Source organism: Amblyomma mixtum, chromosome 2 (genome assembly GCF_055824585.1).
Source record: "Amblyomma mixtum isolate Tamu chromosome 2, ASM5582458v1, whole genome shotgun sequence".
Taxonomy (NCBI): Eukaryota; Metazoa; Arthropoda; class Arachnida; order Ixodida; family Ixodidae; genus Amblyomma; species Amblyomma mixtum.
The window spans coordinates 109,483,402-109,627,580 of NC_143013.1; the positions used below are offsets into that span (position 1 = coordinate 109,483,402).

The 144,179-nt window shown below is 47.2% G+C and overlaps 4 protein-coding genes across 6 annotated transcripts; all 4 read right to left on the reverse strand.

Moving 5' to 3' along the window:
* Positions 1-3,624: 3,624 nt before the first annotated feature.
* Positions 3,625-84,389, reverse strand: LOC149360536 (uncharacterized). Of its 3 annotated transcripts, XM_089569306.1 has the most exons (7): positions 84,111-84,389; positions 63,433-63,492; positions 56,489-56,583; positions 41,112-41,183; positions 28,200-28,316; positions 7,352-7,459; positions 3,625-3,717 (listed from the first exon to the last, which is right to left on the reverse strand). In XM_089569306.1, the coding sequence occupies exons 2-7, from the start codon at positions 63,479-63,481 to the stop codon at positions 3,631-3,633; spliced, it is 528 nt and encodes a 175-aa protein (XP_089425432.1). In that variant the 5' UTR covers positions 63,482-63,492; positions 84,111-84,389; the 3' UTR covers positions 3,625-3,630. The 3 variants fall into 3 exon arrangements, with proteins under 3 accessions (XP_089425432.1, XP_089425434.1, XP_089425433.1); XM_089569308.1 differs by lacking the exon at positions 41,112-41,183; XM_089569307.1 differs by lacking the exons at positions 41,112-41,183; positions 56,489-56,583; positions 63,433-63,492; positions 84,111-84,389 and adding an exon at positions 32,779-32,946.
* LOC149360537 (uncharacterized) lies at positions 81,056-81,760 on the reverse strand. The gene has a single exon (XM_089567865.1). It carries the CDS (start codon positions 81,758-81,760, stop codon positions 81,056-81,058), a length of 705 nt encoding a protein of 234 aa, XP_089423991.1.
* A 23,989-nt stretch (positions 84,390-108,378) lies between the features above and the next one.
* LOC149360538 (uncharacterized) lies at positions 108,379-111,482 on the reverse strand. The gene is made up of 3 exons (XM_089567866.1): positions 111,317-111,482; positions 110,459-110,712; positions 108,379-108,513 (listed from the first exon to the last, which is right to left on the reverse strand). The coding sequence occupies exons 1-3, from the start codon at positions 111,480-111,482 to the stop codon at positions 108,379-108,381; spliced, it is 555 nt and encodes a 184-aa protein (XP_089423992.1).
* A 29,048-nt stretch (positions 111,483-140,530) lies between these two features.
* On the reverse strand, positions 140,531-143,685 carry LOC149360539 (uncharacterized). Its single transcript, XM_089567867.1, has 3 exons — positions 143,504-143,685; positions 142,647-142,900; positions 140,531-140,665 (listed from the first exon to the last, which is right to left on the reverse strand). Exons 1-3 carry the CDS (start codon positions 143,667-143,669, stop codon positions 140,531-140,533), a joined length of 555 nt encoding a protein of 184 aa, XP_089423993.1. The 5' UTR covers positions 143,670-143,685.
* Positions 143,686-144,179: the final 494 nt, after the last annotated feature.

Sequence of the window (144,179 nt, forward strand, 5' to 3'; positions counted from 1 at the left end):
GGCAAGAACGTTGGCCATTTGTGGATAGACTGGCTGAATGTTGGGTCAATGCTGGCAGCCAGACTGGCTGAGTATAGGCACAATCTTGGCATGAATGAAGGGCCATTGTTGGAAAAAGTCTCGGATTGCTCAAATGCCAGTGTAGGACCAATATTCATGCCAATTTCCGCCACTCTTTTGCCACTGTTGGACCAATCAATTTGTGCTGCTTGGGACGAGACTGGAAGTATAATAAAAAACTTAAAAAGTATAATGAATTTTAAAAAAAGCGAGGCGGCGCGGTGAGTCTTATCGGTATCTCAGTGCTGAGCGAAGGGACAAAAGCATTTTCAGACAGCTTAGGTGCTGATCCGGAGGCGTTGTTGCTAGCATCCCAACGCTTCCGCACGCTAAATGCTAGCGTTTTACTGTTACATCCGCCCATTCAGTTCAGCGCATGCAACGTTGAACCCCAGCCATTTTTTTTCTCATGGTGATGTTTCAGGTTTGATACAAGAACCTTTTCGCTAGCGTTTCACCCCCGAAAAGCCGAGCACCATGCAGGCCGGGGAAAATTGTTCGGTACCCGGCGACACCGGGGATAGTACCCAACACCTTCCGAATGCGAGGCAAAGGAGCTACCACAAGGTCACCGCGTCGCACGGGAGCGTATTTGTCTCTCGTTCCCTGCATCGAGCGATGCTGGAACTTCGCGTTTCAGCATTCTGCATGTTCACAGCCAATGACAACAATATGCATCCTCCACCCACGAGATTGCAAATGGTTGATCTCTGCTCTGTGCGCGCAGGATCATCATGTCTCGTCTCGTTCACAAGTCGAGGTTTTTGTTATCTTGAGTAAAATTTGGGCTAACGACGTTTGTTACGCTCGGGCAAAACACCAATTACAAGCAACGCTCGCGGCACTACGACGAGTGCAGAGTAGTTCAAAGAGCTAAGCAAGGGCTGCTGCTTTTCATCCGGCAGTGACAACTGGTTCCAGTCTCACCCAGAGTAAAAAGTTTTCTCTTTGGCTGTGTTGTTTTGGTTTATCGGAAGAGAAATGGACTGACGGTGTGGTATGGTATGGTATGGCATGGTATGGTATGGTATGGTATGGTATGGTATGGTATGGTATGGTATGGTATGGTACAGTATGATATGGTCATCATCATTGTCACCCTGACTACGCCCATCTCAGAAGAAAGGCCTCTCCCAAAGGAAGTGTCAGCCGTGATAATCGAGGAGTTCGCTGAGAATCTTTCGAGATTCAAGTTTTCTGTAAATTATAACTTTAAATATCAAATATTACCTATTGGCGGCCAGCAGATGACGTTTCTTTCTGATGTCCACGAAAGCTGGGCACGCACGGAAGACATGCGGCAGTACAGATGGGTGCTTTCGTATGTGTTAGAATATGCAGAAAGAATTGGAACGATGGCACCGGTTATGACCGCGTTAACTGTCATTAGTATTATCTGATAGAAAATGCGAATACTGACCAGGAGCTGAGTAAACGGAATCCTATGCAACGTGAAAACAAATGCAGTGCACTCAATGCACAGCTATGCCGGGCGTCCCAGCTACAAAGCAAAGCAGCTTTCTTAGTCATCGTTCAGGTGTTTTTTTTATAAGGGGGGAGAAAATGAGAAGAAAATTTGAGCAAAAATGAGCAAGATAGAACCTTTTCTTATCCAGCATAAGACCCTCCAACCCTCAGTGCACGAAGCCGCCGCAAGAATCCGTGAAGCGTAAAGGAAATTTCGAAATAGCCAGGAAAAGCTCAATTTTCAAAAAGTAGAAACAAGAGACGACTAGAGGATTGGAGGAGTAGGTCAAGAGAGTAGTCTAGAAATTGGAAGAAAATCGGCAGTTAATCTCAATATAACATCACGCAAGGAACTAATGGCTAGGTGACACTTGTCACCATCCCGATACAAAGGAGAGGCTAATAACCCGCCTCCCGGCCTACTTACCTGCCCTATCTACCCACCCACCAAATGAGTTTGCTTGAACGCATTTTGCCACGGTTATCAATACCGCATCCGAGGAGCTCCTTGCATGGAAGTCCGCATCACAGACAACATGGTTGGTTCTTGAACAACAACCACGGAAATCCGCAGCAAGCAGAAAAATTTAAAAATGCTTTCTCCGCATGGTGTGCTCCGCATGCTTGCTCCATTCACCCGAACGTCCGTTGGATGCAATGCTAGGTCTACATGGGTGGCTGAAGCCGGTGGCCGACAGAAAAGGAGCCCCTCATAAAGGGCAAGCGCTGGTCCATTTTATCCATGATGACTAGTTAGTTGGCGTTGGCGAGAATACGTGTTCCTGTTGCACCAAAAAGAATAATGCGCATTAAAGTTAATGCAGACAATTCAAGCAACTTGGCAGAGCTCACAACGGGGCTCTAGAAGCAGCTTCTTCCGCAGAGACACGCACACGAATGCAGCACTGAGCTTCCTTGTCCCTGACTGTAGCATCGTGGCAGCGACTACAGTGCCATTGGGCATAGGTTGTTATTGGTGCTGGTGGTGGTGTAAATCTACAGGAGGAATTCGCCTTACGGCGGCCTGTCGGCAATTGCTCTGCCTGAGTCACTTATTAGAGGGACTGCGTTTCTACCATTTTTCCATAAGGCTGGTATCCCCTAAAAACTGCAACAGTCATCGTGCCACTAATCATCGCTCAGTTCGGGAACCATGAGGGCACATCATTCGTGTGACGTCATCCACAGGAACGTTCAGTCTCCTCAGGTGCTTCAGGAGTGTCTCACGCTCGCCACAATAACGCCGGCACGCTAAAACAAAATGGTTCACATCATCCACAACGTCATAGCGTACACACATAGGTGAGGTGGCGCGGTGGATCTTGTCCAACCATTCCAGCGTATAGGTTATCGACTAAGGCGACGCTTCTTAAAAACACGCAGGAGGGCTATGGTGATGCATTATTTCCACAAAAATAATTGAGCGCTAATTATTTCAGACCAGCACACAGACTGACATGACATCGCCCGTCATGCCATGTCGTTCTTTGTGCTCGTCTGAAATAAGTAGCGCTCAGTTGCTTTTTACAAGCGACGTTTCTGTCTCGGAAAGATTTTATACTGCAGTTTTATGGCCGCCGCACCCTGGTAAGGCTTTGTTGTTGAACGCGTCAGTGAGCCCATGTGAGTGTACGTGGGAGTGAGCGGCTGCATGTGGAAAAGTTACTGGATGTAAAGTGTGCTCCGTCTTTTATAGACGTGGAATTCCGAGAAGGAAAAGATGCTGGTATGACCCGAGAGATGAAGCAGTTATTCACAACTGATTTATTGCACAGAATTTGTGCTGAAAAACTACGTGCAGTAACTTTTTGTTAGCAGCTGAAAATAGCGCGTTAGGTCAGATCTAAAATCATCACAGGTAGGTTTTCAGTAATAAAAACTTCTTTCCCCGTGCCTACTTAATAATGTGCATGCCGCATTATGGGACTAGTACTGAATATTGCATCGAATAAATATTTCGTGTGCATGACATGTGCTCCTTTCTTTCCTCGTAACTGCCCCACCAAAAAGCTAAATATTCAGAGAGAAGAAGTGTCAAACGAAAGAGCTTTTTATTTCGAACAGGCATTTTCACATACACGAGGCAGAATGAAGATTGCCAAATCAAGCTTCTACTTTATCTCGGCAAAGAATGGCAGTTCCATTCTTCTGGCAAGTCTTCTGCACGTAAGTACCATTGGGCAAAGCGTGCTGTAAAGGGTACACGGAAGAACACATCATTAGCGCTTGGCCGTCTCAGATACACAAACCTAGCATACTGGTTGTTTATTCAAAACTTGGAGAATATATTTTAAAATTGCCATTTCTTTCATGATCTCCCGTTATCAACTGTTCACCTACAGCTCGTCCCCTACGCCGCTGTTATCTCACGGCCTTATGGAAAATTAGAAAAGAACGACCATACTAAATTCCTTATAGCCAGTTTCCAAGCTGCACTTTTCATTTCCGCAGGCATCGTCGCCTTCGGACTACTTGCGCAGATGTATGGCCATCCAGAGCACCACAGGTTGTAGAAGGATGGACCTGTGGACGGCCCTTTTAGAGCGCGTTTAGAGGACGGGCGGGGATACGGATATATTTTTGTGACATTTCTCGTAAGAAAATCGGGGGCAAATTCTATTTACCTCCGAAAAATTTCTCGACTAAAGGCTTCATAAGAGAGCCTTTCAGGTCAGTGGTGTCACCTAGCGCCCCTAAACCTGCTGTTCAGGTGCACCTGAGCCGTAAAAGATATGTGCACTGGGTGATGGGCGCTCTAAAACGTGTGAAGGTTTCTAAACTCGTTTCTTTTTTCTGAGTATCAAACTCATCAACTCTGGGTGCAGCTTCCATTCAAAAATGAGGCTTTGACACAACCTCTTCACGAATCACCCCACAATGCACGAAATCCTCTCAGCCATCCAATGAAGACTGAATAGCCAACGTTCCAACCCCGAGTCTAACTAATCTTGATATTGGCAAGCCGGAACTATCCCAAGCAGTAAACCGAAACAGAGAACAAGGTGACCCTTATCGGCCATATCGAGCGATAATGACAGAGTCAGGTAGTTAAACGAACAGCGATACACGGGGCGATATCCTCGCTGAAATTGTCACACTACCATTTCGAATATGCAGCACTATTTAACGTGGTAAACGCAGCTGAGGAGGATATCTGGTGAGAAGGGGAGACTGACAATGAACCTAGAGCTAGCCGATGCAGAAGATGATTACGACGTAAATTGTCACAACACTGCTCTTCAAACAGTTTATGGAACAATTTTAGATAGCCACGCCTACAATGTTTCACCACGTGCCATGCACTACTTTCTACTAGCAAGGTTCTCTACTTCATTTCCATAATTTTCTTAATTTTTATTTCTAACCTTTAGCTCTGAATGTTTATTTAATGGAGGCAGCATTCTTGCCCTATATTTTAGATCTATCTTTCGACCTTTTGTCGTGTTCTTTTTCGTGCCCTTCTTTGTACGTAACCATGCAACGTCCGGCATAAGCGTTGCGGTGCTAGCATCGGGGCAGGCGATAGTATATGCATGCTTGTTTTTTCTAGCAGAGACGCCTTTCTTAAAGTTAGTTTCTATTCGAGGGAATGTTTTCTTGTACTTCAACACTCGAATTTCGCCTGTATTTGAATGAATACCATAATGTAGGACCTCTAGCCGTCAAAGCCCAGTGATTTTGCAACGCTTCTTTTCCAATTCGATTTATCCTGCTTCTGCATAGGAGCAGCTAAGCACGAAGTTCCAGCAGGTTTCCATGTCATGAATTTGGGAATGTCCCCAACCCATGGTAGTTCCCCTCATACCAACCCTATCCCCCTCCTCATGGGAGGCTCCTCTGCAAGTTTCTCAACAAGCTGCCCAAACAGAGCTAGTTGACAAAGCTCTCCGTGAATCCCTCACACGTGAACTTTTGGACAAATAGAAGCTCACCCTTGGGGACCTTCTTTTATGTTTTGCTTTGAAATGAAGTTGTTACGACCACCGCCTCCACATCATGCGCCCTGCACCAGGCAAGCTGTTGCCGTGGTCGGCGTCGGATCCCTTGGGAAATGTCCGGAGAGAGAGCGCGCGGGCGGCGGCTTCGGCTGCCTCATTTCCGTGGAGGCCTTGGTGACCTGGAGTCCAAACGAGAGATCGATGCGTGGGATCCGAGTCTCGGCTACAATTCTGGTAGATGCGATAAACCAGGGGAGTAGCCCACCCTTTCTCGACGTTCCGACAAGCCCCTCGCGAGTCGTTGATTATGTATTTGGAGGAGGAGTCGGAGGCTGCCAGGGCGATGGTAATCTGTTCTGCGTGAATTGCTGAATGGGCCTTGAAAGTAAGGGCGTGTACTGTTTTTCTCCACGTGGACAACCGCGAACGCGTACCATCCCCTGAGTCCGGGCCCGAGGCGTCCATGTAGAAGACTCTTGGTTTGCTCCCAAAATGGCCGTCCAAGGCTTCCGCCCGCGCCAGGCGCCTGCCATTATGATCCTCTTTGGACATATTGGTGGGGGAGGCCGCACGTGGAGGGCCCGTCTCCAGTGTACGGGAAGGCGGCATCTCTCCTCTGTGAATTGGGTGTGCTGGACGTGAAGTCGGGTTGGAAGGCGTCAACACGACCCTGTTTTTGTAAAACGAGCGCACTGGTTGTTGAAGTGGAGCTCAGGTGACCAGACTCAGTGGAAGCCCGTCACCTGTCAATCAGGATAATCGGCAACCAGGGGAACTATTCGTGCTTTATGCGTCACGTGGGTGCACCTTTGCCGTCACTGGCGTCGACGGCAAAGATGGTCATGTCTCGAAAAAGAGCTACGTCATGTCATCATGCCGAGAAGCGGTCGTGTCACTCCAATCTACGCACTCAGCTTGCTTGTTTAAGTGTTGAAACCTAACCAGGTAGCCTCTATCAACGAGAATGAAGGAGAAATTTGGCAGTAACTGTATATCACGGTAATCTTCAGGTAGATAACTTTCGACTCACCGCTTGTATCGTCAGTAAAGCCGTTTTTCATCTGATCTTTATTACAACAAAAGCCAAGTAGTGCATTCTGATGGTTATGATTTTTTATGGCGCAACAGCATCTGGGGCTAAAGCTACGGCACAAGGTATTTTTCTTCTACTCAAGGTGTAGTCAAAGACCCATTTCACAGCCATTTCACCCTAAATAAGCCGAGCATCAGACTAGGGGAAGGCTTGTACTCATAGTATCACCGGTGGGTACCCGGCGGCTCGAACCCCGCACCTCCCGCACACGAGGCATGTGCTCAAACCACTATAGCCTCGTATACTTGGAGCCCGACGTTTCGGGTCGGGTCGGGGAGCGCCAGATGTCGGGCTGACCAACCCGACCCTACCGCGTTTACATGAACCGGTTTTCTGTCGGGCAGAGATCGTCGCTACCCCTATCGTCTAGCAAGCAAACCACACGCATGCTAGAGGAGGAGGAATACTGCTGTGTCATGAGTTCTGGCAGTGTGACTTTTTATAATCTGTGCAGTCTGTGCACAGCAGAGCACAGAACCGAGCGTGCAGTGCACTTGCTGTCGCCACTGGTCCTTTGGAGGATACCCTAAGGTACTAGGAATCTGTTTCGCCTTTGCCACGCTATAAGTCCTTGTTGAAGAAAACTATGTTTGCTTTTTAGCAAAGAGCAGTAGCGAAAAGTACGAGTCACCAAGTTCTCTACACATTGCTTTCTTGGGCTCATTAACCCTTTTTTAACAATTTTCTCGAGTATTGGAATCTTACTCTTCACGGTCATTTTTCCTGCTTAGGATATAAACAGCAGGCAGTGTTTTCACCAGCACTTTTAAAGGAAACATAAAAGCACCGTTACCATACAAGGAGTGCCCACTCGGAGGTAGTTGTACTCTTGACGATTCTCTTTGTTGAAGCACGTATACGCGCATCCGATTTGAATTTCCGCGTCCACATCAGCCAGACTCTGAAATAAAAACGGAGTAAAAATAATTTTGATTAACAACATAGTTTCATTCCCAATTGCAAATATTTTTGTCACTTTATTCTTACTATAGCAAGTTGTATTACTTTGGAGAGGAATAGAGATATTTCAACAACCTTTCATAGGGTAGTGGAGGCTCAACACCAGATAAATGAAACTACTTTACATATCCTCTTACGTCACGGCAAGCCGATGAAGAGAGAACGCCATGACGCTAAGAGAGAACGACATGACAGATGGTGAAGGCATGATTTAAAGGCGGCGGGCGTAGCGCGAGGCCTCCGTGCCGCGCCACTGCCCACTTCGTCACCTTCTCTATCGCGACAATATTTGCACAGATAATTAAGTTCGCCATGGCCTTGTTACCACACACATTTTCTTTACTTGGTTAAACGTAATAGTGTCCGACTATATGCGACCCCAGTGGAACTCATAATGCAGCATTTGCGGATATCTCTTACTGACTCCGTAAGGCCTCCTTTCCCAACAAAGGGCATTGTTCCCAGACAACATACTTAATTTTTTTCTCAAGTCGATAAAAGGCAGATGCCTCCTTAATATGCGAATACTTCGCAAGGTCGCCCTTCGAGATAGCTCGAGGGGAATAGCTATCGAAAGAACGCTCTCGAGCCTCTTCGGCTTCGCAACCCTGCCACTGGTATCCTCGATGCTCAAAGTCGCAATAAAGCTCTTTTTCTCTCTCTATCCGTGACGGCGAAGTCACCATCAATATCATCACTGCGTAGCCGCGTGCGGTTGCGCTTCTCATGCAGCACTTCTTTTTCGCGTGTCATTTCAAGATTTCGTTTCCTGCCACGGCTGTTCGTCTCCACTTTCTCAGAGTTCCACACAGCAGTAGGCGGACCCTATGGTTCATCATCCCGGCAGAAGACCTGTGATGCTTGCAGCTTCCGCCCCTTGCTGTAGGGATGGAACAACTCATACGTCGGCGCCACAGCCTCTGCACTCATTTTGACGTCAAGCTGGCCAAAGCGTCAGATCAGAGAGCTGCGACGGGAGCATAGACTCGCTGCTGCAGAGATAACCGTTCTGTCTGAGAGAACTGAAGCTTTGCACCTACAAGTAACGAAGCCAGTCTAGAAGATCTTTGGAGAAACACCAGACAACATGGCCGAGTGTCCGACGGCCGAGGCTGGAGGCTGGAGGCTACATCGACAAGGTCGTGAGATCTACAGCAAGGTATCGTTTCAACCTCCGCACCGTCTGATCTGCTAAGACTATTCTCGACACCACCGAGGACAACGGGACTCCGGCCCAGCACACCCTGCCCTGGCTGGACATCCTAAAACTGGGAAATTGCAAGTCAAGTCTCGGTAAAGATTCTGGCCTTAAGTCAGTCATACATGCCAACTGTGAGTGCAGTACTGCACACGAGTTCAATTACTTGTGTACTCTTCTGGCCTGAGTATCAGTGTGAGCTATTCCAGGATATAACCGACTGCCGAATGCAACAGTGTTCCCCTCTAAATACTGCCGAACTGTTTCTGAGGTTAGAGGGATATCGTCCAAGAGCACCTGCCGGAAGCTCTTGACGTGAAGCCGGTATCGTGATGATAATGCCACGTAGCCGTTTGGAACACAAGACTACACAGCGGAACACAAGGCTTCTACGGGGACGCAAGCCGAAACGCCAGCCAAGAGCATCGAGCTGAAACGGAACTTCACCTTCTTCCTTTCGGCGCCAAAGACAGAGCGGCATCAGCTACAAAGACGGGTCACGCCTCCGGCGAACATGACGGCACTCTTATTGGGTTGTTGGATGCGAGCGTCCAGGAGGCGGTGGGCACGACCACGGCTGTCTCTGGCAGCTGTATTACGCACCTGCTGGCAGAAGTTATCCTGGCGTTGAAGCCTAGCCTCCAGGTTCTCGTATAAAGTCCTCGCGCTGTCTTCAAGCGAGAAGCACGCGTTACGAAGCGTCTGTATAGGGCTCCATTGGTTGAACTGAGCCACCCGTTCGAACTGGTCAAGCCAGTCGTCGGTATCCTCCAAAGCATCACCATGGTAACTAGGTGGCACACGGGGCTGTTGGTGTCAGGTGACTTGAAACTGGTTGAGCATTGGAAAGGACGTCAACGGGACGTTCGGTGCATGGTGCCAGGCGAAGGAGACAAAACTCCGTGGCGAGGCCCTGGAGGTGGCGGCTGCGATATACGGGTTGTTGGGTTTGAGCATGCCCCCGCTGCCACCACTATTAGGATTTTGGGGCATCCCACCGCAGCCACCACTATTAGGACTGGGCCTCCGAGCCTGGTCACCACGGTTGTGACTGAAGCATCTCACCCTGCTGCCTCTGTTGCGCAGAGCTGAGCCAAGAAACGGTCGAGGCGACGGTGAGAGAAAGGACGTTTATGTACAATATGTACTACAAGGGCTTTTACATAATACAAGGTCCGAGAGCACCACGGGCTAGCGCAAAGAAGTAGGGCGGCCCCGGTCAAGCGTACCTCCAGCGTGATGGCTCTTCTGCTGCCCGTCTGCTGCTCGGACTCAGCGCGGCTCCGTTTTTATAGCCGCCGGTGACCGTTGCGGCAGCCAGCCGTTCAAACCCTCCAATCAGGTCGCGGCACTGGCCATCGTTCAAATTAGACGAAGTGTCGATAGGGATCGGCCGTTGAAGGCTTGCACACTGGAAAAGGCGGCCGGCGAAGCGTTGTACGAGTCTCGAGCCGACAGTGAGGAGGAGAAGGAAGGGCCTGCGCCGGCAAGCCGGGATGATGATGCAGCGCCTGTGTTTTGTCCTTCTCTTGTGTCTCGTCTTTGATTGCGCTGTTTTTCCAATTCGTAAACCATGATTCATGCTTCAAGCCACGACATGTCCGGTGAGAGTCTGGGCTTGCTGTGCGTGACGGCGGGCCCACGGCGGTGGTTTCCAGAGAGGCCAGTGGAATGTGGGCAAGAGCACAACAGGGTGTAGACACGAGCGGGAGCCGATCGGGCCTCGATGAGCCGCTGCGAGAGGAGGTCCGGGGCATGGGATGTCGAATCCGCACCTCCACCAGTGTCTCGTGGCCGATTGAAACACAACACAAGACTTCACAACAGAACACAAGGGCTCTACGGGGACGCAAACCGAGCGCCAGCCAAGAGCACCGATGATGATGATGATGATGATGATGATGATGGTGGTGGTGTACTCAAGCTTCATGCACCGAGCTGGAGCGGAACTTCAGCTTCTTCCTTTCGGCGCATGAGGCCCGCGGAGAGCAGCCGGCCAGCGGCTGCTGCCGCAGACGCTGCAATATGAGTTTCGTTGACTGCGGAACCTGTGTCACAAAATCCAGGTTTATGTAACAGGTATGAAAGTCCTTAGAATAAGGTTGTCCACGTAATGTTCCTCGCCACGCGTGGCCCTACAGAGAGCTCTTCCATCAGACATGGCCGATTCCATCAGACATGGCACAGGACGAATTTATCTATACACCTCAACATTCAACTCAGACACAGGGTGATTATACCATTACCTAGACGTAGTGTGAGCTACGTTTTAGCCGCCTTTTAGAATCCTTCGATCTCTAATTTGACTCCAAGGAGACGGTGGCTGAAAAAAAAGCGCAGAGAAACCTCTACTCGCAACACAGGCGTTTTTTATGCCTTCTCTGGTTTCTCTGAAACTTTCACGGAACGTTTTTCACAGTTTTCTGGCCCCTTTTTCAATAACAATATAAGCAATAAAATTCTTTCTTTCTTGCCTGCCCCTTGAAGTGTCTCAGAAATGAAAGAACGCCAGTGTTAGAATCTCTAAACAGTTCTAAGTTCACGGAAAATGGGAGAGCATTTAGATACATTAGTTAACAAGCAGCATAAGTAATCGGCACAATACTGGACACGTATTGGCAAAGGCTGGGCCTATAAGAGACCAGAGAGAGACCATCCATTTGCAATATTGGGCCGATTACTTGTGTTGCTTGGGTTGTAACCGAGTTTAGTTAACATTACTCACAATGCAACGTGTAACGAAATTGAGACGCCCACGTCTGGCCATGATCCACAGTAAAAGAGAACAATTTAAATGGAAGTTTTCAGTGATTGAAGAGCAGTAACAAAAGTCCGCGCTCGTACGCTTTCAAGCGCAATAAACAGCCGTAGGCACCACTACTCCGGCTTTCTTAGTGAACATTGTTACCCCTGCCACTGAGCTCATTTGCATCAGCCTGTTCTCCTAGTACAGCGCTGGGCCCTGGCTTGGGCTGTTCAGGCTGCGAGCTGGCATACCTGGGGGCGCTCCGCGATGGCTCAGTTTTGACTTACAGCTCGCGAATGAACAATTGAAGCCTCATAGAAACGCGCTGTTGAAGTGGTCGTTCCTTCAAAGATCGTCACAGATCAATTGTGACTTCACCTCCCAAAAAGAGAAGTGCCATTGGGGAAGACAATATTGGTTTACCCTGCTTTCGACTTTTGAACACATAATACGCAACAAACAGGCACCTTTGCTTTTCGTTTCCACTGAAACGCGACGACTGCGGACATGAATTTAGACGGCCAAATCGTATTCATCACAATAATCGTAAATTATTACAACATACGTGATGGCATCTTAATATTTCAACATCACGGGTCACAGAAAATGTCTTTAATTAATCTAGCGGCAACGCAAAGTAATTTATTACGCGTGTATTTGCCTCTTGTAACTCAGCAGCCACTCAGGGACGCTACTCAGCTATTCAAAAACTTGTGCTAGCAAGCTTGTGTCATCCCTTTTGTGTTTACGAATCCAGTTTCTTCAAGCATTACTGTGGTTTTAGCGCATTTCGCTGCGATTTCTCAGCTCGTGTAGTGTGATTCTACTTGCGCACAGCGAGCAATTAACTCCTTGCGCATTGGCGGGGACGAGCCCAGGCTTGGAGCTGTTTTAAGATGTAAGTAATGCTCAATTCGTCTGAAACTAAAACAAACACAACAATAATCTGATAACATCTGAAAGAGCTAAAGACGGAAGGAATTCCAGCAACCTGGACAGCCTACCACTTGATAGTTGGCCGCAACACCTAAATGTTTTTGGAGAGGAGGAATAACCGCGAACTTGACAGGACTGAAAAGCGAGAAGAGGACAGGACGAGCGGTATCGCTCGTCCTGTCCTCTTTTCGCTCTTCAGTCCTGTCAAGTTCGCGGTTATTCCTCCTCTCCAACATGTCAGACCAACTGGCCCAAAGCTTCCCCTTGTTGAACCTAAATGTTTCTTCTATAATTAAACTCCATATCTGTCTGATTTTTACGCGTTAACTACCCTGCACCGCTTACACCTACAAGACTACTCGAGAAATTGATTAGATGTATATATCTGAAGCCTGTGGTTTGGCAACTAATTTGGACGTATGATCGAAGGAACACTACTGAAAATGCGTGCCTTCACGCCGCGCTGGCTCAGTGGCTATGGTGCTCGACTGCTAACCCGAAAGACGCGAATTCGATCCCAGTGGCGGTGGTAGTATTTCGATCAAGGCGTAATGCTAGAGGCCCGTGTACTGTGCGATGTCAGTGCACGTTAAAGAACCCCAGGTGGCTGAAATTCCCGGAGCCCTCCACTACGGCGTTCGTCATAGCCCAGGCTCTTTTCGAACGTGACACCAAATAAATTCTAAAAAAAAGAAAATTTTGTCTCATCTTTACTCGTGAGACTTGGTAGAAATGTTTTCAATGAGCGCGCGCTTGTGCAGTGTCCGCACTGAGGTGATTTAACGATCGCATATGCATTCACACAGCGAGCGGCAATACCAGAACTCAGTGCGTAACTTTCTTTTTTCATAAAATAAGACCCCGATAATTGCAAGGGTTGCTTATTAAATTCCTCGAACGAAAAAGTGGTTGGAGTTTAACGTAGTTAAGCCGACCAGACGGCGGAAAGCAGGTGCTCGTTCTTCAATTGGACGCGGAACTTAAGCTCGGCCGTAAGTATATGGCGTGATATCTTTAGTCGGTTCATGCCCATATATGCAGATTTGTTCATTCTATACTAACATTCATGATGGCGGCGAGTCCCCAAAACAGTACAGTGACTAAAAAATGCGCCACAGCACCAAAAAAATGGTTTTTGAGAAACTGAAATGACGCAATAATTGTCTCACATTTCAGTGGACACGCAAACCTCACCGTAAGGGAAGCGAGGAACGTGGGAATGGAAGAAGGAAAGAGAGTGGTCCCGCATTGGAGCGCTCCGAGCACTTTCGACCAACTGGGGATCTTTCACGTGCACTGGCATTGCACAGCACACAAGTGCCTTTGCATTTCAGCTCCATCAAAACGCGGCCGCAGCGACCGCGCTCCAACCCGGGCATTCCGGCTCTGTACCCTGGCTCTATAACCACTGCGCTGGCTGTTTAATATTGAGAGAATCGAGCATGCTCTAAAGAACGGAGACACCCGAAAAGCAGGCAAGAGGAAACTAGGCATAGGCAAAATGGGTAAGGTTGTTACGGTAGCCAAAGACTTCCACACAAATCTCTACAGTAAAATGTAATACGGACGTTAATGAGAGGAGCAGTAGTGCACAGCCCTGGGACATCCCGGCAGTCGAGAAAGAGGAAGTAGAAAGATTAGGACCTATGAAAGGGGGAAAGCAGCTGGTAAGGATCAGGTAACCGCAGATCTCTTGAACAGCGAAGGGAAGATTGTCGTAGAAAGTCTGGCCACCCTGTGCACGCAATGCCTTATGACCTCGAGCGTAGCAGAAGCTCGGCAAACAGCTAGCATATTAATCCATAAGAACGGAGACGTCAAAATTACACACCAATTGACTTAAATCTCTGTTGCCTAGAAGGTATTTAGTAGGGAAATCGCTATTGGAGTCAGGACAGCCTTCGACTTTAAACAACCAAAGATCAGGTAGGTTTCGTAAAGTGCACACGAAAATAGGCCATATTCCCACTATCAGTCAGGTGATAGAGAAATGTACAGAGTATAATCAACGCCTATATATAGCCTTTACACATGACGAGAAGGCATTTAACTCGGTAGAGACTTCAGCTGTCATTCAGGCATTGCGGAGCCACGATGTAGAATTGCCTTAGGTAAACATACTGGAAGGTATCTTTAGCGAGTGCACAAATACCGTAGTCCTCCATATAGTCGGCAACAAAATTCCAATAAGAAAGGGGGTCAGGCAGGGAGACACGATCTTGCCAATGCTGTTCACGGCCTGTTTACAGGAAGTATTAAGGGCCTGGATTAGAAACAGCTAGGCATAAGAGTAAATGGAGAATACCTTGATAATCAATGATTCGCTGTATTGCCTTTCTAAGTCACCCAGGAGATGAAATGCAAAACATGATCCACGACTTAGACAGACAGAGCAGTACTGTGGGTCTAAAAATTAATATGGAGAAAACCAAAGTAATGCCATAACACAGTCTCAGAAGGAAACAGCAGTTTAAAATTGGTATCGAAGTACTGGAAGTAGTAAAGGAATACGTCTACTTAGGGCAAGTAGTGACCGCAGATCTGGATCAAGAAAGTGAAATAACTATAAGAATAAGAATGAGGAGGAGCGCACATGGCAGGTTCTCTCAGATCATGATTGGCACTTTACCAATATCACTCCAGAGAAAAGTGTATAAGAGCTGTATTTTACCCGTGCTCACTTATAGGGTAGAAACATAGAGGCTAACGAAAAGGGTTCAACCTAACGAGCTATGGAAAGGAAAATGATAGGTGTAGCATTAAGATATAGGAAGAGGCCAGAGTGCGTCAGGCATCAAACAAGAGTTAATGACATCGTAGTCGAAATCAATAGGAAGAAATGGGCTTGGGCAGGGTATGTAATGCGAAGGCAAGATAACCGTTAGTCCTTAAGGGAAACGGAGTATTCCAGGGGAAGTGAAGCGTAGCAGGTGGCGGCAGAAGATTAGGTTGTAAAATGAGTTTAACCCTTTAACCGAAAACCCCGAGCTGTACTCGCCATGGGAGAACGTACCAAAACCGCTAATGACGAGTCACACTCGTCCGGCCCGATATTCTGGTGCTGCCACCCCAAAAGACGAGTTACGGCCGTCAGTCGGATTGGTTGCGATTTCAAAATCTAGAGGGCGGCAGTCGACCATGAAAAACGCATTTTGCGCCTTGGGCGCCTAATTGAAGACTCATAAGAGCCGTTTCACCATGGCGTCATCTATGAGGAATGCCGGTGGTGGCAGTGTCCCGAGAAAAAGAGCTGCTTCTTCAAGCAGTTGTGACGGCAGCATTTCTTAGAACATGGAATTTGTTTATGAAAGTGACTCGGACTTTGTACGTGCTGGAGTCGGCTTCAGATGACGAAAGTCGCGACGACGACGAGGTTGAGTCGCTGCACGTGTGTGGCAGTGTGTGAGCACGAAAAACCCACCGCTCGCGCCTCCACGGTTTCATTTTTATTCAGTGCCTGGGATCTTGCGGCAGCCCACTGACGAGCACAACATTCTCCGCTGATTTTGGGTATTTTTATTGCGAAGCAATACTACTTTAGCTACCACCTCAGCCCGTCAAAACGCGAGGCGGTGGTAGGCACGGTTGACCTTTAGCATGAGAGAGAGAGAGAGACTCTTTAATGAAATGCAGAGAATTTAGCCGGCGTTTAAAAATCGCTGGCATGCTACTCTGCGTAGGAAGGGGGATTTGGGAGAAAAAGACAGAAGGAGAGCAGCGCGGAAGAGGTAAAAGAAGAAAAAAAACGAAGATAAAATGCGGCCATGAAATGGGTACTAAGGATGCAATGGCGAGTATTGATGTAACCTATGGAATGATGGAGCGCATAGTCCGACAAATGGGCTGACGAAGTTCACTGCATGAAGAATGCGTGAAGGTAACGTGCAAGTGAATTTAGAGCTTATCAAGATGTCCAATGTCTATTAAATATGTAAAAAGAAAGTGCATTGCAAGTCTCTGTTGCCTGAAGCAGGCTAAGGGACCTAAAACTTTGTCCATTGTTAGGGGCACTGGGCAGAGCTTCTGCATGCAATGTTCATAGTACGCACGCTCGTTAGCATACGCAGGGCACACAAGTAGGATATGTTCCACAGTTTCTATCGAGGCACAATTGTCACAATGCGGACTGTTCGTTTGTCCAAAACGGTATCGCAAGCGGTTTGTATATGCAGAATTCAGACGAAGTCGGTGATAAAGTGTTTCCAGATGTCGAGGAATTCTGGATGAGAGTCTTGATCTAAGATGTGGGTGGCTTGAGTGAAGAAATTGGTACTGATGTGTCGGCAAACTCCAAAGCCGATACGTTTCTTCGCAAGCAAAACTTTTAGCCATTTGGGACGCATCCGATTTCGTGAAAAAAGTTCGAATGTATCTCCGATGTTGATGGCCCTTACGGGCCGCTTCATCTGCGTTTTCATTAGCCAGAATGCCACAGTGAGCAGGTACCCACTGAAATGTTATGCAGTGGCCTGCGGCAATAGCTAAATGATGTATATACCCGATGTCGAGGGAAACTGGCTGGTGATTCGTTTTCTTCAGCAGGTTGGCCAAAATCTGCAGAGATGCTTTTGAATCGGTGAAGATAACCCAACGGCCGGCGGTTCGGCGCAGGATGTAAGAAACAGCTTCCTTAATGCCGTGAAGCTCAGCTGTCGTAGAGGATGTCCTCCGCTGCAGCCGGTAAGGGCATGGTCTGTTGAGGGCACATAAAGGCCACAAGAAGAGGTTTCTTTAGTAGTTGAACCATCGGTGAAGATATGGATGTGCTGCGTATATTCCTCCGTTAAGTAGGCGAGAGTAGTTTGCAGAAGCGCTGCCTGTGGCATGCGGCTCTTTTCATTCACACCTGGAACAGACTTCTTCACCTTTAGAGGAGAGAGTGTCCATGGAGGAAAGGCCAGAGGTAGTAGCTTCTGTGGCTGATTAATAGTAGGAAGGGGCAGGAGCTGTACTGCCTGGCCAAAGCTAGAGTTGCTGTGAGTTAGATGGACGCGGTGTAGGAAGTGCTTCTTCCCTTGCAGGACATGGCGGAGATGGGTACGCATAGTTTCCTGGGCGGCAATCACCTCTAGTGGGAGACATCCTGCCTCCGCTGCTGTTCCTGACGCAGAGGAACCTTTTGGGAGGCCAAGACATATTCGCAGGCAGTTGTTCCGTGCGGCATTGAGAGTCTTATTGCTTGATGTAGATAATCTTTGAAGCACTGGTAGACAGTAGCGCAAGGTTCCTTCAACGTAGGCTTTTTCAAGCAGAAGCATTGATCGGCAGTTGCTACCCCACCTTGTTCCCGCCATGAACCTGAACACTTGTGATGCTGCAGTAATCCTCTGGCGGAGTTTTTTTATCTGAGGTGACCATGACAGATTGTAGTCGATTACAACACCCAGGAATCGCTGAGATCGTACATATGGCAGCGATCGTCCGCCTAGGAGCAGCGGATATCGGGTCATCGTTTTTCTTGTAAACGCCATTGCAACACTCTTTTCTGGCGATAGACGAAGACCTCTGGAAGCCAGGTACATCGAAACGTGCAATAGCGCTCTCTGAAGACGTTGCTGGGTAATATAGCGCGAACGTGATGCGGTCCAGATGCAGATATCATCAGCATAAATTGTTTTACGGACCATTCGCGGAAGGTTTCTTGTTATGTGAATAAGGACAATATAGAACAAGAGAGGGCTGAGCACCGCTCCCTGTGGTACGCCCCTCTCCACTGCGTGAAAGCGTGTTGGGCCGTCTGGAGTGGTCATAAAAATTTGCCGTTCTTTTAAATAATGCCCAATCCACTTGTATAGCCTTCCTCCAAGGCCAAGACTGCCAAAGGCTGCGAGAATTGCATGGTGAAAGACAGAGTCAAAGGCGGCCTTGATGTCTAGGAAAACGGCTGTCGGGATGTACCCAGCATGAAGGTACTCCTCAAGTGATGAGACGAGGGCGATGATATTCTCAGTCGCCGACCTGTTTTCACGGAACCCGTTCATTTCTTGGGGGAACTCATTTCGGCTTTCTAGGAACCAAATTATGCGCTTGGAGATCATGCGCTCCATGAGCTTACCTACGCAGCTCAGTAGGGCAATGGGCCGGAATGATGCGTAGCTTGTTGGCTGCTTACAGGGCTTCAAAACGGGCACAATTTTTGCCAGCTTCCATTCCGTGGGGACCTCACCAGCCATCCAGGAAGAATTGTAATACTCCAGGAGTCGAAGACGGGAGGTGTGGGGTAGCTTAGCAATGGCGTCATAGGTCACCTCATCATGACCCGGAGACGTGTGTCTGTTTGTCTCCGCGATAGCTGTGGATAGTTCTTCCATTGTGAAAGGCAGGTCTAACGCTGGCACTGCCGCCTTTGGGATGCCTGTTTGACCATCTGCGGAGAGTGTCGAATGCCCTGACCCTGTCGACAGTAGCCTGCAGTATTCTTCTGAGACTTCTTTTATAGATTTTTGTTCGTGAAGGGAGAGAGCAGCGAAGGGGTGGAGTTGTTGAAGTGGCGTGCGCATACCTCTAACTATCCGCCAAATGTTGGTTACTGGTTGGCGCACATCCAGCGTAGAACAAAAGTCACGCCACTTTTGCCGACTCAGTTTATCCATGTAGCGTCGAATGTGACGTTGTGCCCGTCGGCATGCACGTAGGTCATCGAGGCTTTTTGTGCGCAGAGCTTTCCTTTCAGCTCGCCTGCGTATAGCGCAAAGCCTTTGGAATGTGTCATCATTTGAAGGTAGGTTATCATTTTTAGCTGTAATTTGTGTACTCGCTCTCAGGCAATACGCCATTGTCGATGCTAATTCTTCATTTCGAGTTGCCGCAGTAACTCCTTTGCTTACAGCGTCCTTGTATGCGTCCCAGTCTGTAGATTTTATAAAGAATTTCTTTGGGTTCCTCAGCGCATGGAAAGCCGATATGAGGATTGGGTAATGGTCGCTTCCGCGTGTCTCCAAATCAGTGCACCAGCCAAAGTTGTGGGCGAATGAACTTGTGACAAATGTCACGTCGATGCTGCTGGTAGTCGTCGGGCCTCGGAGGTAGGTGATGCTGCCGTCATTTAATGGCTGAACTGAATGCTTGGAGAGAAGTTTTGCAAGCTTGGCACCTCGGGCACATGTATGTGAGCTGCCCCAAATTTCATTATGAGCATTGAAGTCTCCGCAAATAATATGCGGAGAGGGCGTCTTTGATATCAAATTTTCAAGTCTCAAAGCATCAAATGGCGTGCCTGGCTCAAGATATACTCTAATCAGAGTGTACTGTTGTCCGGCAATAACTGTGACAGCGCACACGTATTCATTGTCGCTGTGAGGCGGGACATCAACCGGCGAGGCCGGGATATCCTTGCGAAAGCCTATCAGCAATCTGCTGACGTTATCTGGTCGTTGTGAATGATGGAAATAGTATCCTTGGAGTCGGAAAGTTTCCTCGACGCGTGATTCACAGATGACTATGAAGGGGAAGCGGTACGCTCGCACGAGCTGTCGGAAATCTGAGAGTTTAGAGCGTAGCCCGCGAGCGTTCCACTGGAAAATGGTGCATGTACGAAAGATGTTGTTGATTGTCAGCTGCGGTGAAGTTCTCGCTGTGGAATTTAGCATGACGTCTGGTGGGACGTCACACCATCTGTGTAAAAACGGGGCCCCATCTCACGCCGTCGCGATGCGAGGCGGTAGGCACGGAGCGGCGGCCTAACTCCCGCTCCTCTCACCAGGGGCGCCGCGTTCGGAGTGACACCGTAAACCAAAAAATACTAAAGAAAAGCTGAGCACGGTGGCAATTGCCACCACCCCGTTTCAAAGGGGACGCTCCTATCCATCCATCCATCCATCCATCCATCCATCCATCCATCCATCCATCCATCCGTCATACCATCTGTGTAAAAACGGGGCCCCATCTCACGCCGTCGCGATGCGAGGCGGTAGGCACGGAGCGGCTGCCTAACTCCCTCTCCTCTCACCAGGGGCGCCGCGGTCAGAGTGACGTCACGCCCTCTGTGTAAAAACGGGGCCCCATATGACGCCGTCGCGATTCGAGGCGGTAGGCACGCAGCGGCGGCCTAACTCCCGCTCCTCTCACCAGGGGCGCCGCGCTAGGAGTGACGTCACACCATCTGTGTAAAAACGGGGGCCCGGCTCGAGCCGTCGCAGTGCGAGGCGGTAGGCACCGACTCTGGTTCGGCCTCTCGTGAGGGTTGAGAGATGCCGCCTCAAGCAAGCAAGACACTTAGGCAGAATGCAAAGAGGAAGCAACAGCGAGCCGCAGAGACAGAAGAAGAACGAGAAGAACGGCTTTCCAAGCGACGTGCTCAAAATGCAACCAGGCGAAAAAGATGCTCAACGTCTTCGGCAGCAGAAACAACGGCAGAAGCAAGGGAGGAAGTTGCGAGTTTGGCCGGCAGTATGGAATGTGCATCTACTACCAGTACTACAAGTTCAGAGCGTTGGAACGCAAGCAAACGGTAGCACAGCCAAGAGTATCACCATAGCTATACTAGCATAAGCTTAACCAAAGTATCACCACAAGCGGTACAATAGCAGAACCCACGTATTGCTTCGCAATTACCAGGCTTAACCAAGCTAAGCCACCACCAATTTTTTGACTGGGACATCATTTACGTAATCGTCACACGGACAAACCGCTACGCGGTAGAGAACTTTGCTGCTCGGAGCTCTGCGTGGAAACCGGCAGACCGCGATGAGATCATGGTCTTCCTTGCTGTGACAATATTGCAGGGTATTGTTGGTAAACTTCGAGTGGAAATGTACTGATCTACAAAAGAAGTTTTGCAGACACCAGTGTTCAGAAAAGCCATGAGGAGGAACTGCTTCAACGCGTTGATTCGCTGCCTCCATTTAACCGATACGAAAACCGTGGATGAACGACCCACCCGCACCCCAGGCTTTGGAAGTTGTGGCCCGTGATCTCAAGACTGAGCGAGGCCTTCCATTTAGGACGACCCAATGCCTATGCACTTTCTTTTGTGTCACTGCGTATAATATGAAATAAATACGCGGTATTTCAATTCGTTCTACCCATAACTACGGCACGCACTATGGGAAAGCTACCCTCGTAAACTGTTTTTCTTTTTAAACTTTTTGTGTTCATTTTAACCAGAAACCGTCGAAGCAATATAATTTGAGAAACAGAATTGCATGGAGAAAATTATGGTCACTTAAAAAAATTGGCGATTTTGGTACGTTTTTCGGAAAATAAATTGGCGGTTAAAGAGTTAAAGGGACACTGAGGAGAGCTCTATTAATATTTTTTTATAGCAAAATCCGATAGTTCGGCATTTCATGGCTTTGTTGCCACTTGGCCGGCAGCGAAAGATGCATTTATTTCTAAGAAATTTGCATTCGAAGTTGAAATAGTTTTTCCCGCCGCTCTTTTTCAAACTTGGGATTCTGCTATGACGACACAGAACTAAGTGACGTGAAACATGGCACTCACATGACGTCACGCAGACTCCGTGATTTCTGGCGGCCAGCAGTGCGGCCCAGCAGCAGCCGAAAAGAAAGCTACCGCCGGCCGCACGTTGAAGTTATCTATCGGCTATTGCGGCCGTCACTTCGTTTACATTTGCACCGGCGTTTTGCCAGCGTTACAATGGATCCCGTTCTCGAAGTCGTCAACGAAGTTCTCGCAAATAGACGCCTTTAGCATACCGTGTACCTTGTTACCGTTAGCGGAATACCGGGAGCCCCCATACCGCTGAGAGCAAGCGCTGATTGGTCCCGGCGCTGCAGGAGCGCGCGTAGCTATCGGGTACGTGGCGCCATCTGGCGACGTCAAGGAGATTTGCGCATGCATTTGCTGCGCCTCAGTGATTTGTAGCTTCTCCTGTCCTAGTGTTGCTAGAACTATTGGTTCTAGCAACACTGTTTTGTTTATGACGCCATGAAGCTTGTACTTGCGAGTTTGGCCTGTGGCGGCGATACCTGTATTTTGGTTCTTGCTCTTTTCTATGTTACAGGAGCTTTGTTGTCAGTATGAATGGCGTTTTTGTAATCAGGAGCTGGTATTCTGTCGATGCAAGTCAACTTCAATTTCTCCTCAGTGTCCCTTTAAGAAGTTTACGGGGAGGTCTTTGTCTTACAGTGGGCATAGTCAGGCTGATGATTATGTTTCTATCACAGCCACTGGTAGGGATTGTGCGACCCATGTTGTTCTCAAGCAACTTCTCGCTGAGCTGGCGCGGCGCTACTTCGAACTTTCCCGAGCTTCGGAGAGTTAGCACCTGAGCTTACCGGAGTAACTCGGACAAGCTCGGGTTGTAACTTAGGTTGCTAGGCAACTTAAGACACAAGATCTTACGTATGATGAACGTACGTACGGTGACAACTTTCTTGGTTGGTGCTGGCTAGCGAGTGACTGCAAGCCAGAAGATGAAAGTCACTAAAAATAAAGATTGATTTTGAGGAACAGAACGGGCGTAGTAACTGTCTCACTTCACGGTGGACACCTTAACCTCGACGTCAAGGAAGAAATGAAGAGAGGGAGAGAGAAAAGTGCCCTCGTGGAAGGCTCCGGAATAATTTAGACCATCTGGGGACCTTTAGGGTGCACTGACATCGCACAGCATATGGGTCCTTTTTGCTTTGTGCCTCCATCGAAACGCGGCCACCTCGGCCGGGTTCGAACCCGGGTACTAAAATGTGCTGATGAAGTCACTCAGTATTTCGCCATGTGTTGCGCATGTGGAACCGCAGCTTTCGCATTTTTATACGAGGTCTTCTCCGTGGCTAGCATTAGCTAGGTTTTCCTCTCTTCTTGTTAGAGTGTAAGGCTATATTGGTCATAAAACAGCCTGTCTGGGGATTTTTCATAGCATTATTCCCCTGCTCTAGGAATAAGTTTCTGGAAACGAGTTGTTGTTATCATTGAATTAATTATTCAACATCCCCCAAAGGCCCTCCTTCGAGGATATTACATAGGGAGGATGGGGGGGGTGGGGGCAGTGTAAAAAAAACATGTATAAGGAACTTCAATAACAAGTAAAGGAACAACAAATATGCTAGGTATAACATGGAAATATAATTAAGCACGGCAGAGTAAAGAAAAGAACAGACAATACAAAAATATAATACAAATTATAGGATTAAAGGAAACAGTAAGGCATAACGAAAATGAAAAATACTGCAGTGTACGTATAAGGCACGAAAAGAAGATGAGTAAATGCAAAAGTACAGCGAGTGGAAAAAACATTTCAGATTCCAACGTAGCTGCGGATGAAATAAAAACTGCCAACTACAGCTTCTCCACTTTATGGCCAGTGACCTAGGCACTAAACCAGGCCAGGTGGCCTTATATTAGCTGAGGGCACGGCAGCATTCTTCAGAGCAGCATGGCTAAATTCGCCTGGCTGGTTGTGCAGGTTCTTTGCCTCGCCGGGCCACCGCCTGGACCCACCAAGCCTGGTCTGGCTGGGCATGCGCCGTGCGACAACGGATGCTTGGGCCTTAAGTCAGCGATTTTTCAAGATGACCGACACGCAATTCAAGCTGCTATCATCAGATGGCATCACCGGGCTTCTGAGACAGCGACGTCACCAGACAACGCTTTAAAACCACCGGACCGTCCTGTGAACTTCAGAGGGCACGGCAGCATTCTTCAGAGCAGCATGGCTAAATTCGCCTGGCTGGTTGTGCAGGTTAGTTTCTACAATCCATATTGTAGCTTTCATACCAGCCATTACGCACTTGTGGTCCTGCCGTGCCCTCAGAAGTGTCTTTGCATGATTGTTGATTGCTGGTCAGCTCTCTTGATTCTTGTGTGTGGGGACGTTGAGCCTAATCCAGGTCCCGGACAGAAGGAAACATTAACTTAATCTTGGAAGAATTGCAGGAAATGAAGGCAAGCAACGAGAGTCGCGATGCAACCCTTTCTGAGATAAACTCAAAGCTAACAAAACTAGACGAGGTTCTGGAATTATGCGAAGCTAGCGAAGGAAGGATACGGCAACTTGAGGAATCGGTAAAGCATCTGCAAAAAGCCTTGGAAACGCAAGGCAAGAAGGTGGTGGATTACGAGGACCGCGCTCGCCGGAACAACGTTGTGGTGTTTGGTGTAAAAGAAAGCCCAAAAGAAACGAGAGCTGATTTAGAAGAAAAAGTCCTCCAGAAAGTATGTCAAGATAAACTAGGCGTCTCGGTGAGCACAGTTGAACGGATCCACCGAATTGGCAAACCCCATATGGATAGGCCTCGTCCAGTAATTTTTCGCGTGTTTAACTACAACGAAAAGCATGCAACATTTCAAAACTGCTCCAAGCTCAAAGATTCTGGGATGTCGGTGTCGCACGATTACTCATACGTCACACAGCAGAAAAGAAAGAAATTGTGGCAGTCCTTTGAAGACGATCGTCGCCCTAACGATAAAGCAAAGCTTGTTCATGACAAACTGCTGATAAACGATGATCTTTACGCGTGGGACAATGAAAAGAACTGCAGGGTGCTGTTGCGTAGCACGAAGCAGCCGGAAGAGCCATGACGCCTTGATAACGGGTTGACTGAGCAGAAAGATTTTCGCCTTATTTGTTTAAATGCAGGGAGTGTGTGCAATAAGCAGGAACTTCTTGAGCATGCTTTACTTTCTTACGATCCCCATGTAGTGGTTATCTTTGAAACTTGGCTGCAGCCTCATGTGCTTGACAGTTGCATTTTCCCACCTTCTTACACTGCTTACCGTAGGGATCGCTTATCGAGGGGAGGCGGAGTTGCGATTCTGGTTAAATATGGATTATCATCTCATGCTCTGCCTCCCATTGACAGTGACCATGAAAGTGTGCTGTGCCACATTGACTTTTGTGGTTATCCTATTGTTATCGTTAGTGTCTACCGGGCGCCCGGAGTTCACCATGACTTTATGTTAAAACTTTACGATCAGCCAGGTAGATACCGAAGAGATAACATGATAATAGCAGGTGATTTTAATCTTCCACATGTTGACTGGGAATCGCTGACTGCTGGCACACATGAAGTACCAAGTGCAGACAGTCTCCTGGACATGCTGTTAGCTTATAATCTTAAGCAGGTGGTTCTAGCCCCCACTCGTGTAACTGAATCATCAGCTTCAGTGTTAGATCTAATCCTCTGTCCAAATAGCATAACAAATTGTACTACCAAAGTGCATGATGGAATCTCGGACCATAAATTGGTATTTTTTTATTGCTCACTACCACGCCAATCCCTGAAGATTGCTTCTAAGATCGTAACGGTAAAAAATTTTGCTTTAGCGGATCATTCTAGCATTGTTTCCTATTTAGAAGATTCATTGCAATCATTCGATAGTGGTGATGCTAATGCACTTTGGGTAAGGTTTAGGACTCTCTGCCACTTCTGTCTGCATAAATTTTTGACAGATAGAAAAAAGAAGGTAGATAGGAGAAGCCCCTGGATAACCAGAGATATAATTCACGTTAAACGTAAGCTGAAACGATATCGGAGACAGAAAAGCACTGCCATTTCTATCATTAGCAGTCTAAAAGCTACCCTTGCTTCACAGTTACAAGAATCAAGACAGCGCTACTTTGGTGAGACGCTTGGTCGTTTCGTGACTGAAAATCCCAGTAAATTTTGGCAGTTTCTCTCAAACAAAGGAAGTAGAAAACTTGACAAGATTACCGTCAATGATTCTACCATTACAGATAAAAAGGAGATAGCTGATGCTTTTAATACTTATTTCCAAAGCGTTTTCACTAAATCTAACACTCCGTTAAACGATCGTTGTCTGAACAGTCTCGAAAGAAGTGTTACTATAAGCAGAGAAGGAATAGTAGAACTACTCCTGCGGCTAGACCCCAAGAAATCCCCCGGCCCCGGTAATATTCCCACTACCTTTCTTAAAATGTACGCTGAAATACTAGCCAAGTTTTTGATAATAATATTTAATAAGTCTCTTGAGTCGGATACAGTACCAGATGAATGGAAAATTTCTCGCGTGGTTCCGGTTTTTAAAAGCGGCAGCCGACTGCAAGTTGGTAATTACCGTCCTATTTCATTGATTTCCACCTCCTGCAAAGTGCTAGAACACGTACTCTCCAAATACCTCAACAATTATTTAGACCACACGGGAAGAATGACCAAAGCGCAACATGGCTTCCGTCGAGGATTCTCAACTACAACACAGCTAGTGGTCACTGTAGATGAACTTGCTAAAGTACTTGATTGCGGTGGCCAGGTCGACATGATTTTTTTAGATTATTCTAAAGCTTTCGATAGAGTACCTCACCATAAACTAATAACAAAAATGAAATTAATAGGCATTCCGGATCAAATAATAAATTGGGTCACATCATACTTATCAAAGCGAAAGCAGTTTGTCGACATCGATGGAGCCACCTCTCGATTCTTAGAGGTTTACTCAGGTGTGACTCAGGGATCGGTTCTGGGTCCAGTACTATTCAATATCTATATAAACGATCTCCCAGAAGCTCTCGATCCCTCTGTGTCCGTAAAGTTGTTTGCGGACGATTGTATTATATTTAAGTCTATCAAATCTGTGTCTGACCAGCTTACTTTGAACGCAAATCTACAATATTTAGCTAAATGGTGTAATGAATGGGAAATGTTTATTAACTTTGACAAAACAGTTTCTCTCTGCATCTGTAAAAAGACCACCAACATAATTTTTCATACAACATCAATAACATTGCAATCAGAGCTGTAAAAGAATATAAGTATCTAGGTGTCACAATAACGTCACGGCTCAAATGGACGAAACACAACGAAAATATATGCTCCTCCACCCGCAAAAGGCTAGGATTTCTGAAGCTTCGGATGAGCGGTTGCCCTAGTGCCCTAAGACTGAAGGCATATAAATCTATTGTAAGGCCCAGTCTCGAATATGCCTGCATTATATGGGACCCCTACACGGTAGATGACATCCAAAAACTAGAAAGAATGCAACGTCTTGCGGCATGATTCATTTGCAACCGTTACAGGCGCCTAGACTCTCCTTCCGCCATGTTGAAACTCGCAGACTTAGAACCACTGGCAGATAGAAGGAAGAAAGTCCGTCTGAACTTCCTTCATTCATTATACTTTTCTCGACTTGGTATCCGACCTGAAAATTACATCGTTAATGATTCCACACGAGCCTCGCGCCATAAGCATGCCCTTAGCCTGAAACCTATTTTTGCACGCACAAATGCCTCCAAGTTTTCTTTTTTTCCGAGAACAGTTTCTCAATGGAATGCATTACCAGAGAACTCTCCGTTGTTTTGCAATCATTCTTGATTTTCACTGCTGGTTTAGTAGCTGTGCTGTAACCGCGTTTTTCAATTGTACTTTTGCGTTGCTTGTTTTGTTGTATTTATATCGTTCGGTACTATCGCACCTGTTTTGCTTTTCCCTGCTGTATGTATTTCCCTCTCCTGCTTGGACATACAGCATGTCCGCAGTATTCAATAAATAAATAAATAAGTCCACAAAGCACTTCTCAATTTGATGACTAGAAGGCGGTCATAAATTTGAGGTTAAGCAAATTACTTGTTTAGTGCTTAAATGGGAGCTAGAGATTATATCTTTACAAGAACCTTAATAACGGGAAAAGAAAAGCGTACTGACAGTATATTGAATTCCCACATGACTTAATGTGTAAGTGAAAAGGCTTGCCGAGTATTTCTCGTTATTTTAGGCTACTAAAATAGTATTTCATAGATCTCATCAGTTGTACAAATTACTGGAAGCATGAGACACTTTTGGATTCTGCACTTTTAGGAATGCCGTCTGAAACGGATTCAAAATCAGCGCACACAGTAAAATCACGTTGGCCAATAAATGATACGTATTCTTTCTGACGTCAACTTACTCTTGAGCTCGGAGTCCCACCATTGCAGCCCAGAGGAATATCAGGTAGCACGCATCTTGTTCCATTGCACTTTCCATACTTCACGGTCGGTTCTCCGTCATAGCCAAGTTGCGCTGTCTGTTGTGAATGATACCAGAACATCCGTGAAATGCAACAATTTTCTAATTGTCGCCTGATACATGAATACATCTGAGTCATGACTTTTTTTCTCTTTTTGCTAAGTGGTTTCTGTAGAAATACGATTGAAACTACTTCAAAAGGCTTAGCAGAAGAGAAACAGTGACACACCAGCATACCCGCCATGTTAACGATGGCTTACATGAAGAAAACAACTTTCACTAAGAGGTCATTACCAAATAATCAAATCGCGTACTATTGTCGCCTGCTGTTTAACTGAGTGCTAGTTAGCATTACTTCCCAGAAGAAAAGTTGCATCTAAGTGGACTGCAATCCGTACTCAACGGAGTCATCGCATATCCGTCTGCTTTACCTAAACTTTGTACGGTGCGCACTCGCAATATCACAGTACGTTTGTGGTTACTGCAGCATCAATTTCTAGCACCTATACTGGCAAAATGTGCAGCAATGCACGGCTATTCATATAAATGGCAGCCTTCAAAAACCCGCGAAACCGATCGTCAAACGTCTTGACACTTGCACTCTTTCAGTTTCTTGGTTGTTCTTATGAATTAATCACCGTCGTTATCATCGACAGCGCACCTACGTCCACTGAAGGACAAAGACCACACCCCTATCTGTAAAATTATCCATCCTGTACAACCTGCGGTGACCTTAACGCCGCTGATTTCCTGGACTACTCTGCCCCCTTGACACAGGGCCGTCCTTGTTTGCCTGCAGTCTACTCTAGCAAACAACGGGCCACCATTACACGCCTTGCCCATGTCCACTCCTTCTTGATTGCGCTAGGCTCTCAGTACCACATGATTAGTTTCCAACCCGCTCATCTCTGTCTGCCCTCAGTGGTTACGGCGCTCTACTTCTGGCCCGAAAGACTCGGGTTCGATCCCGGCCGCGGCGGCCGAATTTCAATGGAAGCGAAAAGCTAGAGGCCAGTGTACTGTGCGATGTCGGTGCACGTTAAAAAACCCCAGGTGGTCGAAATATCCGGAACCCTGCACTATGGCGTCCCTCATAGCCTGAGTTGCTTTGGGACGTTAAACCCCAATAAACGAAACCAACCCACCTCTCCCTCCCATAGTTATCTTTACTCGTTTCATGGCTTGCTGGGCTGTCCGAAAACACCAAAAATCAAATAAAAAATACAGTTTTTACTATGTAATGATCTCTGCGTCAGCAGAAATACTCATACTTACTTATCAGACACATTAAGCGCTTACAAACTGGGATCGGGCTATAAACCAATGCCGTCAAGTCTTCATCGAGCACTCAGCACTCAACCCCAATTATGCCTTTTATCTTAGCAAGATACGTGCACTTCTAAGTTGTTCACTATAGAGTGTGGGGAATAAACACGCACTGTATCGTTCATTTTTTAAATATGTGGTGCTGATGTAGTATTCTAGAAAAGAATTTGTTTTAAAGTGAGATTGGGAACGCATAATTGAACACTGCCAATCGAACCTGCTATCCTTAGCACAATTTCTGGCCCATGTTTTACGATTTACATTTGAAGTCAGAGTCATCATTGCCGCATGCACTGCGAATTAACAATGCATGCGGTACACCAAATCAGCAGCATCAGTACAATTAGTGCTACTCCAGTAATGGTTACACAGAAATTTAGGATCCCCGTGCGCTTTTTATTGAGAACTACATATTTACACTTTTTAAGGGGGCTGTTGAACAAAACAGAAGCAAAATGCAAAACCAATCGCTATCATTTTGTCTCACTGCGTACTCGTGAATAAATAAGCTATATGTTGTCGCCTTAAGCAAATTACCAAACCTTGATGTCGACGCGCCCATAGCTCAGTTTTACGAACGTATCATTTAGCTGTGAAGTAGATCAAGTACGTTTTCTTCTTTAACACGCTGCCTTCATATCCATCAAAATATTAGAGAGTTACCAGGCAGAAATAGCAAGATGTCATTCAGCATCTCGATTCCATGGGGAATTTGATTACAAATGAAGAATGTCTGATATTGAAAAATGCGTTCACAAAATATTTTCCTCATCGTTCTTTTGTCGTAGCGCCAGCTGTGCATAACTGCAATATATGTCGGATAGATCCCATTGTCAGTGATTTTGAAGCCAATTTAATTCAAGTTTGAAGTTATGTTCTAGTTGTGGTGTTCTCATTATTTCGAACGTTTTGGAGAACACCCAAGTGTACTGAAATATACTGTCACGAGGTGGTGACGACCCCGGAGACAACAAAAGAATAGGCTTGAGAACATGGCAGTGAAATTAACTCCGCTGAACTGACTCACGCCTACAAAGAAATTAATGACTCGGCGACGACGATAACAATTGTAGTCAAAGGGCAGAATCGCCGCTCTGGGCTACACTCCATTTAAAATTCACGAAATTTAGAGAATACAAGCAGAAATCATCTACGAAGATCTCAAAGAAAGTCAAAGCCGTTCCGCCCTGCTAGAAATATTCCAGATAGATCTGGTCTCATCGCTTCTCACCAACAAGGGGATAAAGCTGCGTGCCGTTGGCTTTGAGCATGAACGAAGGTTGTTCTCAACTCACACATAGCGCTCCTAATTTTCGAGCTTCCTTCAAGCACCACCTCTGAGTAAGCCGCGGAGACCGCTGCAGCCATTTCTCTGGCATACACAGGCGCCCGTTACATTATTAGTGACTCAAAAACCATCATTCTAAATTTTACGAAGGGCACGGTTCATCCCACTGCACATTGCCTGCTGCACATGCCCACCGCCCACCTCCCCCCGACGCGCTGAGCTCAACTGGGTGCCTGCACACGCGGGAAATCCCCCACAACGAGGCTACCGACTCCTTAGCCCGAGGGTCCAGAAAACGGGCACAGGTGGACCTCATGGGTGGTGGTGGTTGCGAAAAACATTTGTCTTCTAATAAATTTTTACACAGAAGTGACTGGGGTAGGGCCCTACTGGCCCTTTCTCCTAAGAATACTTGGGGGAGCCCCTATTCCGGGGTCCCATTGGCAAGCAACCCCGCCCGAGTCCGTTGAACCAAGGCCTTTTGGGTCCTAAGGTCTTGACAGCCGAGCAAGCCCGCCTCGCATTCCTCTCTGATGTGGTACGGGGGAGGGGGTTAGATGGGTTTGATTGGCTCGCCAAAACAATGTGGAAGGTGTCAGCCACCTCCCCACAGAACTGGCACGCGCCTTCAAAGGATGTGTTGAAATGCTTAAGCACCGCCGGGCACAGTACAGTCTCAGTGAGAATTTTGATGAGGAGGCGCTCGTCAGAGCGATCCAGCCCCTTTCAAGGGCCCGGGTAGTGCCGGTGATCCTCCTTGTAGTAATCGGTGATGTGTTTGAGTGTAAGGACTAGATTGCCTGATTGAGAGTAGGCTTCCAAGGACCGGGAGATAGCCCGGGGAGAGAGTGCGTGGGTGGCCTGATCGACCTGTTTGTTTCTCTTGAGTCCCTGGTGACCGGGGACCCATATCAGGTTACGTGGAGTTGTATCTTCGCATCGGCAGCTTGATTGCAGTATGCGCCAGGCAAGCGGGGGAGCCCATCCCAGCTCGCGGTTGCGACAGGCCCCTCGCGAGTCGGTGATGATGTGTTGAGAGCCAAAGCAATGGCAATGTCCTCCTCGTGTGTTGCGCTGTAGGCTTTGAAAGCGAGCCCCTTAACTGTGTTATTGTTGTGTACGACTGCGGCCGTGTACCACCCCCCGTGGTGTGGGCCGGCAACGTCCACGTAATACACGTGTTCTTGGTTACCACAGTATCGCGCGAACGCTTCCGCGCGCGCCTGGCGATGACCGCTATGGTCTTCTCAGGACATGTTGCGGGGAAGGGGTCGGACCCGGAGGGCGCGTCTCCAGGGTTTCTGGCACTCTCTCTCTTTCCTCAGTGTGGTAGTCCTGTTTGATGCGTAGCCGGTCCAAGGGGCGGCGACCGGACGTGGTCTGTGCAAGACGCGTGTATTGGTTGACTAAGTGGGCTTCTCGAAGCTCCCGGAAGGTGTTCGCCACACTCAAGGCCAGAAGTCTCTGGTTTTGTCGAGAGCCTGGATGACCTCCACTTGGACATCATCGTGTTTGCGTAGGTGAAAGTAGGTTGTTGAGTAGAGGATTCTACTCGTTACCAAATCATGGGCAAGCTGCAGTGCATCCTTCCTTCGTAATCCACCCCGCTTGTTGGAGACCCTGCGGACCATGCGGCCCACCTGGTCTCCCACCGTGCGAAGTTTGAGGGTGGTGTCGGCCCTGCATTGGTGGTGTATGAAGAGGCCAAGGACGCGGATTTCCTTGGCCTCCTCCCGGATCGGTCCCGAGGGGAGACTGATGCGAAGCGGTGTTGTGTCCCGAGGGGAGGGACGTAAGTGCACAAATTCTGATTTTGCTGGGGCGCACTGGAGTACGCAGTAGGCCGCGTAGTCGTCGACTAGGGTCGCCGCTGCTTGCAGGCAGGACTCCATGTGGCCCAGGTTACCTTGCGTGGCCCATATTGTAATGTCATCCGCATAAAGAGCGTGATGTATCCCGGGCAGAGAAGACAATTTCGAGGGAAGACGAAGCGTTGCCAAATTGAAGAGCAGGGGAGACAGGACCGCGCCTTGAGGTGTTCCCCTCCAGCCGATGGTGTATGGCTCATGTTCCGCATCTTGTATGCGTATATAGAAGAAGAAGAAGAAGAAGAAGAAGTTGAAGTTTATTTCCTTTGTTACGAAGGAGGAGCCGGGACTAAAAGCTGTGGTGAGAGCTTGACAAAGGGTCCCGGCTCCTTTACATTCCCGACAGTGCAGGAGGAAGACGATGGCTATACTCATACATACGTACATACATACATAAAAAATATATCAGCAAGATGAATACATCACTCACTGCTGAAAAAAAATAAATAAATCAGCATTTTACAGACCACTTATCCACATCATGCACTAACGAACACACAAAAAAAGGTAATGTCATAAATCATCACAAAAGAACACCGCAAATAAAATTAAATAAAAATAATAAACGGCACTTGAAATTCAAGGAAAACAGTTTGTCCGGCAATATTCCAGAATTTCTATATAAAAATTTTCTTGGATTAATTTGTTCAGCAGAGTTGGAAGGTTATAACATACGGATTCATTCACGTAGTGGGCTCTTGGTGTTGGGGCAAACCAGGTTTCTCTATGTCTCGTGTCACGGCAGCTGGTGTTTTCTCTGAGTTGTGCAAGCAAAATGATGAGATTATTGGGGTGTTTTAATTGAGATTTATAATTTAATAGTAGTCTGTAAGTATAAAATGCGAATATGGGAAGAATTTCATACTTTGCAAAAAGACTAGTGGTAGAAGAAAATAATGGTACATTGGCAATACATCGCACTGCTTTTTTCTGAAGCAGATGTATCTTTCGAAGATTAGTTATGCCCGTTGTGCCCCAAACTATGTTACAATATTGAAGATGAGAAAGTACTAACGCATTGTAAAGCATGATTTTTACCTTTGTTGGAAAGATGTGTCTAAAACGCGCAAGTATACCCAGGGCTAAGGCAACTTTAGAACGAATGTATTCTGTGTGTGCATTCCAAGATAAATTGCTTGAAAAGGTTACTCCCAGTGTTTTTACAGACTCAACGAGTTCAATAGGCTGATTATCGAATACGGCTTTGATAGTATGTGATATTTTCTTTCCCTTAGGACGGAATAACATAATTTTTGTCTTTATCGGATTTATTCGCAGATAATTTGCTTCTGCCCATAAGCCGAGTTGAGTAAGTGCACTGTTTGTTTGTTTTTCGATGTCTGTTTCGGAAGTACCTGTCATAAAAAAAGATGTGTCATCAGCATATGATACTATATAAGCGCTACTTGTGCAGTGGAAAATATCATTCATGTAAATTAAAAACAGTAATGGCCCAAGTATGCTGCCTTGGGGCAATCCGCATGTTATAGAGAGGGTAGAAGAAGTTGCTCTGTTTACATCTACGTACTGAGCTCTGTATGATAAGTAGGATTCTAATAAATTTAGCGCTACGCCACGTACACCATACCTATTTAATTTAAAAAGAAGAATATTATGATTAATTCTTCTTTTTAAAGGATTGACGTCTGTAAGAAATTCTTTTATGTAATGGAGTGTTTGGTGGCCACAGTTGGTGTGACTGAGGTGGTCCAGGATTACTTCATGTTTGACGTTTGTCGCATGCGCCTTTAAGATCCAAGGCCAGGAACACCTTGTTGTTGTGGGGACATTTGATAGGATCTTAGATGTCGCGGTGGAGCTGCAGAATTATATCCTGTGCTTACTTGGGAGGGCGAAAACCGAACATGGATTCCGCGAGGGGGATTTCTCGAAGGAGCGTATGCACTCGCTTGCTGAGCTCACCGCAAACTCCCGCGCTGAGCGCCTAATATACCCGCCACCCCACCCATCCCTGACTATCAGAGAACAGTCAATCTCGCGTCGCCTGCAGACGCGAACGCTGCTTACACCAGACAATCTTTCTAAATTTATGCCGGTACCCCCCAAATGCATCTTGTGCTCCCACCCCAAGGCCATCCTTACCCACTTCCCCTTATAATGCCCGGTGTCCCCTCCCCCCGCCGGGCCGGTGCCTCTCCAAACCTGGGAGGAATGGGAGACCCCACTGCGGTCAGCGTACCTGGGCAGGCAGAAGATCGGTGTCAGCCGGGCCGCATACGTCATGAACCAACGCCACATGAACGTTTAGACCGTGAGTGGGGTCGTGCGGAGACCCAGGAGGCCTGTGGGCCTCGAATTCTCTTGCTAAATAAAGCTTTCCCACCCACCCATCAACCATTAAAAACTTTGCGGCATTACCGCCCTTTTAAGAAGCGTCGTCCCGATGACTTACAGCCAAAAGAAAGCTGAACAAAAGTAAATGCTGAGAATACAAATAAAGCGCCCATTAGCCCATATAATAAAGCTTCAGGCGAAAGACATGTACGACTTCCAGGCGCATGCGGCGCCACTGCGATGCAGTCGCTCCGTCATGGACCACTTCGTAGTCAAGTTCGTTAAGTCGACGAGTCGAAATAGGATCGACTCGGAGGAAATACGGATCGAAATAGTGGCGCTGAAGTTTAGCACTTAGACTGCAGCGGCGAATGGGCGTCCAGACCCACACCCTGTCATTTGGCTTGTATTCCGCGTCGCGTCTTCATATGTTGTAGCAATGGGCATCGGGGCGCTCTTACTCTGTGATCCATATCCGGGCGAGCCGTTGGGCTTCTACGAGCTGAAGGAAGGGAGCTACATCGAGGAACTACTCGTAAAAGACGTGTGGTAGCATAGCTTCAAGCGTAGTCGGGTCCTCGCTCCCGTGGACGAGCCTAAATGACGACGTCTGGGTGCTGTCCTGCACTGCGGAGTTGTGGCAAACACGACATAGGGGAGGACGACTTACCAGGTCTTGTGTTCTGCGTCCACGTACTTGGCAAGCGTGTCTGCAATGGTCTACAAGCGCTTTGCGGGGCCGTTTGTGCTTCGTCTGCGGAAGGAATGCAATAGTCTTCCGCTGGCTTGTCCGGCTGTAGCGCAAGCTGGCTTGCGTCAGCTCTGCTGAGATTACTGTTCCTCTCTCCGTGGTGGGCACTCTGGAACACCCTGCCGCAGAATAATGTGTTTTACGAAAATTTCGCCTGTTCATTTCAGGTCTTTTGCTTCGGCGCAGCCGGTCAGGTAATCGGTGGGCACATTATCCATCTGTATCCAGATGTTGACTTCAGCCGCCGCGGTGGCTCAGTGGCTATGGTGCTCGGCTGCTGGCCCAAAAGACGCGGGTTCGATCCCGGCCGCGGCGGCTAGAATTTCTTTGGAGGAGAAATTCTAGAGGCCCGTGTGCTGTGCGATGTCAGTGCACGTTAAAGAACCCCAGGTGGTCGAAATTTTCGGAGCCCTTCACTACGGCGTCTCTCATAGCCTTAGTCGCTTTGGGACGTTAAACCCCACAAAACCAAACCAAACCAGATGTTGACTTCAGGAAAGAGCAAAGCAGGTCCATGCCGATCACCTGGAAGATCCCTGACTGTGGCTCAGTAGGGTTCAGGAGTCCTGCTGGTCGTGTCTGTGGCGTCTTTCGTCGCTGGCAACCTCGGCAATTTTTCACATAATGTGCGACGTCGGCAGATCGGCGTGGAGAATATTTGTCTCGAATTCGGCAAGAAATACCACGAAACCTGAGGTGCCCACCTGTCGGCTCGTCGTGTCAAGCCTATAGAATTTCTTCCTTAAGTCTCGCAGGTGCAACAAGAAGGTGAGCAGATTTGTTCGGCCTCAAGTTCTCCTTGAGGACATTGTTCCGTACGCGGACGGAATAAAATCCGCGCTGAAGCAAGGCTAGGGGTGAAGAAGCTTTTGCCTTACAAGTACTCAGTGAATCATCGGAGGCTCCAATTCAAGAGTTACTCCTCCGCAAGAGGGCTGGCGCTGATAGGTCCTAGGAAGACGTCGTCATCGTCGTCCTACAAAAGTACATCTACAGCGAACCCGTGACAGGCAGCCCGCGTTATAGTGCTTGCGTAAAGGCATGTAATTGACAATTACGTCAAACGTTTGGGCTCCAGCTAATGAAAAGACTTGAGGGATCTTTCAGTTCAAAAATCCAGCAGACCACATGATGGTCAGTGGCTACCATGACAGAGGACTTTCGCGCACTAAATCGCGGATTCATTCTAAAACAGCGCAAAAGAGACACGGACAAGAGGAAGAGGCGGAGACGTACACACGGGCGCTGACTCACAACTAGGATTTTATTGCCGAGACACCACCTTATATAATGTGGGCGCGCAATAATCAAAGCATACTTGCCATCAAAAGTTTCACATATTGGCAGAAAGATACATCAATTATTTGTCAGATAAATGCACTGACGACCTTTGACGACAAGTATGCTTTGATTATTTCTCTCCCTCTTTCGCACGACTGGTTTGGTTTGGTTTATGGGGTTTAACGTCCCAAAGCGACTAAGGCTATGAGAGACGCCGTAGTGAAGGGCTCCGGGAATTTCGACCACCTGGGGATCTTTAACGTGCACTGACATCGCACAGTACACGGGCCTCTAGAATTTCTCCTCCAAAGAAATTCAACCGCCGCGGCCGGCATCGAACCCGCGTCTTTCGGTTCAGCAGCCGAGCACTATAACCACTGAGCCACCGCGGCGGCTTTCGCACTACTTTCAGTTTTATTGCGCGCCCACATTATATAAGGTGGTGTCTCGGCAATAAAATCCTAGTTGTGAGTCAGCGCCCGTGTGTACGTCTCTTCCTCTTATCCGTGTCTTTTTTGCGTTGTTTTAGAATGAACAACCACCAACTCGTCCCAGCTGCTACCTTAGTAAATTGCGGGATTCTGACGTAGGCCAAATGATCTTGAGGCATCCCTTTTCCGTCATTCAACAATAAATCCAGGCCCTTAGAGCGAGCGACTCGCGTGAGAGATAACTGACACTATTCCGTTCTTTTTTTGGACGAGTACGGCACCGGGGGCGCACCTGCTTACGTAAGTGTGGATTTTGGTTTGTTCTTCTTCATCGAAGGGCCCGAGGACCAGTTCTTGAAAACGGCTTTGAAATTAATTAAAAGCGTGTCTCTGTTGCCTCTTTAGGCGTTCGTTGCAGCTCGACGCGAAAGCTATGACATTCTCTCTGTACACGAGGCAGGTTTAACACTTCAGGCCTGCAAAAACCGAGTCCTTGGCTCGCTGAAAAGTTTAAGTTGCTGAGAAAAGTCTCAATAACAGCATCTCGAACTCAAAGATGTGGGCGGGGTTACTGTTGTGGTTACGGGCTTTCTGACAACACTTCTCTTCTGGTGTTGGCTAACGGGCCAGTTGGAGGCATTCTTCAGCGTGCTGTACAGCTTTAAAATACGAGGTGCACTGTGATATGGTGATATGATATTATATAATTAGTTCGGAGGGGGTGAGCGCCGGTGGTTCGGTGGACTGTTTGCCATTCATATGGGAGCGCCTCAACAACTTCAGATAAGAAGGCTTTGCACCTGTCGCTGATAAGTACACGAGGGGCCCCATAGCGCAAATTTATTGTTGGAGATTTAAGGGCGCAAAATCGTTTGCGGCGGTGAGTGGAAAGGCTGTGCTTTCCATGTAGCGAATGAGGTGGCCGAAGGTCACAACTATCCAGTGATTCGTCGCGGATGTGTACATTTGTACTCTACTGATGTAGTTGTTATTGGAGTGATAGTTTCACTCTGGTAGGTAAAGCCGGGTATCGCTGTGTTTGCAGCATGACCTTCGGGAGAGCTGTGGGGGCTTTGGTCTGACGTCCTGGCAGCTGCTCGGAAAGTTCCAAAGTTGCTCTTTCCGAGCAACCTAGATCGCATAGTCCCTCACCGGTGGCAGCACCTGCCACCGCATCGCTTAACCGCTTGCACCACTGCGCCAGGGGCGGTACGAGGACTCCCAGGGATCTATGAGTGTAAAATCCAGAATTACCACTTCCGCATATACGGGCATTAGCCCATTAATGCTATCGCGTATTGCCCTTAAGACGGAGCTTAAGAATCTCGCTAATTTCTTTTAATTTATTCAGTCTTTCAGTCTCACCTGGAGCATAGGTGAGAGAACAAAATGGGCAAAATTATGCGATCGAACAGCGGACCCATAGATGGCGCATCAAAAATTCAAACGCATGTTAACACAAAAGAACATAGTAAGTTAGAAATAACAAAAGCACTGTTGCAAGCACTGCATGTGTAGATGTCAGGTGTAGCAACAGAATGAAAACAACAACAAAAAATGGCTGAGGCTTAGCTTAGGTTAAGCCTAGTCAGATGCGAAGCATATTGTCGCCGAGTTGCATATCGAGCACGCCGCTTGGCTAGACGTTCTTCACGCTCTTCATCAGTCTCTGTAGCACGCCGCAACTTTTGCTTCTCATTCCAACGAGCAGCCCTGTCTCCAGGAGGCATTTCTATCCCGTGTACGCCTAGCAGTGGCAGGCGCACCCGCTTGTCAAGCTCTGGATAAAACTGTCGCTAAATCCGAAATTGCCACAAGGGTAGTGGGTGTGTCAGTGCCATTATATCTATTATGAATAAACCGCAATGAGCCCTGCAACGGACGCTCAGTGGTTATGGCACTCGGCTCCTGCTGACCCAAAAGACGCGGGTTCGATTCTGGGCGCGGCGGCTAAATTTCGACGGAGGCGAAATTCTAGAGGTCCGTGTACTGTGCGATGTCACTGCACGTTAAAAGCCTCAGGTGGTCGATATTTCCGGAGCCCTCCACTACGTTGTCCCTAACAGCCTGAGTCGCATTGGGGCGTAAACCCTTCGTAAACCAATAAACCGCAATAATACACTGGGCTGCGTTACCGCACTCTAAAATAGTCTAAAGTGGCATACGCAAGAAGCTCAGGTCAGAGGTTAATGTGATGCCTCAGTAGTACATATGGTGGTCAACTTTGTTCAGTATTTTTTCGTTAAAGAATGGAGAGTGAGAAGGTCACTTTTTATTATCGGCATGCAAACTGATTAATACTCTTTCTCTTCTTTAGCTATTTTTTGCACCGTTCGGTTAGTTTGTTCAGTGAACTGCTAAGGCAAATATGATCTGCGTAGCTGTTAATTTTTCTTCGATAATGCAATCACAGGCAATCAAAGTTTCATGATAGATCCAATATTGCTGTCAATTTCGTTTATGAAAATCAGAAATAATAGTGGCACCAGCACGGAATCAGGGAGATGCCTGATGTGACATGCATTACACTTCCCCAGATTCTATATGTTGAAAGAGTATGAACAATGTCCGATTTGAGATCTGTAACCCAGTCTAAAATTTCCCCATCCCCGTTGAAACGTACTAATTTTGCTTTGCATTCTTAGTGAAAATTTTCAGTATTCGGGCGACAAATTTTCGAATATTGAACAGGACCTTATTACTCGCCTGCTCCTTTTTTCTTTTAAGTAGCCGTGCTCGACCATGGAGAGGAAATACCGTAAAATGAAATTAAATATGGCACACAATGTAATATTTCTTGTTAAATACGCTAAAATGTGGCCTAGTTGGTGTTAATTTTCAGTGTTAAATCATGATCCTTCATACCACAAGATGAGTGAGCACATGAAAGTAGCGATGAAGGCGCTTGTTGTGTTTGTCGTTTGTCCCCATTTTCCACTGTGAATACTAGAAAATTTGTCCTGCTTTGCTTTGACGTCCTGACTGCAAATAATGGGGAGCAGCTGGCAGCCAAAGGTAATCACAAATGCTTGCAACCCACGTGCCAAATAGCTTCACGTTGGAAGGTAATGTGTCATTGACGTAATATTATACAGTTGAAAATTAATTCAAAGCATAGATTTTTTTGCCAGCCTGAAAACGTTGTTCAGATGCTGGCTTACCATTATATGCTGTTTAATGTAGCACACAAAATCGCACGCACAGACTGAAGACTGGGAATGTACAATATAGTCCTACGTATATGTAGCGCGCATTGGTACAGTCTTTATCAAAAGTAACCAGGCTGCATGTTTTTTCTTCTCAGTCGTATATTAAAACTATTATGCCAGCCCTAAAGCTCTAAATCTCTGTATAGTAAGAAGAACCCTTGTTCTCACCTTCAAAGAACTTTTTGATCTTTAGGGAAGCCGCGAGGGCTCTGTTATACGAATGAGAAGCAAACCATACAGCCTCGTTACTTTTGACAAAGGCTGTACATCCGACTGTGTCAACATACGCTTTGATGTGCTCTAAAATAGAAAACAACTAGCGCACAAGTCGGTGCACCTGAAATTTGATACGCCTACTGTTTGGTATATTAAGGACTACATTTGTTCACATAAAAATAACATACCAAGCACTTCACGTCATCCTTTGTCGTACTCTCGCCTTCTTTATTGCAGGGACAATCTGGAAAGGTGCCATTCTGGAATGGCCAACAAGAAAAAGAAACTTTTCAATTGAATGGAACTCTTCGGCAGTTCTAATCACATAAACAATACTTTATGCGCTTCGCAGGACAGTGGTCTAGGTTGCCCTCACTCTGCCCTGACTCGAAAGCGGCAAAACATACCCCCGCCCCTGGTGTACAGTCTGTAAACGCCGGAATACTGAAGCCGACGTCCGCCACCTGCTGTGGGCATGCCCGGCGCTGACACTGACGGGGAACCAGCAACTGTCGGTAGCGGGTCTCTCGTCGAACAATATTTTGTCATATACCGCTTGGACCGCTTGTCATATACCGCTTGTCATATACCGCTTGGATCGCTCACTCCGCGACTTAATTAGATTAGATCAGCTTACCTTTTGTCATTCATTTAACCATCCTTGTCTTTTAACCATCATTAGCTAACCCCGTTTTGTCCTTAAGCAATAAACACCACTTGCAAAATAAAATGACTCAAAGAAACTGAGATTAAAGAAATAATGGGGTCTTAAAGCATTATGTCATGCACATTAAATGAAATCGATGAACTGTTAACCCCTTTTTTCCCTAAGCAATAAATACCACTTGAAAAATAAAGTGACTCAAAGAAACTTAGATTACAGAAATAATAGGGTCAAAGTATTATTTCATGCATGATTACTGAAATTGATGAACTGTTTTAATAAGGATCTTGCTTACTATCACAGCTTGTCGTTAATATACCTTGTGTTTAACATGAGATGTTCTGCTTTTACAGAAATAAGTTTCTTGAGTTAGGACAGCTCTTTTTTGGGCACAGCACTGTCAGTGGTGTAGCGTATCAGAATACAGCTAAGACGTCGTAACATGTATGGTGTTGGACTGATATTGAATAGTTAACCTTCTAACTATTACTCTTTGGTTCATTACTTACTGAGAGGCTTATGCTATACCGTAAGTAATATCCGTATCAGTTTTTAGAATTTCGAAAACGCAGTTACTCTCGGCGCTGTGGCCCAACACTTTTTGCCCACACCACGTCAAAATACATATCCTTTCAAGAAGCTTGCGGGTAAACCAACCCCTCCAGTGCACATAACGGGACGAAAGAGCCAGAATTTGTTGGGCCACAGCGCTTAGGGCAATCGCGTTTTCGGAAGGGTAGAAATTGAGATGGATATTACTTACGGTGGGCAACACGCCTCTCAATAAATAATGCGACTAACAGTTATGAGTAAGAAGTTAGCAGCTCAGTATTAGTTCACCATCATACTAGTTAGCACGTCTTAGCCGCATTCTGACGCGTTACACTCCTGACAATGCTATGCCAAAAAACTCAGAAAGCCTATTACTTAAAACTGCGGAACAACTGAGGTGAAACACCCGGTATTTTCTGATGAACAAGACAAATGCATTTAGCGTCGCGGACACCAGTACGCGTAGTAGAAAACTTGTAGTTACGCATGTGAAGACAGACTGAAAAAGTTAGCATGCTCTAATCGGAAGTAATATTTTAGCAGGGACTAGCCTGTTCATGATCTTTAAAATAACCGTTGCGCCGAATTGACGACGAAAGACCAAAGGACGCAATCAGTATCCCTGTCTCATAGTTATTGTCCTTTCTCTGGCTTCATCCATTAAGCCCACATGTTGTTGTCCTGGAGAAGATAATGTCGCGTACCCACTGTGTGGGGGATATGCCAAGACACAGGTGGCGTCGGACAGGTACCCAAAACATTAAAAAATAGTAATAATGACAAAAAATAATGCAGATTTGGTGAACAAAGTTAAAACGTCAAGCACTGTGAGATATTAAGGACGCCAACAGCATACGGGAATATTTCTTTTTCTCTTTGTTATTCTTTCATTTGGCAATCCGACAACCAGGCAACCAGGCAATCCGCATTATCACCCGCAGCTCTTTTATTACAAACACTTGTTAATTTTTTATCACATGAACACAGCATTTTATCAGTCCGCCTGTTTATTCAGTGCCACCCAGGAATCATGTTATTTAGCTATTAAATAACACCAAACATTTTCAGTTTATCAAACCCGTCCTGATGATCAGTCAGAACTCTACCAGACTTGAAGCTAGTAACAATTTTCTACTGCCCAAAGTCCATAGCAATTATGGAAAAATGACGTCGTCTTTTGCAGCCATTCGAACTTAGAATGCATTGCCATGCTAACTAAAAACCTCAATTTCCTTCCTTGTATTCAAAAACAAGATATCTTTGTTGAATGGATGATATTTATTCTTTTTATAAGCGTCTTACATGTGTTTTTTGGGTGTCAGACTTTTTTTGTGTGTCCAAGCACACATTTTATTATCTGTATTTTATAACCGTTCATTAACTATGCTGTTATTGTTTCTTTTGTATTGATCATCTATCATGGATCCCACTAGAGTCTCCTGAATATGGGAACCTCGTCTGTGGGCCTTTAACATCTGTGTACTGTTGGAACTAATAAACCTTTACTTTACAACAAAAAATGTAATGCGAAATTAGCAGTACAATCGCTTTTTGACTGAAAATTAATTGATAAAACAGCTGGTAAAAGAAAAAACAACCACATGCCGCTGGTGGTATGAATCCACGCCCTCCGCATGTCTCGTATGGTGGTGTACCAACTGAGCTGTGGCGGCGACTGGCCAATCTTCTGCTTTCGCGTGTATGTACGTCACAACCTAACCATGAGAGTGCTAATAGGAGTTAACCCCTTTCTTCGCGGCAGACACAGAATGTCCTGTGTGACGTGGAACATGATCAAACGATGAGGACCGCAGCTGTGCCACAACTCATACTACTCATGGCATCAACACTGGCGGAACCGAGGCTGTCGTTAAGCTATTGAGAAGGCAAAGGTAGGGAAACAAGGGTCTCGACATGACGTATATATCCAGGAAGGCAATATTCAGCGAAACCCAAGAAAAAAAAGAGGGGAATATTCTTTTTTCGTTTTTTTTAATTTAAGGCATTGAGTAATAGGCAATTAGTCGTGCAATCACTAATAGTTGAACATGATCTAAAAGAAGGAAGAAAAAATTGGCGGGGTCTTAGCTTTGGTTAAGCCTGGTAGGTTGTGAAAGCAAAAGCGCAGCGCCTCCAACTGATGGAACGCCGTGCGCCGCGTCTACAGGTCGTGCGTGGCTACCGGCCGCTGTTGCGCGACGACTGAAAGCGTCTTGGAACGCAGTGCGCCGCACCTACAGGACACGCGTGACTACCGGCCGCTGTTGCGCGACGACTGAAAGCGTCTTGGAACGCAGTGCGCCGCGTCTACAGGTCACGCGTGACTACCGGCCGCTGTTGCGCGACGACTGAAAACGTCTTGGAACGCAGTGCGCCGCGTCTACAGGTCACGCGTGGCTACCGGCCGCTGTTGCGCGACGACTGAAAACGTCTTGGAACGCAGTGCGCCGCGTCTACAGGTCACGCGTGGCTACCGGCCGCTGTTGCGCGACGACTGAAAGCGTCTTGGAACGCAGTGCGCCGCGTCTACAGGTCACGCGTGGCTACCGGCCGCTGTTGCGCGACGACTGAAAGCGTCTTGGAACGCAGTGCGCCGCGTCTACAGGTCACGCGTGGCTACCGGCCGCTGTTGCGCGACGACTGAAAGCGTCTTGGAACGCAGTGCGCCGCGTCTACAGGTCACGCGTGGCTACCGGCCGCTGTTGCGCGACGACTGAAAGCGTCTTGGAACGCAGTGCGCCGCGCCTACAGGTCACGCGCGACTACCGGCCGCTGTTGCGCGACGACTGAAAGCGTCTTGGAACGCAGTGCGCCGCGTCTACAGGTCACGCGTGACTACCGGCCGCTGTTGCGCGACGACTGAAAGCGTCTTGGAACGCAGTGCGCCGCGCCTACAGGTCACGCGCGACTACCGGCCGCTGTTGCGCGACGACTGAAAGCGTCTTGGAACGCAGTGCGCCGCGTCTACAGGTCACGCGTGACTACCGGCCGCTGTTGCGCGACGACTGAAAGCGTCTTGGAACGCAGTGCGCCGCGTCTACAGGTCACGCGTGGCTACCGGCCGCTGTTGCGCGACGACTGAAAGCGTCTTGGAACGCAGTGCGCCGCGTCTACAGGTCACGCGTGGCTACCGGCCGCTGTTGCGCGACGACTGAAAGCGTCTTGGAACGCAGTGCGCCGCGTCTACAGGTCACGCGTGACTACCGGCCGCTGTTGCGCGACGACTGAAAGCGTCTTGGAACGCAGTGCGCCGCGTCTACAGGTCACGCGTGACTACCGGCCGCTGTTGCGCGACGACTGAAAGCGTCTTGGAACGCAGTGCGCCGCGTCTACAGGTCACGCGTGGCTACCGGCCGCTGTTGCGCGACGACTGAAAGCGTCTTGGAACGCAGTGCGCCGCGTCTACAGGTCACGCGTGGCTACTGGCCGCCGCTGCGCGACGACTGAAAGCGTCTTGGAACGCAGTACGCCGCGTCTACAGGTCACGCGTGGCTACCGCCGCCGCTGCGCGACGACTCAAAACGTCTTCGGTAATTTTTTTATATTTTGTTTTTGATGTTCTTGCGACTGAGAGAAAGAAAACATAATCTACAGCTGGTATGACGTCACAGCGGCAGTAGCGCCACAGGTGCGCGGCGCGGCGTAACTGCAGCCGGGCTATCTAAAGGAGCGAGTTGGTCGCCCATATTCACTCAGCTAAAGGTCAAACGTAAGTGCGGCCGGGTCACGCGGAGGCTTGAAAGTGCGAGTAGTATTCCTTTCGAAATAAAAACAACCACATGCCACCAGTGGGATCGCAACTTCACTTTTCATGGAGGTTGGCTGGATATGCCTGGTCCAGAATCTATCATTAGAAAAAAAGAAAATACTACACAAGCTTCAAAACCAATCCGACTGAAGTTAGTTCATGAAAGAAGCAATTCTTTTCCCTCCAAAAAAAATACCCTCTGACATCGCAGTCTGCATTCTGGTGACATTGCCTATTTGTAATACTACTGCTCGCAAACGGACCATTTGTGGATGCCTGATTTAAGTAGAAAAAAAGCACTTGGCAAACAAATGCATCATGGCTGCCCCTATGTCCGGAAGGCTTAATTTTTTTTGTTAATGCTAAAGTATTTCTAGGCCATGTCGGCGGGGTTGTGTCACCAAAACGTGCCCGCAAAACAAGGCCGCAGCAGTTGTGACGTTCTCAGAAGAGGTAGCATCAAACGAGTGGTTGTAATCGAAAGAGGATGATGTGAGGATGCTGCGCAAAAAAACAATTATGTCGATAGGGTGGCTAGTTAATTAATTAGAGCCAAAAATGCCAAAAAAGTCGAATTCGAGCGGATGTTGATATAGTGAGGGGACGAGAAAATAGCCACGAACGGCAAAATAGTGGAAGAATAGGCAAAGGAATCACAAAGTTTGAAATGAATTGACATGTATTTGATTAGTGGCAATTATGGAACAAAAAGTTTCATTGACATGGAATAATTAATTATCAGCAAAAACCATTGGACGGTTCAATAAGCTGGACAGGGATATAGTAAGTGAATGGGAAAGCAACCAAGCCGCCAGATTTTAAAAACCAGAATGATTGAGATAAAAGAAGGTGTAATCAGAGTAAATAAATCGATCTTTCATTCAAGCATAAGCTGGGCACGGGATCACTGCACAAGGCATCGTCTTGATTCAGCGCTCTTTCGACATGCACGCTATACTCGCATCGCTACTATCAGCTGCGCAGTCCAACCAGCCAGTGTCCTTGGCGTCGTTTTCGGTACCAAGCCCACCCCCCGCTGATCATGGCTTCACGCTCCCTTCCTACCGTGACCTTCCACCGGTACAACTCGACGATTTTCGACCAGCACCATCGGCAACGGCATCACTACCCGTCAGTTACTGAAGCGGCCCCCCCGTCAACCGAAGCTTCACTGGGCACGGGAACACTGCTCAAGGCATGGTCTTGATTCAGCGCTCTTTCGACATGCAGGTGTGTAAAACAATTTGCACTATATGCGAAGAAATCTGATGACAGATGCCTATTAGTGTTCCCGTGCCCCGGAACTTTGTGCGAAATATTATGTGAGTGCTTCTCGATGTTGTTTCTCCTGTTATGCTGTGGCGATGTCGAACCTAATCCCGCCTCTCCTAAACGCCAACCCGCTCTGACTGAACGTGACAGTTTACCTGACGACCCTGCCGAGCAAATGACAGTTCTGCTTTAGCTACTCAAAGATCTGCACACCCGTTCCGCGCAAAGTGCGAAGTCTCAAAGTGAGTTGGCCGCTGATATAAAATCCATAAAATCCGGTCAAAAAAGTATACAATCGGACGTCACCGATATTCGCAAGCGACTAGACGACCTAGGAACCAAATCACATCGACCATCTATCAGAAGAAATAGCCATGACTCAGACATCAGTAGAAGAACTTAAAGCTGAAAACTGCCGGTTACAATCACGTCTCAATGAGCTAAAAGATCGGTGTCGACGGGATAACCTAATATTTTACAGCATTTCCGATTCAGAAGAATCATGGCTCGAAACAGAAGAAAAACTAACAAATCAGATTAAGGCTGTTTTTGGATCATTTCTCGCGGACTGATTTCAGCGTGCCCACCGTTTAGACAATTTTTCTCCTGACAAATGTCACCCCATTATTGCAAAATTTACAAACTTTAAAATGAGAGATAAAGTGCTCTCACTTCGTAGTCTGCTCAAATCCGAGGAAGTAACAGTAAACGAAGATTTTTCTGTTGCCACACGGGCCGCCCGCAAAAAGCTAATCGATTTTGCAAAATCTCAACCCCAGTCTCCAAAGTTCAAACTTAAATACGATAAACTGTCCATGAATGAAAGGTTATACTCACACGACGCAGTATCTGATAGCGTTCATTAACTTCGGCCACGCACAGCTCGCAACGCTAGTCACTCAGGTGCTTCATCCTCCGCCTCTGCCTAGGGGCGCGTGAGGGGTGGTGGTCTGAATTCACAGTCTAAATCGCAAATCTCTGTCTTATTTACTAACGCTTGGAGTGTACAAAATAAACATGATGCACAATCATCTATTATTGATTCATGCTCTGCGCATATTATTTCCCTTACAGAAACATGGCTCACGCCTAACGTTGAAGACCACAAAATTTTTTCAGAACGCAGATAAATTTTCCATATACAGATGTGATGGCCTTGCTCATCGTGGTGGCGGCGTTCAACTCGCTATATCTAATAACATTCCATCCTCAAGCGTCAATACTACGACTAGCCTTGAAATAGTGTGGGTGTCGTTAACCCTTGACAATCGTAAATTAATACTAGGTGTATGCTATCAATCCCCATCTACCCCACCTTCCTTTATAAACGAAATTCATGACTGTCTTAACAAAATCAGTACGATATTCCCTTCGGCTCCTATACTTCTACTCTGGGACTTTAATTTTCCAAACATCTTTTGGAACACCAATATCATGCCCACATTGCTCCATTCTCGGTGCAAGGCGATGAATTCATTAATTTATGCTCTCTATTTTCACTGACACAGCTAATTACAGAACCAACTAGAGTTTCATCGCATGCCTCAAACACTCTTGATCTCATCCTGACTACTAGGCCTGATTATGTATCCGAAATCACTCAGTTACCAGGTGTTAGTGATCATTCATTAACTACTTTTCATCTCAACGTGGCGCCCCCCCCCCCCCCAAACTTCCAAGGCAAGAAAGAAAATACGCGAGTACAAGAGAGCAGATTTCACAGCAATAAATAACGAACTGTGCGTTTTCATGCAATCTTTTCTTTCAAACTTCTATGATCAGTGCATTCAATCAAACTGGGATATCTTTGCAGCTGAGGTTGACCGTCTAACAAACAAATATATTCCAGTACGAAATATCGTCTCTAATTCTCAAGCGCCATGGTACAACGCCCATATCAAAAAATTATCAAACAAGAAAAAACGGCTTTATCGCCTTCTTCTTCTACCTTCTTCTTTCAAATCAGTTCTTTATAAAACGTTAATACGTCCGAAGCTAGAATACTCAACAGCAGTGTGGGATCCTAGCCATGATTACTTAATTACTTCGCTTGAGCGTGTTCAAAAGAACTCCTCTCGCTTCATTCTTTCTAACTGCAACCGAGGAGCTAGCATAACGGAAATAAAAGCTAACCTTAGTCTTCAGTCAATGGCTTCGCGACGAAAAATTTGCCGGCTAACTCTATTTCACAAGTTATATTATCACTCCAGCCTAAACAATAATTTCTTTCATAGACACTCTTACTTATCACGCCGCATTGATCATCCCCACAAAGTTGCCATCCCCTTAGGCAAAACAGTTTCTTTCTTACGCTCATTTGTTCCCCGTACTTCTAAGGAATGGAACGATCTTCCTGATGAAATTGTATCTATTACTAACGTAAATAACTTTCGCAATGTTTTGGCTCGTGTTGTATAAACTCTGACGATTTTGTTCTGAACTAATGTATTTTTGTCTTAGCTAACGTTCTATACACAGGATTAATCTTTTATGTACCCGTTTCCATTTTCTCCACTGTTTGTTCTATATTTTCTGCCCACTCTCCTCTGCAATGCCTGCGAGGGCTGAGGGTAAAATAAAATAAATAAATAAGGTAATTACGCTGAGTAATCAAAATTAGTTAACAAACAAAGAGAAAATGATGAACAGTCACAGAGAGGCGACAAGTGCCGAGAAGGCGTCAATGCTTTCGCATTCTCCCATTGCGGGTCGCCGCACGGATCTGTAATTATTTTTTTTTCATATTGAACTAAAGATGTTCGAGCTTACCAAATGGCGAAGCTTTGCGGTACTAAGGTTTCATTTAAAACTGAAAAAATTCGCTGTGGCTTAGCTTGGTTAAGCCCGGTAATTGCGAAAGCAATATCCGTACCTACGCCATGGTTCAGCTGGTAGTGTAGCTGGTGGTGGTGCTTGTGGTTAGACTTGTGGTGATGCATCGGTTATACAATCCATTCCAATCCAAACCAATTCAATTCAATCCCATCCAATCCATTCCAATCCAAACCACTGCAATCCAATCCACTCCACTCCAATCCAATCCTGTCCAATACAATCCAATCAAATCCAATCCAATCTAATCTAATCCAATCTAATCCATTCTAATTCAATCAAGGTCAAATGAAGGTCAATGGTGGTCACCGCCGCGGCACGGCAAAGGCGGGAAAGTGCAGTAGTATTGCTTTCGCAATGAAAGAATTGGCCAACAGAATTTGCTGGTGGTGCAGTGCATTGGCTTGGCAGTTACCATACGGTCGGGGGCACACAGCTGACCAATAATCAGTTTTATATTCCAGAGAGTTTTATGCTGTGCCTGCCGACCAAGTGTGCACTAAAACATAAAAATGGTATGCGCGCAATGCGGCACGGTGCTGCGCACTGAGACGAAGAGCGCTGTGGTTGGTTGGAGATGCGATTCGAGATGCGAAGGTAGGAGATAAGATTTTTTTATGCGAAGCATATTACTAGAGGTACACTACAGCCCTTCGCCGTGGTTACGCGCCGTGCATACCACGTCGTACAGTGACGTCACACCACGTGACACATAACGTCGCGACAGAGGAAGATGAGGGTCCACCTCGCGCCGTCGCTGTGGTTGCACGCCGTGCAGACCACGTGGTACAGTGACGACACACCACGTGACATACCACGTGACACAATGACGTCACGACAGATCGCCGTCACGCGCTGGGAGGGAGAGAACGATGCCATCGCACAGACGCCGGAATGTCCTCGAGCGGCATTCCCGCGCATTTCGAACGCGCGTTCACACTCGGTGTAGGTGAAACGCTCGCTCCACCGGGCAGGCGGACGCGGCTTCCGTGGCAATCCAGGCGCCCACCCAACGCGCGTCTCGGGGTTAGTCGGCGTTCCGCTGTAGCCATGCCGTTGTCTTCCCCCGCGCCGAAGGCTTCTAGTGGTTGTATTAAAATGACCAAGTATTCAACCAAGGAAAGCCATGTATTAGCAAGCCTAGCCATCAATATGCTTCGCATCTGACCAGGGTTAACCAAGTTAAGCCTCAGCCATTTTTTTCACTCGCTCTCTTTTGCACGACGCACCTGCTGTCGTTTGGGGTGGTGACTGAGCGTCACGGCGCTTAATATCGCGCTTAATATGGGATAGTCCGTATAACGCTGGACATAGAAGTCAAAGTCAGGTTTTTAGGCTCCCAGAAGCGTGTAGCACGTGGTTTCGGCTTAAGATTGCCCTTGAGCGTCGGGAGAAGTGATGCGTGAGACACAAGCATGAGGGGCGCCTAGCACCGGACAGCATGTAGTGGTCACAGGACGTTCTCTTTGCGCCATTTCTTCACCATAAAAGTAGGTAAGGTTTTGTTGCCCCGCGTTAGCTGTCTTGTTACTTTTCCTTTGGCCACTGATTCTGAAGCTCTGTACGGCGCTCATACTTTTCCTAGAGATCAAAACTAAATTGTGCCAAATTGAAGAGCAAAATAACATTCTGTCTCCGGCCCAGTATTAAGGACGATAGCAGCATCTAAACAACACGTGAGGATTGTAATGGGAAAGCTCGATACAAGACCAGAGGAACGCTAAGGCAATGTTGTGTTTGAACCAACGTGTCGAACCGCCACCTGAGAAGAACCCGAAACCGCACAAAATTTTTTCTCGAAGCCAGCACAGCTAACCAAACCAGTATTTTTTTCGCCATCTTGGAACTGAACCCGAATCGGAACCAATCAGAGGGGCTGTTCTGAAACGGTTCCGGACACGTCTTAACCCTTTCCGATGCAGCACGACATACATTTTTTTTTTCGCGAAAAATTAGAGGTCCTGGCAGCCATATGTATGAAGATGGCACCCAGTACATGAGATAACAGAAATGAGGGAACTGTGGCGTCTACGAAACAAACTTCGCACTTTCGTAATGCCGCGCTCGGCAACCGTAAACCATCTTACACCTGATCGACCGCAAATCTAGCGATATTTAAAGTACCTCTTCCTCACATCATTGTCATCAGCCTGACTATTATCACTGCAGGACCAAGGCCTCTCCCACATCTCTCCGATAAACCTTGTCGAGCCAGATGCGGCCACTCTATCCCCGCAGGCTTCTTAATCTCATCCACCCACCTAACTTTCTGCCATCCCGTGCAACGCTTGCCTTCCCGTGGAATCGAGTCCGTTATTCTTAACGACCATCAGTTATCTTCCCCTCGAATTACATGCCCCACTGAAGCCGATTTTTTTTTTCTTGATTTCCACCAGGATGTCGTTACCACGCGTGTGTTCCCTTACCCGCTATGCCCGCTTCCGGTCTCTTAAAGGGACTATGAAATAAATTTATCGAGATTACGTAAAGATAGGCAATCCATCACTCGTCACCCCAGCGCAAGAATTTTTGAGCTAGCATCAATATCAACGAAGTTATAGACGATTAAAAATCACGCTCCTCCTCTCCCCCCTCAGCTCGTACGCGCGGGGCACCATAAAAATATAAAGAAAACAGCTCCGGCACTGGGCTCCGCCCATGAATACGTCATTCGCTGACGTTCGGTTTACGACTTCCGGTTGTCCCACTCCCGAGGAGCAGCGTGCGTCGGCAGCGTCTCTCCGGTCTCTGCGCTTTCTTGGCTCCCGAACTCGCGACAGAGAGAGGTGGTAGAGGTAAATTGAAAACATATGCGCGAAGGCAATGCCTTGGATCGCGCTTGCCCGAGGGGACCGCGCGGCGGCTCGAGCAGACGATTTTCACCGCTACCGGAAGTATGCCCGTGACGTCGTAGCTGCCGCGGCTCGAGCGAATGACAGCGTGTGGTGGCCTGCCGACGTCATGGTATAGTGACGTCTGTTTTTCCGATTTTGGTTCCAAAATGGCTCCCTACGAAGACACCAAACGGCCCGCGCATTTTAAAAAACACGATTTTTAAAAATTCATAACAAATTGCCCGCACAGTTCCGAAGACTCATACTTGGTGTCAATGCTTCTGAGCATCACTTCTAACATTTACAAGCGGCTTTTAATTCTTTGCATGGTCCCTTTAACGTTAAGCCTATCATTTTTCGTTCCATAACTCGCTGAGTTGTCCTTACCATAAGCTGAACCATTTTGTTATCATCTACGTTTCTGCACCACAGGTAATCACTCAGGAAACTAATTTCAAAGCATGGCCAAAGTAATGTTCGACACTCTAGCAAGGGAACAGCAGTTCGCAATTGGTAGCGAGGTGTTGGAAGTGATGCGGGAATACGTCTACTTAATGCGGGTAGTGACCGCTGCTCTGGATCATGAGAGGGAAATAACTAGAAGAATACGAATGGGGTGAAGCGCATATGGCAGATTCTCTGAGATCAAGAATGGCAGTTTACCAATATCCCTCAAGGGAAAAAGTATACAACAGCTCTATCTCAGCGGTACTCACCTACGGGGCAGAAACGTGGAGGCTAACGAAAAGGGAAAAAATAACGGTCATTTTTTTTTCCTGCCACTAGGTTCAAACTAATTGCGGGAAGACCAAACGGGTCTCCGTGATTATCGTGTTGGTATGACTGTCATTGTAGCCTAGCCTCAGAGATTCTACTGCGAAGTACTGGTCTGACGTCAGCCTGATAAAACGGCTGGTGGCCATGATGCCTGTATTTCGTCTTTTGCCCTTTTCTGTGCTATAACACCTCCCTATTCTTTGAACGTAGGCTCTTAATCATTAGAAAAGCGGTAACCTTTCGATGCAGGCCAACTTCAGTTTGTGCTCAGTGTGAAAAGTTGAAAATTGGTTTTGAGGGAAGGAAATGGCACAGTAACTGTCTCACATATCTCGGTGGACACCCGAACCTCGACTTAAAGGAAGGGATAAAGGAGGAAATGAAGGAAGAAAGAAAGCCTTTATCAAAATTTTTAGCTTGTGATAAAACCATTACGGCGGCATTATGTGTAGTCAGTAGTCTGCTTGGCAGAAAATGGCTTAACGTATTCTGGAAAGCTACATGAACCATTGTGAAACATTGCGATATGGTTTGTCTTTGCATATGCACAGACACAGTGGAAACACAACTCAAAATATGCGATTTCTACAGCCATACTGCAACTGAATACGTGAAGCGTCCAAAAGCGCCGGCTCAGTATATTTGTAGAGTAATTAACACAGAATTCCAAAATGTAAACATTAACATCGCCTCTGAAATAAAGCAGATTTCACACCAGAAATACGCTGTTTAAAGCAGTGGTGAGTCTTGCAATGCCTCCCTCAAACTACGCCAGCACTGATGTGCAACATTTTCAAACATGTTCCAGCTGTACTGGAATTTTTTTTTTCCTCTTTGCATAAAGCGCAGAGCTCGGCCGATTGGTTCGGCCTGCCGACCAGCCGGTGGGCAGGTGAGCAGCCTGCTAGGCTTCAGACAAACACACACACACACACACACACACACACACACACACACACACACACACACACACACACACACAACGGCACTGTAGGTGCTACCGCTCTAAAACCAGCCCGCGTATTGCGATGACAAGTGGCATTCGTTGCTATAATGAATAGTAACCTGAACACAGACCTGAAAGTACTGTTAAACTTTTCGTGCATGGACACAATTCTGTAGTGTCTCTGAAACTCCCAATAATGCTCGTGAGGTGCTCAGTGTGATGTTGTCTGAAGAATATTGGTCGCGTCATTAACTTCGCCCTCGAATTGCCGGAAGTCTGCAGCGTACAAATTTTTGGACATCAGCAGAAAATTAATCTCCATAACCTTCATCACCTGGATGAAGTAATGCCTACCGAACTACTCATTTGACCACGCGAAGCTAATTAAAAGAAGTTTAGCTCTATTTTTGGTCTTCCCATAACATTAATCGGATGCGAATGTGCTCGACCTTTAATAGCATACATGGACAGGACAGACATGTAATAACTCGACTTCTGATCTCTGCGCTGAAATTTGTACGCGACGAATTTATGAAACCTTGAATACCTGTGCACATAGGTACATGGACGAAATCTTTCGCTGGAACCAAAAGTTATTGTGCGAAAGAATTTGTGCGCACATCATTTGTCACAGAAAGAAAGGATCTTCCTTGTCAAGTTTCCGAGATAATGCGACTGATGAGGATAGTTAAAAGTAGAAGCATATTTAATGTCACATACGATCCCAATTATTTAAATACTCTGAATTGTTCTGCAGTAGTCTTCAAAAACATGAGGCATCGCTTTGTTACTTTCATAGTACTGCAGGAACAAGAAGAGTTATTGCGAAAGATGTAGAATTTGCAAGTGACTAACCACAGCGAGAGCCTTAGATGAGCTATTTTATTGCCATTACTTTTCGACCAAGGCGCAGAATCCCCAGGCTCTTCTGTTCCTATCACTCCCACACACTCTACGCTGTACGCTGAATATGCAATCTCAAATTTCTTATCTCTAATATCATTTCCTGGCCTCTCCTCTCTGTGCTGTCGGGGTTACATCTGAGATTTGATGCAATAGCCTAAGAGTCCCTTGTGCCCACACCTACCGGTGGTGTCACACTCTGCCACCTGTCATGGTTGGTACACGGTTCCATGGCTCTATGCTTCCATGGTTGGCGGGTTGCAAAGTAGAGGGAGGGAAGTCCCCCTCTCCACTTGTGTGTTAGGTGTAGTCGTGCATGGCAGATCATAACAAGGCTCTTATACTGTCGCATTGTCATGGCTAATAGTATTTCGGTGTCCTGGAAGTTTTTTTAGTTGTAATTTTTGCTGATTAAATGCCAGCGACTACTTGACTTCACACGTGCTCCTTTTATGCAACGCTTTCCTTAAACCTCCTCTAATATGGTTACGTGTACTTGACTCATATTCTCCAGTAATTTGTTTTTGCTGCTGTGTCGTTGTGAATTTTCAGTTTGTGTGTTAGGCCTGCTGTGAGGCCCGAAGAAACCGCGCAACAACTGCTTTTGTTTTTAGAAATTTATTTAAAAAGCCGCATATAATCATCCAACTTGAAAAGAATCGCGTACATGCCTTGATTTTGGTAAAGTTTTTAGCAATTGTTTAATGGAAGGCAGCTACAGACAATTTATTTTTAGCTACCTTAATTTGGCCAATTAATAAAATGAAGTAAGCGCAGTATTTCTTGCCAACCCGACTTCAGTCTCTAAGTGATAATAAAATATTGTTTTTGACATATCTAAAAGCAATAAATGAATAAATGAAGTAGCCGCGTAAGTACAAAACAGACTGAATATATTATTCGGCCACATAAAAATCACCTGAAGGTTAGAAATGTACATTCAGTATGTTCTGGGTAAATATTGCTGTATTGTGTTTGCTTTCTCGGAGCCGGTTTTATGACCAACATTCCATTATCAAACCATTTTAGGAGGTTACCTTTGCTCCTTCCTGATCTGGGTCCCCAGGGCACAAACCAGGCAAAGAATAGTCGCTTCGAGCTTGTGGTGCTGCAGCCGCAGGGAGTACGACACCTGAGAAATGAGATAATCGATTTTAATCATGCGCAGTATACTAAGCGCTCACACTGCAGAAGAGTTCCAGGCAACTACAGCCGGCTGACTGAAGACAAGACAGGGCAGCTGTAATTGTGACCATGTTCAGCTTACTAGTTTTGCTTTACTTATCACGTACCGCAGCGGTCGCCTAGTGTTCCGAGCATCCGCCTCGTATGCGGGAGGTGCGGGGTTCGATCCCCAGTGCCGCCGGGTACCCACCGGTGATACAGTGGGTGCAAGCTTTCCGCAAGTTTGGTACTCGACTTAATCAGGGTGAAATGCTTGGGAGATGGGCCTTTGACTCCATCTTGAGCAGAAGGAAACTATCTTGTGCCGTGGCGCTCTTTGCCCGCAGATGCCCTCGCGCCATAAAAACCCATCATCCCCACCACCTTTACTTAACAAGTGGTAAGAATAAGCGGCACAAGGCAAAACGGGGGCGATTTTCAAACTACGTGAGCATGCGCATTTAAAACGTAATGGAAGTTACGTAGCACGGCTGTCCAGTAATATAAGGTAAGCGGGGCGGGGATACCAAAATGTGAGAACCTCAGGGTGTTCTGGCTACTTTGGCGCTGTGAACCACATAACGAATTCCACTGGTAAGTCCGGGGCACGTTACCTTGCTCTTCAACGAAAAGCGTGTGTCTCATTCGTGGATTCAGATCGGACTTACGCGCTTCGCCGGTCGTTTCGGAGCACCTTACCCCGCGGCTGAGTGCTCTCGCTTCAACGCGGAGAAGAGGTGGATTTCGCCGGAACTACAAGGTTATGGAGCCGTTACCGGCGAAATGGCCAGGCTAGTTTGCTTGTGTTTAGTATAATCTACAACACAACCGGATAATTCCAAGCATAAGCTAAGCTTAGCTAGGCATTAGCTGGGCAGGAGTAGCTACAGTTCGAGCCCTAACAATCTTTATTATTTATTATTTTGTTTGGGAATACTGCAGACTTCTTCTGGAGTCCAAGCAGGAGTGGGAAACACATGAATAATACCAAAAATACAAAATGAAGTCAAAGAAAAAAGTCATACAGATAGATAGCAGTTAGTTAGATTCAAATAGCAGTTGCAACAATTCAAGAAACTCCTGCAGGAACGCTGACAAAACTTACTTGCTACACATGCTGTTTAACCAACTATTTCTCTCACAAACGGCCAAAACCACTGGCAACGGCGGCACCACAGCATGCAATTATTACAAAGAGAAGAGCCATCCGCAAGAATGCAGTCATCCCGGCTGTTCAGTCTTTATGTTCGGTGGAAATTTGGCGTGGAAAATGCTGCATACCTAAGAAGTTCATTGCAGCATGACGCTGCTCTATGTGTTCATGAAACACTGCTGAAAACTACACTGTGGAGGGCGGATGGCCATGACAATTTCCACCATACTCTTTAGATGTTTGTATTTAGGTGGTAGATCAGGATTTATCTCTCCAAGCCGTGTTCGATTGAGTGCTCCAAGTTGACCAGATGATTTACCTATTTAGCGCAATCTTTCTGTGTAATTCGCGTGCATAACTTGAACTAGACCTCAAAAAATGGTACGTTATGCAGTGGTTAAAGCGGTTGTGTATTCGTTGCAGTAGAGCTGCGCAAGCTAAGAGAATTTCAGTGTTCACCCAATGCAACCGTTGTACCTTATGAAAAATTTATTCTTCCGGTTAACCTCCCTTTCTTTCCTCTTCCTCCTCCTCCTGTGCGAAATTCCCCCAAGCGGGCTTTTCGCTCAAATCCAAGTTGACCTAAACAAGATGGCCGGCAACGCCGTAGGAGTTATCACAACGCGGATGCGAGTGGTTTTTGTTAGATTCATCCAACATGGGTTTCATACAACCTTTGCACATCTTTGGCACTTCATCTATAAACATTCACTATTCTTCTAGAGAGGCCTGCGCTATCTTGATTTGGTTAACAGCTTATATGTGGAAAACTAGAGTGACAAGTTGGGAAAGTTGGTAGGTGTTTGTCATTAGAGAGCGGAAACACGACTACGACAGAGGAAGGAGAGAACACAGGCGGTCACTCGCAACTTAACCTTTATTCGAAAGAAAGAGCGTTACATATACATGCAGGGCCAAAGACAACAACCATCAGCGCAGCCCCACTTAATGTCCGCTAATCAGAGTGGGTTACAAAACGAAAAAGAATGAAGAGAATAGATAACAGGGGAAAAATATGAATGTGATCATGAATGTGATGAGCATAGTAAGTAGTAAAAAATTGTGGTGCGTTTAAGCTTCGCCTTTAACAGTAGAATGCGATAGCGTTATAGGTTTCCGTTGCATTCCCTACTCAATTACCTTACTCCTAATTAACATAGTCATAATTAATAATTTACGAGCCGGTACATGTCTCTAAGATACTTCACTAAGTCAAAGACCACAGCGCATTCACTCGTAAATCCACATTTATGCAACTTAGACCAACGAGCCTTCGTAGCCTATGCGTTCCCGTCTCGCAATCTGAAGGTCTTTTAATCCGAACCCAAATTAACCGACTTTTGTTTTTTTTTAGCTCGACTCTATTAATTTTTTATTCTGTCTGGATTTCTTGTTCGCGCACAACGACGCGGACCACGACGACATCGGCTTTTCTATGGCTTTTCCATCTCGTTCAAATTGGAAAAGTCCACTTGGGGAATAATGTACAAGGTTTGCGCCGATGGCAAATTGGTCGAAATGTACCTTACGTGTTCCAAGTAACATTTAAAAAGCTGCAGACCTGTTTTCACAGTAATTCAGTTTTCTGTAGCACATTACCTAATATTGGTTCAGCGAGTTGAGAACTGCGTGCTCTCAGAAATGTGCCCAGTGCAAGCATCCGATATTATAGTGCAACTAGCAGCGGATGCCTTCAGAGATTTTCTTTCCAATGCTTTGCATTTTGCCTCCGAGTTTGTTCTCTGTCTCTCGTATAGAAAAAATTCGAGTCTTGCTTGAGCCCGTCAATTTGGCTGTCCTCGCAGCATTCTGAAGGGACAAAAATTTTGCTGATTTGGCTTGATTTGCTGGCGCTACGTGCACCTACACTTCAGTAGTAGCATGCAGTCGTGCGCTGCCGCAGATATAGTGGAACCAGCAAAACAACTGAAGCACCAATGGAAGCAGGGTTGAATAAAGCATAACCCCGTAGCCTGAGTGAGTGAAAAACTTCTTTGGCCTCCTGATGGGCGGGTCCTCTAGTCCGGGGCCTTTGTTGTCACATGTCACGACAGCGACCATTACGCCACAGCCACAAACGTAGTCATGTGGCATCACAAGTCAAACTTTTTCTGTGGCATGGCATAGTGTTGCATTGTAAGCTGGCAGTCAGTCGGTGCCATGGTAAAAAAAAACCTTCCATGTTGAATCCGCTGCATTATCCCCCGGCAACCCTGTCCAGGGCTCCAGAGACCACGGCTACTGCGCATGCCCGATTGGCCAACCGGACTTGGTCGTCCTGATCTTCGCTGGACAGCACGGTTTCCAACTGGTCTGATGTGGGATTCGGTATGTGTGGGACTCCGCGATTTTCTCACAGCCGCATGTTGTGTGGTATGATGTGGGTCCGTCTGTTTCGGGGACATGTGTCCCGCTATATGGTTGGGTGGATTTTGTTAAAAATGAAGCGGATTTTAAAGCCGTTCATCTGCAGTTGCCTCGGGAGGAGCGGCTTCTCACTGCTCAGTTATGCATCGAGGACAGGGAAACGCTTCTTGGTGCCCCAACGTACTCCAAATAGTCGCCGTACGTTTGCGATACCGCATCGGTTCTCACTTCATCGACCGCCGCTCGGTTAGTGAGGCTGCAAGCTGTGGCGCTTGCGTCTGGTGTATGTCATGGTATGTGGTTCTGGGCTCGTGACTCGTTGGTTTAATATTTGGAAAGCTTTCCTGCTGATACAACAATTTGTGTAAATACGAAATGGTGTCTCGAGTCAGAGATCATTAAGGATCTGTGCTGCCTGTTGCCTCGGCGATTGGGATGGGGATGGCAACCTCTTTGGCTTCAGTCAAAGTACAGTTCTTAGGGGTGGCACTGGGGAGGTCCGCGTAACCGGAGTAGGTCACTGTCGTAGCCATCCGCGGTGTGGTTAGAATAACTGGCCACGTCTACGGAGATCTGGCCTGGGTTGACAGCAGTATGTTTTGCAATTGTTCGGGTCCCTGACTCTGCTCTGCCTTGATGGAGTTGTAGGTGCATGTGCCGGGGCATGAGTGAGACTGTACATCGCTCGTAGGTGATCAGGAGAGTCTGGAGAGTAAGGCGCTTCGTAGGTTTGGAGAAGGCGTGTTTCCTGGGCCAGAAATTGTGCCTCCTTGTGTTCACGAAAGTTACTTAATACTCTCAGGTCACTCATTTTGGCGGCGGAGTTCCGCATGGGAAGGACTAAGGCCATGTTGCAGGCTATCTGTGAAATAGCTGCCACTTGGTCGTGTTCCGCCTTTGTGAGGTTCTGATATGGGATGCTATAGGTGGTCCTGCTGACGACGGGAGCTCGCAGCAAATTGATCCTGCCTTCCTGCTTCAGGCCCCGTCTTCGACTGGCGACGCGGGAGATCCTGCCCGGTACCTGGGCTGCTGAGGTTCACAGGAGTTTCATGGTGTGCTTGGATCGTCGGTTTGACTGCAGCAACATCACCTGATACCTTAAGGTGTTCTTTTCTGGGATTTTCTGACTTCCATTTGAAGGTCCAGTTGTGTATTGTCGTGAAAGCCTGTGAATGCGCATAAGCTCGGACTCCTCTGGGGAACATGAAAGTGCGCACTCCTTGTACATGGCTGACTACAATAGCTACTTCCTGTAGTTGATCGATCCTCTCCCCTAGTCATCCTCTGGTGGTCCACAGCGTGATGTCGTGGGCGTATAGCTCATGGCGGACGCCATCAACGTTGTCCAGTAGCTGTGGTAGGCCAGCCATCGCGATGTTAATTAGAAGGGGGGATACGACAGAGCCTTGTGGGTTGCCTTTGTTAGGCAGTTGCAACTTCTTTGTTCAAAGGTCCCCTGCCATGTAACCTGAGAACCAGGTTAGGCGCAGACAGCAAGAGAGTAAAGCGAGAAAAGAGTAAAGCGGAATACAAACTAAGCGATGCTTTTTTACCACGCAAAGACATCATTTCGTAGAAAATAGTATATTCTTCCCTTGTATGCGTGACTTGACATGTTTCATTGATGCAGGTTTCATTTACCTGCAGCCCAGCAGTATACCACCACTTTCTCACATACGTCTGTCCTTTTTTTCTCTGGAAATGATTCCATTTTTCTCAAAATTATTCCGCCGTCTCTCAAGCCATGGTTGTTTTGTGGACCTTGCATACATGTTATCAGCGCTGACTTTAAATATCTTTGTTGCCTTTTTATGCTTCAAAGGTATGGTTTGTTCTATTTGCATCACAGAGTTGGTGTAAGTAGATCCCGGATTGCAGATCGCGGTACAGTGAAAGGGCGGTCCATTTTCTCAGTTTCACTACGTCACGGGTACGCAAGCGCCGATACGAGTACGGTGTCCGGGTTTGCTACGTCAGTGATGCAGTGCGGTAGCACGGAAGACGGAAACACAGCTTCGCTCCAACCTAGAACACTAAGAGGCGCGCGGAAGCAATGGGAGGTTCTCGAGCCTAATCAACGTTTTCTCGTTCCGTGATTAACGGAGAGGGGGAGCCTGAATCAGTAAGGACCGTTAACAACATATCAGAGATATTACAGCATTTGCGCCTTGAAAGGTAGACTCCCGAGGCCCGCTAAGGGTCTTAATAAATCAGAAGAATGTCACCTTCGAAGGCTACAAACTATGTCGTTTAATAATCCAGCTACGCTTCACGCCATTCAGCCAGAGTCCTCTTCAGCACAGTGCAAATTTTGAGGCCATAAGGCAAACTTATATCATATGGTATGGACTTGTCAGGAAAATAACAGTATTGACATAATAAATCAGCCAACGTGGGAGGGCTGGGAGGCGGCCCTGTCCAGCTTGGACCTCGAGGAACCACGAGCCCTCGTCGCCAGAGCACGGGCAGTGGCTTTTACCAACGGTGTCTCGGACTAGGGACCCGATCAGCCTTCCCTGAATCTAAGTCATTGTGGCTTCAAATAAACGTTTTCGTCATGATCATCGTTCTGTGATTGTGCTCTCATGACGCCTTTTAGTTATCCAAGCAAATCGCATTTTATTTCACCGCATCACGCAACTGGCAATCTGGGTTGTTTATGGGTTATGGGGGTTTTACGTCCCAAAGCGACTCAAGCTGAGGGACGCCGTAGTGAAGGGCTCCGGAAATTTCAACCCCCGGCGGTCGAAATTTCCGGAGCCCTTCACTACGGCGTCCCTCATAGCCTGAGTCGCTTTGGGTCATAAAACCGCCATAAGCAACCTCAGGTTGCCAGTTGCCTGATGCGGTGAAATCAAATGCTGACTGGCAGCTTGGTGTAGCTTGCAGTCCAGTTATACAAATCTTCGAGGCAGTACGACACGGTGCGAGTCACATAGATATGCATGCCGCCTAGTACGATCTACAATTGATGCCAGAAACACAAACGACTAAAGTAGATAATTAGTGCACCAACGCGTCCAAGACAACAGCCGAATGTCTCACTAGCAGTCTGGATGTCATGCAATGTGCATTGTGGCCCATATCTGGACAACTTATCGCGGAAAAAATGCAGCACTAGACCTCTTCAGAGCAGCTTGACGCAAATTAGCCGGTTTTACGAAAGCACATTGTTAACACTACTGCAGAGAAAATGCAATCGTTTCCATTCAACATCCGGAAAAATCAACTGTCTCCCTTTGGGATTACGTTCAGAAATGCGGTTTTGTTATGGATAAAAAAAACTGCACTTACCTAGCGACAGAAGCCCCCATGCAATGGGCAGAATGCTGATGAACGCCATCTTCTTTAATTCTGGAACATGAAAAATCAGCAACTTTCGAATGCATGTTTTTTGGATCCTTGCAGTATAATCATTCAGTTTTCCTTTGAATAAACAAAGACAGTACTGAAATATTTACTCCTTTCTTAAAACTTTGTTTGTCTTATTTACCAACAGAATGAAAAAATGTCCATGGGTATTAGCTCTGGCAGATAACCGCAAGAGCTCATGACACAGTTACGCCTATGGGCAGTCGCTGACAGTACCAGCTCATAAAATAAATGTGTAGACTCAAAGAGCTTTTTTTGACATTCTTAAATGCAGTGATAATTAACGAAACTAGAACTAGAACATACTATTTTCTTTCCTACGGTTCCTAACATGCTTGAAACACCTTCAGCATTTTGCAAGCATCTACGTCGTTCCGCATTTTAAACATACTCAGGTTCTAACAAAATCAGCGCGTGTATGTAGTACACAGCAAAATATTGTTAAACAGAACTGAAAGTAGATTCGAAAGTGAAGGTAACACGCCCAGCCCGAAGTCAGTGCGAAGAATTAGCGGTCTTGGCACCTACGGTTGCGGCGTGGAAGTATTCAGGTAGTACTCTTACATTACGAAATTAAGTTCCCCTTCATCTTGAGTTTTAATGCGGTGGATTCGTGATAGCACTTCCGGCATAGTGCGCTTTTCGAAAGAGTACTTGCTAGCTGAGGCGTTCAGAGTACTTCTTTTCGGAGTTGGTCCTCCCACGCACCAACGCTTCCCCGTGAGGACTGAGCGTTAAAGTTGCCCATTGTACACATGCGGCGTGAGCCAACGCAAATATCTGACTGCTATTTTCAATATCCAGGGTTTGGTTTAGACATGCACCCGGGACGTCTTGGACTTTCTTGTAGCAGCTCGCAAACATCTTATTTAAAAACGAGGTCTCCTGAGAAGTTATCCAAGGCAAAATGTTTAAATTCATTTCAATGAGCACACTCCGGATGATGGATGTTGCAATTTGTTCTGAAGACCTGCAACTTCAATCGGACTGTTTTTTTTTTTTTATGGGAGGGGGGGGGGGGGGGGGATCAGAAACCAGACCAATAAAAGGACGATGGAGAGAAAATCAGGCAGCCGCTGATGATATATTCAAGCCTTTCTGACCGTTATGGATAACCTTTGTGGAACAAAATCAAGGCGTGCCTTGGCGGTGGCAAGAAGAAATGTTTTTATAGTCGAGGGGAGCCCGTCAGCCAGTGCACGGGCGTCAGCAGAGGGAAGCAGCTGTGCAACTAAGTCCTTACTAGCTAAAGAAATGAAATAAAGAGTAGAGGACAACTTTCATTGATCTTTTAGCCGCCTCACTTGCCTTTTGAAATGAAAGGAATACTGAGGTCACGTGCATCTGATAGTTGCGGGCTAAGAAGGTCCGTCGCACTGGGGAAGTTTGGTTTAATAGGGCTTAACATCCAGAAGCAGCTTAGGCTATGAGGGACGCCGTAGTGAAGGGCTCCGGAAATTTCAACCACCTGGGGTCCTCTAACGTGCACTTAGATCGCACAGAACACGGGCCTCTAGAATGTCAACTCCATCAGAATTCGACCTCCACGACCGGGACCGAACCCGCGTCTTTCGTGTCAGCGGCCGAGCACCGTAACAACTGAGCCACCGCGGCGGGCGCACTGGGCGAGTGGCTGAACCCTTTCAGCCTCTTTGGCACCCGGTAGCCGAACAACGACGTACGTCTAACAACTACATCCACCACACGTCAAGATACCCGAGCCGAGGGCATTACGTTTAGTTGCATGCAGTTACAGCATCAGACGGTTTCTGAGTTTTAGATCTCTGAACCACCTGAAGTTTTGTTCTTTTTTCTTTTGCTGACCACTTAATAGCAACGATCAGTCCTGAGTGTAAATATAAACTAATGCATTTCAGCATCTATATAAAATCCTAGATGTACAACGCTTCCTACGCTGTGTTCTAGTTGGACTGATCTCCCCACTAGCAGAGTTTCTAAGCCCGCCACGGTGAACATTCCGCATGTCCCCTTACAATGGTCAACAGAAATTTAGAGAAATTTTTCACGTAACACTCAACATGTTGGCAGATCACCGCCTCGATATCAACTCAGTTTTAGTATTCTCTATCGCCGGCCTGACGGCGATACTCCAGACGATTGGATGGAAACTACCGCATCCACGCACTTATGAGTAGCCCGCCGCGATGGGTCAGTGGTTATGACACTCGACTGCTGGCCCGCAAGACGCGGGTTCGATCCCGGCCGCGGCGGTCGAATTTCGATGGAGGCGAAATTCTAGAGGCCCGTGTACTGTGCGTTGTTTGTGCACGTTAAACAATCGCAGGTGGTCGATATCTCCGGATCCCTTCACTACGGCGTCCCTCATAGCCTGAGTCGCTTTGGGACGCTAAACCCCGATAAACCCCCCCTCCCCCCCACCCCCCAAAAAACACTTATCAGCGAAGACGTTCGATTAACTTCTTTTCTTTTCTGCAACCATTTTACCTGAAATTTGAATACTGTTTCGCAGTGTTTATTAACATAATCAACAATTTATCATTTCGCATTGATACATTCTCTTAAAAAACTTCCTGCAGCTTCGGCAATTAAATTGCTTCGGTGAATGCCTTCCAACTGTACCTTTCAAACTATGTACGCAGCGACAACGCAGCAATAAGCGTGTGATTTACATATATGTTTACTTTCTCGCCTTTTTTATTTTGCACGGATACGGGTTTATGGAGCCCATCCCATTTCCTCTGGAACTTCCTTACTTCTTGTTCTTTGGTGTTTCTATGAAAGGAATATAGACGCCAAATTTTTGGTTTCGTGTTTCTGCTTTGTAATGGTACGTTAGAGATCATAGTCTAATCGTTGACTTCAAGTGTTCAAAAAGCCTTCTGTGGTTACTCTTTCAAAACGCAAGCAATGAGAACATCTCGCACACTCACCGTTTCTAATCGCCGAAGTTAAAAATCTCACCGAAGGAGTACGCTTCGCCAAATACCGCAAAAGCTCCTTTGAAGCAATGCGATTAACAGACTCAGTGATATGCTTACCTTCGGGAATGTCGATAAGTTAGACAGAACTGGCCGTAAGCCGCGAAGCCACTACCAGCGCTATCCCTAGCACGTCTAATATTTCAGAAACTGTGCGTGCTGTTCATTACTTATACGTATTCCTGCGTCGGTCCCAAATAGGTCAACGAATATGTCGAAGCCACGTCAGCTCTGCAGCAACATTCCTTCTTCCACATTTCCTAAAAGTCTCAGGAATATGAAAACGGCTTGCAGGTCGAACCTTTGCAGTTCGACCTTCAGGCCCTCAAAGTGGCCCTCTCAGGTTTAAAGGATGTCAGGTCGCAACAGTGTCCTTTTTTTACATTTAAGCGTTCTGATATACTTTTGTGGTCAGAGCTTCAGCGTTCAGAACACCCGCGGAGCCTTTAGGCATCGCTAAATTCTGAAAGTAGCAGTGCCTTCAATGTCGTTATGTCGAGATTTCGCACATGCAACTTAACTATTGTATATGTTGCATATCGGGTGTGTTTAACACTGAAAGCTGCGAGGGACCTGTACTCAGGTCAAAGGGGAAATGTATGAAATAGGCGAAGCATGTATTTTAAAAGCCCCAGTTTTTTTCTAGAATACTCATTAAACCTTTCCCCTAACCTGGACGATTTCTGCAACTGACTACGTGTTGTACCCATACTGCTGGCGGTAACTTGCGCTCACCGTGCATCTTCATTGATTGCGTAGGCGATGAGCGAAGCTCGTATTTTTGCTTCTAGTTACAATGATTGACGCGAGATTCTGCAGATGCCACGTTTTTCGATTTTTTGGATGAATTTTATTGGTATCTTGGTAAACGCATGTGTTTGCACACGAAAGCTCGCAACCTTTTCTCAGCTGACGGTGTGTGGCTGCAATAAATAACGTAATGTGATATTGCTTCAAACGAAACAATAGCTGTGATTTTGCTGTGATTTTGCTAGTGGACCGTCAGTTTATGATGCAGCCAGTGATCGATCTGCGTCGACATATCTTGCCACTGCTGTGAACGAAGCTCTTAAAATGTTGAAAAAAACACATCTGTACTCTATGAGAAATGCCACTAGGTTTGCTTAGGCCTCTTCGAGTCTTTGAACACATAGTGCGCAGAGAACATTTTTGCATTTGGAGGGCAGTTAAATGCGGCAAGTGCGGTCGTGAATTGAACACAGCAAATTTTGTTCATTAAAAAAAACCGCAAATATTCTTGTTATGGCTGCGAGGAAGTTTTATTAGTTCAGTATCGCGGCCCGTAAAAAATATCCATTATTAAAAATACAGAGTTAGCACCAAGAAGTTTTCTACGAACATATGCAACGCTTATAATGTGGCTCTCAAGACTTCCAAGCTACTCAACGACGCGATGACTTCAAAACACAGAGAGGCATAACCCGCCTTAAATTTTCTTGTGTTTGTAAAACCAAATTTTATTGCGATCTGAGCGACTTTGCCGGACACTCCTTTACTTGCACACAGTCTGCTTGCACACAGTTAGAAATTTACCTTTTTCCCTGCTGTGGCAATGGGCCGAGCCTTTTTTCAAACTTGGTCGGCCCGACAGGGCCCATTAGAAGGATAATGAGCCTGGTTCATGCTTTGAGTCCCCGATCGGCCCGGACTTGGGCCTCAAAGTAGGGCTCGAAGCGTAAACAGCTGGAACTTCGCGGAGCTGGAGCGGACTTCAACTGCAAATGCTTAGAGGGCGAATCATAGTGTCAACAACTTAGCGACCTTTGGACGTAGGCTAACGGATTAATTGGACAATGAGGTATTGATTTAATGTGCGATAATTTCGCGGGGCTTATTTAGAAGCTCGTTGGCCAGACTGAGGCGTACGTATATCGTAGCACGCCTGGAAAGCATGTGCAAAAAGTCAAGCATGGGTGATTTCTGCAGGACGTGCAGGCCGTGCTCGAACCAAGAACACATCGACATAAACTGGAATGTCTCCTTTCCTGCAAACGCAGTTCACGATAAATATTCGTATAAAGGCGTCATAGGATCCAGAGAGGTAAAACAACAGCAATAGCAAAATGGGAATTATATGACCTCTATATACCCAGGCTTCATTTGCATGCGCGAGGATAACCTTTCAAGAAGCAAAACAACCAGGAGGATAAATGTCTTCCTATGTAGTGGAGCTAAACAGCATGGAAGCAAGCAAATATCGAAGCAGAAAATTGGCGAAAGGTTACGCTAGTGGCTTAACATGACTTATACCAGGGAAAGCTGCGCACATCGGGGACGTCATCATGCTGTGCGCGTCAACTTTAACATTCACCACCGGACCGCGGTTGCCTACTCACCACCACCGCTAACTAGTCAACGCAACTGCATAACCGACGGTCTGGGAGGGGTGAAGCGCTCACTGATGCTGTTAAGAAACTGCAGATACCCACTTTTCTTTAAATACTATTTGTAGAAATTCGCCGTCATTAATTATTTCATTGATTTAATCCCGTTTACTCTGTGGTATAGATCAGGACACTTTATATTTCCTTCCTTTTCATCTGGCCCCAACATGACATTTGTCTCTTTCTTCAGATACTGTAAGTGGGGCGGTTCAGGTTGATGCATTTACCTGTGTGTCAATGTACATGAGTAGACGCTGATAATCGGTCATTTTATGTATGTATAAATGGTAATACGTATTTTTCTTGTTACGTTGTTCTGCCTGTTATAATATACCGGCGTACAAAAAGATTGTTTTCCGCAATAAACTGAGTTCGTAGTAAGCGCTCTTTCTCATCATCATCAGCAGCAGCCTGACTACGCCCATAGCAGGGCAAAGGCCTTTCCCATGTCTCTCCAATTAACCCTGTCCTTTGCCAGCTGCGGCCACCACGCCCACCTAACTTTCTGCCGCCCCCTGCTACGTTTGCCTCCTCTTGGAATCCCCTCTGTTACTTTTTAAGGAACAGCGGTTATCTTGCCTTCGCATTGCATGCCCTGCCCAAGCCGATTTCTTCATCTTGATTTCAAATAAGATATTATTAACCCACGTTTCTTCCCTCACCCACTCCACTCGCTTCGATCTCTTAACGTTACACCTATCATTTTTCTTTCCATAGCTCGCAGCGTTGTCCTTAACTTAAGCTGAACCCTCTTTGATAACCTCAGTGTTTCTGCAGGTAAGATGCAGCTGTTGTATAATTTTCTCTTGAGGGATACTGGTAAATTGTCATTCCTAATCTGAGAGAACCTGCCATATGCGCTCCACCCGATTCTTATTCTTCTAGTTATTTCCCTCTCATGATCTGGATCAGCTGTCACTACCTGGCCTAAGTAGACATATTCTCTTACATCTTCCAGCCCCTCGCTACCAATTGCGAACTGCTGTTTCCTTGCTAGGCTGTTGAACATTACTTTGGTTTTCTGCAAGTTAATTTTTAGCCCTACCGTTCTCCTGTGCCTGTCTAACTCATTCACAATGCTCCTCTTTCCAGCAGTTCACCGCCTCTGTCTTGGCCACTACCCCGTAGGTGGTATGTGCCATTTTATTAGAGGCCAGCCAACCAACCAACGCATTCATCATGCTTTGCAGTTCATGTCCTGAGCGGCTTAGCAGGGCATTGTCATCAGCGAATCTCAAATTACTCAGGTATTCTCCATTAACTCTTATCCCAAACTCTTCCCATTTCAGGCCCCGGAATACCTCCCGTAAGCAGGCGGTGAATAGCATTGGCGAGATCTTGTCTCCCTGCCTGACACCTTTTCTTAGTGGAATTTTATTCCTGACTTTATGGAGGAATATAGTATCTGTGCAATCGTTACAAATATCTTGCAATATTTTCACATAACACTGTTCCACACCCTGATTCCGCAATGCCTGCATGACTGCTGCGGTTTCTACTGAGTCGAATGCTTTCTCGTAATCAATGAAGGCTATATATAGGGGTTGGCTATATTCTGCGTATTTCTCTATCACCTGATTGATAGTGTGAATATGGCTTATTGTTCAGTATCCTTTACGAAAGCTGCCTGATCATTTGGTTGATTGAAGTCTAAGGCTGCCCTTACTATATTAGCGATTACTTTAGTAAATACCTTGCATCTTGAATAAACAGCGCGAACGAAGACGAGCACAAAAGACAAGAAAACGGACGACACAGCGCTGTGTCGTCCGCTTTCTTGTCTTTTGTGCTCGTCTTCGTTCGCGCTGTTTATTCAAGATGCTTAACCAACTATCCAGCCAAAACGTGTTAAATACCTTGCAGGCAACGGACAGTAAGCTGATCAGTGCGTAATTCTTCAAGTCCTTGAAGACTCCTTTCTTATGAATTAAGATAATGTTAGCGTTCTTCCAAGCTTCTGGTACTCCCGAGGTCTCAAGCATTGCGTATATAGCGTGGCTAGTTTTTCTAGCGCAATCTCTCCTCCGTCCTTCAACAAATCTGCTGTTACCTGACCCTCAGCAGCTGCTTTCCCCCTTTGCATTGCTTCTAAGGCCCTCTTTGTCTCCTAGCGCATACTTCTGGTTTTTACCTAGTTGCAGTCTTCTCTTCACTGCTTTTAGGCAACCTCCGTTCTTTAGATCATGCTCGATTTTCTCCATGTTAAACTTTTTTATGTCGGCTACCTTGCACTTATTTATAAACTTCGATAGCTGTGTTAGTTCTATCCTGCGTGTGGAGTTAGACGTCCTCATGCTTTGGCGTTTCTTAATCCGATTTCAGTCTCCTGGGATAGCTTGCGGGTGTTCTGTCGAACCATCCGTCCACCTACTTCTGCGGCGCACTCTGTAACGATATCTGTGAGATTATCATTCTTTGTTTCAACACTACGGTCGTCTTCTTCAGTTAAGGCGGAAAATCTGTTCTGCAGCGAAGTCCTTACTTCATCTACCTTCTCTCTTAATGCTAACTCGTTAATAGCCTTCCGCTTCACTAGTTTCCTGCATTCCCTCTTCAAATCTAAGCTAATACGAGACCTTACCATTCGGTGGTCACTACAACGGACCTACCGAGGACCTCCACATCATCTACGATGCCAGGGTGCGCGCACAGTATGAAGTCTATTTCATTTTTCGTCTCACCATTGGGGCTCTTCCACGTCCACTTCCTTTTGGCTCGTTTGCGGAAGAAGGTATTCATGATCCGTAAATTATTTCTATCTGCGAACTCTACTAATAACTCTCCCCTACTATTCCTAGATCCTATGTCATAGTCACCTACCGACTGGTCTCCAGCCTGCTTTTTACCTACATTCGCATTAAAGTCGCCCATCGGTACAGTGTATTAAAATTTTACTTTGGTCATTGCTGATTCCACGTCTTCATAAAACTTGTCAACTATCTGGTCATCATGGCTTGATGTAAGCGCGTAGGCGGCTTTCAGGCGTCTGTGGAAAGCGACCGAGCCATTGGATAGAGGGGGCCGAGCGTCACCGTTGGCTGCATGTCGTAGCCAATAGCAGCCCGTGGGCAGGTCTGGTCACCTGCTGCTGACAGGGCGCTGCGATGAAGCTCACCGTTGTGTGCATATCGCAGTGAATACCAGCCAATGGTGAGGCTCGGTCGCCAACCGCCCAATGGCCGGGTAGCTTTCGACAGACGCTTTAAAGCAGCGCGTATATCTTAGTGACCAATGGCAGAGGACCAGATGGACGCGAAATGGTCATTTTTAAATGGACAGCTAATAGAATACCGCCCTAGAAGACCACCCCTGCACGCACCCCACGCTACCTTCATTTTGTGTTCTGGTGCGGCGCGCACTCACACGTCATCATGTGATCTCTCTTTCCCCGCTCACCGAGCCTCGCGCTACGTGCAAGCTATGCACCAGCAGTGTAATCACTGGCGACTGAAGCTCCAGCCTGGAAAGGCTCCCTATAACAGCTATCTCTGTTACAAATTTACAAAGTTAATTATTAAAAATCAGTTAAATAGCTTGCTACTTAAGACGTTTCACCGGCTTTCTGGTGTCGGCCAGAACTGTTAATACTATGCCGCCAAAGCCGTATTTTCACCCTAAAAATCCTATTATTGAAAATTTTTAATGTTCGCTGAAACACCCGGTATATATGCGGTGGTCGAGAGTGTTTAGCACTTAAAGCAGCGAGCGGCCTGTTCCCACGTCAAAGGGAGAATGAATGGAACAGGAGAAGCATGTATTTTAAAAGTCGTAATCTTTTATAGAATATTCATTAACCCTTTCGCCTATCCTGGACAAGTTCTGCAACTGGCTACGTGTTGTGCCGACACTGCTTGCGGCAACCTGCGCTCACCGCGCATCTTCAATGATTGCGCAGGCGATGAGCGAAGCTCGTATTTTTGCTTCTAATTACAATGATTGACGCGAGATTCTGGCAGGTGCCACGTTTTCCGATTTTTTGGATGAATTTTATTGGTATATTGGTAAACGCATGTGCTTGCACACGAAAGCTCGTAACCTTTTTTCAGCCGACGGAAGCGGTGTGTGGCTGCAATAAATAACGTAACGTGATATTGTTTCAAACGAAGACTTAAACAGCGGTGATTCTGCTAGTGTACTGTGAGTTTATGATGCAGCCAGCGATCGATCCGCGCCGACATATCTTGCCACTGCTGTGAGCTGCCCTCTTAAAATGTTGAAAGGCAAAACTTTTAACGTTGGAAGAATGGCATGAAAAAATATAAATTTCACTTTAATCACATACCAAGTGTCATTGGCCAAGCTTTTGAGAATTTTGTTTGAAATATACACTGTGAACGTCACGATAAACGGCTTCAGATATCAAGCGAGGTCATTTATTCTTCTGTTAGACGTCACGAAGATCTTTCGAAGTTCTAAGAAATGAAAAGGGCGCCCAAACGCAGTTGCTATAATCACAGAGCAGCTACAAACACAATCATAAGTTCGAGCTTAAGGCACTGAAATGTGTCCTGCTATTTTCATCACAAATGGTCTCTTATTGTTTTTCTCTTCTCTTCAAGCTTAACTTCCCGACACTCTTAACACGCAAAGCATGCGTCAATTTTTTTATTTATCTTACTGTCGTGTCCGGTCGCTGTGTTGAATGCAGCGAAAGACGCACACGGTACTTTTAGACTTCGTTTATTTAAAGCTGATGAGGGTGCGACCAGCGTCGACCGAGGCAGGAGCCGAACTGGCCGCCCGAAGAAAGGAGGGAGTGGAGAAGCGTCCACGGCAGGGAGTGGCTTCCCAGAACAGGAGGAGGGTGCGGGGGCGCACCGTGGGGGGGCATCCGGCGACAGCGTGCGACGAGGGGCAAGCGGTCGTTAGGAGGAGGATGCGAGTGGTCGTTAGGAGGAGGATTGAGTGGTCGTTAGGAGGAGGATGCGAACTGTCGTTAGGAGGAGGACGCGGGGGCGCACACACACAAAAGCAATAAGGGGACACAACACTTCCTTCCCCCTTAGAAAGTTGCCTGGTATCGTGCAGGGGGTCGGCGCTCACGCGTGGAGGCGCGCTGGCTTTGTGCGCTCGGGGGAGAAACACTTGTAGGCTGGCTGTTGTTCGCTGTGTCTCCTGGGTCTGTCCTGGGCGAAGTCTCTTCTTCCGGGAAGAGGTGCCAGGCTATGTGGGAAAATGGTGCACGTGTTCTCTCCGCTGGCGGACAGCTCTCAGACGGCGTCGTAAATCTACGCAGCTGGTTGAGATGTCGGCGTGCTACTGTGCCATGTATGTTGACGAGCCAAGAGCGCAGGCCTATGCGTCTGACAATTGTAGCTTCCTCCCAGCGTGGCTTTTTCAGAAACTGTCGGGCGAGGACGCGCTGCCCCTCATTAAGCATGCCGCAGCGCGGAATTGCTTTTTCTTCCCGGAACGTCTCTGCCTTTGGCTCGGGGAGGATGGCTGTGAGCTGGGTTCGCATTTCACGCTCGAACATCATTTTCGAGGGGGTCTCGCCTGTTGTGCTCTGAACCGTCGTGTGCTGCTTGAAGAGAAAGCGCGCAAGGTGGCGCTGCAGAGAGCCTGTCTGATTTCTTTCAAGGGCGCGTTTTAGCTCGGCTACGTAGCGCTCGGCTTGTCCGTTTGTCGCTGGGTGGTAGGGGGCCGATGTAACTGATGAGATCCCGTTGTCGCGATAAAACTTGAGGATCTCCGCAGACACAAACGGTGTTCCGTTGTCCGACACTACCTTGCGCGGCAGGCCGAACGTTGCAAATAGTGATCGGAGGTTGTCAATGACTGCTGCCGAAGTCGTCTGTCCCATTTGCCTTATCTCAAGCCACTTTGTGTAGGCATCTACGACCACAAGGAAAGTGCAGCCCTCAATTGGTCCTGCAAAATCAATGTGCAGTGTGTGCCATGGTGTGTCTGGCTTTTCCCATTCTGGGACAGGAGCTTTCGGCGGGGCGCTCCGGCTGCTCTGGCAAGGCTTGCATTCTCGCACCACTGTTTCGATGTCGTTGTCAATGCCAGGCCACCACATGTAGCTTCTGGCACACTTTTTCATTGCAACGATGCCCCGATGTCCGGCGTGGATGAGAGACATAGCTTGTGCGCGTAGTTCTCTTGGCATCACAACTCGGGACCCAAATATGATGCAGCCGCGATGGGTGCTCAACTCTGTAGCTCGCCTGCGGTAAGCGTCGAAGTTGTCCCCTTTGAGTTTATGCACGTTGCCTTGTTGAACAGCTGTGTAAACTAGCCGGAGAGCTGCGCACTTCTGCGTAGATGCTGCAACTGTGCCTGCTGTAAGCGGAGGTTCTGGCAGTGCTTCGAACATCAGAACGTCTCCTGGTGGAAATGGTTCGTCAACAGTTGCGTCTAGTGGCAGACGGCTTAGCGCATCGGCGTTTTGATGTTTACTCCCATTGCGGTAGACCAGAGCGTAGTCGTACGCTGAGAGTTTGATGCACCAACGTGTCATTCGCGGAGACAAAGTTGGTGGCATAGGCCTTTGTGGTCCCAGAATGCCCAATAGCGGTCGGTGATCGGTTATAAAGGTCACCTTCCGGCCGGCAATGTACTGGTGAAAATGTGTCGCCGCGTAGACGATGGCTAGCCCTTCTTTGTCAAGTTGCGCGTAGTTGCGTTCTGCTTGCGACAACGTACGTGAGGCGAAGGCGATGGGAGCTTCCTTTCCTTGCTCGTCAGTTTGCGATAGAACCGCGCCGACTCCGTACGGTGATGCGTCGCAAGCCAAAAGCAGAGGCTTCCTTTCGTCGTAGTGGCGGAGGACTGTACATCTTCGAATCAGGTCTTTCAGGGCATCGAATGACTGCTGATGGCGTGGCGACCATGTCCATGTCACATCTTTCCGAAGGAGTTGGTATAAGTCGTTGGCCACGGTAGCTCTTTGTTCCAAGAACCGGTCGTAGAACGTCAAGAGTCCGAGAAAAGCCTGTAGCTCCTGCTTGTTTGTTGGAGCTCGTGCTTCTGTGATCCCTCGCACTTTGTCCTCGGTAGGGTGAATGCCTTCCGCATCAATTCGGTGTCCCAGAAATTGCACCTCTGGCACCGCAAAACAGCACTTCGATTTGCTTATGCACAAATTAGCGTTTGCTAGCCTTTCGAGAACGAGCTCTAGGCGCACTGCATGCTCTTCAGTGGAAGTGCCACTGATGATGACATCGTCAAGGTAGACACAAACTCCTGGGATGCCCTGAAGCACTGTCTCCATGAATTTTTGAAATATGGCCGGGGCTGCAGCTACGCCAAAAGGCAGTCGCTTGACTTTGTACAAGCCTTTCAGTGTGTTAATTGCCAATAATTCAGCAGTTGACTCGCTCACCTTCAGCTGCTGATACGCCTGGGTGAGGTCCAATGTGCTGAAGACTCTTGCGCCACGTAGTACACTGAATACTTCTTCAGGTGTCGGTAGCGGGTAAGAGGACGCTTTAGTCGCAAGATTGACGGTGCTCCGGTAGTCTCCGCAGAGGCGTATGGTTCCGTTCTTCTTGCGAACTACGACAAGTGGTGTGGCCCATTCTGAATGCTGCGTCGGCTCGATGACACCTTGCTGCTCCAGTTTGTCCAACTCTTTTTCAACTGAATCTCGGAGAGCAAACGGCACCGGCCTGGCCTTCAGAAATTTGGGTTGCGCGTTGTCCAACAACTCCAGTGTGACCGGGGGCCCTTCGTTTCCTGGAATCTCTTCCGAGAATACTCTTTCGTATTTCTCTTGCAGTTGCTCAACCATGTTCTGGCTCGGCGTCTGGTGTATGCCGCATATCATCACGCCTAGTGGAGAAAACCAGTTTCTCCCTAGAAGGCTTGATCCTGTGCCCTTCACAACAAGCAGAGGTAGCGTATGGGTCTGGCCGTTGTAGTTAACCTGCACGTTGGCAGAGCCCAATAGTGGCAGATTCTGTCCTGACCACGTTCGCAGGTGCGTGTCGTCTTGTTGCAGGGCGGGTGCGTCAGATGGCCATGAAGTTCGGAACGTGTCCTCACTGATCAGAGTACAGGCTGCGCCGGAGTCCACCTCGAACTTAATCAGCTGGTGATGTACGCTTACTTCTGTAAAAATCTTCGGTCGCGTGCCGAGATTCATGGTGTTCAGGTCGTACAACACAGATGGTGTTGCTGATGTTGTTCCATGGAGATCAGATAGCGGCGTATTCTCTGAGGCGTTGACGCTGTGATTAGGCTGGGAAGGTGACTTTATCTTGGCAAGTCTCCGTTTCGTAATGCATGCTCTTTCGATATGCCCTCGCTTGTGGCAAAAATTACACGTGGCTGACTGGAATCGACATCCCTGGGGGTTGTGTTGGTCGTCACACCGCCAGCAGCGTTGTGCCTTTTTGACCGATTTTACAACAACAGAAGGCTTGCGCACCTGGTTGCTTGTCTGGTGTACCGGCTCGGTGTTCCGGCGAATCCCTCTCTGCTGGTGACCGGCGCTCTCCGCTCGAACGGCGATGTCGTAAGCTTTGCTGAATGTGAGGTCCTTCTCAGCGAACAGGCGCTGCTGCAGTGACTCGTCACTCAGTCCGCACACAAATCTGTCGCGTAACATCACGTCCAAGGGAAGCATGGTGGTGTTAGCAGAAGAAGCTGCGTCTCCCTCCTGCCCGGTAGCTGTTGTCGACAGCGTTCCAAAATTGCAGTCGGCAGCGAGCTTCTTGAGCGCGGCTACGTAGGCGCTCACAGTTTCTCCTCCCAGTTGATCTCGTCGTTGGAAGCGAGCCCGGCTGTAGACCTCGGATGGCCTTGGGTCGTAGTGCTTTTGCAGCGCTTTTACGATGTCGTCGTAAGACACTGCCGCTGGTGTGCTTGGCTGAATAAGGGCGCAGACAGTATCGTAGGTCTGCTCCCCGCACAGCGTCAGCAGGTTGGCCCTCTTCAAGGCTGGGTCTGTGATGTTGTTAGCTTCAAAGTAGAACTGAAGGCGTCCAACCCACGATGACCACGATGAGCCGTTGAACTCTGGTATCTGATTGGGAAACCCTCGCGTAGCCATGGCTTGTCAATAGCGTTGCGTAGCGCGGGTCGAATCCACTTTCTCGTCGCCACTGTCGTGTCCGGTCGCTGTGTTGAATGCAGCGAAAGACGCACACGGTACTTTTAGACTTCGTTTATTTAAAGCTGATGAGGGTGCGACCAGCGTCGACCGAGGCAGGAGCCGAACTGGCCGCCCGAAGAAAGGAGGGAGTGGAGAAGCGTCCACGGCAGGGAGTGGCTTCCCAGAACAGGAGGAGGGTGCGGGGGCGCACCGTGGGGGGGCATCCGGCGACAGCGTGCGACGAGGGGCAAGCGGTCGTTAGGAGGAGGATGCGAGTGGTCGTTAGGAGGAGGATTGAGTGGTCGTTAGGAGGAGGATGCGAACTGTCGTTAGGAGGAGGACGCGGGGGCGCACACACACAAAAGCAATAAGGGGACACAACACTTACATAGTTTCCTATTCAAAGGCCATGCTCGTCCCTCCGTTTGGAAATAAATTTATGCGTGCATTCATTTATCGTATGAAGCTGGCAGAGATGAATTTTTTTCAACATTATTTCGAATAGCATTGTTTTCAGTGAACTACAAGCAATAATAATCAATATTAAGTCACTTATTCTCTATTAACAATTATTATCGAATCATAGTTATTCTGATTCCGTGGCACGCGTTGGGGATGCGGCCACTCCTCAGATAGATGACAGGTCGCAAACACAAGGAAAATCGAACATTTATCCAGGCATTTACAACTTGTAAAAACGCGGTGCTGCCACAGTCGTGCAGCGCGGTAGAAGGAACGAGAGAGTCACGAGTTACGTAACATGACACCTCCGGAGGGAGGTGTAAAGAGGGAGAAAGCACGCGGGCGAGAGGGAAGGCGCACGGGGAGGAGGAAGAGAAAGAGCGGGGAGGAGAGAAGTCCAGTGTCCGCAGATGAGGCTGGCGCCCGGGCGGGAAATTCAAACTCGACTCGGGACAGCACACTCCCCGTCTGGTTATACATATAACCACTATGTGATGTGTTCAGTCCTCACACGGAATAAGCAGGACTGTCTCAGTCACAGGACGGAGAAACATCTTTATCACTCCCCGTGTCGCCGTCTTGATCTCGACCTTTCGCACCCTGCCGTCCGCACTCGCGATGGCGTTCACAATGAGTCCCATGGGCCACTCGTTGCGATGAATCTGGCTGTCTCTCAGGAGCACGAGGTCACCTGCCTTGAGATTCCGAGTTGTCCCCTGCCACTTCCGACGACTCTGCAGGGTGGTAAGGAACTCGCGTCGCCAACGGCACCAAAAAGCGTCGGCCAGCCGCTGAACCTGCCGCCACTGTCGCCGATACATATTCTTTTCACCGAGGGCTGGTGGCACTGTGTTGCCGCCGACTTTCTGGGTCAGGAGTGTTGAAGGAGTCAGCACTACCCAGCACTCGGGGTCGGTTGAGACAGGAACGAGGGGTCGGGAATTTATGATCCCCGAGACTTCCGCCAAGAAGGTTACCAAGACTTCGTGAGTAAGGCGACGAGAGGTACTCTGAAGAAGCATGGAGTCCAAAATTCGCCGTGTGACTCCTATCATTCTTCCCCACACTCCTCCCGTGTGAGAAGCATGAGGGGGGTTGAATACCCAAGTGCATCCTTGGTCTGAAAGGAATGTTCCTAGCTTCTCGTGGTCTGGGCCACTGGTGTCCAGTTTTAGTTCTGAGCACGCTCCAACAAAGTTCGTACCGCAATCGGACCTCAGCTGCTTTGCCGGGCCCCTTACGGCGAAGAATCTCCGGAGAGCATTAATAAAACTTGAGGTGGCCATGCTCTCGATCACTTCGATGTGAACAGCGCGGATACTCATGCAAGTGAAGAGCACGGCCCACCTTTCGCTGTTGGCCTCACCGCCTCTGGTCCGACGAGAAGCGACTTGCCACGGGCCAAATACATCTAATCCGACATAAGTGAAAGGCGGCTCGGTGCTTAGCCTTTCTGCAGGCAGGTCTGCCATCTTCTGCTGCAGCTGCCTTCCTCTGAGCTTGCAGCACGTAACACAGCTGTGTATGTATGAGGCGATGCTACGCTTAGCTCCGACGATCCAGAACCCAGCTGCCCTGACTGCTCCCTCAGTGAAATGGCGGCCTTGATGTTTTACCAGCTCGTGGTAATGCCGCACAATCAGGGTGGTGACGTGGTGCCGTCCTGGCATGATGATGGGCTCCCGCTCTTGCTGGTCGAAATGGTTTGCTCTGTCTAGTCGGCCACCAATTCTCAAAAGACCGTCGGAATCAACCCATGGGTCCAGCCTCCACAGAGCGCTTGACTTCGGAAGTCGCTTTCCTCGTTGCAAGCTTTTCAACTCTTCTGAAAACGCTTCTTTCTGGACAGACAGAATAATGACTGCCTTCGCTCGGGCTAGGTGTTCTGTAGAAGGTACTAGTTGTCGAGATGAGCTGTTATGCGGGCAGTCTGACACGTTGCGAGAGGTGCCCCGAAATTTGCTCACCAGCCGCACGAGCATTGCAACTGCGCGAGTCAGCTTAATCCAACTCGAGAAGCGCTCGAACCGCCTGCTGCCGAGTTCTTGCACGTCTACACTGGTTGCGAGAACATTTGCCTGGGGCCGCACCTCTGTGTCGGAATCAGCATCGACCAAGTCCAACTTGCCCTTCAATACCCGCGAGCAGTGTTCTTGATTTTACAAAAACTCCGCGCCTGTCAGCCAGGCCGATCCTGCCATTTGGGCTGCTGGCACAGACCTTGTTCCGTGGTCCGCAGGGTTCACGTCTGAAGGAACGTAGTGCCATTGCTCTGGCCGTGTAGAGCTCCTGATGCGTTCGACCCTGTTACTGACATACACATAAAACATCCGAGTCTCATTATGTATGTAACCTAGGACCATCTTGCTGTCAGTGTAGAAATTTACAGCATCAAGCTCCATATCTATTTCACGACTGACGAGCTCTGCTAGCTCCACTGCCAACACCGTAGGGCAGTAAGAGGCTATTTTGTGGAGCATGAGGTTTGATGCGGCCAACATCTGTTGTGTGCGGCGTATCAGGCTGATGGCTTCCTTGTCTGTAGAGAGAGACTTCAACCCATCGTCCACATAGAAATCCCTCTCGATGAACTGCCTGACGTCACTGCCAAATTTTTCCTCTCGTTCTCGTGCTGTTCTCCGCAGCCCATAGGTTGCAACTGCTGGCGAAGCACTATTTCAAAACACATGTACCTTCATTCGGTACTCCACCACGTCACTGGAGATGTTGTTGTTGCGGAACCACTGAAATCTCAGATAATTTCGGTGGTCGTCTCGCACCAGGAAGCAGTAGAACATGTGCTTAATGTCCACAGTTATGGCCACGGGTTCCTTCCGGAATCGGAAGAGCACTCCGAGCAGGCTGTTGATCAAGTCTGGACCGGTAAGCAGCACACTGTTTAAAGACACGCCTTTGAACTGTGCACTGGAGTCGAACACAACTCGTGTTTCGCCGGGTTTTCGTGGGTGGCAAACACCAAAGATGGGGAGGTACCAACACTCTTCTCCTTCTTGAACTGGTGGAACTTCCTCGGCATGGCCGTTTTTGAACATCTTGTCCATGAAGGCCGTGAACTGTTCCATCAGTTCTGGTTTTCTCTTCAAGGTCCGTTGGACAGCAGTGAGGCGTGACTCGGCCAAGCACTTGTTATTCGGAAGCCATGGCCTTGGAGAACGAAAGGGGAGAGGCGCTATCCAACTGTTGGATTCGTCCTTTGAGAACTCGTCGTCCATCAGCTTCAAGAACTTCCTGTCCTCGACAGAAAGGGAAGGTCTGTTGTCATCCTCCGTTGTCTGGAACAGCGTTTCAGCGATCTCATCGTCATAGCTGTGTTTCCTAGCAGCGTGCTGAGCTGATTGGAAGCACTGTGTCGACCCCTGCATGGCAGTGAGCTTCTCCTTGACCAAGAAATGATTCTCACATGGCTCGAAAAGGGAGGGACGTCCATTTTCGAGGACGTTTGTTTTGAGGTTGCTGACACAGTCCGGTGTGCGACTTCGACTTATGCAGACATTTCCTACGATGACCCATCCCAGATCCAGTTTCTGAGCAAATGGCGCATCAGCCGGTCCGTTGCGCTGTTGTCGAACCTTGTGTATTTTGAGGATGTCTCTCCCGAGGAGAAGTAGAATCTTGGTCTCAGGGTCCAAACAAGGAATGAATTTAGCAACAGCTCTGAGATGAGGGTGATGCAATGCCACTTCCGGTGTTGGGATCTCGGTCCTGTTGTAGGCATTTCGTTGCATTCGATAAGCGTTGGCAACGGAAGCTTCACGGAGCCATTTATGTCTTCTATGAGAAAGCCAGACGCTCTTCTTCCTATTGCCTCCTTAGTTCCAGCACGTGTCTTTAGTGTGTAGGGGGAACTGTGACCATTGAGTCCGAAAATGTCGAAGAACTCTGTTCTTGCAAGGGACCTGTTACTCTGGTCGTCTAAGATGGCATACATTTTTGCAGTCTTGTGAGGCTGAGTCGGATGACTTACTTTCACCAAGCAGATCTTGGAGCAGGATTTGACACCGTTGCTTTGAGCGCAGACCTCTGTACACTTGGATGACACCTCCAGTGCAAAATCCTTGTCTAGAATTGCATCTTCAGCATCGTTCTGAGCTACAGGAGGCCTGTGGTTGACATTTCCAGCATGAAGCGCCGCGGAATGCCGATCGCAACCACAATCGTCACATTTGAGAACTGTTTTGCAGTCTCTTGCAAAGTGGTCTGTCGAAGCGCAGCACCTGTAGCATATCCCAAAATTTTTCAGCAAACATTTTCGTTCATCCAGCGGCTTTTCCCTGAATGCGCGACACTTCCAGAGGGGGTGAGGCTTCCTCTGCAGAGGACAATACTTGGTTGCATCATGCCACTTTTTTTATGCGTTTGAGGGCGGATGGTCAGTACTTGCTTCTACGTCCGTCATTTGCACTGAGATGGGTGCTCTTCTCGGGCTTCCATCCGTTGCCCATCTGCCTACGCTTGTGAGCCTTGAAGGGGTGCTGCTTGCGGAGCTGAGCTTGAAGCTAGGATCGTTTCTCGTTTTCGCTTGCTCCCTGATAAAGCTGGCAAAGAACGAGAAAGGGGGAAAGGCGACCTGATGATTCTGTTTGTACTTGGAGCCTTTCGCGATCCACATGTCTTGCAAGCGCTGGGGCAGCTTTTCTACAATGGGGTTTACCCCTCTTGCGGTGTCGAGATAGGAGAGCCCAGTCAGGTGAGGGTCACATTTTGCTGCCTCAACTTCAAGAAGGAGGTCTCCCAGCTCTCTCAATTTATGGGTGTCTTTGTCGGTCAGTCTGGGGAAGTTCGAAATTCTTCGAAAGATGGCCTCTTCTATAATTTCTGGGCGACCATAGCATTCCTCAAGTCTTTCCCAAACTACCTTTAACCCGGCCTCTGGTCTGTCAACGTGCACGGAACGCAGCCTCTTCGCGTAGGTTGACGATTCGGTCCCAAGCCATTTCACGAGAAGGTCAAGTTCCTCGCTTGCCGTGACTTCGAGAGTCCGAGTCATTCCCTTGAACGTAGATTTCCACGACCGGTAGTTTTCAGGGCAGTCGTCGAACTTCGTAAGCGAGGTACTCACAAGGTCGCGCCGAATCAGATACTTTGCCATGGCGGTCAGTTCAGGGGCGTTAGCTTCATCTCCATGCTGACTAGCAATGTTCTGCGTGATGCCTTGGTTGTGCATGGAGCGCGGTCTTCAGGTGCTTCATTGGCGTTCTGACAGACGTAGTAATGCTCCCCGCCGTCATGCTGCTGCGATTGCTGGCGCGGGCCGATGCGCACGTGAGCCTGGTCAAGCACGTAGTCAAAAGTACGCTGAGCGCGGTCTTCGGATGCCTCGGAGACAGTCCGACAGATGTGATGCTCCCCGCCGTGCTGATCTACGGCAGCCTCCAGGACCTCCGCTTGCGCTTCCGCGGCGGCCGCTTCTCTTTCCAACTGCATGACTCGTAACTCTGTGTCTAGCTCGGCTTTCTTGCGTTCGATTGCCGCAGCCGCACTTTTCTCTTGTTCTTCCAGTCTGGCCTTTTCTAGTTTCACCGCGGCCTCTTTCCTCTTGAGAGAAGCCTGTACTCGCGCCGCGGCGGTCTCCGCTCTTGCTCTGGCGGCCAGCATGCTTGGCGTTGTCGAGACGGCCGAACGCTCCGAACGAGCTGAGCGCGACGAATGCCGTGACTGCACATAGCTTGTTGTGTTCTCAGAGCATGCAAAATGAGACTGGTCCGGACTCACTTGAGCAGCGGGCGACTTGCGGTCCTGTGACGCCATGTCGTCAGTGGCTGCGATGCGAAAACGGAACTTCTGAAGAGCGGAGCCAGCCAGCGGAGCCTAGGTGCTTTCGAAGATTGCGCGAGACACCGACTCGACGTTCACCGCGTTTTTACTATTCTGATTCCGTGGCACGCGTTGGGGATGCGGCCACTCCTCAGATAGATGACAGGTCGCAAACACAAGGAAAATCGAACATTTATCCAGGCATTTACAACTTGTAAAAACGCGGTGCTGCCACAGTCGTGCAGCGCGGTAGAAGGAGCGAGAGAGTCACGAGTTACGTAACATAACACCTCCGGAGGGAGGTGTAAAGAGGGAGAAAGCACGCGGGCGAGAGGGAAGGCGCACGGGGAGAAGGAAGAGAAAGAGTGGGGAGGAGAGAAGTCCAGTGTTCGCAGATGAAGTTGGCGCCCGGGCGGGAAATTCAAACTGGACTCGGGACAGCACTGGCTAGCGTTCTATGGCTTTCTTATTGCTTGCCCGGCAGTAAAAGACGCTGTTATTGTCGATGAATCTATATTCAAAGTTGGAGTATTTTTTCCCAGTAGTCTAACTCGAACCTGGGGAATTCTGTTGACGTCATCATCGAAAACGCGTGGACTCCGCAATTCCTGACTGGGTAGGCGAGCTGTGCGGTTCAGTACTAGCCAGAATGAAAGCTCCCACCAGCCGGGCGTGGTAGACATTTTTATTACTCGTTGTTCCAGCCGCACCTGCTTTCCAATGAATCCCGTTGCCGATCCCAACAACGAAGTTCTTGCGAAGAACTTCGAACTGCACTTCAGTGACCTCAGCCCGACAAAGCGGAATTTGCTTTTGTGAGTTGAAGAGGCAACGAATCTGCAGGAAGGGAAGTTACACGTTCGACAGAAAATGACAGTCACTACGAAGCTGTCATCGCCTAGCTGTTATTCCTAACCAGGAATTCGTGACAGCGCCCAGCTATCGTCGCTAAGCCTAACGGTCTGTCAAGCCTAACGGTCTGTCTTTGTTACTCCTCGGATGATGTCAACGCAATAATTTTGAATGTTCAAAGCCACACCCCATGTGGTGGAAGCCATGGGAAATACAAGAGCTTCTCCCTTATTCTTGGTAATGCATGGGTAGAGACCGTACGGGCATCATAAATTCACATATCGAGTGATCTGTTTGCAAACGGGCCCCTGCAGCATAAGCTAGCCACTGGTATTTTCCCCATCCTTACCGGAGGAGTGATCGCAAGGCGCACGAAAGCAGCCTTAAAACCTGGCTGCAGCTTTCGCTTTCCGATACGAGGTGTTGTTTTGATCAGCACCACTGATGAGAAATCCTCCTAAGCATTTGCTGGCTTGGCGCTCCCCCTCCCCTTAATAGTGATCAGATTAGCACACTCATAGAGGCCTCAGCTTATACTGAAATTATTGCGGCAGAAAACCGTGCCTAGCTTCCAAAGAGTTCCACATGACTTGCTCAAGGGTGCCTTCTGCATGTTGTCTTCCGGATGTATATGTATACTGCATCCACGGCAATACCCTGACTTGCGCTTTTCGTAGCGGCAGAAGTCAGCGGCAGAGAGGGAGAACCCGCCTTATCTCTTCTTTTGCTTTATTGCAATTTCAGCGCCTTTCTCGGCCACTTCTTTACTTCTGTAGTCGAAGTCTGCATGCACAAAGTTAGAAATTTACCTTTCACCCTGCTGTGGCAACGAGCCGAGCCTTTCGTCGAGCTTGGTTGGCCGGAGGGGGCCCATTAGATTGGTTTGGTTTAGTTTATGGGGTTTAACGTCCCAAAGCAACTCAGGCTATGAGAGCTCCGGAAATTTCGACCACCTGGGGTTCTTTAAAGTGCACTGACATTGCACAGTACACGGGCCCCTAAAATTTCTCCTCCACAGAAATTCAACCGCCGCGGCCGGGATCGCATCCGCGTCTTTCGGGTCAGTAGCCGAGCACCATAACCACTGAGCCACCGCGGCGGCCCCATTAGATTGATAAGTTATGTAGCCGGCCTGGAGCACGTTCATGCTTTGAGGCCCGGGTTCGGGCTGGGCTTCGGCCTAAAAATGAGGCCCGCAGCATGAACTGCTGCTCCTTTGGAGAGCCGGAGCGGACGTCAACTGCAAATGCTGAGAGGAAGAATCATGGCGTCAACTACTCAGCTACCTCTGTACGTAGAATAAAGGGCTAATTGGAAAAGAACGCATTCATTCAACGTGTCATTAATTCGCTAAGCTCATTTAGGCGCGCATTGGTCACATTGAAGCGTACGTATATCGCAGCATGCCTGGAAAGCATGTGCAAAAAGTCATGCGAGGGTGATTTCTGCAGGACGTTTGGGGCGCGCTCAAGCGCAGAACGCGTCGACATAAACTGGAATGCCTCCTTTCCTGCAAACGCAGTTCGCGATAAATATTCGTATAAAGGCGTCGTAGGAGGTAGAGAGGTAAAACAACCGCCATAGCGAAATACAAATTATATTAACGGCATATACCCAGGCTTCATCTGGCGTGCCCAAGGATAACCTTTCACGGAACAAACAGGAGGGTAAATGTCTTCCTATGTAGTGGAGCTAAAACGCATAGAATCAAGCAAATATCGAAGCAGAAAACTGACGAAAGGTTACGGTAGTGGCTTAACATGACTTATCCCAGGAAAAGCTGTACACATCGGGGACGTCGTCATGCTGTGCGCGTCAACTTTAACATTCACCACCGGACCGCAGTTGCCTTCTCACCACCACCGTTAACTAGTCAACGCAACTGCGTAAACGGCAGTCTGGGAGGGGTGAAGCGCTCACTAATGCTGTTCAAGGACGGCAGATACCCAACTTTCTTTTTAACGAACGTTTATTTGGAGAAATTCAACATCATTTATCATTTCATCTATTTAAGCCCGTTACAATCTGTGGTATAGATCGGGACACTTTACTTCTCATTCCTGTTCGTCTGCCCCCAATATAACATTTGTCTGTTTCTTCAGATACTGTAAGTGGGCGGTTCAGGTTCATACATTTACCTGTGTATCAATGGACACGTGTAGATGCTGATAATTGATCATTGTGTGTGTGTGTGTGTATATATATATATATATATATATATATATATATATATATATATATATATATATATATATATATATATATATTCTGTATTTTTTCTTGCTACGTTCTGGCTGTGCTAATGTACCGGCGTGTAAACAAAGATTGTGTTGCGTTTTCTGCAGTAAACTACGTTGACAGTAGGCACTCTTTCTATCCACCGTGTATTGCGAAGAACCAATCAGGCATACGATAGTATGGACGCCGGGACACGCGGGAGTACCAGGGAACCAAGAGGCGGACAGGATAGCTCGAGGGTACACTTATTACCGAGCATCCAACGTAGGCGACCTCGAGGGGAACGAACCTGTACCCCAAGATTATTCGGCGATACTAAATTATTACAAGGGCTGCAGAAAGCGGCATCCACCACCGGACAACTCCCTTAGCAGAGAGGACTCCGTCGCGTGGAGGTAGCTACAGACGGGCTCCTACCCGAGCCTACACGTACTCAACAAAATGTATCCAACACAATACAATGACAAATGCCCTTGGTGCCAAAAACCCCCCACGCTGTACCACATAACGTGGGCATGCCAGAGGATAAGCGTGGTACCAGTGAGAACAAACCCGAGTGCGGAGCAATGGGAGGGAGTGCTCTCCAGCGATCGTCGGGTCAACCAAGAAGGTCTGATTCGGCGAGCAAAACTGGCAGCAGCATCCAGCTGAGCCCTGGACTAAGGGCAACCGACCTTTGAGCACGATGGACGAAGCCATCTCAATACCGCCGAATACAACCGAATCTAGAGCTAATAAAGTTTTCACTCACTCACTCCCGTGTCCGTGTTCTTTGCGTCGTTCACATTTAAAGAAGTGCACTCATTTGGCATGATACCTTTGCGCCCCACATCCCAGCATGTACCTGAGTTGGAACGTTGTCAAGTGCACGGCTGGAAATTTCCGACATAAAGATTCGTAGTGACGCAGCTTTGACTGCGACGAGTCCTGTTGGAACCACAGCCTGTCCCAAACAGAACACGAGTACTCCGCGTGCTTTGGTTTGGTTTATGGGGTTTAACGTCCCAAAGCGACTAAGGCTATGAGAGACTCCGTAGTGAAGGGCTCCGGAAATGCCGAACACCTGGGGTTCTTTAACGTGCACCGCGTGGTGAATCAGAGGTTGTGGTGGACGGCTGCTGACTTGAAAGGCGCAGGTTCGATCTCGGCCGCGGCGGTCGCATTTCAACGGAGGCTAAATGCTAGAGGCCCGTGTACTGGGCGATGTAAGCGCATGTTAAGGCCGATTCACACGACGGTCCGTTCGCCCGCGGCCCGCGCATCACGTGTTCATGCGTAAGCACATTGAGAGGCACGCTGACCAGGCCGCAGGCCGACAGCGCGCCTCTCAATGTGCAGACGCATGAACACGTAGTGCGCGGGCCGCGGGCGAACGGACCGTCGTGTGAATCGGTCTTTAACGACCTCCGGGTGGACTAAATTATCCGGAACCCTCCAATACGGCGCCTCTCGTAGCTTGAGTCGCTTTGGGGCGTTGAACCCCATAAACGAAACCTAGCCAGAACATGAGCAGCCAAGGGCATTTCTACCCATCTCACGTTCGGACTCGGGGTTGCACTGTTGTCCCACGTGGTACCGCAGCTTCTTCGGCGGTGGAGGCGTCGGTGCTGTAGCGGCTGCGGCCGCCACAACTGCATTCACTGTTGCTGACGCTTCCCTTGGTAGTCTGCGCCTACACCGTTGCGCGGACTTCCGGGAGCTCGTCTCGGTTGTGTACGAGGCACTTGCGTTTAGCGAACACTGGTAGGACGCTCTTTCATCGGGTACTGCGCCGTCGTCGGACCGGCCACGTAATTACACCGTTATCAGATGACCATCCCTGCACGCACCTCGCGCTACATTCATTTTGTCTTCGGATGTGGCGCACACTCACGTGATCACGTGATCTCTTTCTGCTCGCACCCCGAGCCTCGCGCTACGTGCAAGCTACGCACCAGCTGTGTGATCGCTGGCGACTGAAGCTCCAGCCTGGAAGGGCTCACTATAACAGCTCTTGCTGTAAAAAAAGGTAGCTGGCGATGAAGAAAGGAACCATAACTTCAGTTTCACGAGCGCCCGGGCACGGACATCGTGCCACAAAAGAAATGTTAAAGAGCAGCACTTCCAGTGAAGTCTAGACAGCGCAGAAACATTGCAGTAGCACAAGTTAGAGGAAATTTCTCTATGAAAAAAAAACACCTGTGGAAATGCGGAGCCCGTTGCGGTGTAGTTATCCATGAAAGGTAGCAAGAGCAGGATTTCTGAACTTGTTGTTTCATGAAAAACTCTGCATCTCGGCAACAACTCATATCACACCATCATTATCTCGCAAAACACGACAGACACACAACTGTAGCTTGACTTCTCACTTCGCAAAAACAAGCTTAAACCGATGCTCATTTTTTCCAGAAACAATTCGGGAACGCAACTTGCTGCCTGAAGACGTTTTTCCGCGTGTAAAGTTCAAAAAGCCCGTGAGCAATATTTTTAACCGCAGATAGAAATCTCTTGATCAGAATTTTTTATATTTTTACAGGCGCCGAAGACGTGTCCAAAATGTTTTCTCCTTACAAGTTCTCATGCATGAATATGTCACAGTTTTCTATGTTGATTTGCGTCCGGGTATTCGCAAACTCTGATGCACCCCGCGGACAAGGAGAAAATGGCGTTTATTACGCCAAATGGCATATTTAATTTCCAAGTGATGCCCTTTGGCCTCTATAATGCCTCTGTCGCATTCAAAAAATGTATGGATACGATACTTCATGGCCTAAAGTTGGAAATCTTCATGTGTTACTTAGACGATGTTGTTATCTTTGGCCGATCGACCTCCAGTGAGCATAAGGCACATGTGAGCTGATGTTTTGGACTGCCTGAACAAAACTGTCTTTGTGCTCAGCTACAAAAAGTACCGCTTTGGGGAACGTCACGTGCTGGTACCCGGTCATCTCGTCAACCACGAAGGCGCCTGGGCGGATCCACAGAAGACTGCGGAAGTTGCTTCGTTCCAACGCACCCTAGATTTTCTTGTGCCGAAGTTGTCCCGTTTGAAAGGACCTCAGACCGTGTTTTGTATTTTCAATATCTGAAGTTCCTGCTTACGTCACACCCCATTCTCCTGAACTTTAACCCTTCTGTTCCCATGGAAGTACACACAAACGCGAGTGATGTTGGCGTAGGTGCTGGGCTTGTTCAACGTTATGACGATGGAGTGCATGTAATTGCTTACGCAAGCCGTTCCCTAAGTAAGCCTAAGCATAACTATGCCTTCACGGAGAAAGAATACCTTACTGTGGTCTTCGCCGTGCAGTGGTTTTGGTGTTGCCTGTTTGGACGCCATTTCAGGGTAGTCGCAGACTTTCATGACCTCGGCTGGCTCGTCAGCTGGCGTTATTCGAAGCAAGAACACCTGTCGAAGCAAGAACCATGTATGTATATATATATATATATATATATATATATATGAAAAAGACCAGTCCCTATATATATATATATATATATATATATATATATATATATATATATATATATATATATACATGATCATACAGTTCATGGACGCGTCTTCTTATAGCAGTGAACATGGCACACAGAGGACTTGAAAAAGAAAAAAAGATGAAATATGAAAGAAATGAGAAAAAATCAAAGGGGAAAGAGGAACACAGCCGAGACAGACACAAAACCCGAACGCCAAGATGCGCCAGCAAAGGCGCCGCCTGAAAGAGGTGAAAGAGGGAGGCGGGCACGCGACTAATTCGGCAGAGGAGAAAAAAAAGCGTGGGGGTGATTAACAAAAGGAGGGAAGTGCCTGCAAATTGTGTGCGTCTGTATCGCCTCTAGCCGCGTCTGTGTGGCCCCGTGCTACCTCAGAAGGCAGCACGAGGACGCACAGGTTACGGCTGCACGAATTGTCTCCACACGGTGCCACGTGGACCCCCAAAACCAGATGAGGTTCGCATATGAGGACCACATGGAAAGGCTCCCCCTTTACAGGAGTGAAAAAAAAGAATAAATAAAGACAGAAAATGGCACTGCGATGGCCGAAAGAAACAAAAAAATAAACACACACGCACACGCAGAGGTGACATGATTACACAGAATACACACAAAATTGTCTAACTGTTATAGCATTTTAAGCATGTGTTGTTGATGTGACTGAGAGAAGGATGAAAAGGAAATTGCACGGGCCTGCCTACTGGCTCGAGCCAAGCCACCACCGCTGCCACGTGCAGATAGAGAAGAGTTAAAAGATCAGAGGAAAGAGAAAAAGGAAAGAGAAGACGCGCGTCGCAGCAACAACTGTGTCCGCAGGAGCGGACGCTTCTGAAAAAACAGATAAGCGGCCGAAGCCGCGCTCGCCGAAGCGAGGACAGATACCACCCTGTTCTAAGCATGAAATGCTTTTATCTCCCGTTGTCGGCAGTGTGGTGACGTCATGCCGAGACCGAGAGCCAACATCCGGGAGCTGTAACGAGAGCATCCGGGCACCGTACGAGATTTAACGAGACTCTCTAAGCCCTCCTACAGGACCGGCATACAAGCGCCGGTAGCTTCGCGCCGAACGGGTGGTGGCGTTACTCCCTTCCTGTACGGTGCTGTTCGGGTGTCCACCAAGATGACAGAGAATTACTGCGTAATTTTCATTCCTCAAAAAGCGTCGCGTTCAAAGGGCAAAGCGATCGCGCCGAACGGGTGGTGGCGTTCCGTGGACTGCCTGGCAGCGCTACAACACGCTGTAGCGTTCCACTCCTAAAGCCGAAGCTCCAGTGTCATTAATTGGGAGTTAATTAGTATTTAGTCATTAATAAGTAATTATTCAATAATTGTGTGACGTAATCCAGTGGTGACGTCACCAGTGTCACATAGGCAAAGTGGTGCGGAAAACGGTTTCGCCTCTACACACTTTACACAGTTTCGAACGCGCTGCATATACATTCTTGTCAGGCCTGCGTCTCGTCGTGTCCGCGTACGCTTCTGCATCGTCCTGTATTTCATGCTTGCCCTGCTCCCGGTTACGGGAGAGGCAGTGAGTGAGTGAGTGAGTGAGTGAGTGAGTGAGTGAGTGAGTGAGTGAGTGAGTGAGTGAGTGAGTGAGTGAGTGAGTGAGTGAGTGAGTGAGTGTTAATGAGTGAGTGAGTGAGTGAGTGAGTGTGAATGAATGAGTGAGTGAGTGAGTGAGTGAGTGTGAATGAGTGAGTGAGTGAGTGAGTGAGTGAGTGAGTGAGTGAGTGAGTGAGTGAGTGAGTGAGTGAGTGAGTGAGTGAGTGAGTGAGTGAGAAACATTTATTGTCCAACCTCACCCAGACCTCCCCTGTCCCATACCCTCAGTTGAGGGAGGAGGATCAAGAGAGATCCGGCCGCATGGGGTAGTCGCGTCAGATGCTGGCCGGGATCTCTTGTATCCCGGCGGCCTCTTCAGCCAGTCGGACGGCAGTGAGCTGGCACTCAGGGTCCGAGCTCCGGAGCAAGGTCTCCCAGGCGTCTCTACTATTAATGTTCTTTGCCCTGCCTGGGGATTGGCTACACTCCCATATTATGTGGTCGAGGGACCCTCTCGCTCCGCACTTCTTGCATTTATCGTCTTCTATTTCAGGAATTATATGTTTGCATAGAAGTGGGTGTGGGTAAACATCTGTTTGTAGACGCCTCCACGCCACCGCCTGTTGATTGTTGAGTGTTATGCTAGGCGGGGGAAAGTACCTGCGATGTTGTCTATAATATTCTGTAACTTCCTGACAGGAAATTAGTCGCCCTTCTCTCCCGTGATCTGCGAGCGGTGGACCGTCGTGTGCAGCTCGGTGGTAGAGATCTCGAGCCACCTCGTGGGCCGCCTCGTTGCCACGGACAGATTCGTGCGCGGGGGTCCAGATTATATTGATTGTTCTATTCAATGTCGCTTGTCTTAAAATTTTGGCAGCGAGGGGAGAGACTCTCCCTCTACTAAAATTTTGGACTGCAGCTTTGCTGTCGCTTATGACGTATTTAGGTTTGGAACCGACGCAAGCTAGTGCTATTGCGACCTCCTCCGCCGTCTCAGTGTTTGTCCCTAGGACGGTTGCGGCCGTAATGAGGCTACCCGCTCCGTTCACTACCGCGACGGTCGTGTACTGACTATGTATATCACCCGCTGCGTCTACGTAGGCGACCTCCTCCTCAGGCTTGTCACCGTAGATACGGTCTATCAGCTGTGCCCGTTTTTGTCTTCTTTCCTTGTTTATTTCTGGGTGCATGTTCTTGGGTAAGGGGGGAATCCTGAGATTGTTCCTAATCTCCATGTCGATATCCTCCCTCTGTCTAGCTCCTCTATCTGTTTTGAGTCCGACTTTGGCTAGTGTGGCTCTTCCGACATGTGTTATGCTGAGTCTCTCTAGCTGTGATGTATGGACTGCTTCTGCGAGCTCTGTAAGCGTGTTATGTATGCCCAGTGATAGGAGTTTTTCCGAGGATGTGCACATGGGCAGGCCTAGAGCTTTCTTGACGCACTTCCTTATGAGAGCGTCGATCTTGTTCCTCCCTGCTGCTTTGAGATTTAGGTACGGCGTAGCGTAGCTGACTCTACTTATGAAAGCTTGTATGAGCCTAAGTAGGTTTTTTTCTTTAAGACCGCCTCTTTTGCTCGAGACAAGTTTGATGAGATTGAAGGTCTGAATCACGTGGCTCTCAAGCTTTTTGATGGTTGTCATGTTTTTTGCATTTGATTGCATATAAAGGCCTAGGATTCTGATTGTGTCCACATTGGGTACCTCCTTTCCTCCTACAGAAATCTGAATTTCCGAGGGTGGTTTGTTCCTCAGAGCCTTATCGTTATATATGAATATTTCAGATTTTTCGGGCGAACATTCTAAGCCCCTTTCTTCTGCATACATCGAAATTATATTGGCAGCTGCCTGTAGGGTTTGGATAATCTCTGCATCACTTCCTCGGTTGATCCATAGATTAATGTCGTCCGCATACAGGCTATATTCTAAGTTTGGGGTGCCAATTTTCTCAAGTTCGCCCGGGAGTTCTCTCATGGCCATGTTAAAGAGAATGGGTGATAGCACCGACCCTTGAGGGGTTCCCTTGCTTCCCAGCTTTATTTCCCCGGATTTAATCTCCTGGAAGCTTATGCTCGCAGTTCTATCTGTGAGGAAGTCTCTTATGTAGCGGTAGGCTTTGTGACCTACTCCGGCGTGGCTGAGTCCTTTCAATATTGCCCCATGTTTGACGTTATCAAATGCCTTTTTGAGATCTAGACCTAGGATAACCTTGGCATCCTTGGTTCAGGAGTCAATGATATCATGTTTTAGTCGCAGCATGACATCTTGTGTGCTGAGATGTTGTGGTCGGAATCCATACATCTCATCTGGCCACTTCCTATTCTTTTCCATGTAATTCGATATTCTGGTCTGGACGACATGCTCCATTAGTTTTCCTACGCACGATGTGAGGGATATAGGTCGGAGGTTCCCTATCTGCGGCTGCTTCCCGGGCTTAGGTATTAGGACCACGGTGGCCGTTTTCCATTGCGGGGGAATCTCGCCCTTCTCCCAGCACTCCTGCATGTAACCTGTGAGGGCCTTTATGGAGTTGTCGTCGAGGTTCCTTAACATTGTGTTCGTAATCCCGTCTGGACCAGGAGCCGATCTGGTTTTGAGTCTGACTATTTCATCCCTTACCTCGGCATTGGAACCACCTTCCCGGATCGACAGCCTGCATTCAAGACATCCTGCGCTTCCGTAACAATTTAGCTAACATTGTATACTAAGGCTCACAACAAATGTACTTATCATTCTCCATTTCCTTTGTTTACTTTAGTTTCCTTTGTTTGTTCTCTTACCTTGCACTTACATATTATGCTTACTTCTTTTACTGAATTGTATAACCAGGAACATGACGCTTGTATGATGAATTTTTGTTTTTGTTCACTTTCTGTAATTTGTAACCACTCCCCTCTGAAATGCCTTTGGCCCTGAGGGTATCAATAATAAATAAATAAATAAATACCGTAATGGGCGCGTCCAGGGCCTCGTTCGGGGCTCCTTCATAATCGGGAAGCCGGCTTTTATTTGTGTCTTCTATGTAGGTTTCAGCTAGTTTACGTATGAAGCTTTCGTCATGGTATTCCCCACACGCGTGTCTAACTTTGGTCATTGTAACTTTTGCTTGGGTCTTGGATTTTTTCGGGTCTATGAGATGCCTAAGAATGTTCCACGTCTGGGGGAGATTCATGCTCCTCTCCATTTCGTTGCATTTGCTATTCCAGTTTTGTTCGCATAGTTTAAACGCGTAATCCTCTATTTCTTTATTATGCCGCGCCAATCTTACTTTGAGATTGCGGTTGTTCCTTCCCTGTTTCTTTAGTCGGCGCTCCATGCCTTGTTTGGCTTCCCACATGTGTAGGAGTCGGCTGTCCGCTATCTCGGGGGCTTTTTCCCGGTCTAGCACTTTGGTTACCTTTCTGGCATCCTTCTTAACTGCTTCGCACCACTCTCCGATATTATTTATGACTGTCTCGTCTCTGTTTCCTCTGAGCTCCCTAAAGTGGTCCCACTCTGCATAGAAGCCCAAAAATGAAGTTAAAGACAGTGCCAGAGTGTTAGAAACTGCACCAAAAAGACAAATTTCATCCCAGTGAACACCGCTTAGAATTAACATATAAACAATATTAGAATAAATACAAATGGCACGCGAAATAATACAGGCGCACAAAAGATACAGTTCAAGTGTGTGAAAAAATGTGCTAAGAAACAAAGTTTACCCAAACGCAGGGATCAGCAACAACAAAGCGATAATAATACGAAGAATACACATGAGAGACGAGCATCACAGGATTCGTGCTTAACCACAACAAAAATAATGTCAGTACCCCGACTAGAAATGAAAGTGTTAAAAACAGAACAAATCGTTACGCAACTGTCATCATAGGATATTTAAGAAACAATATTTTGTATGCAAAAGAGTTAACAAGGAAAAGAAAAAAATGGCTGAGGCTTAACTTGGTTAAGCCTGGAGAATGCGAAGCATCATCGTGTCGCGTAATTTGAAGGCGCACAACCACAGCTACGGCGCGAGGTGGGCCCCCGTTTCTCCACTGCCGTGACGTCATCGTGTCACGTGGTGTGGCATCATCGTGTCACGTGGTGTGACGTCATGTATCACGTGATTTGGAGGCGCACAACCACAGCGACGGCGCGAGGTGGGCCCCCGTTTCTCCAGTGTCGTGACGTCATCGTGTCACGTGGTGTGACGTCATGTATCACGTGATTTGGAGGCGCGCAACCACACCGACGGCGCGAGGTGGGCCCCCGTTTCTCCACTGCCGTGACGTCATCGTGTCACGTGGTGTGGCATCATCGTTTCACGTGGTGTGACGTCATGTATCACGTGATTTGGAGGCGCACAACCACAGCGACGGCGCAAGGTGGGCCCCCGTTTCTCCAGTGTCGTGACGTCATCGTGTCACGTGGTGTGACGTCATGTATCACGTGATTTGGAGGCACACAACCACAGCGACGGCGCGAGGTGCGCCCCCGTTTCTCTACAGTCGTGACGTCATCGTGTCACGTGGTGTGACGTCATGTATCACGTGATTTGGAGGCACATAACCACGGTGAAGGGCTGAAGTGGTAGCTAAAGTAGTATGCTTCGCATAAAAACAAACAAACAAAGCATTGCAGGAAGATTTAGCCGGAAAGGCAGGAGAGTTTGCCAGGGCTTTCATTAATACCAGCAGACAAGGTGTTAATTTTAAATATTAGTTATGATTCACAGGCTTCCCTGTCGTAATGTGTCTGGACGCCAGATTGCAGTATGGTGGCCTTGAAACTTCCAAATCAGGGGCGTAGCCAGGGGGAGGTGCTCATAGGGCTTCAGCCCCTCACCCCCCCCCCCCCCCCGAAATTTTTTAGAACTCTCACCGACCGCAGCACGACCCAAAGTACCTATCGCGACTTCTGCTATCATAGGTTTGTTTTGCCCGGATCGTTTGTCTTTCCGTGTGTAAAGTTTGCTATCTGTGATTGCGCAAGATGCTTATTTCATTATATAGGCTGACTTTTGCTTAGATGTCTAGATTTAATGGAGACATACGAGTGTTTAAATATCTTGTTGCGAGGTTTTGTTATACTGTAAGGGAAGACTTCACGTAAGACGTTTATTCTAGCCCTCTGTCAGAGACGTGTTCCAAGCGAACAGCCCCAAGCGATGACGATGTGAATTTACAGGTGCAAGAGACTGAAGTCGCAGCCAGAGGCGACGACGACGAAGGCAAATAAATTGCTCACAATACATACAGTGACTTTGTTTCCAGTGACACTTTTTTGTCCTTTATCAAGTTGTATCTTTGCATTTCTAATACTCCATTTTATCTTCGCACTTCTAATGTGTATTTTGCAGAACTGCTCGTTTATACATCGTGGTGGAGCAGCGCAAAGGACGGGACACAAGAAACAAGGAAGGACGTACACCTGTGTACGTCCTTCCTTGTTTCTTGTGTCCCGTCCTTTGCGCTGCTCCACCACGATGCAACAGCACCAACTAGCCCAGCAACTTGCTCTTCGTTTATACATGTTCTCGCTGTTGCGACTAAAATTGCGGTACAATTACAATACATGACCGGTGACAGCTGCTGCTGCGCAGTACACTGAACCAAGGACAGCGTCGTTGAGATTTTTCCCTGGCCGTTGTATATGTACAAAAATGTAAAGGTTCCTAAACGACAAAGATTCCATCAAATATTTGTCCTCTTCTTGCTCATTTCATGGCCTTTACGTTTTTCATATCTGCGGCTTGCACTGCTTTGCTGGTTTCGGATTGATGCGAGTATAGTTCTATACTTCGCGTGATATTTAATAAATACGCAAAAACATGGAAGAATTGGTATCAGTTATGTCTGTCACGATTTTTAAGACATACGAATACATTCTTTTATTTAAAAAAATGCATATTTCACTTGTCTAGAGAGTGCGTAGCGTTATCTGATACAGAATGGCATTGTCAGTGGCAACGCAGTTATTATTCTTGCGTTTGATCCCTCCACAAATTCTATGAGGAGGCCACGCTACAACATTAGCCCCCCCCCCCCCCCCCTCGAACAAAAGTTCTGGCTACGCCACGGTTCCGAATGGATGGCCTTTTGTCGTTACGTGTCTTGAAAGAAACAGATCTGGCAGTGATCGTATGTGTGCTCTGTGGTTATTTATTCTCAATCGGAAAGGAGTTTCAGTTTACCCAATATACTGAGCACGGCACACACCGCACTCGAGAATATAGACTACGCTGCTGGTGTCACAATTGAAATCTCCTCGAATTTTAAATGATAAAGACGACGCTGTGCTGTGAGCTTCTGTGTCCTTATTTATCATTGGACAGAGTTTACAGCACGGTTTATTGCAAGGTGTGCACCCTGAGACTTCACCGTTGTACATATATACGTTTAACACCTTGTCGTGAAGTATCAACGACACAAAACACAAATATAAAACTAAAAAATTGATTACCGCGTCTCCTCTTCTTTACTTTTCCCCCTATAAATTTAGACGCCCCCTTTAATTTCAATTCCTGGGGAAACCCCTGCCTTTGATCATAGTCGAACGCACCTGTTGGAACTAAATGTTCACATTCAGGGTGCAAATATTGCTGAGTTCAGTTCGACGTTCACCGAGAATGAAACGTGTATATCAGCATACCTGGAGAGTACATTCCAAGTGCCATGTGTACGCCCTTCTCCAAGACATGCGCATGGAGACAGCGCCTCATTATAAAACAGGAATGCTTCCGCTCCATCCAGCATAGCTCACAATAAAACTTTATGGATGCAGAGGTATTTTAGTCCGAAGAGAGAAAAACAAGAAAACAACAATAACGAAAACAACAACAAGCTGTATTTGGCGTGCCCGAGCATAACCTTTCCGGCTCAGAGCTGCAGCACGAAAGAACCTTTATTAAAGCAGCCAGGGGAAAGGATAAATTGTCAGATTGTGGACGGAATCAGCACACCGGCCAGCAAATATTGAAGCCATGATAAAAATACCTGCTGCTGCAGCAAGGAAACAAGCTGCTTCGTAAAAGTCGTTCTGCCAAAGGCCACAAAAAATAAAAACAAAATAGCTATTATTGTGAAAGCAATTATACGCTCATCAACACGGACGATGAATCTGCCATCTGTGGATCTTTGTATCTGGTGCCGTCGGCTTGCAAAAAGGACGGCACGTTAGGAGGTTCAAAAATAGCTAGATCACACCAAAATGCACGACTGGGACTTGAATCCGCGGCGGTGCGAACAGATCGGCTTTAAAGGCCACTGCGCGGGAGTTCTAGGCTGCCGCCGCAGTCGAACACGCCTCCTGTTAAGCTGCAGCACACTCTCGCGCTGTGCATTGTACAGGGTCCTTCAAAATATGTGCGAACACGGCGAAGCGTGCCCGCGCTCCGCGGAGCGTCAGCGCATCCGGCGCGGTCGCGCATCGAAACAATGTGGCGCATGCGCACAGCAGACTGGAGGCGGTGCTTCGTGTCGTCTGCTACAGCACGGAAGCGCGCCGTGCTGTAGCAGACGACACGAAGCACCGCCTCCAGTCTGCTGTACGCATGCGCCACATTGTTTCGATGCGCGACCGCGCCGGATGCGCTGACGCTCCGCGGAGCGCGGGCACGCTTCGCCGTGTTCGCACATATTTTGAAGGACCCTGTACATCGTTGTCTTCATAAGCTTATATCTGCGGCGCGAACAGATCGTTCAGAGCTTAACCTGAGTCTAATATCATCACCAGACGTGCCGACGACACAGCATAGAAAAACAATTACGCAATCTGGCTAAACACACGCTTTCGCACGTCTACTCGGTTTAATTAAGTAAAACACTACCAATTTTTACAAGTAAAAGCACTACACCACGGAAGCGAAACAACAGCCTAAGAAATGCGTTAAGTCCACAGTAAAAAAACATATGCAACGCTAATTTATTTATCCGTGGAAACAGTGGAAACATGCGCTTTAAACTGATGTCACCTGTTCTCCCAAAAATATTATTTTCCTTTAGGCGGCTCTTAAATTGTTGCTCGACACCGGTTAGGAAATGTAATGCCGCACGCAACCCGGTTGAAAACGTTAATACTACAAAGCGTTTGAAATCTAGTTCCTTGACCAGCAACACAAAGAAAAAGCTGCTCCGCTAACTTGAAGGGGCTCCATCAAGTGGCGGTGGATATATACGCTTCGATGCCACGACGTCATCATCATCAGCCTGACTACGCCCACCGGAGCACAAAGGCCTCTCCTATGTCTCTCCAACTGACCCTGTTTTTTGCCAGCTGCGGCCACCATATCCCCGCAAACTTCTTAATCTCATCCGCCCACCTAACTTTCTGCCGCCCCCTGCTACGCTTGCCTTCTCTTGGGGTGCACTCTGTTAACCCTTAAGGACCAGCAGTTATATTGCCTTCGCATTACGTGCCCTGCCCAAGCCCATTTTCCCCTCTTGATTTCGACTAGGATGTCATCAACCCGCGTTTGTTCCCTGACCCACTCCGCCTGCTTCCGATCTCTTAACGTTACACACATCATTTTTCTTTCCCTAGCTCGCTGCGTTGTCCTTAACACGACAGACATGGAAGAACTGTACCTAGCAGCCATTGACGAGGCCCTTCACCTCTGCAGCAGACATCCAGGTACTACCATCCACATCTACACCGACAATCAAGCGGCAATCAAATCACCCAAGCCCGTTTTTAAGAGACTTAGCCTGCACACCGAAGCAAATAGCACTGCCACTACCTTCAAGAGCAATCCCAGGTACCAATACACATTATCTGGACGCCCGGAAGTCATGTACGAGAGACCGGTAATCGGACTGCTCACGAGTCCGCTGGCGCGCTGCCTCGATGTGAGCCTTGGACCACCGTTATTATAGCTGTCCCATCACCATCATTATACCTGACTCCGTCTTCACCTGCGTTAAACATGGAAGAGGAGTTTTCAGCGGGACATTGTTCCGACATTACCACTCTTATCCATTCTGGGCCCTGGTTCTCGCCCACAAGGCGCGAGCCACTGAGGTGTATACATCGATTTCTTGGGATGGCGTTGCGCACACGAAAAAACATACACAGGAAGGAGCAGAAGACAGAAAGAGCGCTCTTTGTCTTCTGCTCCTTCCTGTGTATGTTTGTTCGTGCGCGCAACGCCATCCCAACAAAGCTATGCACCAACGCGCCCAGCAAGAAGTTCGTATACATCGAACATCTTGAATAGATGACACTGAACCAGGATAAGCTGCCTCAGTTGCCCTCCCGACTCCAACGTCGATTTAAGGCACTTCATTTGGACCTGCCACGACACGGCTAGTCTCCGCAAACGCGACACCTCTGCCCAGTGCCCTGCTAGACTTAGTTTCAGAGTCAGGCGTCGTAACTCTCATCTAAGCCCCGTTCCACCTTATGCCGTCCCTGGTATATATCGATGAAATAATTGCATAGAGCAGGCGGAAACGTACGGCAAGGGCGCACATTTTCTTGTCAACCTGCGCGCGGACGCCGCACGTAAAAAGTAAGAAAATATTTACAATATTCTATTCAGTGCGAAAGCACGCGCTTTTTTTGGCAAGGTGTGTGTTTAGTTATCTTACATGCATGAATGACTGAACTGAGGCACACACATGATCACAGACCCAATTTCCTCTTTTCATTTTAGCGGGCACGCAAAAGATTATTCTGCTCGGGTCAGAGCCTCCCGATTGGTGCTACGTAGAAGAAGACGATGAGGAGCGCTCGCGCTAGGCACATACATGCAAGACACTATTTTGCTAGGCTCTGAATGTCCGGATTAAATGCTTCGCTCGAAAAAGTGAGATTTCCTCAAGCATCACCTTTCTGGCAGTTATACAGGGTGTTTCACCTAAGACTTTCTGCAATTTTTAAAAATGAGCTATTTGAATTAGATGCGCGGTTTTTCTGGCATAGCATTGTCAGTGGTGTAGTACATCATACTGCAGCTAAGACGTGCTAACTAGCAGGCTTGTTAACCAATATTTAATAGTTAACATTTAAACTATTACCGTTGGGCTCCTTAGTTATTGAGAGGCATGTAGCCCACCGTAAGTGATACCCATATCAGTTTTTAGAATTTCGAAAACGCGATTACCCTTGGCGCTGTGGCCCAACAAATTTCGCCTACATCGCGCCAAAATACATGCGGTTTGAGAAGCTTGCAGGCAAAGCAACCTCTCCAGTGAACCTAACTCGTCGAGATAGCCAAAATTTGTTGAGCCACAGCGCCGACGATAATCGCGTTCTCGAAATTATAAAAACGGATATGGACATTACTTACAGTGGGCTACATGCCTCTCAATAATTAAGGAGCCCAACGGTAATAGTTTAAAAGTTAACTACTAAATATTGGTTAACAAGCCTGCTAGTTAGCAAGTCTTAGCTGCATTATGATGTACTACACCACTCACAATGCTATGCCAGAAAAAGCGCGCATCTAATTCAAATAGCTTATTTTTAAAAATTGCAGAAAGTCTTAGGTGAAACACCCTGTAGTCCAGTGTATATTATTTGCTATACCATCGCTACACCACTTAAATCGGAGAAGTTAAAAAGTGAATGGAGATTTTTTTTTTTTCTCTGCAGCAGAATGACAGCCGCGGAGCCGCCCGAGGGGGCTGATCAACGAAACAGTCAAGCACTTTTTTTTTTTTCAAAGAGCCCTTTTATGCCAACGCCGCTTTGCCACCGCGACTGTTGGAAGACCCGGCAGCCCACCACACAGTAGCTCGCACCCATCCCACGTGCGCCGTCCACTCTCGTGCTCGCGATGCGCGACCGGCCAGTTGGGCAGGGGAACCACTGTCAAGGCTGGCCAGAGGGTGCAAGCGGTCCAAGCGGTTGTTCACGTTCCGGTTCCTGCGGAGCACACGTCTGGCAGAAAGGGAGCGAGATGCAAACACCGCGGTCACTTTCCACAACCGGCAGCACGGTGGGGATGAGCACACGCAGCAGGAGGGCGGGAACCACCATGTGCACCACGGCTGGCCCTGCGCAGAAGCCAGTCAGGGCGTTAGACGGCGGCTCTGAGATCCGCTTACATATCATCATCAGCCTGACTACACCCACTGCAGGACAAAGGCCTCTCCCATGTCTCTCCAATTAACCCTGTCATTTGCCAGTTGCGGCCACTGCATCCCGCAAACTTTTTAATCTCATCCGCCCACCTAACTTTCTTCCGCCCACTGCTACGCTTGTCTTCTCTGGGAATCCACTCCGTTACCCTTAAGGACCAGCGGTTATCTTGCCTTCGCATCACATGCCCTGCCCAAGCACATATCGTCCTCTTGATTTCAACTAGGATGTCATTAACCCGCGTTTGTTCCCCCACCCGCTCCGCCCGCTTCCGATCTCTAACGTTACTCCTGTCAGTTTTCTCTCCATCGCTTACCTATACGTGACCACATTTAGTACCACAACTTATAAGCATATACTCCATGTCAAAACCGGATGAAATAGTAGTAACTGAACCATTTGGCCCTCACGACGACCATGCACAGACAAGTAGCCGACGCAGGTGATTTTGTAGTTAGTCATACAGGGATTAATGGATTAGTCTTTTCTGCTCCGTGGCATTTTCTATCAGTGTGTCTGCAATGGACGCATATAAGGAAAACGCTAACATCACTAAAAGCCAGCGAGACATTTGTCCACACGCGCAAACATCACTGCGAGGTAGTAATGAGTTCCTTCGCGTACTGTTCCGCTAAAGAACCAAAAAACTACAGTGCTTCCTCTGTTTTTCAAAGGGACAAGATCGACGTCTTCATTTCTGGAGCGGCTGAGTGAGACAGCAAATCCACGGCTCCGGCAGTTCAACGCTGTCGGACCAGCAAAAGCGTCAAGTCGCCCAACTTCGTCTTGCAGTTCACATGATCCGCCATTAGCCAATGGAAGAAGTATCGCCCTTGGCCTCCACTATGATAATTTGCAATAGGGCAGAAAGCTGAGCTAGTTGGTATACATTCATTGTGAAAAATCCAGGCGCTAACAAAAAACGACGCAGAGGGGACACAGCGCTTACTCGCAACTACAAGAATTTTTATTAAGAAGCTTCTATATATACAACAAAAACCAAAACAAACCCAAAGTAATCACAGGCCACATGCCGACCTATGTGCAGGAAAAGATTGCCTCGCTGTTTTCAATCGCTCTTTCAAAAAACCTATCTCTCTGCTAGACAAGCCAACTGACGGGTCACTAACATATGTATGCCCCATTTCCGCGATATGATAGGCTTCAACTATCTCTCGCGTTACACGATCTCGGTGGCGAAAAAGAACACCCGTTTTGGAAAAAATGGGAGAACATTTCTTCTTGTTCTTGCTGCAGCTATGACAATGCAGAACCATATTGTTTGAAGTGTCACCTTTTTCCATATCTGCGGCATGCTCCATCAACCGCACATTCAAACATCGACCACTCTGGCCAACGTACACTTTTCCACCCGACAGGGGGACCTTGTACACAGTGCCCACTTTGCACGCTACGTACTTTGTTCTGTGTCTGCCAGCACAACCGCCATTTCTTTTCTTCGCGCCCTGCTCTGCCTTAGCTTCAATAGCATGGCATAACGTTGACGGTTTTTTGGGAGCCGAAAACATGACACGAATGCCATACCTGCCAGCAACTTTCTTAATTCCATGTGAAAGTCGATGCACATACGGTACAATCACGGGTTTGCTGTCTTCTTCCGTCGTCTTTCCGCTGACCCTTTACCCAGCGAATAACCTTCTCGCTGGCGCTGCCGATCACGTGACGTGGACATCCGCTGTTGCCCAGTCTTTCCACCTGATACTCGACACTTTCCTTGATGCGATGGTGGCACGACTTTGATGCAGCTGACTTTAAACACGAGACCGCGATTCCATCATTGATGATCTTCGAATGTTCTGACGCAAAATTCAACAAGCTTTTCGCGGAACGCGGACGGTAACTCCAACAAAGATGGTCCGGGTTCGTAATCAATCGAAGGTCCAGAAACTGCAACTCTCCCCCACTTGGAACCTCGTGCGTGAACTTGAGGCCCATACCGCTATCCTGAAACAATTTCACGATGTCTATTACCCTGCGTACGAAGCTGTCACAATTGTCGACGATGATTAAGCAGTCATCAACGTACCGAAAGGCCTTTCGAAACAGGTCAGCTGAATTCAGCTCTATCTCCTTGTTCACAAAGCCTAAAAACATGCTGCTAAGAGCAGGAGCTACCCAAGACCAAATGCACACCCTTGCGCGCTGCACGAAAAAACGGTCACCATAACCAATTACTGTAGACTTCAAATAGAAGGACAGAATTTCCAGGAAGGATTCAAGGGACACACCGCACCTTTCAATAAACCCCTTTTCATCATTCTCACCAGTTTCTAGCGCGTTTCTAGCCTTTCGGTACGTTGATGACTATTTAATCATCGTCGACAGTTGTGACAGCTTCGTACGCAGGGTAATAGACATCGTGAAATTGTTTCAGGATAGCGGTATGGGCCTCAAGTTCACGCACGAGGTTCCAAGTGGGGGAGAGTTGTAGTTTCTGGACCTTCGATTGATTAAAAACCCGGACCATCTTTGTCGGAGTTACCGTCCGCATTCCGCGAAAAGCTTGTTGAATTTTGAGTCAGCACATTCGAAGGTCATCAATGATGGAATCGCGGTCTCGTGTTTAAAGTCAGCTGCATAAAAGTCGTGCCACCATCGCATCAAGGAAAGTGTCGAGTATCAGGTGGAAAGACTGGGCAACAGCGGATGTCCACGTCACGTGATCGGCAGAGCCAGCGAGAAGGTTATTCGCTGGGTAAAGGGCCAGCGGAAAAACGACGGAAGAAGACAGCAAACCCGTGATTGTACCGTATGTGCATCGACTTTCACATGGAATTAAGAAAGTTGCTGGCAGGTATTGCATTCGTGTCATGTTTTCGGCTCCCAAAAAACCGTCAACGTTATCCCATGCGATTGAAGCTAAGGCAGAGCAGGGCGCGAAGAAAAGAACTGGCGGTTGTGCTGGCAGACACAGAACAAAGTACGTAGCATGCAAAGTGGGCACTGTGTACAAGATCCCCCTGTCGTGTGGAAAAGTGTACGTTGGCCAGAGTGGTCGATGTTTGAATGTGCGGTTGATGGAGCATGCCGCAGATATGGAAAAAGGTGACACTTCAAACAATATGGTTCTGCATTGTCATAGCTGCAGCAAGAACAAGAAGAAATGTTCCCCCATTTTTTCCAAAACGGGTGTTCTTTTTCGCCACCGAGATCGTGTAACGCGAGAGATAGTTGAAGCCTATCATATCGCGGAAATGGGGCATACATATGTTAGTGACCCGTCGGTTGGCTTGCCTAGCAGAGAGATAGGTTTTTTGAAAGAGCGATTGAAAACAGCGAGGTAATCTTTTCCTGCACATAGGTCGGCATGTGGCGTGTGATCACTCTGAGTTTGTTTTGGTTTTTGTTGTATATATAGAAGCTTCTGAATAAAAATTCTTGCAGTTGAGAGTTAGCGCTGTGTCCCCTCTGTGTCGTTTTTTGTTAGCGCCTGGATTTTTCACAATCATTATGATATTGTTGCACTTTACTTTGCCATGCCTCGCATCGTCATGGTGCGCATGTCCCTTCACAGATGAACTTCGAGGCAGATACAGGCAAGAGTGCATTTGATTGGTTTGGTTTGGTTTATGGGGTTTAACGTCCCAAAGCGACTAAGGCTATGAGAGACGCCGTAGTGAAGGGCTCCGGAAATTTCGACCACCTGGGGTTCTTTAACGTGCACTGACATCGCACAGTACACGGGCCTCTAGAATTTCTCCTCCAAAGAAATTCTAGCCGCCGCGGCCGGGATCGAACCCGCGTCTTTTGGGTCAGCAGCCGAGCACCATAGCCGCTGAGCCACCGCGGCGGCAAGAGTGCATTTGAGTCAATGGCCTTCCTTGTGTGAAATCCACTACACAAGCCCGTATTTCAAACTCTGCTTGTTATAACCGAGCTTTTTCGCGCTGCAGAAGCACGAGGAATTAAGAAAACCGGCAAAGAGCTAGAATTCGTCGAGCCAGAGGTGGGCCTGGTCGCCTTCAGCGCAGCTCCACGCCACACTGATCTAGGGCAGGAAAGGTAGAAGGCCTGCCGGCCACCACGACACGAGAAATCTTGTACTCAGCCATCATCAGCACACTACCTCCGCTGCAGTACAGAGGCCTCTCCAAATGACCTCTAACCCAGTTCTGTGCCAGCTGCGTCCACCTTACGCCCCCAAACTTTAAGCCTAATATCATCCGCCCACCTCTCTCCCGCCCCGTGCTGCGCTCCCCTTCTCTTGGAATCCACTCCGATGCACTTAACGACCGCCGGTTATCTTCCCCCTGCATTAAGTGCTCTGCTTATGTTCGTTTCTTGATTCCATCTATGATATCAGTAACTCCTGTGCTCCCCGGCTAACTCTGCTTTCTTCCTGTCTCTTAACGTTGCATTTGTATTTCAGCGTTGTCCTGTGTACTTCTCCTTGTGAACGCGTATGGTTTTCTACTTACCATGCACCAACTGACCCAACAAGCTACGCTTCTTCAATATTTGTATTAACGTTTCGCCCAGCTTGCTGCTCAGTCCTCAATTTATATTCAAGGCTTTTCATTAACCTCCAGATCTCTCTGTTCAATAGGGGAGCACTGGGCTAAAGTCCACATATGTACACTGACAGCGCGAAATGAACAGAACCAACTTGACAGGGCTGAGCTGTCTATGAGTTCAGAGCACAGCATACAAAATGCCAGACTGACCACCACCTAGGGCCACATTTCTTAACGTCAGTTTAGTTTTCCTCGCTTGTCATCATCTGTCATTAGTGACGTAGGCCGTGACGCACTGACGTAGAAGGTGACATAGGAAGTGGCGAATGACATCAATGGCAGAGAAACAAAAAAGAAGAAAACGAAAAGAAGCGTTACACAGTACGTCCTCACGTCACTGCTGCCACAAGCGTTAGGTGCCCAATACCGTAATCCGCTGCCCATGAAATAAGCAGATTATCGCTATTAGTACCAGGTTGGATCACACGGGTACGGGTATTGCACATATGGTGATGGACTAGTGGCAAATGACAACGCGTCGTTGGGTTGTGCCGGAGAGATGCACCTCAAGCGCTTACCTGACTAGAAGGCTCGCCGGAATCCGTAGGGTCCTGGATTGACGAGTGCCAGCAGTCCGCCTTGGGCCGGCGCTCGGCGGAACCAGTTCTCGAACGACGGGCCGCGGCGCATCATCCTGGGGCAGTGGGGGTTGCCGCACTGCAACGAAAGGAAGTGCAATGCAAGCAGCACAGCAGTCTAATAACTACCGGTCATATGTGGTGAGGTCGAAATTTAAAGAGCGCGGCTGAAGTAAGGCAGACTACCCCTGGTAATGAATGAATGAATGAATGAATGAATGAATGAATGAATGAATGAATGAATGAATGAATGAATGAATGAATGAATGAATGAATGAATGAATGAATGAATGAATTAGGAGGTTTAAGGCACTGCCGTGACTAAACGCAGCGGTGCCCTTCGTGTATTACCGTCCTCTCGTATAAGCAAACTACGTTTTGCTACTGTGACGACAGCGAATAAACTAACGCCACGTCTCATAGATAACAGAGGCGACAGCTGCGCATCACTTATGGAATGCGATATAGGGCATCACGGCAGTTTTCTAAACCAGTCTGACCTCTGCCGCCTCACCTAAAGTTGGAGGCAATGTTCGAGCATTATGGATGCCGCCGCACGGATGGACCACGTCGGGGCACTAAACACTAGTTTGCGCGGTTAATTCTCTGAGAAAAAAATTCTTTTATATGCACGGCTTGCGCGCACGCGCTGATTACCTGACTGTCTGTGAAGAGCTGCACGTGGCAGCTACAGAGTGCTTTATTCGAATTGCCCGCCTACAATTCGAAAATTGTTCGACAACTTGAGGACATATTTGATTCGTTTCGTGTAATTTTTACTCGCACTATTTTATTCCTTCGACAAGTCATTTAGAGGGATATTCGATCCGCTGTTAGAATTTTATTTCGAACAATCGCTCACGTCTTCAATGAAAAAACATTTGAATAAGGCAACTGAATCGAGCTTCGAGTTCGGGTGTAGGCCCAATAGCCTTTCTCATGTTCGGCGTTGCAATTCCGGGTGGAGCTCTCAGTGCTGTTTTATATCTATGGTAGAGGTCGCCACGGCACTGCCTTTTCCGTCCACAGACTCTGGTGTGCTCCCCGTAAAAACAGGGAGCTTGGCTGCAAATGTAAGGAAATTTTCACCAAATGACATCAGCGCAGACTGGCAATCCCTTCGCCATTTCTTTAGTACTTAACACATAGAATTATACCAAATACTCATTAGCATCGACACTGGTGCAGCCATACAACAACAAAGAAAAGCTACTGTGTAATTACTCCCTTATTCAAATCTTTTTCGTCACAGGGGCTTTCATAATTGCGTAGTCCTACCACTGTTCTCCCTTCGAGTTATTCAACTACTGGTCGTAGCGTTAACATCTTCTTGCTATCCTGTTTAGCTTAATTGGAAGAGAGACCGCCGCAGAGAGGAAGTGGTTACAGTTTTAACCTCGGAGCAAGATCAATTTTTCTTCAACTTCGAAGTGTCTGAGAAAGCTCCAAGCTTTCCTTTGGACCCGTATGTGCGAGCTCAGGTGGATGCCAATGAGTAATCACTACCTTAACTTTTCTCCAGTCAACCTCAGGGGTTTTCCCTACGTACAGTGGACTAATTACGGCTTCAATCTACAAGGTCAGGGGCTCAGAATACCCCCTGCACAGAACTGCTTGTCCAGTATAACCTCCTGCACTTAAGACGTGTCCATCGACAAGACCGCACCCGTCATTTAAAAATGGAACAAGCGCCCACCCTCCCTACCAGAACTCTACTCATCCTACCAATTCTCTGCGGAATCTGACGGCGTGACACTGCTCACTTTCCCAACCGCCCAGAGATCACGGCAGACACAGAACGCGTCCTATATGTAATGCAGCTGCCAACGACTCCCCTTATGTCTTACTAGCCATTCGCCCCTGAGTGTGTAGCTTCACGCGAACTCAGCGGATGGTCAACGGGCCATGGAGCACCAAGCGCTTTCTATCACGCTGCCCAAGAGCAGCAGCCTGGAATAAAGCCACTCCTGCGCCTCGCTGTGAGCACTGCTTTGGCAGCGTACGCCCCGGCCAGATGGGCTTGCCTGGTGCCCCTCACGGAACGGCGGGGTGTGTGACGGCGGCGTCAGGATGTAGAGCGCGGCTTCAACGGCCAAAAACTCTGGCCACTCCTCTCGCGGTGCAGGTGGCTGCTGCTGCTGGGCTCTGACTCCGACGTTGCCACCGACGAGCTGCTGTGGGAGCTCTCCGAAGTAGTCGTCCATGGGCGTCATCGCCGCGGACTCTACCGGCAGGGCTGCCTCCGTGCCCGACGTCTCAGCAATTGCGGCCGCTTCGTCTTCAAGGTGGGAGGAGTGGTCGAAACACCAAAAAAAAACAAAGATATATAAGGAATGATTGCACAAAGAGTGGGCGCCTGTCCCTAATCAAGACCTATGACAGGTACACTAGTAAAGAACTATGAGTACAGTGAATGTGAATCAAAAAAGCTCAAATATTATCGAGTGTTGTTTTAATATAAGCCCTAAGAGTTAAGCAAACGCCTCGCAAGGTCGGGAAGCAGTTTTTGATATTTGTATGCGAGAGACTTGAAACTTTGAGAAATTGGAGACCCCGGTCGTGCAGACGTCCATGTGCGTAATATTGGTTCGCGACCAATTCATTGGCTACAAACTGAGGAACCGATAAACCCCGCCTGAGCAACCTGTAAAAGGCCAGAGCCTTCGTAGTTGGTCAGGAAACGGGCATCTGCCATTTAGTGTTAATATGACGACGTACAAAGCGCGTCGATTTCGCCATTGGCTTTTAAATAACCCCCTGAAGATGAGTGGCGTCAAGCAGTTGCTAAGCCTGATCACTGAGTCCACTCCACGCAGGACTATTTCTAATAATCGTGGATTAGCTAAACCGACCAGAGAACAAGACGAGATAGTCCAACTTGCCAGGCATTGGGATGTAGGTACGACAACCCACGGGTTCCCTCTCTGGCGTCGAAGGCTCCTCGGCGGTCACCACGAGCGACGAAGTGGAAGGTGCCACGTCATCGTCGAAGTCAGCGCCGGGAGAAGGCAGCGCCTGGGGACGCTCTTCCTGGGGCATGGACGACATTGGCGGCGTAGGCGGAGACCGGCGCTGCTTGCGAAATTAGTCCAATGATGTCCCGGCCTTCTGGACCGCGGGTGTTGCGAAGAGCAGTGTTCGGAAGGCAGAAGACCGAAGCGCAAGCGCAGACCAGCTCGTACCTCGGCCCGAGCTCGTTCTGCGCGAGGCACGCGACGCGAGAATAGAACGCCGCAGCGCATGGTGATGACGATGATGATGATGTCCTCAGACTTAATGGCGCATACCCACGGCAGGGGATTGTCCAAGGTGCATAGCGAATACAAACTCACTCATGTACGAGGAGTGGAGTATTTGGCTAATTTTGAGACTTAACGCTAGCATTTGTGCAACATAAAAAATACGGAAAAGAAACGGTAGTGAATTCAGATTCTAGAAGAGGAATCTACGTGATGAAATTCTATAGTCGTGAATATAATCGCACACTGGTTTCACAGCATATACCTAGGCGCTTGCCCCGAAGGAGCGGAGACTCGAAATAGATAGAGGAAGCCCGAGTCGAGCGAGGGGGATCTCCAAGTAAATTCCACGGAGAGCAGCGAACCGCCGGCAGAAGAAGAAGTGATCTATGGGCTCAGTTTCGCCACAAGACACGGGAAGATCGGTTACAGATAACTCCGATCGGCATGAATAAAGATTTAGCAGCGGCATTCTGCAGCGCAAGAGGGTCATGGACCCCGCACATTGCCTTGAACTGCACATCCGCACACTCCAAAGAAATGCCAGGTGTAGAAAGTCTGCTGCAGCAAGTAGAGGCTCATAGCTCAAGGAGCGGAGACGCTGAAATCCCCGAAAGCGTGCTACAGTCAAGTAGATAGTATTTGGGACGAACGGGACATTAGGTCTATCAAGGGCGGACTTCACTAAAAAATTACCCGTCTCATTAGAAGCAATGCCACAGAGCCCAAGAATCCAGTGAAAGTGTACGTCTGTAATATGTGGCGGAATAAAAAATTGAAGGGAACGGCTCATAGGAGTATCTCATGAGTTTTCGAGCCCTGTCAAGACGAAAAAGCTGTCTGAAAGTATAATAACCTCAGAGATACTGCAGGGAATCCTTATTAAGGCCAACGCAATGTACAGAAACTCAACGAGAAAAATAGGGGTATAGACAGGGGTCCGAAATGAATAACTACAATCAAGAACCGTGGAGTGAATGCCAATCGCTTCCTTCTCATTTTGCTGGGAGGCGTCTGTATAAACGGCAATATCGTTGGGAAAATTATCTAGGTACTCCTCTATAATCCTATTTAATAGATTGGCATGCAGATTCTTTGCATTTCTTGGGAGGGTGTTGTCAAAGAAGACTGCCGTATTAGGCCGCTCGTGGTTAACTTGTACTAGAAAACTTAGTGATACAGAAATTTCCGACAGCATGAAATAAGTGAAAACAACCTGAGGGAGCTTATACCGAGGTCACGCAGTAGTACCTAAGAATAGAGTTGGGCTCGCAGTAATGATGGGGTTAGCCAATCCAGGAAAGACCTTAAAAACGCCCGCACAGTTATAAGCTAAAACCGCGAATCTAGATCATGTTTAGATAAGGCTGCAAGTACAACAAAGCGTTAGCGACTGCTTTAGGCATACCTAAGCAAAGGCGCAGAGCGCATCGCTCCTTAAAAGCTTGTACCTTGGGCGCGCAGGAAAGAGAACGGAGCCGATTTTCAAGTATTGGACGTACATAGGTCTTATAAAGGAGGTGTAAAGTGTCCCGATGCATACCAAATTTTTTTGTTGCTGACCCTCACCAACCAGCCAAGGGCACGCAGACCTTTAAGCGCAATGCTTCTAATGTGAGGCCACTAGTATAAATGTTGGTCATATATTATACCCAAGTATTTTATAGATTCAACTTGCGGGATTAGGATAGAGTGATACGACAAAGAAATGTTAAGAGAGGATGCCCGTGGGAAAACAAGTACGGCCCACTTGTTGACATTACTGTTAACTTCAGACTGTCTAGCCAAACTTGCAGATCATTTAAGTACTCTTGCAGCAATTGATACAGGATATGAATAGTTTTGGCAGAAGCGAAAAAAGCTATAGCATCCGCATGCACATAAACGTTGACGACCGGGTGAATAAGGATATCACGCATTAGTATGTTAAGCAATAACGGCGAAAGAACGGAGCCTTGTGGGACACCTCTACACTGCGCGTATGTGTTAGAAGTTAACGCACCGTTAGAGCAAAACAATGATCTATTCCTTAAGACCTCCTTATCCACGCGAAGAGGTAGAAAGGAGGTTTTATACCAGCTAGTTTATGAAGCAAAATGCTGTTTTCAACGCTGTCATACGCATTTGCAATATCTAAAGTTACCAGAGCTGTTACCTCAATTTTTCTTCATAGCAACCTTAATACTGCTTTCCAAGAAGAGATAGAGCGACAATTCCACTGGAGTACAGATATTTCCGCCATGACTATTGCTTTAAAAATGCGGCAGCAACAGCATCTTTCAACACATCTGATTTCTTTCTGAGCACGAAGCTTCTGGGATGGAGATGTCATTTCAATATTTGACTGACAAGCGTTAGAAAGGGAGGCTGAAGGAGTCGTTTACACCCACAGGCGTGGAGGCAGAAGAGGTGGTTGGTTGAATATTATCAACAGTTGCATAGGAGGAAGGACAGGTAGACGAGGTTAGAGTAACTAAAAGCAGCCTGCGCGGAAATGACTTGTGACAACGCCTCACTAAACATACTCATCATGCGGTGAAGTACACCAGCAACAGCCTTATAGCGGTCGTGCGGACAATACTTGCGTATACGAGCTCTGTCTTCTGTCAAGTAGCGCATAAGCATCTGCGCACCAGCACCTGTCACGCTAAATAATATCGAAGACGTTCAGTTCATCGGCACGCTACGGGCAGGTGGGATTGTCAGCTGTGTGACCAGAGCGGCAAAGGCAGCGGAACGACTCAGAAGTGCAAACATCTGATGCATGATCACCGCCGCAAACGCGACAGCGCGTTGCGGACTTGCAAGATTTGCTCCTGTGACCGAACCGCCAGCAATTCTTGCACTGTAAAGGACGGGGCTGCAGTGGGCCCACACGGCACACAATTGGCCAAACTTTGATCTCACATGGGCAAGAGGACCCTGTAAATGTTGCGATAATTGGCTCAACTGGTATACGAGAGCCTCCAGCCTCTCTGCTGCAGCGGTAAACTAAGAGGATGCCAACACCGGCGTCATGAAAGTCTGCAAGAATTTCTCCTGCTGTAGTGGAGAGATCCACGCCGCGGATAATTCATTTTACGCAGGCAATTTGCTTAGGAATAAACGCTTTCACCGGTAGTGAGGCGAAATAGGTGCACTGCAGCAAGCCTGCAACACAATTCAAGTCAGCTGATTTGCATAGAATTCCTCTTTTGCCAAATGGTCGCACCACGGTCGGTGCCTTCGGCTGCTCGTGCATCATTTGGGAGTTGTTTTCTTTTTTTTTATTACGGCAACGCCTACACGGACCAGCGCCACAGCGATAAGCTTGACACCATTTTGTCCGAAAGACTTTAGCGGCATGTTTTCAGCCGGAAAACTGGGTGGGGAACCAGGTTACCGGACCTGTGTCCGGGGAAGACAGAGCCATGGCCGTAAGCCTACAGAGCTATTGAACCTGCATCCAAAGGGGCAAAACCTAGCCAAATCCCCCACTCGCAGAACGGCCTCAGTAAAAGTTGACGACAGGCCAGAACACTCAGAGGCAGGCAGTGGGACAGCAGCACCAACGGGGACGACAGGGATCGGCAGGAACCTCGAAACGAGCGGGTTGGCCCTCGTGCCAAGATGGTTGCCTTTTCCTTGGCCAAGCGTTTTCCTTTTGCCAGGAGCCCAGCAGCGAATCTTCTCCTTCTTCTCCACAGTAAACATGGCACATACCCAAGCGGGGGGATTCGCCAAGGTACGGTGGTGAATGCCAACGAATGGAATCGCACTGCTCGTTTCATTCATTCATCCTACTCGTATGACATCAGTGTTTCGTCCTTAAAAACAGCATCCGGATTATCACCCTTATCGCTCCACCGTCGCATTGCAGCATGTCTTTATTTCACAAATTCTTCCACAGCCCTATACACATCGCACCTTATATTCTTCCACCCGCACGCATATCTCACCGCACCAGCCATCACCTACAAGTTGCCCGTCCACGATCACGCACCGTCACTTTTTCTAATTCCTTCTTTCCTCGTGCAGCCGCAGACTGGAACGGCCTTCCAAACAACGTTGCCTCATCACTTGTCCAAGTCTTTTTCACTGATAATGTAGAAACTTTCCTGTTATTGTGAATTTGTACTTTTATTCTTGCCACCCCTTATGTAACACCCCTTTTAAGGGGTCTTTAAGGTAATAAAATGAAATGAAAATGAAATGGAGGTGTGTTGTTGTTGTTGTTCACCTCACAGAATGGCGCATACCCATCGGCCAAGGGGGATCGGCCAAGAAGAGGGGTGCATAGAGAGTTTTTGAGATTTTTTGTTTGGTTTTGTTTTCTGGGGAAAAATAAACAGAATTAATATGTGCGGGAGTGTCGCAGCGCATGCCTGCGACACTTCTTCGTATCGTCTAACGACAGTACCCGACATCGGCAGCCAGCGTGGAAATTGCTCGAAACGTAACCTAGAAGCGAGTTTACACCATGCATACTGAGGACTTATTCCGAGGCACTACAGAAAAAAACGTCTTGGCATGAAAGTAAGTGCCAACTGGAAATAAACTGAAAATAAGTAGCGAAAATAAGTAATTAAACCCCCAGAGTAGCTGAATATCTCAAATATTGGGTAAAGACGAAGCAAACATCACCTCTTCTTTAGCGTTCGAAATTCGTTTAGCGGTCTTTCTTCATGCTTCGTTCTTCCTTAACTGTTTGAATTTGTTCTTTTAGCGTCTTCTTACTTTCCCCTTAAAACTGAGAGGACACCCTTGAAGCAATCGATCTCGAAGTTAGGCCAGCCATCACTAACCTTCCCTTTCTTACACCCATTTCGTGCCCACTAACCTTAGCGATCAAGGCGGCGATAACAAAGATTTAAACAGTCTTTTTAACTTCCTCATTTACGAACACTATCGTTCTGGTGATTGCCAGATAACAGAAAATGTTTCAACCATTACCCCGCCGGTATCGTCTTCCTCGATCGCTCCTTCCTAAAGGGAGCAGACTTTATGCCGATGCATCAGACACAGCACAGCGAGGTTTTTCTGCTGTCTACAGGCCATCTTATTCTAATTTCAACTTTCGAGCGACAAGCACCGAGGATAGGTGTACCCCTATGGAGTCAAAACTCCAAGCTAGCCCAAGATGGCATGGGTTCTCTCCCACTGGTCCCCCCACTTATGTAATTACCTAGGCACTGATTCCTTCGGCGACCTTAAACACCTTATTCTTGACCACAGACCCTTTAATTCACAAGTCATGTTCGCGATACTCCTGCCATCTGCACACACTGCCTTTGTAGACACGTTCAAGGTCGTCATGATGCGCGGATACCATGGTGCATAATGATGCACCACACGACTCGCTGTCCCTCCAACTACCCCCATATCCGCTCAACTCGACACTCGCGGTGACACAGTACATTCTATGTCCGCCGCAATGAAAGAGGTTGGCGCTGACGAACACTTTCATGAATAGAGGAAATTCTTCAAGCACGGACCATTCGTTAGAAAAATGACGCCATTTCTGAAACGAATGGTCGGCGATTGAAGAATTTCCGCCATGAACATTCCCAGCCAGACGGGCTTCCGTCAAACCCTGGATTTCATAGGTTATACGTAGTATAAATACCCCCGAAGGTACATTGGACAGCCGCCGCCACTGCTGGGTTGGTAGAGCACCGTACGCAATATACGGAGGTTGTGAGTTCGGATCCAATGGCGGCATGAACTTGTTTTTCTTCCAATTTCTTATCATTTAATTTTCAGCCATAAAGTGATTACACTAATAATTTCCCTTTAATCGACATGACAAATAAATATTTAGGGGCCGTCGTAACCACATTCTAAAATGGGAATATGAAAGCCATCAGATAGCCTGCTATGGTGTATACAGTAAATGTCTAACGCTCTTCTTACGATTTTCCCGCCAAAACTCCGACTGTAAACGGTTGGTTTATGGTTGGTTTATGGGGTTTAACGTCCCAAAGCGACTAAGGCTATGAGAGACGCCGTAGTGGAGGGCTCCGGAAATTTCGACCACCGGGGGTTCTTTAACGTCCACTGACATGGCACAGTACACGGGCCTCTAGAATTTCTCCTCCAAAGAAATTCAACCGCCGCGGCCGGGATCGAACCCGCGTCTTTCGGGTCAGTAGCCGAGCACCATAACCACTGAGCCACCGCGGCGGCGGCCGACTGTAAACGGTTCCATTGCCCTTGTATGGAGGAGTCATCACCTTCTAGAATGCTCGCGCACCTTCTATTAGATTGTATTAGTAACTATATCAGCTATCGAAAAGATCGAGACAGGCACGGAGGAGGCGTATTTATACTGGTGGACGTCTTAGTTAGTTCTCGTAAGATGGAAATTGATGTTGGGACATGTGAGGCAGTATGGGCTCAAATTAGACTTTTAAATGGTAAATTACTATCAGTTTGCTCGTTTTACAGGCCACCTGGAAATCAGCTTGAACCCATCAGCGACCTAACTGATATGATTGAAACTGTTAAAACTGACTGTTTAGTTGTTGGAGGTGACTTTAACATTCCTGAATTAGACTGGAGCTCAGGATGTCTTCCGTCTAGAGCCAATTCCGCAGTAGGCAAAGAATTGTTAAATCTGTGCAATTCATTCAGCTTATCCCAATTAGTGCTGCAGCCAACCCGTGGCAACAATGTTTTGGATTTATTATTCACTAACCAACCATCGGCAGCTTGTTCTACCCTTGTAGTGCCCGGTATCAGTGATCACAGTTGTGTTTTAGCGGAAATGAACTTTCAGTATGTTAAACTTGAAGACTGTGGCAATCGGCGCATTTACAGTTACCGAAAGGCAAATTTCCCCGAGATAGCCTGGGCACTTGTAATCCTATGTCGATGTGTACGAAACATTGTCTGATTCACTCAGCGTTGATGAGCTGTGGCGCACACTGACAGCCAAACTTTTTGATTTGCGTGAGCAGCATGTGCCGTCATGGGTGATGACGAAACGTCGCAGCAAAAGCAAGCCATGGTTCACAAAAGCGCTGCGCAGAGTCGTTGAAAAGAGGCAACAACTATATGCACGCTTCAAAAGAAATCCGTCGGAAGATAACATGGATCAGTTAAAAAAGATTACAAAGGATATGAATGCTTCGGTCAAAGAGGCTAAATTTACCTACTTTCAGTCTTTCGACATGCGTATCCAGGATCGCCCTAAAGAATTTTGGCAGTACATAAAAAAAAACAGAAAGGATGAATTGTCTATCCCGCCACTCGATCACAACGGAAGTATCGTTCATGATAATCTGGAGAAAGCCAAGTGCTTTAACACGTTTTTCAGCTCAGTTTTTTCTGCTGAGGACAGCAATAGCCCTGCCGATTTTCGCCTTGCCTTGAACTGTACGGAACCCATGGAGAACATTGAATTTGATCAGCGAGGAATTGTGTCGCTCTTAGAACGCTTAAAAGATAACAGTGCCACCGGTCCGGACGGCTTACCGACGATCCTGCTCTCTTCTTGCGCTTTTGCGTTGTCAAGGTACCTTCAAATTCTTTTCACAAAGTCATTACAGGAAGGCTCCTTGCCTGATGAATGGAAGCTTGCTAATGTTGTACCTATACATAAATCGGGACCTAGGAATGTTGCTTCAAATTATCGACCAGTGTCCTTGACCAGTGTATTATGCAAAGTTTTAGAGCATGTGTTTTATACTAGTATTATGAATCATCTTAGTATACATTCATTATTAAATACTAATCAACATGGCTTTCGCAGTGGTTACTCGTGTGTCACCCAGCTTACCGAATTTGTACATGACCTGTCAAGTGCTTTAGATAAGGGATATTCTGTTGACTGTATTTTTCTAGATTTTAGGAAGGCCTTTGACGTTGTATCACATGCCTTATTAATACAAAAATTATACTGGTACAACATAAATGAGAACGTTATTAGGTGGATAAAGGAATATTTGAGCGTTAGGCGTCAATGTGTTGTTGTCAACGGGAAACAATCGCATGAGGTGGCTGTAACATCAGGGGTGCCTCAGGGGTCCGTCTTGGGCCCATTACTGTTCATAATTTACATGAATGACATCTTTTCAGGTATTTCTTCATACATGCGTCTTTTTGCGGACGATTGTGTATTGTATAGAATTATTAACGATCAAAGTGACTGCGATGCATTACAACAGGATTTGTGTAAAGTGGCCCAGTGGTGTGAGAACTGGGGAATGCATATTAACTTACAAAAATCTGTACATATGTGTTTCACTAAAAAGAAGGTTCCCCATATTTTCACTTATAACATAAATAATAGCAGACTGCTTTCAGTGTTGGAATTTAAATATCTTGGTGTATATTTAACAAGTTCAATGTCTTGGCATCGTCACGTGCATTTCGTTACTGCCAAAGCCTGTCGTGTTTTAGGTTTCCTGCGACGTAACGCTAAACTTTTCCCTTTAAAGACTAAAGAACTGCTGTATAATACAAACGTTAGAAGCATACTTGAGTATGCTTGCACAGTCTGGGATCCGAAAACCTTGCTTGACGTTCAAAAGCTAGAAAGAGTTCAGAATTTGGCTGTTCGTTTTGTTTGCAATAACTATGGGCGATATTTTAGTGTAACGAGCGCGAAAAAATCTTTGGGTTGGGACTCACTTCAAAAACGTAGGAAAGTACTGCGTTTAAAATTATTTCATAATATATTTCATTCTAGAACTGGAATAGACAGAACCAAATATATAGCTAACCCTGATTACGTGTCTTTACGTAGAGATCATTCACTTAAAGTTAAAGAACACAGGTGCCGGACTGACCTTTTTAAAATGTCTTTTTTCCCCAAAACCGTTTCGGAATGGAACAAGCTGCCTGAGGAAGTAGTGTCCATATTATCAAATGATTCATTTTCTTCCATGCTGTGACATATTTTGTGTATAATAATTCCGTGTTCTTTCTATCTCATTGTTATCTTTTTTTTTGTAACCACCTGCACGCGGTGGCATTTGTGTACTTTTTCTTCTACCCCCCCACTGTAATGCCAGCCAATGGCGCTGTGGGTATGATGATAACTAAATAAAAAAATAAATAAATAAATCATATGGGATTCTACTAATCCCACCCACTAGCCCATCTTAATCCATTTTCTAGGGTGGGTCTACTTAACAAAGTTCTTCGAAATTTTTAGGGTGGGCCAACTTCCAAATTTCGGGGGTCCACCTGCCATGGGGGCAGGCTGCTCGCAATACGGTGTCTAGTTTGCCACCTGCCACAAAGGACAGGTTGTGATGTCATAAAATCTCCTGACCTCTCTCGGCCATCAGGATAGCCAATCAATGGGCAGTATTAGATGACGTCATGATTTTGTAAATATTTGTTCATTCTGTGTGCGGTGCAATCCAGTTGGCGTGCCTGCCGTGTACTTCAGTTAAAGAAGGGGATTACCCCTTTACTGCCCGAAAACACCGAAGTATCCTTAGTACATTCCATTGACAAATATAGCGCTATATTTCAAAACATGTGTCGCTCAGGCGTCTGCAAGTGAACTTCACATTGAAAAAAGAAGGCAAATCATATCTAATTTGTTTAATATATTTCAAAAATTCAACGACTAATATATTTTTCTAGTTTGAGTCATTCTACTATTCTACTGCGACATGGGCTACTTCGGTCGTGGCTTCCAATGGGAAACTGGCTAGGCCTTACGTTTCGTTACACCTTACCGTCCGCGGTCGTTGTTGAGCCACTACCGAAGTCGCCCGTATGAAGCCCTGCCGTTTCCGCGGGGAGACTGACTGCCTCTTCCGGGGTGCTCCTGCTGCCCAGGGGTAAAATGTGACAGCCCTGAAGACGAAGTCAACAGTGCAGCTGGAGAAATAAAAAAAAATTCACGAGCGCTATTGGTGCGGAGGAGAAAGCGTTAGCATGAGTTTTCTACAGCATGCTGTATGTTTATTTTATTGTTTGTGTAAAGTAAAGAATTTTTAGACATCAGTTTTAAAGGTACTTTAAAGGTACTCTTATGAAAATATTGAAGATAGTGGTCCATTCCTCCGATGCGTAACAAAATATATTTTTAGAGTTTCTCCATCAGTCGCATCGAGTAGTTATGAGTGCCATAGAAAACCAATAGTAAACGTTACTGACGATAGGAAAAACGTCATTAGCGAAAAATTCAAGCCCACCGAGAAGAGACCTACCTTTGATCGTGCCATGCCTTACACGTATTTACAATACCGCGCTTCGCACAGGACGTTTTCCCGCTGCCATGCAGGTGGCCAAAGTTGTGGTTATTTATAAAAAAGGCGATAAAAACGTTCTAGGAAATTACAGGCCAATATCTATGCAACCGTTTTTCTTCAAGGGACTAGAGCGAATAATGCATCGACGTTACTACAATTTCCTACAGAAGCACTGTGTAATCGCCAACTGTCAGTATGGATTCACAAAGCATAGATCAAATGAGCATGCTCTACTTGATCAAAAAGAATACATATTAAATAACTTCGAAGCTCAACACCACACGTTAGGCGTCTTTGTAGACTTTAGCAAAGCATTCGATACACTGAATCACGAAACTTTGTTTAAAAAACTCGACCACTACGGTATACGTGGCCACGCCCTCTGTCTCATTCAATCGTATTTCAGTGCTCGTCGCCAGTATGTTGCTTTAAATCACTGCTCTTCGGACTTGTTAGCAATCACAAACGGCGTGCCCCAGGGCAGCCTTCTGGGGCCGCTCCTATTCGACATATATATTAATGACGTATGCAACATCAGTAATTTAGTTAAATACAACATATATGCTGACGACACCAGTCTATTTTTGTCCTCACCTGACATCAAAGAACTAACTAGCACCGCAAATACAATTTTGTCATCATTATCAGAGTGGTCATCTTTGAACTGATTAAAAATAAACAAACTAAAAACTAAAGCTTTATTGTTCCATCCGAAGGGGCAGCATATAGGCAGTGTGCCACCACTCTATTTCGACAACGCCCCCATTGAGTACGTGGAAACCTTCACATTACTCGGAGTAGTATTTACTGCTACTATGTCATGGGACGCCCATGTAAGCAAAGTGTGCCTATGCCTTTCAAGATATATTGGGATAATTTCGAGGAATAAACATATTTTACCCACCAAAACTAAGCAGAATCTGTACTATGCGTACTTTTATTCATATGTATCGTATTGCTTCCTTGTATCGGGACAAACCACAGCATCTAACATCCAGAAGCTTCTAGTACTGCAAAAAAGAATACTTCGCGTAATTGCTTATGTACCGTATGATGCTCCGACACGTCCTGTCTACCAGCAATACAGAATGATACCCGTAACAAGAATGTTCGATTACAGGTTTGCATCCTTCTATAAAAAAATAATAGCCGAAGACGACACATTTTTTCTAGCATTGTGACACTTACACCACATCGGACACCGTATATGACACGACATCGTATGATGAATGGTACGGCAAAACAGCGCTGACGGACGGGACGGAAGAAGAGACAAACACATGCACTGAACTAACAACCAAATGGTTTATTGCGAAAGAGGGGTGCAATATAAAGCATAGAAGGGAAAACTGCGGTGTAAACATGACAAGGCATACATTCGGGATATCATCAATGATTAAGAAAAGCGATCTCCTGTGGGAATAGAGCCACCGATGGTTGGCTTACACATGAGTTGGCTAATGTGTGAATGTGAAAGGCCTCCGATATTAGGCGTGAGGTGTGATCTCTATACTTGGCGATGATAGTGGTTTGGTCTAAAAACGCCTCACATTTGTCGCAATCTGCGAAATGAATGGCCATGTTATTTCGGCGTGACTTGTTTTCTATGTCTTTCGCGTGTTCGCGTAGCCGATCATTGACGCACCGTCCGGTCTCCCCGATGTAAAATCGGCCGCATGACAGTGGAACCTTGTAGATCACACCACAGCAACAGTTGACAAATTTGTTTCTGTGTTTCTTCTGACATGCTTTCTTTCCATTTTCCTGATTCACTCTCTTGCACAGGCCTCCCAACTTATTCCTGGCAGAGAAAAGGAGCTTCACGCCGGCTTTGTTCACAATCTTTTTCAGGCTGTGCGATACTTGATGAACATACGGAATACATGTTATGTTCTTGTTGTCCAGTTTGCGCTTCTCCTTCTGAATTCTGCATTCTTTTAATATCGACTCTGCTATGCCAGATAAGACCTTCGTCGGGTAGCCTGCAGCGGTAAGCCTAGTAACCTGCGCGTCAAAGCTGGCTTGGGTTTTATGCGCACATGATCTAAACAGAGCGGCTTTCATGCATGTTTTTGCTATCCCGCGCTTAACTATCTTAGAGTGGGCCGACCGGAAGGGGAGCAGGCTCTTCTGGGATCGCGGGGAGTACATCCAACAAACATGGTCACACGATAGCACAAGTTCCAGATCTAAAAACCTAAGTTTGTTGTTAGTAGGTAGCTCTGTGGTCAATTGTAGGTTGTTAAGTTCAGTACTGAACACGTCAAAAATCTGAGCAACAGCTTCTTGGGCGTCACCTTTGAGATAAAATACTAAAAAGTCATCTACATAACGCATAACTTTAACAACGGTGCCGTCAAGCTTGGCTTGAAGTTGTCTATCGCACGAAGCTAAAAACAGATCGCTGAGAACGGGAGCGAGGCTGGATCCAATACAAACACCTTGTTTTTGGATGAAAAAACTATCGTCAACTCTAGCAAACGTGGACTGTAAATAAAAGCGGAGCATTTCTAGAAACATGCTAACGTTCATACCACTAGAGTTCTGGAACTTTGTAACTCCGTGACGGTCGTATGATCGTATGATCTATTCATTACCACGATGCAGAACAAACTATGGCTTTTCCACACTAAATACATTCTTCCGAAATACTTGAACACGCCATTTTACGACACGTTGCTCAGCATGTCTGTCTCGGCTATTCGAAATGTGTTTGCAAGCTAGGTCCCACAGTATGTGTACCCATGTATAGAACTCTATTGCATTGAACCACAAATGTTGTGTAAAACCTTTATTCTGTTGTGCGGAAATACTACTTGTCCATGCAAAATAAAACAAAGTTTCCTTTCATGCATGTATTTAAAAAAAAAAGTTTCTTTTTTTCACGTATTTAAAAAAAATGTTTCCTTTTATGCATATATTTACACGCCTTGTCATTCCGTGTACCTTGCGTTGTTACCAGTGTATGAAGTACCATCATAGTGGCTACCAAACTGCCTCTTTGTAGGGGTGGCGAGGCTTGTCAAGCGGTCGTAATGACTGCTTTTTTCTTGCCACCCTCAGTTTTTGTAAAAAAAGAGCTGAAATAAAGTGATTGATTGCTTGATTGATTGATTGATTGATTGATTGATTGATTGATTGATTGATTGATTGATTGATTGATTGATTGATTGATTGATTGATTGATTGATTGATTGATTGATTGATTGATTGATTGATTGATTGATTGATTTGTTATAGTGGAATCTTAATATATACGAAAAAAATGCATTAATAAACAACTTCCCGTTGCAAAATGCGCTTCTGCAGAATTTCTAGATATGATTGAGAAAGAGACAGATGCCATGAGTGGGCCTTCTCTCGTTTAAACGGGCGGGGTGATTTTAAATTGACATCGTGGGAAAATTGAAGCTGCTAGGGGAAAAAGGAAAACTATACTTGAATCTGAAAAATGAGGGAAATTTCGCGATCCAGGTAAAACGGTCGTTTTGGATGCTGCTTACGGCCATTTGTGATCACCGAGTAGGTGAGATCAGCCGTTGTACTTGTCGCAATAGCATTACCTGTGGTATAGAGACGAGAATATCCGGGAATGAAATGATATTTGAGAGCCGGCGATTGATTTTCATGTGCATAGATGAGTTCTACTAATTTGGCAGCTTGGGCTTGTTGGTAACACATGTCAACAAAAATAGCGCAGGGGCAGAACAGAGACAAGCAAGGACACACACGAGCGCTCGTGTGTGTCCTTGCTTGTCCTTGTTCTGTTCCTGCAGTGTTATTGTTTGGCATAGATGAGATGTGGTTTCAGACTACACAAAGCAGAAGTTTCGAAGACATGCCGATGTTCCCTGACCTAACCTATATAAAAGAGTACTTTTTAACTACCACACTCAAACACCAAATTCAAACAAATTTTACCCCTAATTACTAATGTGAAAGTTCAATTCAAAAGAAAAACCGGGGGTACAGGGATCTAATTATTGCGGTAGCAACTTATGTGGGCGTGTCTCTCGTGAACCGTGGGTTCGTGCGTGGGTTTGTAGCTGCTCCGCTAGCTTTACGGTAACAAGAAAGCACAAGCAGTTCTCCATAAATGATGCAAAGCTAGTTTTAAAAAGTTTTTATCTGCTCAAAGTGCATCGGAATAAAACAAGTGTGAAAAATTGTTTCTTTTCCACTGCTTCGTAGAAAACTTTACCCTGTTGAAGTTGATTTTATTTACTCAACAATGAGAGGGAACATCGAGAGAAAAAAGCTCGACTTGACAGGCTCTCGAGCCCCAAAAAACAAACTAGACGGCAGCACTCCAAAGACAACAAATACATCGCTGAAGTAAAACGGTGATACACAAAATGTGGGAGCATAAGATTTCCTATTTATCCTAGATTAATTTGAAATTAAGTCACAAATTTAATGCATTGTGAAAATACTAAACAGAGTATCAAGAATATAAACAACCGAAATATGAATCACTATTTCCTAAATACATTACAAAGTAAAAAAATGGACTCCTCAGGCTAAAGCAATTAATTCAACACTTTGAATGTCCAACATAAAGACACAACCGCACACTTATGAACACAAATAATGACACAAATTTAAATAACAGGAAGAGGAAATGTTCAGACCAGCCTCTGTAATATAACTGAGAAGAGAGGGAAAACTATGCCTTAACATTTGTTTACCATAGTGCGTCCTAGGCGTTCTAATGAGAAACCGCTGTGTGTGACGTAAAGGGTACGTGCTTTCATGATTCGCAAGGTCAGCCATGTTGGATAGAATCATCAAGTTATTTTTTATTTCATGCTTGAAACGAAGGGCAAGTCGTAAATTATGCAGACGGAACGCCTTTGCAATGTGAGCAACATCAAAGAGCTCGGAGGTGCGATGGTCCCAGGGCAGATTGTAAATTATTCTAATTTCTTTCGTTTGCAATACGTAAAGCTTTTGAAGATTTGTTTCAGTAGTACTTCCCCACACTAAGCGACGGTTATATAATTGTGACATAAATAATGTTTTAGACAGCAGGAGTTTTACACCCCTTGGAAGCAGATGTCTGTTACGCCGGAGAAGACCTACAATACGGGGGCGACCTTTAAATTTAAGAAATTAATGTTTGTCAAAGAGAACTTTTTCTTTAAACCAAACACCGAGGGTCTTGAAAGCTGGCACGACTTCAATTTCGTGAGAAGCACAGATAATGATGGTATCAAGGCTCACACTTTACCTTTAGGACGGAAAAACATTGCTTTTGTTTTTGAGAAATTGATTAATAACGCATTATGATTCGACCAGTGCAAGAAGTTCGACAGTGTACGGTTAGCTTCTTTAATAAGTTCAGTGGGGTCATTGCCAGCAAAAAATAAACTGATGTCATCAGCATACATGACAAAAATGCGTTCTTATTAACACTGATGACATCATTAATGTATAAATTAAACAAAAACGGTCCGAGAATGCTACCTTGCGGCACGCCCAGAGAAATACGTGATGTACCTGAAAGCCAGCCATTAAAATCCACGATTGGGTTCGATTAGTGTCTACCTATGGTCAAAAAACAGAGGTCCGAATTACGCGAAATTGCCAAAAGCAGTGCCCTCGTGATAATTTTGTTCATTCTTGTAGTACTGGCAGTTACGATAGAAACGAAGTCCCCCCTAACATACTGTATGGGTCACCTTGAATGAAAACCATTTGAACAACTGTAAGGTGAAGTTTCGGCTTCAAATAATAATGGCTCTTCCACTTTAAATTTGAGTACGTGGGCTCTAGTGGGGCGCCTAATTGTTTATGAGCTCTGAATTTATTTATTTTTAACGTATTCTTTAAAAATATTTTTCACAAAAATGGAAAATTCTGGGTCGAAAAGGTGCCAAAGCCAAGGGAGTAATATGGCAACAATGCAATGACGCCGACGGCACTTTTTTCCGACATGAAGGGTCCCACACGACGCATTAAAAGAAGCACGGTGTCCAGCAGCCTATCGTCTGAGTTACAGCGCGGGTTCCTGTTAAACTGTGTCCAGTCCGTTTGCATAACGCTCCAGCGATTAACCCTCAGCTCGTAAGAATATTAAGGAACATTCGTATAGGCTGCGATGCAAACATTGTGTCTCTGAACTTTACTTTTTCCCTTTGTTCTTGGGGCGAAAAGGTCTGCTGTATTACGTAAATAAAAATAAATAAAATAAAGCAACGGCCGAAGCGACAACCTTGTCGGAATGTCTAACGAGATAACGCGTTTCACCTTTTAGTGATGACGTAGCTTGTATTTTTGTAATGTTCGTCCAGATCCTCTAGTGACGCACAGGGCGCACTCATGAATTTTAAACGCAGAAAGCTTCCGAAAGCTGTAAACAGCCTGCTCTTTGGGCATATCTATACTGTTCCCCGATACAAAGGGGATGCTAATAACCCACCTTCCTTCCTACCTACCTACCCACCATATCTACCCATCTACCGATCTACACACCTACCCACCTATCCACCCAGAAAAAAAAGCGGGAGGGAAGAATGGACGGCGGCCTAAGTCGTAACGTTACAAATAAGGGCGCCGTCCGTTCTTCCCTCCCGCTTTTTTTTCTTCATCTTTCTCCCCGCGGTCGCAGACGAGGGTGGTGGACGGCGACATTTACCCCCCATCCCCCCGTTTTCCTGTTCCGTTTGTGTATTTCCTTCTTTTTTTTTCTCTTTCTTGAGCCGTTCTTCCCCTCCCGCATCGTCTGCGGGTTGTTTTGGTTCATGTGTCGAACACCTCTACAGATAAAGACCCCTTAAGAAGAGAAGCAAGAACCATGTAACTTCAGTCTTGAAAAAGGACAGGCTCTGTCCGAAAAGTCGACTGCTAATAAATGTTAACCTAAATGAAGCGTTTCTCAATTTCGCATTTTACCTCTAGCAACCAAGTACGTTCATCTTTTAGTGGTTATATATATACAGGGTGTTTCACCTAAGACTTTCTGCAATTTCTAAAAATAAGCTATTTGAATTAGATGTGCGCTTTTTCTGGCATAGCATTGTCAGTGGTGTAGTACATCCTAATGCAGCTAAGACGTGCTAACTAGCAGGCTTGTTAACCAATATTTAATAGTTAACTTTTAAACTATTACCGTTGGGCTCCTTAATTATTGAGAGGCATGTAGCCCACCGTAAGTAATGTCCATGTCCATTTTTAGAATTTCGAGAACGCGATTATCCTCGGCGCTGTGGCCCAACAAATTTTGTCTATTTCGACGAGTTAGGTTCACTGGAGAGGTTGCTTTGCCTGCAAGCTTCTCAAACCGCATGTATTTTGGCGCGATGTAGGCGAAATTTGTTGGGCCACAGCGCCGAGGATAATCGCGTTCTCGGAATTCTAAAAACGGATATGGACATTACTTACGGTGGGCTGCATGCCTCTCAATAATTAAGGAGCCCAACGGTAATAGTTTAAAAGTTAACTATTAAATATTCATTTACAAGCCTTCTAGTTAGCCCGTCTTAGCTGCATTATGATGTACTACACCACTGACAATGCTATGCCAAAAAAAGCGCGCATCTAATTCAAATAGCTTATTTTTAAAAATTGCAGAAAGTCTTAGGTGAAACACCCTGTATATATACACACACGTTTTTCACCTTGTCCTGAAGCATGAATGACACAAAACACAAATACAAAACTAATAAATTGATTACCGCTTCTCCTCTACTTTACTTTTCCCCCTACATATTTCGACAACCCCTTTAATTTCAATTCCTGGAGAAACCCCTGCCTTTGAACGTTGACGAACGCACCTGTTGTAACGAAATGTTCCCATTCAGGGTGCAAATATTCTGAGTTTAGTTCGACGTTCACCGAGAATGAAAAGCATATAGCAGCATGCCTTGAGAGCCCATGCGAAGTGCCACGCGTGAGCCCTTCTCCAGGACATGCGCATGGAGACAGCGCCTCATTACAAAACAGGAATGCTTCCCCTCCATCCAGCATAGCTCACAATAAAACTTGACGGATGCAGAGGTATTTTAGTCCGAAGAGAGAAAAACAAGAAAACAACAATAACGAAAACAATAACAAGCTGTATTTGGCGTGCCGAGCATAACCTTTCCGGCTCAGAGCTTCAGCACGAAAGAACCTTTATTAAAGCAACCAGGGGAAAGGATAAATTTTCAGATTGTGGACGGAATCAGCACACCGGCGAGCAAATATTGAAGCCATGATAAAAATACCTGCTGCTGCAGCAAGAAAACAAGCTGCTTCGTTAAAGGCGTTCTGCCAAAGGCCACAAAAAAAATAAATACAAAATAGCTATTATTGTGAAAGTACTTATACGGTCATCCACACCGACGACGAATCTTCCATCTGTGGATCTTTGTATCTGATATCATCGGCTTGCAGTAAGGACGCCACGTTAGGAGGTTCAAGGAGAGCTATATCACACCAACGTCCACGGCTGAGAGTTGAATCCGCGGCGGCGCGAACAAATCAGCTTTAAAGACGAGAGCACAAGACTACCGCAGCAGCCGATCACAACCCGTGTTGTTGTTGTTGTTGTTGTTGTTGTTGTTGTTGTTGTTGTTGTTGTTGTTGTTGTTGTTGTTGTTGTTGTTGTTGTTGTTGTTGTTGTTGTTGTTGTTGTTGTTGTTGTTGTTGTTGTTGTTGTTGTTGTTGTTGTTGTTGTTGTTGTTGTTGTTGTTGTTGTTGTTGTTGTTGTTCTGGTTAGCCTTTGAAAAGATGGCACATACCCACACTGGGGTATCGGCCAAGAATCGGGAGGTAAAGGTTGCTATTCACCTGTACATAGTAAAGGCAAAAGAAAAGCACTGGGGAGAGCAACACCGGGGGAGTCTATGACAAGAAGGGCAGGGAGTGAAAAAAAAAAGGCATGCATTGCACATCGTTGTCTTCATAACTTTCTTTCTGAGGCGCGAACGGATCAATCAGAGCTTAACCTGAGTCTAATATCATCGCCAGACGCGCCAACGACCCAGCAGAGTAAAACCATGAGGCAACCAGGTTGAACACACGCTTTCGCACGTCTACTCGAAACACTACCAACGTAGTGTAGAACGTAGAACACTACCAATTTTTTTTAAACTGAAAGCACTACACCACGGAAGCGATACAACAGCCTAAGTTATTTGTTAACTTCCCAGTAAAAAAAAATGTATGCACCGCTAATCTATTTATCCAAGGAACCAGCGGAAACAAGCGCTTTAATTAAACTGATGTCATCCGCTCTCACAAAAGTTTTCTTTTCCTTCAGGCGGCGCTTAAATGGCTGCTCTGCTCCGGTTAGGAAACGTAATGCCGCACGCAACTCGGGTTGAAAACGTTAAAATTAGAAAGCGCTTAAAATCCACTTTCCTGACCAGCAACGCGAAGCAACAGCAGCTCCACTAACTTTAAGGGGCTCCATCAAGTGGCGGTGGATACACACGCTTCGATCCCACGACGTCATCATCATCAGCCTGCCTACGCCCGCTGCAGCACAAAGACCTCTCCTATGTCTCTCCAATTGACCCTGTCCTGTTCCAGCTACGGCCACCCTATCCCTACAAACTTAATCTCATCCGCCCACCTAACTTTCTGCCGCCCCGTGCTACGCTTTCCTTCTCTTGGGATGCACTCCGTTACCCTTAAGGACCAGCAGTTCGTTATCTTGCCTTCGCATTACATGCCCTGCCCATGCCCATTTCTTCCTCTTGATTTCGACTAGGATGTCATTAACCCGCTTTTCTTTTTCAATTCAAGTTTATTTGCATCTATACATGTACAGACGACGGGAGTGCAGACAAAAAGCCAAATGGATTTGGCTTGACGGGGTCTGTACCCCCTACAGAAATGGCACTATGCACAATAAAGAGAACGCAAAGATACAATAATGGATAAACGAAAAAAAAGCATTAGTGAACGTTCTATAACAGAAATACATACGGGCAAAAAAAAAATCAATGATAGAATGCTGAAAGGATTTAAATAGTAGAAAGCGTATAGCATAAAATTATACAAATAAAATAGGTTTGAAATTCACAAGCATAAATAATAAGTTACTAACAAGCAAAGAAAATTGGTTAGGCATTCATGGCGTCAGTGTATACTACAGCAAAGCAAACAAAACAAAAAAAGGAATCCACAATGAGCCCATAAAAGGAGAGATACAATGTTATTAAGTTTCTAATGAGTTTAACAAAGATGGCAGTGTGTGGCGTAACATTTGTTGACCGTAGTTAGTGCGCGTTTTAGGAACGTACCATGTTTCTCTGTGACGTGTGTTGTAAATGTTAGAGATAAATGCTCGAAGAATTTGGTGTTCTGTTTTTTCGCAGTAGTGAAACGCTTGAGTAAAATACTACGATATATGGAGGTGACCGGCTGTAAGTTAAGGGCACTGAAAAGAGGCTGCGTATGAGCGTCATATGAGGAATTAGCGATAGCGCGCACTGCTTTCTTCTGCAAAAGAGGCTCCATCACCGACTCCATCACCACTCCATCACCTCACCCACTCCGCCCCCTTCCGATCTCTTAACGTTACACATACCATTTTTCTTTCTCTAGCTCGCTGCGTTGCCGTTAACACGACAGACATGGTAGAACTGTACCTAGCAGCCACCGACGAGGCGCTTCACCTCTGCAGCAGACATCCAGGTACTACCGTCCACATCTACACCGACAACCAAGACGCAATCAAATCGCCCAAGCCTGTTTTTACAAGACTTTGCCGGTACACCAAAACAAATAGATCTGCCAGTACCTTCAAGAGCAGTCCGAGTACACATTATCTGGACGCCAGGACGTCATGTACGAGAGACCGGTAATCGGACTGCTGACGAGACCGCTGGCGCGCTGCCTCGATGTGAGCCTTAGACATGCCTCACCTGCGTTAAACATGAAAGAGGAGTTTGTAGCGGTACCTTGTTCAGACATTACCCCTCTTATCCAGTCTGGCCTCCCTCGCTCGGCCCTGATTCTCGCTCACAAGGCACGAGCCCCTGCGGTATGTACATCGGACATCCTGAGTCGTAAAACGTAACACTGTAGGCGCCGACCACAGCATAGAAAAGAATACACAAAAGACGTTTCGGATCTCATACGGGAGCCCTGTTCACGGTAAAAACGAGAAGCGGGAGCGCCAGCATATGTATGCTTGAAAAGGGGGCGCAGAGAGCTTGCGTAAGCAGTTGTCAGATTTCCTCACTTTCGGTTCAAGGTGTGACAGGTCGTTTGTATCGTCAAAGATTCCAGTTGAAGGCGAGGGAATCTCTTCTTTTCTGTCGCAAGAATGTGTGCCTTGCCCCAGTCGATAACATGCTGTTTCGATATGGAGCGTTCGCCGATAGCACTGAAATCCACTTTTCTATTTTTAACGTCGTTTTTTTATTATCTTCTAGGCGCCTCCAGTTTCGCCAATGTAGACGCAGTCGCAATCGGAGCAGGGAATGCTGTAAACTACGCCGGAATATTTTTCTTTTGGAAGAACGCCCTTTACGTTGACCAAAGCATCTCGCAGTTTTCTGTTAATCGTCATCAGCAGCCTGACTACGCCCACTGCAGGGCAAAGGTCTCTCCCATGTCTCTCCAATTCACCCCGTCCTTCGCCAGTTGTGGCCACCGTATCCCCGCAAACTTCTTAATCTCATCCGCCCACCTAACCTTCTGCCGCCCGCTGCTACGCTCGCGTCCTCTTGGAATCCACTCTCGCTGATTCCGGGGGTGTAGGTAACAGCGGCACGTTTTAGGGGGGAAGACACAGCAGTTTCACGTTCTGGTCAACGCAGCTGTTTTTCGACCGATGCCACGAAAGATGTCGAGTAGTCATTGCATGAAAATTCTTGGCGCACCATGTCAAAGTCATTTGCCCTGTCTTCGGGAGAACTGCAAATGCACATGCGGCTTTTTAATAGGGTGGCAGCAACCGATCTCTTATATGAGGCTGAGTGGACGGATCTAAAGTTGAGATAACGCCCTGTGTGGGTGGGTTTCCTAAAAACGCTGAATGATAGTTTGCCACTATCGCGTTTTACCGAGACGTCTAGAAAGGGCAACGCACCGTTCGCCTCGACCTCGGTGGTGAAATCAATGGCGTCCTCTATGTAGCTCAAATGCGACGAAAAGGCAGGCAAAGCGTCTTTTTGGATCATGCAGAAACAGTCGTCTACAATCTGAGGAAAACTTTTGGCGCGTGAGCAAAGGTTTCAAGGGCCCGGCGTTAGACAGACTCCATGGTGAGGTTCGCGAAGGTAACGGAGATAGAGGCACCCATAACGTAAAGGACGTTCTCCTGAAAGAAAAATATCCCGTCGTGGTTAACAGCATTCCCTGCTCCGACTGCGACTGCGACTACATTGGCGAAACTTGTAACTTCGAAAGGCACCTAAAAGATCATAAAAAACAACGTTAAAAAAAAATAAAAGTGGATTCCAGTGCCATCGCCGAACACTCCATATCGAAACAGCGCGTTATCGACTGGGGCAAGGCACACGTTCTTACGAAAGAAAAGAAGAAATTCCCTCGCCTTCAACTGGAATATTTGACGATAGAAACGAACTGTCACACCTTGAACCGAAACTGCGGAAATCTGACAACTGCTTCCGCACGCTCCCTGTGCCCCATTTTCAAGCATACATAAGCTTGCGCTCCCGCTTTTCGTTTTTACGGTGAACAAGGCTTCCGTATGGAAACCGAAACGTCTTTTGTGTATTCTTTTCTATGTTGTGGTCGGCGTCTGCAATGTCACGTTTTATAATTCACCCCGACCAGACGAGTTTTTGTTCAACATTTGATTTCATCCTGAGTCGATGGCACTGAACCAGGATCGGATACCGCAGTTGACCTCCTGAATCAAACGTCGATTTACGGCACTTCATTTGGACCTGCCACGACATGGCTAGTCTCTGCGACCGCTACACCTCTGCCCAGTTCCCTGCTGGACTTAGTTTAAGGGTCAGGCGTTCTAACACTCATCTAAGCCCCTTGCCACTTATGCCGTTCTTGGTGATTTACGTATTGTATGTTAGGCCAATTTTAGAATTTGGCTCTGTGTTGTTTTCAGGCTCGGCTTCATACAAACTTCGTCCTCTCATCCTTTTGGAGAGGGAGGTGCTTCGGATGTGCCTTGGCGTCCGCAAATTCGTGGCTACCGATGTGCTGTACCTTGAGGCCCGCATTCCTCCTCTGTTATCCCGATTTCACTTTCTAACTGTGCAGACTTTCCTCAAAATCTTTGAATCCCATTTTCACCGTTCGCAAAGCATTTTCTGTTGCCAGCCGACCTCCTTTTTTGGTGTCCACTGGCCTCGTTTTCATACCCCACAGGTTGTGTTCGTGCAAAGGCTGCTTGAGCCTTTAAACGTGCAGATTTACAACATCCTTCCAGCATTAAGCAGTGGGTCCTCTGTCCACATTGTTTTCGACAACATTTTTCCTCAAAACGCGAAACTTTTGCCACCCCGTATTTTAAATGGTCTATTAGAGGATCATTTAAGGTCCCTACCTACAAAAATTGCAATAGCAACCGATGCCTCTCAGTGCAACGAAAAGGCAGGGGTGGGAATTTACTGTCCGAGTTTAGACTGGTCCTTTTCGCTGCGCCTTCCGGATTACACCCCTATTTTTCAAGCTGAGTTTCTGGCAGTAGTTCTTGCTCTGCGCAAGCTTGATCCTTCTATTTCTGCAGTGGCAGTCATTACCGATTCTTTATCTTTGTGTTCGTCCCTCGCGTCGCATGTTGACTGTCCCACTTTAAGCACTTTTTTATCGCTTCTTCCTTCGCATTTGAGCCTTGTTCACTTGATATGGGTACCCGGCCACAGCAGCGTAACTGTCAATGAGATCGCGGATAACCTTGCAAAGGCTTCCCTAGGCGGCCCTGTGTTGCCCATCATCCCGGCTACAGCGTATATCACAGCATCTAGGTTCCGGCGTCGAGCGTTATTAAGCGTGCAAGACACAACACTTTTAACATCGGTGGAATATCAGCATCTGAAATATTCATGGAGCAGGAAAATTTGTCCATCTCGGCAGCTAGAAGTATCTCTGACGAGGTTGCGCTGCCGCATCCCCCCTCTAAATTTATATCTGCACAGATCTGGTTTGGCGCTATCTCCCCTCTGTGCATTTTGCCGTGAGCCTGAATCTATCGATCATTTTTGGCTCCATTGTCGTCGTTTCACCTCTTTGAGAAGAAGACTGCTGGAGTTGCCCTTACAGCAACTTGGCCTCAGTTTGAGCAGCCCACACTTGCTATCATTTGGTGCCACCACACTTGGGTTCAGCCACAGGTCTGTTTGTGATGCTGTTCAAAATTTCTTGCTGGAATCTCATCGACTACCTTGCTAACGCTTTCAGTATTTTCTTTTTATGTTTCATTTTTTTTTCTTCGAATTATTCTCTTTTCTCTCTTTCTCTCTCTCTCTCCAATCCAATCTCCTTTATATATATATATTATGATCATTATTATTCTTATTATTTGTTTTCAGTTTTGTTGATTTTTTTTTTCATCCTCTCCGTGCCCTTCTTGTGGTAGACTCCCCCGGTGTTCCTCTCCCGTGTGCTTTCCTTTTGCCTTTACTACGTACAGGTGAATACCAACCTTTTCCACCCGATTCTTGGCCGATCCCCCAGAGTGGGTATGTGCCATTCTGTCGTAGGCTGCAACAACAACAACAACATATACCGATGAAATAATTGCATAGAACCGGCGGAAACGTACGACGAGGGCACACATTAACTTGTCAACGTTTGCGCGGACGTCGCACGTAAAAAATCAGAAAATATTTAATTCTCTATTCAGTGCGAAAGCACGGGCTTTTATTTTTGGCAAAGGGTTTTTTTTAGCTACCGTACATGCATTAATGACTGAACTGTGGCACACACATGACAGACTCAATTTCCTGTTTGTTTTTTTAGCGGACACGCAAAAGACTATTCTGCTCGGGTCAGGACATCCGGATTAGTGCTACGTAGAAGAAGACGATGAGGAGTGCTCGCGTTAGGCACATACACGCAAGAAACGATTTTGCTAGGCTCCTAATGTCTGGATTAAATCCTTCATTCTAAAAAGTGAGATTCTCCCAAGCACCACTTTTCTGGCAGTTGCCAATAAATTTGCTACTTCCTCTACCACCGCGCCTTGGAGTAAGAGGTTTTCAAAGCACAATTGTCGAAGCATCACTTAAATCGGAGAACAGTGAAGGGAGACTTTTCTTCTCCGCAGCAGAATGACACAGCCGCGGAGCCACCCGAGCGGGCTGATCAAGGAAACAGTCAAACACTTTTTTTTTTCAAAGAGCCCTTTTATGCCAACGCCGCTTTGCCACCGCGACTGTTGGAAGACCCGGCAGCCCACCACACAGTAGCGCGCACCCATCCCACGTGCGCCGTCCACTCTCGTGCACGCGATGCGCGACCGGCCAGTTGGGCAGGGGAACCACTGCCCAGGCTGGCCAGAGGGCGCAAGCGGTCAAAGCGGTTGTTCACGTTCCGGTTCCTGCGGAGCACACGTCTGGCAGAAAGGGAGCGAGATGCAAACACCGCGGTCACTTTCCACAACCGGCAGCATGGTGGGGATGAGCACACGCAGCAGGAGGGCGGGAACCACCATGTGCACCACGGCTGGCCCTGCGCAGAAGCCAGTCAGGGCGTTAGACGGCGGCTCTGAGATCCGCTTACATATCATCATCAGCCTGACTACGCCCACTGCAGGGCAAAGGCCTCTCCTATGTCTCTCCAATTAGCCCTGTCATTTGCCAGTTGCGGCCACTGCATCCCCGCAAACTTTTTAATCTCATCCGCCCACCTAACTTTCTTCCGCCCACTGCTACGCTTGCCTTCTCTTAGAATCCACTCCGTTACCCTTAAGGACCAGCGGTTATCTTGCCTTCGCATCACATGCCCTGCCCAAGCACATATGGTCCTCTTGATTTCAACTAGGATGCAATTAACCCGCGTTTGTTCCCCTACCCGCTCCGCCCGCTTCCGATCTCTAACGTTACACCTGTCAGTTTTCTCTCCATCGCTTACCTATACGTGACCACTTTTAGTACCACAACTTATAAGCATATACTCCATGTCAAAACCGCATGAAATAGTAGTAACTGAACCATTTGGCCCTCACGACGACCATGCACAGACAAGTAGCCGACGCAGGTGATTTTGTAGTTAGTCATAGGTTTAGTCTTTTCTGCTCCGTGGCATTTTCTTTCAGTGTGTCTGCAATGGACGCATATAAGGAAAACGCTAACATCACTAAAAGCCAGCGAGACATTTGTCCACACGCGCAAACATCACTGCGAGGTAGTAATGAGTTCCTTCGCGTACTGTTCCGCTAAAGAACCAAAAAACTACAGTGCTTCCTCTGTTTTTCAAAGGGACAAGATCGACGTCTTCATTTCTGGAGCGGCTGAATGAGACAGCAAATCCACGGCTCCGGCAGTTCAACGCTGTCGGACCAGCAAAAGTGTCAAGTCGCCCAACTTGGTCTTGCAGTTCACATGATCCGCCATTAGCTAATGGAAGAAGTATCGCTCTTGGCCTCCACTATGATAATTTGCAACAGGGCAGAAAGCTGAGCTAGTTGGTATACATTCATTGTGAAAAATCCAGGCGCTAACAAAAAACGACGCAGAGGGGACACAGCGCTTACTCGCAACTACAAGAATTTTTATTCAGAAGCTTCTATATATACAACAAAAACCAAAACAAACCCAAAGTAATCACAGGCCACATGCCGACCTATGTGCAGGAAAAGATTACCTCGCTGTTTTCAATCGCTCTTTCAAAAAACATATCTCTCTGCTAGACAAGCCAACTGACGGGTCACTAACATATGTATGCCCCATTTCCGCGATATGATAGGCTTCAACTATCTCTCGCGTTACACGATCTCGGTGGCGAAAAAGAACACCCGTTTTGGAAAAAATGGGAGAACATTTCTTCTTGTTCTTGCTGCAGCTATGACAATGCAGAACCATATTGTTTGAAGTGTCACCTTTTTCCATATCTGCGGCATGCTCCATCAACCGCACATTCAAACATCGACCACTCTGGCCAACGTACACTTTTCCACCCGACAGGGGGACCTTGTACACAGTGCCCACTTTGCACGCTACGTACTTTGTTCTGTGTCTGCCAGCACAACCGCCATTTCTTTTCTTCGCGCCCTGCTCTGCCTTAGCTTCAATCGCACGGCATAGCGTTGACAGTTTTTTGGGAGCCAAAAACATGATACGGATGCCATACCTGCCAGCAACTTTCCTAATTCCATGTGAAAGTCGATGCACATACGGTACAATCACGGGTTTGCTGTCTTCTTCCGTCGTTTTTCCGCTGACCCTTTACCCAGCGAATAACCTTCTCGCTGGCGCTGCCGATCACGTGACGTGGACATCCGCGGTTGCCCAGTATTTCCACCTGATACTCGACACTTTCCTTGATGCGATGGTGGCACGACTTTGATGCAGCTGACTTTAAACACGAGACCGCGATTCCATCATTGATGATCTTCGAATGTGCTGACGCAAAATTCAACAAGCTTTTCGCGCAACGCGGACGGTAACTCCAACAAAGATGGTCCGGGTTCGTAATCAATCGAAGGTCCAGAAACTGCAACTCTCCCCCACTTGGAACCTCGTGCGTGAACTTGAGGCCCATACCGCTATCCTGAAACAATTTCACGATGTCTATTACCCTGCGTACGAAGCTGTCACAATTGTCGACGATGATTAAGTAGTCATCAACGTACCGAAAGGCCTTTCGAAACAGGTCAGCTGAATTCAGCTCTATCTCCTTGTTCACAAAGCCTAAAAACATGCTGCTAAGAGCAGGAGCTACCCAAGACCAAATGCACACCCCTGCGCGCTGCACGAAAAAAACGGTCACCATAACCAATTACTGTAGACTTCAAATAGAACGACAGAATTTCCAGGAAGGATTCAAGGGACACACCGCACCTTTCAATAAACCCCTTTTCATCATTGTCACCAGTTTCTAGCGCGTTTCTAGCCTTTGTCCTAGAAGCGTAGAAGCGTTGTCCTGTGTACTTCTCCTTGTGAACGCGTATGGTTTTCTACTTACCATGCACTAACTGACCCAACAAGCTACGCTTCTTCAATATTTGTATTAACGTTTCGCCCAGCTTGCTGCTCAGTCCTCAATTTATATTCAAGGCTTTTCATTAACCTCCAGATCTCTCTGTTCAATAGGGGAGCACTGGGCTAAAGTCCACATATGTACACTGACAGCGCGGAATGAACAGAACCAACTTGACAGGGCAGAGCCGTCTGAGTTCAGAGCACCGCATACAAAATGCCAGACTGACCACCACCTAGGGCCACATTTCTTAACGTCAGTTTAGTATTCCTCGCTTGTCATCATCTGTCATTAGTGACGTAGGCCGTGACGCACTGACGTAGAAGGCGACATAGGAAGTGGCGAATGACATCAATGGCAGAGAAACAAAAAAGAAGAAAACGAAAAGAAGCGTTACACAGTACGTCCTCAGGTCACTGGTGCGACAAGCGTTAGGTGCCCAATACCGTAATCCGCTGCCCATGAAATAAGCAGATTATCGCTATTAGTACCAGGTTGGATCACACGGGTACGGGTATTGCACATATGGTGATGGACTAGTGGCAAATGACAACGCGTCGTTGGGTGCCGGAGAGATGCACCTCAAGCGCTTACCTGACTAGAAGGCTCGCCGGAATCCGTAGGGTCCTGGATTGACGAGTGCCAGCAGTCCGCCTTGGGCCGGCGCTCGGCGGAACCAGTTCTCAAACGACGGGCCGCGGCGCATCATCCTGGGGCAGTGGGGGTTGCCGCACTGCAACGAAAGGAAGTGCAATGCAAGCAGCACAGCAGTCTAATAACTACCGGTCATATGTGGTGAGGTCGAAATTTAAAGAGCGCGGCTGAAGCAAGGCAGACTACCCCTGGTAATGAATGAATGAATGAATGAATGAATGAATGAATGAATGAATGAATGAATGAATGAATGAATGAATGAATGAATGAATGAATGAATGAATGAATGAATGAATGAATGAATGAATGAATGAATGAATGAATGAATGAATTAGGAGGTTTAAGGCACTGCCGTGACTAAACGCAGCGGTGCCGTTCGTGTATTACCGTCCTCTCGTATAAGCAAACTACGTTTTGCTACTGTGACAACAGCGAATAAACTAACGCCACGTCTCATAGATAACAGAGGCGACAGCTGCGCATCACTTATGGAATGCGATATAGGGCATCACGGCAGTTTTCTAAACCAGTCTGACCTCTGCCGCCTCACCTAAAGTTGGAGGCAATGTTCGAGCATTATGGATGCCGCCGCACGAATGGACCACGTCGGGGCACTAAACACTAGTTTGCGCGGTTCATTCTCTGAGAAAAAAATTATTTTATATGCACGGCTTGCGCGCACGCGCTGATTACCTGACTGCCTGTGAAGAGCTGCACGTGGCAGCTACAGCGTGCTTTATTCGAATTGCCCGCCTACAATTCGAAAATTGTTCGACAACTAGAGGACATATTTGATTCGTTTCGTGTAATTTTTACTCGCACTATTTTATTCCTTCGACAAGTCATCTAGAGGGATATTCGATCCGCTGTTAGAATTTTATTTCGAACAATCGCTCACGTCTTCAATGAAAAAACATTTGAATAAGGCAACTGAATCGAGCTTCGAGTTCGGGTGTAGGCCCAATAGCCTTTCTCATGTTCGGCGTTGCAATTCCGGGTGGAGCTCTCAGTGCTGTTTTATATCTATGGTAGAGGTCGCCACGGCACTGCCTTTTCCGTCCACAGACTCTGGTGTGCCCCCCGTAAAAACAAAGAGCTTGGCTGCAAATGTAAGGAAATTTTCACCAAATGCCATCAGCGCAGACTGGCAATCCCTTCGCCATTTGTTTAGTAACTACGACATAGAATTATGCTAAATATTCATTAGCATCGACACTGGTGCAGCCATACAACAACAAAGAAAAGCTACTGTGTAATTACTCCCTTATTCAAATCTTTTTCGTCACAGGGGCTTTCATAATTGCGTAGTCCTACCACTGTTCTCCTTTCGAGTTATTCAACTACTGGTCCTAGCGTTAACATCTTCTTGCTATCATGTTTAGCTTAATTGGAAGAGAGACCGCCGCAGAGAGGAAGTGGATCCAGTTTTAACCTCGGAGCAAGATCAATTTTTCTTCAACTTCGAAGCGTCTGAGAAAGCTCCAAGCTTTCCTTTGGACCCGTATGTGCGAGCTCAGGTGGATGCCAATGAGTAATCACTACCTTAACTTTTCTCCAGTCAACCTCAGGGGTTTTCCCTACGTACAGTGGACTAATTACGGCTTCGATCGACAAGGTCAGGGGGCTCAGAATACCCCCTGCACAGAACTGCTTGTCCAGTATAACCTCCTGCACTTAAGACGTGTCCATCGACAAGACCGCACCGTCATTTAAAAACGGAACAAGCGCCCACCCTCTTTACCAGAACTCAACTCATCCTACCAATTCTCTGCGGAATCTGACGGCGTGACACTGCTCACTTTCCCAACCGCCCAGAGATCACGGCAGACACAGAACGCGTCCTATATGTAATGCAGCTGCCAACGACTCCCCTTATGTCTTACTAGCCCTTCGCCCCTGAGTGTGTAGCTCCACGCGAACTCAGCGGATGGTCAACGGGCCTTGGAGCACCAAGCGCTTTCTATCACGCTGCCCAAGAGCAGCAGCCTGGAATAAAGCCACTCCTGCGCCTCGCTGTGAGCACTGCTTTGGCAGCGTACGACCCGGCCAGATGTGCTTGCCTGGTGCCCCTCACGGAACGGCGGGGTGTGTGACGGCGGCGTCAGGATGTAGAGCGCGGCTTCAACGGCCAAAAACTCAGGCCAATCCTCTCGCAGTGCAGGTGGTTGCTGCTGCCCGGCTCCGACTCCAACGTTGCCACCGACGAGCTGCTGTGGGAGCTCTCCGTAGTAGTCGTCCATGGGCGTCATCGCCGCGGACTCTACCGGCAGGGCTGCCTCCGTGCCCGACGTCTCAGCAATTGCGGCCGCTTCGTCTTCAAGGTGGGAGGAGTGGTCGAAACACCAAAAAAAACAAAGATATATAAGGAATGATTGTACAAAGAGTGGGCGCCTGTCCCTAATCAAGACCTATGACAGGTACACTAGTAAATAACTATGAGTACAGTGAATGTGAATCAAAAAAGCTCAAATATTATCGAGTGTTGTTTTAATATAAGCCCTAAGAGTTAAGCGAACGCCTCGCAAGGTCGGGAAGCAGTTTTTGATATTTGTATGCGAGAGACTTGAAAGTTTGGGAAATTGAAGACCTCGGTCGTGCAGACGTCCATGTGCGTAATATTGCTTCGCGACCAATTCATTGGCTACAAACTGAGGAACCGATAAACCCCGCTTGAGCAACCTGTAAAAGGCCAGAGCCTTCGTAGTTGGTCAGGAAACGGGCATCTGCCATTTAGTGTTAATATGACGACGTACAAAGCGCGTCGATTTCGCCATTGGCTTTTAAATAACCCCCTGAAGATGAGTGGCGTCAAGCAGTTGCTAAGCCTGATCACTGAGTCCACTCCACGCAGGACTATTTCTAATAATCGTGGATTAGCTAAAGCGACCAGAGAACAAGACGAGATACTCCAACTTGCCAGGCGTTGGGATGTAGGTACGATAACCCACGGGCTCCCTCTCTGGCGTCGAAGGCTCCTCGGCGGTCACCACGAGCGATGAAGTGGAAGGTGCCACGTCATCGTCGAAGTCAGCGCCGGGAGAAGGCAGCGCCTGGGGACTCTCTTCCTGAGGCATGGACGACATTGGCGGCGTAGGCGGAGACCGGCGCTGCTTGCGAAATTAGTCCGATGATGTCCCGGCCTTCTGGACCGCGGGTGTTGCGAAGAGCAGTGTTCGGAAGGCAGAACACCGAAGCGCAAGCGGAGACCAGCTGGTACCTCAGCCCGAGCTCGTTCTGCGCGAGGCACGCGACGCGAGAATAGAACGCCGCCGCGCATGGTGATGACGATGATGATGATGTCCTCAGACTTAATGGCGCATACCCACGGCAGGGGATTGTCCAAGGTGCATAGCGAATACAAACTCACTCATGTACGAGGAGTGGAGTATTTGGCTAATTTTGGGACTTAAAGCTAGCATTTGTGCAACATAAAAAATACGGAAAAGAAACGGTAGTGAATTCAGATTCTAGAAGAGGAATCTACGTGATGAAATTCTATAGTCGTGAATGTAATCGCACACTGGTTTCAGAGCATATCCCTAGGCGCTTGCCCCGAAGGAGCGGAGACTCGAAATAGATAGAGGAAGCCCGAG

Excerpts from the sequence above, each read along its gene's own strand:
- LOC149360536 (XM_089569306.1), bottom strand. The coding sequence starts at position 63,481 with ATGGCGTTCATCAGCATTCTGCCCATTGCATGGGGGCTTCTGTCGCTA. Across the intron at positions 56,584-63,432 it reads ATGGGGGCTTCTGTCGCTAG|GTGTCGTACTCCCTGCGGCT; the intron begins GTAAGTGCAGTT and ends CTCATTTCTCAG. Across the intron at positions 7,460-28,199 it reads GTGGGACTCCGAGCTCAAGA|AGTCTGGCTGATGTGGACGC; the intron begins GTAAGTTGACGT and ends TTTTTATTTCAG.
- LOC149360539 (XM_089567867.1), bottom strand. The coding sequence starts at position 143,669 with ATGTCGTCCATGCCTCAGGAAGAGAGTCCCCAGGCGCTGCCTTCTCCC. Across the intron at positions 142,901-143,503 it reads TACCTACATCCCAACGCCTG|ACGAAGCGGCCGCAATTGCT; the intron begins GCAAGTTGGAGT and ends CCCACCTTGAAG. Across the intron at positions 140,666-142,646 it reads CGTTCCGTGAGGGGCACCAG|TGCGGCAACCCCCACTGCCC; the intron begins GCAAGCACATCT and ends CTTTCGTTGCAG.
- LOC149360537 (XM_089567865.1), bottom strand. The coding sequence starts at position 81,760 with ATGCAGGGGTCGACACAGTGCTTCCAATCAGCTCAGCACGCTGCTAGG.
- LOC149360538 (XM_089567866.1), bottom strand. The coding sequence starts at position 111,482 with ATGTCGTCCATGCCCCAGGAAGAGCGTCCCCAGGCGCTGCCTTCTCCC. Across the intron at positions 110,713-111,316 it reads TACCTACATCCCAATGCCTG|ACGAAGCGGCCGCAATTGCT; the intron begins GCAAGTTGGACT and ends CCCACCTTGAAG. Across the intron at positions 108,514-110,458 it reads CGTTCCGTGAGGGGCACCAG|TGCGGCAACCCCCACTGCCC; the intron begins GCAAGCCCATCT and ends CTTTCGTTGCAG.